The sequence below is a fragment of the Peromyscus californicus genome, unplaced genomic scaffold (assembly GCF_007827085.1).
Source record: "Peromyscus californicus insignis strain IS unplaced genomic scaffold, ASM782708v3 Scaffold_10__1_contigs__length_136768540, whole genome shotgun sequence".
In the NCBI taxonomy this organism is placed as follows: Eukaryota; Metazoa; Chordata; class Mammalia; order Rodentia; family Cricetidae; genus Peromyscus; species Peromyscus californicus.
Window position 1 is genome coordinate 121,139,905 of NW_026294391.1, and position 144,179 is coordinate 121,284,083.

At 37.8% G+C, this 144,179-nt stretch overlaps 1 protein-coding gene across 1 annotated transcript; it reads left to right on the top strand.

Annotated features, from left to right (window-relative positions):
• Window positions 1–58,456: 58,456 nt before the first annotated feature.
• Ldoc1 (LDOC1 regulator of NFKB signaling) lies at window positions 58,457–59,863 on the top strand. Its single transcript, XM_052740162.1, has one exon. The coding sequence runs from the start codon at window positions 58,588–58,590 to the stop codon at window positions 59,008–59,010; it is 423 nt and encodes a 140-aa protein (XP_052596122.1). The 5' UTR covers window positions 58,457–58,587; the 3' UTR covers window positions 59,011–59,863.
• Window positions 59,864–144,179: the final 84,316 nt, after the last annotated feature.

The following is a 144,179-nucleotide window of genomic DNA, read 5'->3' on the forward strand; positions in this document are numbered from 1 at the left end:
ATAATGAAAGTGTAGTACACATACACAATGGAGTTTTCCACAGCTGTAAAGAAAAATGATTTGTAGAAATGTGGATGGATATGGCAAGTATTGCATTAAACAAGGTGACCCAGATATGTAGATATTAGCCTTTAATGTATGCATATATGTATATAAATTAGTTTGAGTGTTGGTATAGGGTATGAAACTAGGAAGGATACCTTGAAAGGGGGAAGTGGTTTGAAGAAGAGTGGGAAGGGCAAATAAAATGACATAAAAGCTGGAAGGAGACTTGGCTCAAGTACCAGAGGAGAAGGAGGTAGTGAAGATGGGGAGAGAGGACACTCAACAAAAATAAACTTTGCTTGAAACTCCATAGTGGAGTCTAATAATTAAAGAAACCAAGAATTACATAAATTAGATATTGTTTAGTCTGTAAATTGTGGAAGATTGGAGCCATCTATGAGTTTTATAGGCATAAAGAATTTCTTTTAAAAAAGGAACAGGGGTAATGTATTTTCTTTATTTTACAGTATAAGAAACCATATTTACATCAAAACAGGAGGGAGGGGAAACTAATCAGGATATATTATATGAGAAAAGAATCTATTTTCAGTAAAAGGGGGAAAAACAGGAGAGGGATTGTTTAGTCATGGGAAGAACATTTTGTTTCTTGTGATATTTACTCAGGATGGGAACTGAGAGATATGTAGCTCATGCAATTCTTATGGAATGCTACAGAAAAGAAAAAATAAGGAGCTTTGGTTGATCATGCACTGTATTTGAATGAAGGACCAGGAGACCAGTCAAGCTTTTTATAACTATTTGATACTGCTCTCCTTCCACTGAAGAATCAGAAAAAGCCTCTTCTGGAATTTGAGGCCTTATAGGCTATTTTTCCAGATCTTTTGTAGCTTATATGTATCTGTAGTCAAATGATTATTTATTTAATAAATACCACTTACTTGTATAATTTACTTATTTGTATAATCCATAAAAATTAGGAATATTTTCCAAATCTGTTTTTATGTCATTGATTGGGCTTAACTAATTTGAAGTTTGAACTTATCAAGACATTTTATAGGTTTCTACATTAGTAGTGGCAATTATGATTAATAGCAAAGAGAGATTACAGACTAGAAATACTGGTTTCAAAATAAATTGTAGTTCTTCAAAGAAACTCAAAGAGTCCACAAAGCCCCCCCCCCTCTCCCCACAGTTATAAAAAAAGAAGTCTGAATGTAATGAAATTTACATTACCCTCTACTGGAGAGCAGAAATATAATTTTAGAGAAGACTTGGGATTTTAGTTTTACTGTGATTCAGCCAAACCAGCCAACTAAACAATCAAATGCAAAATAAAATAAGACCAAATTATTTGAGGAAGAAATTAAGTCCTTCAAAAGAGTTTATTAACCTATGGAAACAGCTCACTTGGACTCTGAGACACCATTTTGGTAGTGTTTAAGGGTGGTTTTCCCCCTTTTACTGAAAATAGATTTTATTCTCATATTATATATCCTGATTACTCTCAGTCACCACCCCCTGCCTCCAGATCTACTCCCTTTCTGTCTCTGATTAAAAAAGAACAGGCTTCCAAGAGATAACAACAAAATACAACAAAATAAAATATAAGATAAAACAAAACAGCAATAAAAAAAATCACATCGAAGTTAGACATGGCAAACCAACAGAAGGAGAGGAGTCCCAAGATCAGGCACAAGAATCAGAGACCCACTTGTTCTCACACTCAGGAGTCACTGTAAAAATACTAGTCTGAAAGGTATAATATGTACTCATAGGACCTGGTGCAGACCTGTGCAGGACCAGCACTTGCTGCTTCAGTCTCTGTGAGTTAATATGAGCTTTGTTTATTTGACTTTGATGGACTTGTTTTCCTGGTGTCCTCCATTCCCTCTGGTTCTTACACTCTTTCTCCCTCTTTTATCCATAGGTTCCTTGAGTTCTTAGGGGAGGGACTTGATGGAGACATGTCGTTTAGAGCTGTGTGTTCCATAGTCTTTCTCTCTGTACATAATGTCTGGCTGTGGGTCTCTGTATTTGTTCCCTTCTGCTGCAGGAAGAAGCTTCTCTGATGATGGCTGAATAAGGTACTGATCTACAAGTATAACAGAATATCATTAAGAGTCATTTTATCAATACTTTTTGTTTTTAAAGACCGGAAGTGTTTGGTTTTATGTTAGGTTTCTGGGCTACCTAGTTTCTGGTTCTTGGCCACCCAAACAGTGTCAGGTATAGGTTCCATCTGTGGAAAAGGCCTTAAGTCAAATTAGACATTGATTGATTACTTCCACAAGCTTTGTGCCACCATTGCCCTAGCATATTTTGCAGGCAGGACAGAATAATAGATCAAAGGTAGGTTGGTGTTTATGCTTTTCTTTTGGTAGCCTTCAGAGTACCCTTCTGTACTAAAGACAGTAGAACTAGGGGTGAAGGTTCTATCCAAGCCCCAGTTCAACCTCTCCATGTTCAATAAGCTGTGTGGATGTTGTCTTCAGCAGTGTTGCTTTACCTTCAGTTTGTGGAGAGCAACCTATTGTCTTGGCAACAGCCTGGGTTTTTTGGGGATTTCCATAGGACCCCTTTGGCCCACAACTCAATTGAATGTAACCCAGTCCTGGCAGTGGAAGCTTTGTTTGGTCATGAGAGATGGTTAGTTGGGGCTCCATCTCAATTGAGGGAGCTTATTTATGGTAAGGTCCCCAGTACATATCAAAGAAGATAGAAAGTGGTAGTCCTTAGCAAAACAGTCTCAGAGCAGGTTACTAGAAGGCCTTTGGAAAGGTAACATTTATCATGGTTTTGTTATAGAATGAAGTCTTAGTGTGGTTTCTCTACACAGAATTATGAGAAAGTAAAATACACAATGTTTTTATTGGACCCCAAACAAAGCCTAATTTGTAGTATTAGGGTATATATAACAAGGATTTATCTGTTTTTCAGATGCAAATTACTTCATTCATTCATCAACTAATAAATACCTACCTTTGCAGTGCAGCATGCTAACTAAGAGCTAGGGATGATGAAGTTAACATTCTTCTCCTAGAATGTCTCACATCCTAGAGGGTGGGGCAGGACTTGCTATTTATAGTAACTAATTAGGTGTTGTGGAATGGAAACTATGGGGGTAGTGCAGTGGAGTGCAAGGGAGTAGGCACTTCTCCAGGACTAGGCAGAGCAAAACAAAAAGAAATAGAAATCTAAATTGTTGCTCCTTGCTCTGCTCCGTGATACAATCTGCCTGTGTTAGAATGACTAAGACATATTGAAGGCATTTTAATTTTCTTGCATGTTCAATTCTTTCTATTTAATCTAAAATTATCATTTGCAATGCACCATTGCTGCAAAAATGCAAATTCCTTCGAATTTTTTTTCAGTAGGTAATTTCCTATGTGAATAAGATGGTGTCAAATGGAAAACATTTGTTCATTCAAAAGAATTACATGTTACTGCCTGGAGGAGAATTCAAGAAAGAATTTGCCAGACAGATTTTGGGGAAGTACTCCATGGAGACCCATTGAGCTGTCCTTGCCAAGGCGAAGGACAGGTAATTTGCTGTGACTAATTGAAAAACATAAAGAACATTAATATGAAAAATGAAAGCGTAATCCATGGTATAACAAGCAGTGAAATCATTCGCATAATTGATTACTCTTCAAGGTATCATGTTCCTTCCTTCATTGTAAGAATCTCTTTTTCATCTCCAGTCTGTTTTATAAGCCTGATAAAGAAAGTGGCATCCCTGGAAAGGTCACAGACACAGCTACTTCTGTTCTAGTGGTCCAGGGAATTATGTTGGGATACTTACAATTTAGAAAAAGAATCAGTGAATTTTCATTCAAATATCTAGAGACTTTGGTGATGGTATTATACTTTCCTTCTGAACATCTTGAGACATAATATTAAAGAAAAATTATATTAATGGCATTTGATTTTCCAATTAGATATAAGCCACCAGGGAGCTTGAAGTTCAGTTTTAGCTCCACTGAATACTAGCTCTATAAACTTGGACAAGTCATTAAACTGTATGTGATGCTCAATTTCTTCATCTTTAAAGTGGGATAATAGCATCCCTCTACTTTGCAAGGTTGTAAAAACCAACTGAAAGCACTATTGAAAGATCATGAAGATTAAAGATAAGTGAATTATTAGGATAATTCTGAATAACATCTTTGTTATTAAGTTGTGACATAATATCTTATGAAATGAGTAATTTTGCATATATTTCTATTTTTGAAGGTCAAGGTAGAGCACACTTACAATGTGGAAGGCTTTGGTCTTCTGAAGATAGGCAGTTCCATGGAAAGTCTGAGTCTCCTCTGGGAACCTCTGGATTGTTTATACCCCTGAACCCTATGACTTTAGGCAACAAGACGTAGAAATGCACAAAGGGAAGAACTGGGAAAACACAGGATCCACTGTGTGATGATAGAACAAAACTAGCGGTCTGGTTACTGCGTTGTAACTTAGCTTTTTTTTTTTTTTTTTTTTTTTTTTTTTTGCTGAATGCTGTTTATTGAAGGAGGGAGGAGGTTTTAAATACAGGCTTATAGCACAATGGGAGAACTCCGGAGGGCAGAAGTTCGCTACCAATGTTTTACAATCTCGCATCTAAGCTGTTAATGCCCAATATGCAGGATACACAGACAAGGAACTTCCCTTAAGCATTCAGGAGGGTGGAACCTGGCAGGAAATTAGCATAGGGAGGATGTCAAGGTCAAGGTCAGCAGGCAAGGCAATATAGAAAGCATTCAACATTATGTAAAACCCTGTAACAATGCAGGATTTTTTTCTTTTGTTCTTTCTCTGTTGTAGAATATTATTTTAAGGTGTGTTACTTTTGTTTATATTGCATTTGTTTAACTCTGTGAAGCTGTGATACTGTGTCTGTCTAAAACACCTGATGGTCTAATAAAGAACTGAATGGCCAATTAAAAAAAACTAGCAGTCTTTTTGTCAATATGTTGTAGGGTGTAACAGCATCTTAGTAGCTGTCTAGTGCTTTGAAGTTAGCCTTTACAACAATGGAGGAACAAGCTGCTTGAAAATCCATAAGACTGCATTGTGACCTGGTAAGATTTCCAGGAATATGTGCCATCAGAAAAACCTAATTTTAAATCCTGGTTCTGTTGTTCTACAGCTCTGTGATCTAGAGTTACTACAACTTTCCAAGTCCAGCTTTTTTACCAGTTAGATGAGGGATGATAGTACATATCTCATTCTGATCTTTTCATCTTTTTTGAAGATGGAAAGAGTTATGTGTAGCATCAGAGCCATTTGGTTACTGAAAACATTAACTATTTTAATTGGATGCCTGTAAGAGCTGAGAGAAAGGCAATAGGATGTTGTTTTAGATGAGAGCCAGCAGAGACCACTGTGGAGATGGAGTGATCAACACTGGCTTTCAGCACCCAGAGTCAAGGTACACAGTCATAGAGCACATGCTCACAGGAATGTAAAGCTTTGGTAATGCTCCTTTTCTTGCTAGCTTGACTTGAGAAAGAGTATCCCAGGAAGTGTCCAGAATCATTGGCCATTAACTGGCTGTGTGAACTTAGGCAGTCACATCCCTCTCCAGAAGCCTGTTTCCTCTAAAGTGAAAACCAGGGATTGAACTAGTTGGTCTCTGAGGGTCCTTCAGCTTTGACATTTTTGACATTCTTGAGTCCTGTCATTCTAACTCTGCCTTAACGTTGAAATGCTACTGACATAGATTCCAAGTGTGTGTGTGTGTGTGTGTGTGTGTGTGTGTGTGTGTGTGTGTGTGTGTGTGTTGATTTGCAGTCTCTGGAACTCCTTTGCCTTGTTTATTGCCTGTTCAGAGCTGCCTTGCTGGTTTGAGCTTGAAACGCTATGCCTCCTGCATAATTTCCCTGCTTAAAATGTTGCTGTTCCCTCTGGATTGTGTCATGTTTGAAAGGTGAAGCAGAGACTATTCAGTGCAGGAACCGAGCCCCAGATTCATCCCTTTCTGTCACTATAGCTATGAATCTCTCCGCTTTCCTGTCCTCTGCCCTTCTTCCATTTTGTTTCATTGCTGCATTTGGGTTTTATGATTACATCTGCAATAGCAGGCACAGATGTTTCTCTCACTCAATTGTATGGTTAACAGTGAAATGGATTTTGGGAGCAGATGCTCGCATGTGGGTGCTATCCTTTTCTCTCCTGACACATTTTCTACGCAAACAGCAGATTGTGTGTCTGATGTGTTTTGAGCCTAGCAAGAGAAGAATTCAAGCTGAATAACACTGGGCTGATTTTCAAGCTTCTGAAAAAAAATGCAGGCACTGAACTTGACAAATCCTTTATAGCAGCCCTGCAGCTCTGTTGCAGACCTGAACCACCAGCTTTTGCCACGTCTATTTAAGTGAGCTGAGAGGAAGCATTTATCCTTTGAAGGGCCATTGTAGGAAAAGAAAATATCATGAGATCGAATTTAACAAGAGCTGGACTCAACTGCTCTGTCACTTTGCATTCTGCGACCTGAGACATATACTCTAGCCTTGGATTCTATATCTGTAAGATTACATGAGAATATAAAGCTGTTGAAGATTATTGGGATAATTGCAAAATAGCCAAGGTCCCTGCTTAAGTCTAATCTATGCCGTACAATTGGCATATATAGCTAATTGGACCTACCAGGCCAGAAATCCACATGCACAAGATACTGAGAAACTTCCAGGGAAGGAAGTGGACTTGTACAAAGATAAGGATCATGGGCTTAGCCCAGGGCTTTTTCACCTTAGAACTGTTGAAAATTTGGGCCAGGTAACTGTTCTATGCATTGTAGGATGCTTAGCAGCATCCCTGGCCTCAGGCCACTAGATGGCAGTAGTGCACCCCTGAAGTAAGGACAACTGCAAATGCCTCCAGGTACTATCAAAGTGCTTTGGGGGAGAAAGGGTTAGGAATAACCTTTGACTGAATATTGCAAAGAGAGGTGCTAATCTTTGTCTTCAAATTTTGTTAGTTACCAGAAGTTCTGCAGTGAGTGATTCTTCCTTACTTTGTTAATCTGTAAAATGGGAGCATTAGGTATTCTTCAGGGACAATTGTTGAAAGGAATAAAATGGAAGAGAGTTCAAACTTTGGCCCATACCAACACACTCTCTACCACCCGCAGGCCTTTGCCTATACTTCCAACCTTGTCTCGGATACACTCTTTTCCTCACCTTATATCTCTGTTTAACTTTAACTTAGTCTTTGGATCTCAGTTCAAGAGTCATTTCCTAAGGAACTTGGTTCAGACCCCACAGACTGAAAATCCAAGACATATTTCACTGAGAAGGTACTTGTGTGGATCATTTTATTTTGTCCCCATACCCGCATACTAATTTACCCATCTGTCTTGAGACTAAAATGTAGCCAGTTCACAGAAAATTGTTGTCAAAGGATCATAACCTCTTGGGTTCCTCAAAATACATTTGGTTAGGAATTAAAACCACAAAGGGGAAATTTTTAATATCCCTTTAAGTTTGAATTGGCTTTCATATTCAAAGATTTTTGAAATTGTATACAAATATATCCAATACACCTCAAGGATTTAAAAAGGTATGTTCAGTTCTTGTTAGGCAGCCATGTTGATGAAACTTCAAGGATGTAGCCTATTTGACATTTCTAGGAGACACAATCTCACAGCATACTTCTTGTTCCTTGGCCTCTTCAAATCTCTCTGTCCTCTCTTATGCAATGTTCCCTGACTCTTAGGGGCAGGAATTGTGTTGTAGATTCATCAGTTGAGACTGGAATGTTCTCTGTATTTTGATCAGTTGTGATTTTCTGTGATGGTCTCTCCACCAATGGGCATGCTAACATGGGGAAAACTTGTGGGTTTCAACCCTAGACAAACAACTACAGGCAATTAGAGAATGCTGAGAGTGGGAGAAATGGTCTTCTCCATGGAAGAGCCCCCTAGTTGGGTATTCAATACCAAGTAGTCATCTCTGAGATATGAGATCATATACATACAGGTAACTTTTTATAGAGTAAGAAGGGAACTGTTCCCTGAGACAGAGCCTGCCAGCACCCAACTGGACTAAGAGGGGAGTCTCTATCCTCATACCTGAACACCCCAGCCCCTAGGCTTTGGGCCCAGGGACACAACCCTGAGCCCCTACACCCCCATCCATTGCAGTTCCAGTTTCAGGCCAGTTGGCAGGCAGACCTCCTGCACACAGGTCAGACTACTCCCATCCCCCATCAGACCCTGTAACCCAAGCCCCACCTTCCCCAAATCCCACCCACCCTCTGAGACTGCAACTGTTCCCTGAGATAGAGCCTGCCAGCACCCAACTGGACTAAGAGGCCAGTTGACAGGCAGACATCCTGCAAACAGGTCAGACTACCACCATCTACCACACGGTAAGACTGCAGCTACTCCCTGAGACAGAGCCCACTAGCGCCAGTTGGACTAAGAGCTGATCCCTGAGACAAAGAGTCTATAAGCATCGACTAGACCAAGAGCTCCCACTGGATCAAGAGTATCAATCAGACAAAGAGAGGCTCCCTCAGACACAGACACCGCTTGCACCAAGTGGAGAAAGAGATGGGTAGACGCCAGTGCAAAAATACAGTCAACAACATATAGAGTGAGAAGGATATATATATATATATATATATATATATATATATATACACACACACACACACACACACACACACATATACATATTTGTGTGTGTGTGTACATTTATATATATACATATATATACCATTAATTTAAGATCAAGCAAAGAAGGCTTACTTGGGCTTACTTGGGAGGAGATGGAGAGACAAAAGAGACAGGAGAAATGATGTAATTATAATTTCAAAAAATGAAAAGTATTATATAAAAGAGTATGCTCACTGTTTTACAGGCCCTTTCACCACCAGCCATTGCAAATGTCTAACTCAAAGTCTTACATTGAATATTTCTTCAACTACTTAGCCTACCCAATTCCAATGGATTCCAATGCTATTTCTATGGATAGCGTGTTTCCCAGAAACTCTTGCCAAGATCATTGTACTAGAGGCCTGCGCCTAATGCTGCAGCACTTAAGGAGAAATTGGGGGAGATCATTCCCTCTCCTCTCACTATGAAAATAAAAGTCCCAGAGTTATCCATACTTTACAGGTTTTGTAGTGAACCATCCATTCATTAAATAGGATTTATTTCTAGATCTCTAGTTGCTTTGGACCCAGAATTAAATGTTTCCATATCCTTTCTCTTGGCATCATTTTCTGCCATTTTCCTCTAATTATGTTTTATGTACTATATTTTTACTTTTAAAATAATTAATACATTTTGTTTCTATTCAAGTGTTTTGAAAACCTTTCGGATTTTTCTACTAAAATACTTTATGCCCTTGTCCTATTCATTTTTATCATAATATGTACAACTACTTAATTTAGAACATTTGTTTGGCTATCTTTTGCTAATGAGTAGATTATAAACTCAAGATATCCCTTCTATTTTTTTGTAAATATCCTTCATGCTTGGATAGTACATGTCAACTGTGATAATGCCTTTTGTGTTGTGAGTGTGCATCTGTGTGAATCTGTGAGAACATCCATGTGAAACTGTGAGTGAAAGTGCATGAAATTGAGTATATAAGAATGAATGGAAAACACTCTCTCTCTCTCTCTCTCTCTCTCTCTCTCTCTCTTTCTCTCTCTCTCTCTCTCTGTGTGTGTGTGTGTGTGTATGTGTGTGTGTGTGTGTGTGTGTGTGTGTGTGTGTGTGTGTGTGTGTGTATGAATGTGACATGAGAGGTTTCATGTTGGAAAGTGTTGGAAAGCATGTGAAATGATTTGTTGCGAATAAATGTGTTGGAAGACGGGAATGCATGGGAATGAGTATATTGCATTGAGCCTCTAACTGAAATTCCATCACATCTATGGTCTGTGAACTGTTTTGAAATGGCCTAAGGCAGTGTTTCAATACAAGAAAGAGTACAACCAGGAAGCTTTTGTGGCCAATGGAACATGAGAGCACAAACTTAGGAGTTAAGACTTCCATAGAAACCTAACGAGCGGATTGATTTGAACTCCCAGCTTTATTCTCTGTGGGTTGGAGAAAGGAAATGAACTCTGAGAGACCTTTTTTCCTTTTCAGTTTTGTGAGACAATATCTTGCTCTGTAGTCCTGGCTGTTTTGACACTTGCTATGTTGCTCAGACTAGATGCAAACTTGTGTAATCCTCCTATCTTTAAGAGGTTTGGTAATAAAGACCTTCCTCATCATGTCTGGCTTTGAGGCCCTGTCCAACACTTGAAATACTTACCATTTTTGCTCTAACAAACTAGCTCTACAAAGCATCTGTCCTTAATATAATCTTTGATATTTGCTTTATTGGTTGTATTCTTTAGTAGAGATGAGATGAGTAAATGTTGCCACTTGGTGTACATCAGAAACTTCTGAAAAACTACTATCTGATGAAGGTACAGTGAATCTAGCAAGAAAATTCAGAGGTGTTCCTTGGATTTAGTTTTTTTCCATATTAGTCCTGGCCTGGGATATTAAGATGTCTCATATGCTCACATCTTAGAAACTTCAGCTATTTCATTGAAGGCCCATTTGTGCTTCACTAAACCAAACTTCTGACTATAAGAACATTTCTTCCTTAATAGGCATTCAATTAGGCCATTCACACAATAAATAAGTATTGAACAATTAAATAATGAATGAACTTTTATTTAGTTCTCATAAGGTGGTTGGCATTCAAGAAAAATGTTTTTATTCATATCGTGTAGGCTTCAAAATAGCCCTGTTGCCATGGATTAGAAAGATACATCCCAGAAATATGAAGTATTAATAATATGTCCAAATTCAAACTGTGAGGCACACACTTGGAATTTGAGCCTCCTCCCTATGCATTGCCTGCACCATGTTTACAGCAATCACATGAGAACTCCCTTACATTTTCCACAATGTCTGGCAAGTGGATAAACGTTCATGAATTATATATTCTTTTTACTTTACTAAATAATTATAGATTATTTCTGTCTCTCACTCTCAAAAGACAGTCTTGTGTTTACTGGAAAAAAGAGGAAAAATTCAATGAAAATTTGTATTACTTCACCATCAAACCCACCCATGTTTAAACACATAATCTCTAATTGAAAACCCACTTGCTGTGGGATGTTCTGTATGGCAAATGTGTTGCTAATTAGTCAATAAATAAAACACTGATTGGCCATTGGCTAGGCAGGAAGTGTAGGCGGGGCAAAGAGGAGAATAAAGCTAGGGAGTAGAAGGCTGAGTCAGAGAGACGCTGCCAGCCGCCACGATGAGAAACGGAATGTGAAGATACCGGTAAGCCACGAGCCATGTGGCAAGGTATAGATTAATGGAAATGGATTAATTTAAGCTGTAAGAACAGTTAGCAAGAAGCCTGCCACGGCCATACAGTTTGTAACCAATATAAGTCTCTGTGTTTACTTGGTCGGGTCTGAGTGGCTGTGGGACTGGCGGGTGACAGAGATTTGTCCTGACTGTGGGCCAGGCAGGAAAACTCTAGCAACACCCACTTGGGTTCTGTATCTCATTTACTTTTTCCCTTATCAAAGATGTGCGTGCATTTCCATTTATTACTGTCTTATTCAATTTCCTTCATCAATATTTTATAGTTTTCAAGGTATGGATTGCTTATTTTCTTGGCTAAATTTATTCCTATTTATTTTATATATTGTAGGATTGAAAATGGGTACCTTACTTGTTACCAAGACTAATTTCTTAAGTATTTAGACAGTTCATTCACTGTGTATAGAAACACATTCTGTATTTCATATATTTATTTCATATATTTATATTTCATATATTTATTATGAAGTTTCACTGAATTCATTTATTAGTCCTAATTTTTGTATAGTGCTATCTTTGGCATTTGTTTTTGTTTTTTTGTTTTTTTTTTTTTTGGTTTTTCGAGACAGGGTTTCTCTGTGTAGCTTTGCGCCTTTCCTGGAACTCACTTGGTAGTCCAGGCTGGCCTCGAACTCACAGAGATCCACCTGGCTCTGCCTCCCGAGTGCTGGGATTAAAGGCGTGCGCCACCACCGCCCGGCTGGCATTTGTTTTATGTAGGATCACGCCATCTATAAATAGGTACCCAAAGGCTATTATCAGGAAGGTGAAAGTAAGTGTTGCAGAAGATATTACAGAAGAAGTGACTCTTGAAAATTATTGATGAGAATGTAAATTAGTCTAGCCATAATGGAAAATATTGTGGGAATTTCTCAAACATTAATTAAAATAGAACTATTATATGATCCATAAACCCCATTTCTGAGTCATATCTAAAGAAAATGAAATCAACATCTTGATGACTTAGCTGCAAGTCAAGTTGATGAACCATTCATATTAGCTAACATGGAATCTACCTATGAGTCTATTGATAAATGGAAATCGATGATAGAGAAAATTTATATGTGTACTATATTAATTACCCTTACTTGTTGCCAAGACTAAATACCAATGTGAAACAATTGAAGACTGGAATGGCTTATTTTACTTTATCTTTTCAGAGGTTTCAGTCCATCACAGTGGGATGCACAGAGCAGAACAGTTCACATTGTGGCATCCTGGAAGCAGGAAGGGATGAGAGCAAAATATAACCACTGAAGATATGCCCCACTGACCTATTTTCTCCAGGTAGGATCAATATCCTTTTTTTTTTTTTACCAACTCTCAATAATATTATCATATTACATATCCATCAAAAATTGATTCATTCATTAACTAAATCAAAACTGATGAGATCCAATTACTTCTGAAAAGTCTATCAGTTGACAAAGATAAGTCTAATATAGGAATCTGTGCAGGACATTTTATACTGAAACAAGAACATTTTGCCTCTGACTTCCAAAGGCTCATCAATGTCTCATAAAGTAAATAGTCAAATTCTCAACCATTCCAACATTGTTAAAGTATTTAATCTAAAGTTTTTTCTAAGACTGAAGACAACCTCCTAGCTGTGAGACTCTGTGAAACGAAAAAGATATGTTTGATCCTACTAATGTACAAAGGTGCACACTACAAATACCCGTGCAACACAGGGATGTCAAGGAAGGAGCAGCTCAAAGTGAAACCTGTGCATCATAGAAACAAGATTAAATCCTGTTGCTTCATCTGTGACATCTAGTGCACAGGTTGTTGGAATAAGAACTCAAATGGGCTTAGATAGCTCTGTGCCTATGCCTTTGACTCATGCTTCCATCATAACCTCTCTTTTGAACTGACTCAACTTGCCTGTAGCTTTTCTTGGCAGATGTTCAGTTTTCTTGGCAGCACAAATACTCTATAAAGGTGACTGAATCTTAGGCTTCATCTTCACAACTTTATGCTTTGCCTTCTCCAAGGCTATCTGAAGTTATCCTGTCCTGCCATTCAATGCCAGTCCCTCCATTTTGTTCTTTAGAATTTAGGTGTTACACATGTATTCTCTATCACTGCAAAACTGACATCATATGAACATCTTTAGGGTGTAACGCCAGTCCAAGCAGTAACAAGACCCACTTGGACCATGACTGCAGCAGCCTCTAAGTAGCCTGAAAAGCTGAGCATGGTAAAATAAAATAAATCCCAGAAAAACATTTTCCTAGGTTACCCTTTGGAGCAAGTTGGCCCTAGCAAACTTTTTTCTCAAGGGATGTCTTTCAAATCATTATTACCAGTAATTGATATATTTTGAATCCATCAAGGGTTTTCTACATTGCCTGAGGGCTAAAGGCCTCCAGTTCCAGTCATCTCCATAAAACATATCATCTGGCATCAATACACCCAACACATGAGCCTGCAGAGGATATTTGTGTTCAAATAATAATACATAAAATGGTATATTATTTGGCTTTAAAAGAGAGGACAATATATGAAGTGAAATATTTCAGGCATAGAAAGAATAACATCGTATGATCTCACTTGTAAGTAGATCCTAAAAAATAATTAACTCAAAGGAGAGAGAATAGTGGTGGTCGCCAGGAGGTAGAATGTAAAGGGAGATAGGGAGATATTCACCAGAAGGTAGGACATTTCGGAGGTCTGACAGCCACCCAAAAGGGAACTATGTTAGGAAGTAGATATATTAGCTTGCTTGTTGAATTATTAAATATCTAGTTTCCTTTATGATACCGGTCATTAATCTTAGGGCCTATGGCATACTTGGCAAAGGCTCTACCAGTGAGCCGCCTAGCTATGTGCAATTTTCCCATTTTCAATTGATTTTGAAGCAAAGTTTTGTCAGTTACTTCTACTAGTTTTGAATTTGTCATCCCCTTGCCTCATGCTCTTGAGTATCTGGGATTATAGCATCATTCTCAGAAATACATATGCAACTTTTGCCAATTACATCTCAGTAAAACTAGCCAAATATAAATAGGTATGTGAAAATTTAGATTTGTAAATGAAAGATCACCTCTATTATAACCCTGTAATAACTTTCTGTATATATAGGATAAAAGTCACCATCATTTTGCTCACAGAACATCTCAAATTCTCTCATTCTGGCAGAAGCTTTTTCCTAGTCTAGAAATGTCTTGATCTATATTTTTACAATGGGTTGCTTCTTTCCTTCTTCTCCTTCTTCCTTTTCCTCCTCATCTTCCTCCTCCTCCACTTCATCTTCTTCTTTTTCTTGCTTCTTTGTAAGTAAAATAACATTTACTTTAGGGCATTTAAAACATAAACTGGATTCAAAATACTAAAAAGTTCTGTAATGTTATAAGGAATGTAAAACTGACCACAGTCCTGTTAATCAACATTATTGACATTTTGATGATTATCTTTCCCAACTGTCCGCAGTTAATATAATGGTCTATAATTATACATAATAGGTATGTATGAGTTACTGATGGAATAAATACTCCTAAGTTACTGATAAAATAGAGCAGATGTTGTAGAAAAACAAAATATACACCTCATGGTTATTTAGTGATTTACAACAAGAATGCTGCTAATACCAAGACTGTCTCCTTGCATGCAGCTAGGTATGAAAGAAACTCCAATCGGTTCTGTTTTAGTCTTTATAAAATAGAAAATCCTGCTGTGCCTTCTGACTTGTAAGGGTACAGTGGAAAGAAACCATTCAGGAGCCACAAAGTGGGTCTCACAAGACTCTCATCCACCAGTGCCTTGATCATAAACTTTCTAGCATTCAGAAGTGTGATAGATTTGATTTCCCCCTTTTTTATTGAAAATAGATTTTCATACAATATATTCTGATCACAGTTTCCTTCACCCAACTCTTTCCAGATCCTCCCCACCTCCCCACCCACCAAAATCCCTCTCTTCTGTCTCATTAGAAAAAAGCTGGTAACTAAAAACAAATAAACAAATAAGCAAACAGAACAGAATTGGACCAAATAAACAAAATGAACCAAAGAAAAAGCACAAGAACCACATATAGATGCAGAAACACACACATTTTCATACACAGAAATTTCATAAAAACACAAAACTAGAAACCATAATATATAAGCAAAAGACCTGTAAGGGGAAAATGCCCAAAGCATTATGAGACAAATAACTTCCAAGAACACCAGAGTTCATTTTGAGTTGGCTATGGTGCCTGACCTTAAGTCTGTTTTGTATACTCACTGAGACTCTATTGGAGAAAATTAATTTTCCTTTGGGAGCAGTTGTCAACTGGAGATAGCTAGGGTTGTGGCTTCTGTCCATGTCCCCTCTCAGTGCTGGGACTCTATCTAACCTAGACCTATGAAGGCCTTGTGCATGCTGCCATGGTCTCTGTGAGTTCATATGAGTGTTAGTCCTATTGTGTCTATAGGGCCTTTTTCCTTAGCATCCTCCATTCCCTCTGGCTCTTACACTCTTTCTTCCTCCTCTTTTTTCCTTAATTAATTAATTTATTCATTTTATATCCTGACTTCCATTTCTGCAGAGTTCCCTGAGCCTTGAGGGGAGGGAGTTTATGGAGACATTCCATTTATGACTGAGTGTTCTGAGGTCTTTAACTTTCTGAAAATTATCCAGTTGTGGGTCTCAGTATTTATTTACATCTACTGCAGGAGGAAGCTTCATTGATGATGGCTGAGAAAAAGACGGATCCATGAGTATAGCAGAATGTTGTTAGGAGTCATTGTATTGCTGCATTCCTTTAGCAGAATGGTAATATTTTCCCCTAAGCCCACAGCCTATCTAGTCTTAGGTTCTTGACCACCTGAGTAGTGTTGAGCAAGGGCTCTATCTCATGGAGAGGGTCTTAAATCCTATGAGATAGTGGTTGGTTACTCCCACAACATTTGTGACACTATAGCACCATCATATCTTTCAAGTAGGTTACTTTGCTGATCACAGCATTTGTGGCTAGGTTGGTATTTACCTTTCTCCTTTAGTAGCATTCAGTGTACCTTCTAGTGCCATGAACACTAGTCAGTAGGGGTAAAGGCTCTAGTTATGCACCAGCTTGACTCCTCTGTGTTCATTGAGTTATGTAGGTGTTTTCTTCAGCTATAGGGCCTTCCCATCAGTTTGTGGAGAGCAAGCAATAGCCTTGGCAATAGCCTGAGTAATTTGGGGAATCCCATGGGGCCCCTTGGGCCAACAATTCTATTAGATATAACCCATTCCTGGGACTGAAGTCTTTATTTGGTGATCAAAAAGGTCCAGTTAGATCACCTTCACACACACACACACACACACACACACACACACACACACACACACACACACACACACATCTCACAGGTTTAAGTTAGACACACACACATTTTTTCTGTGTGTGTGTGTGTGTGTGTGTGTGTGTGTGTGTATGTGTGTGTGTGTGTGTGTCTAACTCAAACCTGTGCAGGCCCTGTGTATGCTGTCTCAGTCTCTGTGAGTTTATACATTCCTAAATTATATATCTTCATTCATATATATTCATATATAAACTTCTACTTCATTATGTTTCCATACAACCCTCAAATGGCCCTTAGGTTTAGCTCTCTCTCCCTGTATTCCCTCCTTTCTCATCCTCTTCTGTTCCCCTTTTCATTTAATCCTTTCATTCCAGTACTCCCATCCTCCCATTCAACCATAACTATATGTTTTATTTCCCTTTCCTCAAACCCTTCCCCTCAGGGTTCAGAGAACTATGAAGAAGAGGAGACAGAAAGATTATAAGAGCTAGAGGGGATGGATGACACCAAGGAAACAGTATCTTCCAGACACAACACGACTGATGGACATATGAACTCAAAGAAACTGTGGCAGCGTGCACAGGTTCAAGCCAGACAGGGTCGCAGAACTGAGAGGGGGAAGTGAACGTGGGCTCCTTCTCTTAACCAAGAAACTATCTCCAATTGACATACACTTGCAAACAAACCATTAGTTCTCCCCAGCGGAATCTCACTTGATGTATTATCCATACTTAAGGGGCTTGCTTCCTGTCATGAAGGTGGTGCTCTATTTGTTACCTCTTCCAGTTGGTCTTACTTGACCACTATCTTTTTGCTCTTCTCTCTATTATGTTTACACAACTCACCTCATCTCATTCATGCTACTTATTAATAACCGAAGTCATCTTGTTTCCTTCTACTATAACATATCTTCTTTGAGGCAAAAAGATTTTATATTCTCTGTTTACTCATGTTTCTCTAATGATTAGATCAATGTCTGGTCACAGTAGAAGGTACTATGTAAACACATGAATTATATGGACAAAAATCTAAAAAACTGGAACTGTAGATTTTTGCTGGAATATGCTGTAAAAATCTTTAGGGTACTCTAGGAAATTGTTCATATAATATAAATTTTCTCATTTACATTACTCATTGTTGTGTGCTCTTAGATTTGATGACTAAATAAATAGTGACTGACAAAGTCTTCACTGAAACTATTTGAAAAAAAAACAAAGAACTTAAAATGTATCAAAGGTACTTAGGTGAATGGTTTACATCTCATATTTTTATTTCCCTCCCCCCAACATAGAATATTTTTTCATTAAATCAGTATCTACTGATGTTTAATTCATACCAGTGGCATTGTAATAGAACTGATATATCTGATCCAAACTAACTTATTGAAGACATTACTAGTTATAACTTCTTTAGTAGTTGAGTTCATCTTATGCTTTGCTAGTTAGACAGTGAGAAAATTGATGGAAGATCAAAATCACACTATTACGTGGAGTGTCATAGAGTTTTTTTACTCCACATCTAAAGATTTATACATAGGGAGAGAAATAAAAGGATGAAATTAGATAAAAGATTTAATAATGGTATAGACTGAACAGTTTTTTGTCTACTCTGAATGTCCACGATCTACTGCTGGGATTTAAAGAAACTGTGTCTATGAAGTTCACAAAACTCTTACCTGCAAAGCTTGGTTAAATATGTAATTTTCTTTTTTGCAACTGTGATGGTATCATTTTGAAGCCTGATATGGGGGTAGAAGTTTAAAGGTTAGTTATTGTGACAGAGAAAAGCAATTGATTTGAATTGTTTATGGATGACAAAGTGCCTCTGCAATATGTAGGCTCCTGAGAATTCGAATGAGAATCTATGCTCACACAGCCATTTCGACCAGTGAGGTGAATTCCTTCAAGTGGTGGAAGCACATCAACAGGCCTACATATTTACCATGTCCATACTTAGTGTCAAATTGGCTTCCAAAACGACCAGCGAAAAATGAATATTATTTTTAATCGATACTATACATTGCCAATTTTAAATATCCTGTCAAATGTATTTACATCCTTTGTTAATTTTAAATTGGACATGTGATAAATTTTTTGTGATAAATTACTAATGATCGATTTGAAGAAATTTTGTGTATGAGGTGTAACCATTTTGCATTACATTTAAAAAATGTTTTCTCTCAGTTTTTCATTTGAATTCCTTTATAGAATATCTACTTTATCATAAAATTAATATTTATATATTGTTGAAGTTACATAATTTTCATTTTATACTTCATAGACATTGTTCTTGTCTTGCAAAGAAATGTTGGCCCACATTGACTTTACAGACATTTTAGATTTCTTCCTAAAATATCTACTTCACGTTGTTTAATTTTTTAATTATTTCAAAGTATTTGTAGGTAAATATTTAAATTTACTTGCTTTTAAGTGGATATTCAAGTGAATAACCAAGTATACAATAATTCTTCAGTCCTTTACCTCCTTGATTGCTACCACAATAATGATTCATCTCTATAGATTCTTGAATATTCTTCTTGACTCCCTTTTTGTCCTACCTACACATTTTTTTGTTCTTCTACCAATACCAACCATGCCTATTCAAACACAATGGCTTTAAAATATATTTTGGTATCTGCTATATCAAGTCTCTTTAGAGTAATCTTCACAATTTTCTTGGTATTTCTTGTATTTTTTCTGTTATATATCTCAATTTCATATTTCCATAACTGCAAAGATAAAATTAGGATTTTGATTGAAGATGTATTATATTAACAAACTTTACTGGCAAGCATTATCACCTATCACTAAGTAAATAAATCTTAATTCTCTAACTTTAGACATTGTTATCCAGTGGGAAAAGCATCTTTTTTTAATATTTGTATTTTACATCCTTGCCACAGTGTCCCCTACTTCCTCTCTTCCCAGTCCCCTCCCATGCCCCTCTGTTCCCATCTCCCAATCCACTTCTCCTCCATTTGTATTCAGGAAGGGACAGGTCTCCCATGTATATCAACAAAACATAGCATATCAAGTTGCAGTAAGACTAAGCACCTCCGCATGGATTAAGGCTTGGCATGGCAATCCAGTATGAGGAGTAGGATCCCAAAAGTCATTAAAAGAGTTGGAGACTGCTCCTGTTCTCAGTGTTAGGAGTCCCATAAGAATACCAAACTAGACAACTGTCACATATATGCAAAGGTCAGTCGCATGCAGGCTACCTGGTTGTTGGTTCAGTCTCTGTGAGCCCCTGTGAGCCCAGGTTAGTTGATTTTTAATGTTCTTGTGGTGTCCTTGACCCCTCTGGCTCCTACAATCTTTTCTCTCTCTGTTCTACAGGATTCCTCAAGCTCCAAAGCTCTGCCTAATGTTTAGCTGTGGGTCTGCATCTGTTTTTCCATCAGTTGCTGGATGAAGCGTCTCTGGTGACAATTGAGTTAGGCACCAATCTATAAGTATAGCAGAATATCATTAGCATCATTACATTGACATTTTTTCCCTTCAATTGTGTTTGGTTCTATCCTTAGTCCCTGCGTCATCCAGCTATGGGTCCTGTTGTTCCAGGCAGTGTCAGGGATTACCTTACTCTCCTGGCATGGGTTTTAGGCTAGACAAGTCATTGATTGGCCACTCACACAATCTCTAGCCCACCTTTACCCCAGCACATCCCATAGGCAGAACAGATTGTAGGTTGAAGGTTATTTGGCTGGGTTGGTTTCCCTCTCCCTCCACTTGAAGTCTTATCTGGTCACAGGAGATTGCAAAGATTCTTAGCTGGGGTTTTTCTTCTAGATTCTTGGGAGATTCCTTTGAGCCAGGTTTTCACCTTACCCTGAAATGCACCCCCCCAGTACTCTCTTTCAGTATTCTCCCCCTCTGTCACCCCCAACCTGATCTCTCATTTCCCATTCCCACCCACTCACAGTCTATTCACAAAATCACTTCTATTTCCCCTTCCCAGAGAGATCCAGGTGTCCCCTCTTGAATCTCCTTGCTACCTAGTCTTTCTGGATCTGTTGATTGTAGTGTAGTTATCATTTATTTTACAGCTAATATTCACTTATGAGTTAGTACATAGTGTGTATGTCTTTCTGGATGTGGGTTACCTCACTCAGAATGATTTTTTCTAGTTCCATCCACTTGCCTTCAAATTTCATGATGTCATTGCTTTTAACAGCTGAGTAATACTCCATTGTGTAAATGTACCACATTTTATTTATCCATTCCTCAGTTGAGGGGCATCTAGGTTATTTCCAGGTTCTGGCTATTACAAATAAAAAGCTGCTATGAACATAGTTGAGCAAGTGTCCTTGTGGTATGATTGAGAATCCCTTGGCTTTATTCCCAAGAGTGGTATAGCTGGGTCTTGTGGTAGATTGATTTCCAGTTTTCAGAAAAACTGCTATATTGATTTCCAAAATGGCAGTACAAGTTTGCATCTTGATTGCAAATGAAAATATGCAATTTATAGTGTAATCTTATTAATCTTTGCTCTTGTAATTCCTCTAGCTCTCTGTGTCTTTAGAAATGAACAGCCTCAAGACTGTGTGTAGTGTCCCAACATAGGTAGTGGGCTCCAAAAAGCCTGCTCATGCACCAGGGATGGGTCCTGATACTACTGCCAGGGGTCTCCTTAAGCAGATTGAGCTACACAACTGTCTCGCTTATACAGAGGGCCTAGTCCAGTCCTGTGGAGGCTCCACAGGAGTTGGTCTAAATTTCATGAGTTCCCACTAGTTTGGTTTGGTTGTCTCTGTAGGTTTCCCCATCATGATCTTGATGTCCCTTGCTCATAGAAAACCTCCTCTCTCTCTTTGACTGCCCTCTTGGAGCTCAGCCTGGTGCTTGGCTGTGGATCTCTGCATCTGCTTCCATCAGTTACTGGAGAAAGGCTCTATGACGACAGTTAGGGTATTCACCAATCTGATTACTGGGGTAAACCAGTTCAGGAACCCTCTCCACTATTTCTATTAGTCTAAGCTGGGATCATCCTTGTGGATTCCTGGGAACTTCCCTAACATCTGGTTTCTCCCTATCCCTATGATGTCTCTCTCTATCATGGTATCTCTTTCATTGCTCTCCCACTCCATCCCTGTTCCAGCTCGACCATTGCATTCCCTTATGTTCTCATCTCCCATCCCCTACCCTCTATTGTACCTCACACAGCCTTGAGGCAGGGGGAGGGGCTTGGACCTGCCTCTACTGAATGTGCCAGGGTCTGCTGACTGCCCATGGGAGGCTTTACCTTCCTGTAGGAGGGAATGGAGGGTGGGTTCAGGGGGGAGGCTGAAGGGGCAGGAGGAGGGAATAGGGGGATCTATGATTGGTATGCAAAATGAATAAAAAATTTTCTTAATAAAAAAGAAATGAATAGTCATATGGATACATTGTGCCTCAATGTCAAATTTTCTGGGGGGCACTTCTTTACTGCTGGAGGTGGCCACAGAGCCCTCCAAAATGATTTTCCTATACTCAGCTATTCTTTTATCTCATGTCATATTGCCAGTATTAATTTTGAAAATAGAATCCAAACAATGAATACTATTTATGCTTATGAATATATCACATCTTAGGGCTTGAGTAATGGCCTTCCTAATGCTCTTGCAGAGGACTCAGTTTCAGCACCTAGCACCCACTTTTGTTTGCTCACAGCTCTGTAACTCCAGCTTCAGGGGTGTTAATGTCCTCTTCTGGCCTCCATGGGCACTGTACTCACATAAAAAACCCACACTGATACATACATATATACAGCTAATAAAAAATTAATGAAGAGGGAGCTTTAAGTAGAGAGAGAGTTGGTGTGTAAGGCACAAGAGGGGGTGGGAGAATAATAACACTAAAGGTATTAAAGCAAAGCCATAGGGAAATCTATTTTTATAAGTTTTAAAATGATTTAATTGGAATTACCCTATACAAGGGATAATGCTTCCCCCAGAAGCCATAGGCCACCAAACAAAAAAACAACAGTGTCAGATGATGGATAACTTCCCTCAAGTTTTTGGTTATAGGTGTTCCAGAGATACCTAAACAATACACTCTGCTGCCACTGCTCTTGGTTGCCCACCAGAACTTGATGGTTAGAACTTATTGCTGAAGAGTACCTGTCCTTAGGTCAAAGGATATGGAGAAATCAAGTTAGTACTGACCAAGAAGCTTCCTTCCTGATGGCTGGCTTTCGTTGGACCAGAAGGTGCTATGTAAGATGCTGGGGTAGAAAGTCATCAGCATGTTTACTCAGCTATGACCCCTGTGAACTGTAATAATGATCATATTGCAAAATACGCCTATGTGTACTGTTGTGGTACAAATGTTATGGGGGTAACAAACCATCTTCTGATTTGATTTAAGGTCTGTTCCACACGAGGAGATGCATACAGGATACTGCAAATCTAACCAATAACTCATACTTGGGGAACTCACAAGTCATAGGGGTGAACCTGCAACTATTTGCTAAGTGGATGTGGTACTACACAAGTATATGGGCAGACCTAGTGGCACAGGCCTCTTGTCCCAACTGTTTTGCATGGTGAAGTAAGAGAATCCAGTTCAAACCTGTGTCAACATAGTAAGAATTCAAGACTCTCCCAGGGAGCTTTATGAGATCTTGTCTCAAAATAATAGACAAATACTGGCTGGGGATAGCATCCATAAAGTAGCCATGGTTTCAATTACCAACCAGTGCCACAAAAAGAAACACAAACACGAGAGAGAGAGAGAGAAAGAGAGAGAGAGAGAGAGAGAGAGAGAGAGAGAGAGAGAGAGAGAGAGAGAGACAGACAGACAGACAGACAGACAGACAGACAGACAGAGACAGAGAGAGACAGACAGAGACAGAGACAGAGAGAGAAAGACTGTGTGATTTTACATGCTAGTAGGGTATTTGTGTTATCAACGGATGGTAAAATTTTCTCTTGTCTTTATATTTTTAGGTAGTTCTAAAATTTCTGTGATGTGCACATATAAATTCCATGACCAAAAGAGCATAAATGGTACTAAGTTGAAGACAGAATTTAAGGGGAAGTGCTTTCAGACACTGGGAGGAAGGGAGAGCCCTTAGTTGCTGTCTAAGGTCTGGCTACTCACTTACAAAATGTTAACTGTAGAGGATTTTTAGCATAATGGCAGCTGTCTAGCATCCTGTCTTTACATTTCTACGACTCTATTTGCTATCTTTGCAGATCTGTGGAATACTGGCAGTGCAGCTGTGTTCAGTGCAAACTGACCCTGCCAATGTCACCCACAGGATACATTTGCAAAAAACTATACTTGCAAAATGGCTACCTTGTTAGGTATGGGTAGATACATAGGGAAAGGAGAATGTTTGTGTGAAATGCTTCTTATAAGACTATTATTTAGCATCTTTTCCTTCTCCTATACATCATTGTTCAAGTACCCAACCATCAGTCACCTCTTTAGCTGATGTCATTGCAGTTAAACCTTATAAACCTTTTTAGGCTTTCTGGTGCTTTACTTAACTGTTTCATACAGGTTATAAAGGCAGTTACAACTTTGTTCTCCAGAGTAATTAAAGAACTTTGAATTTCATATTTTATAGTCTTTGCCCATTCTTTCTACAGAGGTTGTATTTAGAGAAGAAACTCATGCAAATTTGCTATTATCTGTGCCTTGGCCAGTCTCAGCCACAAGAGCATCTTAAGTCCCCAGATGGCATTTCCTTAGGCTTTGTTACCTGGGACTGCTGATTTCTTTCCATCCTGGTGGGAATAGAATGGGAGAAATGAAGGTTAAGGAAACCAAGTTGGGTATAGTTTGTCAAAGGTCCATTAAGTAAAATCTAAGTTTAAAACTACCCACTATCCTTCAAATACATTGTACAAGTATGTATCTCTAAAGCTATTTGATTTTATGTTAATGAACCCAAATTGCTTTATGTTGTTAAAAGATTTTCATGGAAATGTTAACTCCTTATGTAAATGAATTGCTATATGTGACTGTGTGGCCTTGGTTTGAACAAATCAGAAACATCTATCATTTTGACATGTTTGAGAACTTAACACAATATTATCTTCCTTTCTTTTTACTGCCTAACAGAGATGTAGTTATTGAAAACAAACTGTTGCTTTGTCAAAGCCCATAGTCTGTTACTTAGTGTTATTTATACAGAGTCTAATAGAATATTATGTTACTAATCAAAGGTGATAGATACAAAGCATTGTTTTGTCTTCTGGCATTATGGATTATGCTAATGGCCATCTGCCTGTAATTGATATCTCATTCTTCAGTTACAAAAAATAAACATAATCAAGTATAAAAGAAAGACAACTGTTTGTTGTGATAGATGCTTATGCAGTTTTCTTTTATCCTCCATTATGTTTTTATAATTTCTTACTTAATTATATGGAACTCTAATACTTTTATGACACTTAGAATGGCACTGCATTTCAAATGAGGATTTGGAATTTTTGTTTTGTTTTGTTTTTTGAAACAAGGTTTCTCTGTGTAGTTTTGGTGCCTGTCCTGGATCTCACTTGGTAGATCAGGCTGGCCTCGAACTCACAGAGATCCGCCTGGCTCTGCCTCCCCCTAGTGCTGGCATTAAAGGCATGCACCACCACCACCCGGCATAGATTCCTCTTTTTATTTAAGGATCTTATTAATGTCCTCTATTCCCTTTTTACTTTAAGTAAACCCAAAAATTCTCTGAGTGATATTCTTAGTGTATATGCACAATGAACACATTTCTCATCTCTCCCATTTCTAAATAAACCAACTCAGAAGCTTCTTCTACCATGTATATTAAGGGAAAAGAATTCCTGTTTTCAAATTGAAACTCCAGGCCTATTCTTGGCACATTACCTGGAGTCACAGAAAACAAAACTTCTCTTTCTTTTACTAAAATATATCTTTGAATTTATGTGCCTCTTAGAGTAGAAGTGTTCAGTATTAGCAACCTTCTCTCCTCCATCTGATGCTGCCTATTTGACATTTTCTATTCCCCTTTCTTGATTTTTTTTCTTTTGTAATACATTTGAGCATTTTAAACTCCTGTATTTTAATTTATATGATTTGCTGCCTGCCTTGGTCATAACTCTCCTTTTTTTTTTCTTTTCTAGTCGTGATTGTAATGCCTACAACAATACCTCAGAGATAGCACTACCTAATTAATATTTACTAAAAGCATTATTTAAATAATTGATGCTTCTTGTCACTAGGACAATGAGGAGTCATTTGAATACAAATAAAAGGACTTCAACATTGAGAACTTTTCTTTATACTCTGTTACAGCCAGATAAATTTTCACTGGACGCTCCTCCAAAATATCTCCACAAATACACATGATTGCTTCATCAGAACTCTTATTGAACCATGTTATAATTACCTGTTTGTTAGTCTTCAGTAGTTGATTGCAAATTCTGATGTGCTGAGGATGGCTTTATAATTGTCTCCTCATCTCTTGCCTCCGCTGCATACAGAGCCTTCCAACAGAGGATATTTAGTACCCACTACTAAATATGTGGATAAATCTGTGAGCAGAGGTTCTTGCCGTTCCTGGATTATGCCTTACCCAGTACACTGTTAATATTGGCATTATCATTTTCCTTGAAGAGTTAGAGTAACTTCCTGTCTGCTTTTGCTTCTAGTTCTGTTGTCTCCCTGGAGATATATTTGCTGACTCCAAAGAAGCAGGCTGAACAAAGCTGACAAAACCACAGTAAGCATTGGCAGCCTTCTCCCAGAAAGACTGGAACTAAAAGATCTAAGACTCCTGTCCCCAAAGAGCTATAAATTCTGAAAGTAAACAGTTGTCAACTATGAAAGTTTTAACTTTAGTGTCAGCACATGTAATCGCTCCCTTCACTCTGAGCTCCTATCTGGTCCTTTGGAAAAAGTGGCAAGAGATATAACTATCTTTCCTTATGTAGTATGACCTTTTTTAGGGGAGCATGATTCCTGTTCTGAAACAACAGTCTTTTCTAATCACTATTCAAAGATAACTTCTGTCATATTTCTGACAGTCCTTCCTATGTCTCCAGAAATATATTGTGTTAGAGTTGGGTCAGACATGAATAAAATATTGATTGTAGTATCAGACAAAGAAGCCTAAAATCAGTTTTGCTGTTCAACCAGTGTTAAAAAAATACCAGTCTTTATTTGAAGGTATCATTTCAGGTATACTTACGAAGTTTCCCACCATATCTTTGAGTAGCTGGTACTGGGAAATACAATGTATTAGAGATCTGAATTAAAGTTGTACATAATGGTCTCCATGTTACAAAGAAAAGTTTCCTTGATGAGGGGTGAGAACTAAATTTATGTGTGGGTGTGAGAATAAATGCTTAAATTGTTATTAGAGATTATGCTAATTCATTACAGTGGTGTTTTAAACTTCTCCAAGATTCATGACTTCACTAACTCTGAGTAGTTGCCTAGGTTTCCAGTAGTAGGCATGTGTCCCATGTTGTTGACTGGGTCTTAAGCCCTATTAGAGAGCTTTTTTGTTACAGCCAGACTATTTTGAATCACTACTGTATGCTTAGGGTTATCATGCCATGTTGGTTGTTGTTGAAGTTCATAGGCATCATAGCTCCATAAAATTATTAGTTGCCTCCATTTTTCAGAAGCATGCACAGTGCCTTCTGGTACCATGAAATGTGGTGATGTTCTGTTTGTGCTCTAACAAATAAAGCTTGCCTGAAGATCAGAATGTGGAGCTAAGCCACTAGTTAGCCATAAAAGACAGATAGTGGTGGCACACACCTTTAATCCCAGCACTCGGGAGGTATAGGCAGATAGATCTCTGTGAGTTCAAGGCTACCCTGGGATACAAAAGATAGATCCAGTCTAAAAGAGAAACAGAGCCAGCCGTGATGGCACACACGGCACACACCTTTGATCTCAGCACTTGGGATCTCATGCCTTTAATCCCAGCACTAAGGAGGTGGAGACAGGAAGTGATATGGCTGGGTGGAGAGAGGAATATAAGGCGGGAGGATACAGGAGCTCAGCTCCTTTTCAGGTTCAGGATTTGGTAGAGATAAGAAGTTTCTCTAGTGGCTGTCTCCTTTACTGATCTTTCAGCATTTACATCCCACATTTTTATTATTAAGACCAATTAGAATTCATGCTGCAATGAAAGCTAGTCCTTAGGGAGGAGGCCTTGTTGTCAGTTCTAACTCAGGGGCCTCTGGGTTTTGCTTCTGAAGTGCATGGTATCTTCATCAATGGGGACTCACTTTCCACTTCTGGAGGGGCCACCAAGAGCAATAGCAGTAGACTGTATGTTTTGGGACTCCACTGGACAGCCTTGACCAATAACTCAAAAGAGGGATTCTCATGTCTGGTATTGGGGTTTTGTTAGGTCGTATTTGTTTCTTCAAAGGAGCACTGTCAGCCGAAATGTTAAAAGTTTATTAAAACTATATATGTAGCTGGGTGGTGGTGGTGGATGCATTTAATCCCAGCACTTGGAAGTCAGAGGCAAGTGGATCTTGGTTAGTTTGAGGCCAGCCTGGTCTATAGAGCAAGTTTCAAGACAGCTAGGACTATTATACAAAGAAACTCTGTCTCGAAAAACCAAAAACCAAAAAACTATATATGTATATTTATATACAAAATTACATGTATTATAGTTTTTTGTTAAATCATTAATAATATGATTCTTTATGACTTTTTCAGATATAATTATTGTAATTTACCTTCCTTCTTTATTTTGTATTTACATTCATCTCCACTCACTCAGGAGCCCTCACCCTTCCCATTTCATTGATCAGATCACTTATACCCTGCTGTACAACTACAAAACACTCACACACCTAATTCTCAGGAAACATCGTAGAGCCAGAGGATTAGGGAGTTTGCTGTGTGATTGTGTCTCTTAGTAATTTGAGAAACTATACCCATAAAGTGTCACCAACATGACTGCCTAAACATGAGCTGAACAAGGACAACAGCAATGACATGCTAACACGGACAGGGAAAAGCCCACAGACTTCAACACTACACAAAGAACTACAGGCAACTAAAGAATGCTGAGTGTGAGAAAAATAGTCTAAAAATAGTCTTCTCCAGGGTAGATCACACCAATTGATTATTCAGTATTAAATGGTCAGCCCTGAAAACATACATACAGGTAACATTATACAGACTGGACAGCTTATATCTTATTCTATTTTATTAAAGTATTTTAAGTTTCTTTATTTTTTCAATAATTTCATACATATATTTACATTATTTCCCCTCATCTCTCCCTCTCCTCCCATGTTTACTTCCCAAACTCATGGGTTCTTTAAACACACACACACATGCACACGCACACGCACACGCACACGCATGCACACACACACACACACAAGAATATATGTATATATGCTGCAGTGATTTATTAATAGCTTTCTCCTAGTTAGGGTTATTATTACTGTAATAAAGCAACATGATCAAAAGTAAGTTGGGGAGAAAAGGATTTATTTGGCTTACACTTCTACATCACTGTTCATCATAGAAGGAAGTCAGAACAGGAACTCAAAACATGGCAGTAGCCTTGGAGGCTGGAGCTAATGCATAGGCTATGGATGAGTGCTGCTTACTGGCTTGCTTCTCATGGCTTTCTTAGCCTACTTTCTTATGGAACCCAGGACCACCTGCCCAAGAGTTGCCCCATTCTTAATAGGCTGGACCCTCCTCCATCAATCATTAGTTAAGAAAATACCCTACAGGCTTTCCTATAGCTTGATCTTATGGTGGCATTTTCTCAATTGAGGCTCCCTCCTCTTTGGTGACTCTAGCTTGTGTCAAGTTGATATAAAACTAGACAGCACATTGCTCCTGGGTCATTTTACTATAATTTTAAAAGATTCTCTTCCTTGGTACTTTGGAATACTCTTCATTATTGCTTCTGCCCTAGCAATTTTATTGCAGACATAGGTGATTCATCAGCATTCCAGCATCCTTTCCCAAGTGATCATTCTCACAGTCTTTTCTTTCTCATGGCCATAACCACACCTTCAATCATTCCTCTCTGTTCATTGTTTCCTGTTATCCAGATAGTTCCTTCTATTACATCAACTCAAATAATTCTTTCTATTCAATCATGTGTAGGCATCTAAACCACCTATTTTTACAACCCTTGTTACTACCTTCAACCTGCAGGTCTTTTCATCTTTCATCAGTTCAGATTCCAGGGTCAAACATTCAAATCTCTTCTTTGAATACATCCTCAATGACTTTGCTTTTCTATTTGTTCATGAGACTCTTGTAAAAACAATAAAACTAATCAAATGCAACTGTCTTTCAATTGTATTACCAGCATCTATGTAGATAGACATAACTGTTGAAATCTTACATCCATGGTTACTAGTATTAACTTAAATCTGTAAATAGTAAACACAAATGTAACGAATATATACTCCTACTCTCTAATTTCATATTTCACAGCACATCAAAGTTGTAATTTTAGAAGGTCATACTACCAGCTGATCAGCTGCTATCAATGTATATTTCACACTCTACTTAGTTGTTACAAATAATACATTTATTTTATTTATTAAATATTATATATAAGTGTGTTTAGTTTGTCCAATTGTATATGTTTTTTGTTTCATTTTTTAATTTCAAAAGAAGACAAAAAAGATTTTTAAAAAATCTAATAGCATTTTATAGTAGCAAATTCCAAGTGGCCATTTCCTGGCTTTATGTTTCTGTCTGTGGTTCTATTGGAAAGTATGAATTGATTCAGCATTCAAAAGAATTGGAGACATCAGATGAGGAATATTTGGTTATTTTAAGCAACTCAAATATGCTTAAATTTAGATGTAAATTTTTCTCAATTTCTACATAGCATGTAGGAAACATACTATCATCTATAAATTGATGTGTATATTTATATACCACTTTGAACTCAAGGAAGTTTATGTTACATATAATTAAATTATGAAATGCAAATATAGGTTTTTCTAAAACTATGAGAATTTGTCACTTGTACTGCATTACACTATTTGAACATGGTAAGTAAAATCTATGGTTCATTTATGGACCTAAATATTTCTTTGACAAGTTTATTTGAAATTCTAATAACTACCACCTCATTGAAAAGATAGAGTGTGCCCCATGAGGACCCTTGAATAACAGACTTGATCTCCATAATCCTCATGACTAGCTGAGTGTTCAAGCTCTTCTTTCCAGGAAGATCAGTAATGTCATCCTGGTGGAGTTTTCTTAAGTACCTGTTTGTGTGTATCTGTATTTGAAAGCAGTAAGGTCACCATTCTCATCAGTAACAAGATGAATTGTTTATGAATCTTAAAAATCATGAGGAGGGAGCTTGACATTATGTCTCACACTTGTAACCCCAGCATTTGTGAACCTAAGGCAAATGGATTGCTGTGGCTTGAGGACAGGCTGAGCTACAAAATGATTTCAAAGCCAGCCTGCTCCTCATAAGGAGACCCATTTCAAAGAACCCAAACCAACTAAACAAAATAAGCATGAAGTCATCACTTGTGACATAAATATGGATGAAAATGTCACATGCATCTACATTTTTAACATTTTAAAGATTAGAATTCTTAGGAGATTTAATAGATATTTCTTATAAGTAGTGTCCTTGCTACTTATCAATCTATTTTCTCTATTTATTGTGTTTTTAGCACTATGTATTTATTTATATCTTGTCTAAAGAATGCATAAAAATACTCTTGAAATGTTTGTCACACCACAATGGCAGAATATTTGAAAGAAAATATGCTGTAGCTACTCAGGTATATTTTTTTTCTGAGATACCCATTGTGGATTCCACCTGTCTTCAGTAGCTGTTTGAAGATTTTAAAACAGGGCAAGACACTACTGTACCTCGGTATTATCATATAACCAGGGGAATTGGCTGAGACAGGCAAGCGTGAGTATGTACTGAAAGGTATTCACTAGAGAATAGAGCAGAGTGAGTTTCAGAAAAAGGACTGATTTTGACAGCTAGCCTCTTGCCTACAAAAATGGTTCATTGAGGGTTACGTGAAGAAAACAATAAGTTTTCATACAAACAGGAAATATTTAAGTGTAGAGTAACTTGATGGGAAGGAGGATTTGGGCACTCTTACATCATTGGTAAAATGGTCTATACATGTAATTGGTTTAGTGGCCTAATATGTCAGAAAAGTTATACAATAGATGAGATGAGGTCTCCTGAATGGCCATCTTTTCTCCTGTTAAATATAAAATAAAATCGAGGTAAATCAAATTTGAGAATTTATTAAACTAGAAAGAGGTAACTGAGCAGTGTTGAAGAATGTCTCTTTATTCAATGTTGGGAACTATATTTCTAAAAAGAAAAGATATGATGTATTCGTTAAGTTTCCATTACTGCAATGAAACATCATGACAAAAAAACAAGTTGGAAAGCAAAGGGTTTATTTCATGCACACTTTTGTATAATTGTTCATTGTCAAGGAAGTCAGGACAGGAACTCAAACAGGGGCAGGAACCTGTAGGCAGGAGCTGACACAGAGGCCATGGAGCAGTGCTGCTCACTGGCTTGCTCAACATGGGCCTTCCCCCATCAATAGCTAATTTAAAAAATGCCTTACAAATAGATCTTATGGAGGCATTTTCTTAATGAAGTTCCCTCCTCTTAGTTGACTTTAGCTCATGTCAAGTTGACATAAAACTAGCCAGCACATATGACATTGGTTTGTTTGGATAAAGCAGCACTTTTAAGCCTAGGTTTGGCTGCTATGACTGCCTGAGACTCAGTTGCTTAGCTACAAGAGAATCCTCTTACCTTAAGTTACAACTTGCTTGCCATTAACCTAGGGTACCAAGGTAAGAAATATATTACCTCTAAAGGAATGCCTGACCATTACATGAGTTTAAGGTTCTCCAAAGCACTATTAGAAACTCAAAGATGTTAAAAACATTATTTCCAGAAATATAATGTAGGTTTTTACATACTGGCATTAAATATAATTTTAATTTATTATTTCAACTGAACTTATTTTAAATTATATACAACACAACAGTTATCTATACCATTTGCTAGGCTGTAATGTTTCAATACATGCATACCCTGTGTCATGTTTAAAACAGGGTGGGAATATCTGTCTCCTCAAACATTTATCTCTTTTTACAGAGAAAAATGTAAAATTCTTTTTTCTTGCTTTCTGAAATAACCTTACTGTATAATCACCCCACTGTGCAAGAATAATCTGGAAATTCTTGCTTCTATCTAATTATAACTTAACACACATGGGTCAAGCTTTCCACATCCTTCCCTCCTTCCTAGTGTCCTCACTTTCTGGAAATAATTAATCTACTTTAAAATTCTATGGTGTAGTATTTTATATTCCACATATGACTGATGTTATGTATACCCTGTATTTCTATGCCAACTTAATTTCACTGAATCTCCCATTCTATCCATTCTGTCACACATGACAGGATTGTATTTTTCTAAGCATAGATATTCTTTGTTTAATTCACTAGATAAGCTTTTAAAAATTGTGCTGCACAACAAATTTAGTAAATAAAGCCATTGTAATTTCTGTCTAGTGTAAAAGTGATAAAGATAAAAATAATCCTAGGATTTCATTTATCAGTAGCTAAGTAGTATTCCATCAAATAAATGAATGACATTTTCTTTATCCAGGCATCAGTTGAACAATTATGAGTATTCCTTTTTGTGACTACTGTCAATAGCTGTGCAGTCACCATGGGAGCACACATATATTTTTAGCTAGCCAATCTTATTTTCTATATATCTCCAATATTGGTATTACTGGACTCTAAATTAGTTCTATTTTTAGTGTTTTAAAAACTTTCATACAGTTTTTTCACCATGTTGATACTAATAGTGTTCAGGTGTTCCATTTTATTTTACACCTCCACCAGCCCTTGTTTAGTCTTTTTGATAATAACTATTATTGGGAGTAGGGTGATATATATGTTGTTTTTGTATTACTGTGACAAAGCACCATAATCAAGGCAACTTAGAATGAGGGACTTGTTTGAGTTTACAGTTTCAGAGGAATAAGACTCCAGCACCATATGGCAGGGAAGCAATGGCAGCAGGCAGGCATGGCAACTGAAACAGATAAAAGCTCACATCTCAAACTTCGTGCAGCAAGAAGAGAAAGCAAATTGGAAATGGCTCCAGTCTTTAAACTCTCAAAGCCTGCCTCCAATGACATACTTCCTGTTGGTTAGCAGCAGCACTCGTGGCTGGCTGCTACCCGGAGAGTGCTGGATGTATTGGTGACAGAAGAATCATGAGCCATGGTTACCTTTCTAGAGCTTTATTGGGAGAGAAAGGGGGAGAGAGAGAGAGAGAGAGAGAGAGAGAGAGAGAGAGAGAGAGAGAGAGAGAGAGAGAGAAAGACCATGCAGAGAGGGGAGAGTATGAGAGTATGGAAGAAGAGAGTTCAGAAAGAGAGCACAGAGAGGCCACGACCACTTTTTACGCTGGGATGCTGTCGCAGGCTAGTGACATAATTAAGGACATAATCCTTACACTTCCTCTAATAACAAACCTAACAAATCACCCTCAAATAGCATCACTGACTGGGGACCAAGTACTCAAACATCTTAGCATATGGGAGATAGTCTCATTCAAGGCACTACACATGATAAATATCATCATTGACTTGATTTAAATTCTCCCGGTGATGGTGATGCTGAACACTTTTTCTTATAATTGCTATTCATTTATGTCTCTTCTGTTGTCTTTACACCCATATCAGTGTCATTCAAGGATCAGAAGCTCTTGGTTCATGTTGTCTAATTTACTAATTTTATCATTTATTTTTATTATGTTTTTATTGTTTTAAAAATTGATGACTACTTCAAATCAGTAAAGATTTTCTCCTTTGTTATTAGTACACAAAATAATGGGTTTCACTACGGCATTTTATATGTCTATGTCATTACACTTCGTGCCTTCCTCCATATCCTTTATCTCCATCTTGTTGGTCTCCTTTCTGTCCCCAAATAATCCTTCATTCTGCTTTCATGTCACATAAATTATAGTAGCCTCTAATTTAAAATACAGTAATAGTGTTCTATTTTTTCTTTCATGATCTGCTCTCTCTCTCTCTCACAAACATACATACACACACACACACACACACACACACACACACACACACACAGAGAGAGAGAGAGAGAGAGAGAGAGAGAGAGAGAGAGAGAGAGAGAGAGAGAGAGAGTAAATGTTAATTGTCAACTCAACAGAATTTAGAATCTATAGGGGGCTGTCTTGATTATGTTCTTTGAGGTAGGAATGTCCACCAACTGTTGGTGGCACTATTTCCTAGGTAAGGATCATAGACTATAGACTGTATAATTCCTTAAAAAAATCTCTTCTTTATACTTACCTTTAAGAATTTGATTACAGTATGTAGATGTTATTGAATGAACTGTGAATGATAATTTCCTGGATAGTTTTACCTGGATTTGTAGGCTTCTTTAGTTCAGAGAAGCTTTCTGGTACACTCTCTTGGAATAAGCTTTCTGTCCCTTTAGCATCCTCAAGTCCTCTTGGATTCCAATAATGTTAATATTTTAATGCTGCTCCTAAATTCTCATAAGCTTTAGTGAAGTATCTAAAAATGGTAATACATCCTTACATGCCTCTCTGTGGACTTGAGTTGGGCCTATACAACTTGTTCACAGTCATTAGCTTATGGTCAGCCACTGTGGGATTCTGTTAAACAGAATCAACTTGGAGGGACTTTCCCCAGTGTCCTGTTACCTTACTTATGGATAAAAGGACTAAAATAGTGCCTCACACTTATAGCTCCCAGCAGACTGAGACGTTTCCAACCTGGGATAGAATGACAACCCACACTGTTCTGGACCTCCTATGCTGAGCCTGATTGTGGCTAACAAGGCTAGCTGGGATAAATTTTTGTCATATGAGATATTATCTTCCTGTGTCCCCAACATCTTTTTGAAGATTCAGCCTATAAACAATCCTCAAGATATTTGATGACTGTCAAGATCTTCCCATTTTTAGGTTTTATCAGCCCAACAGTGTTTGCCAAGGCAAAAATCTATGGCTACTTGTATGTCTTAATCCAACTTTTGCTTCATGTTATGCTGCTGAAGATTTGGGGTTTATTGATGAAAGCAGTCTTACAACTACCAAGAATGATGCTAAACTGTCCTGCACCTGAGTCTCAGCACTAGGGGTTTAGTGGTACTCTTGGTGGAAAACTGTCCCATGCTTACTGTGTGGCTGACACTGATACAAACTCAAACTCAGCTATCATCTACAGGGTGTGAACAGGAGGACTCCTACATAGAGGGGACTTTGGTTTCTGCCTGGTTGTAGGTCTCACCATGATGGGCCCAATATTGATTCCCAGGACAAATTATTATCTTAGCTTTTCTACCTTTTTCCCTATGTGAGGGAGGCTTGTCTCATCTTCTGCTACTCAACATTGGGATAGATAAAGACAATTATTTAGTGGCATGGCTAAGGTAGTTCCAGCAGCCAGTTTCATGGTTGCTGACTGGCATTATTTCACTTGGTAGGGTAGACAAACATTTTCATGTCCAATGCCTGAATTGAATTCCCTGTCCCTTCAAGCAATTTTCCACATACACTGTTTGGAGCTGAGAAGGGATAAGACAGAAAACATTTTCTTTCTTACATTCTTCTAAAAATCTTTCGACATTCCTTTACTATGAACAAGGACTATAATTTCTCAGCTGACTCCTTAACTGATGTGAAGGTGGTTTTCTGCATGAATATTTGTCTCAGTTGTACTGATGGTGACATGATTACATGCAGAAATTTAGCCTCAGTCTTTTTCCGGACAAAATTATTTTTTTAAAAAAATATTACATTTTGTGTGTGTGTGTGTATGTGTCTGTGTGTTGTTTTGTGTTAGTTGTTTAGTTGAGTAGAAGGCTAGGGGTATAATTCAGTGGTATATCATTTGCCTAGAATATATATGCAAGACTGAGTTTGATGGCTAGTATTGTCAGAGAGAGAGAGAGAGAGAGAGAGAGAGAGAGAGAGAGAGAGAGAGAGAGAGAGAGAGAGAGAGAGAGAGAGAATGAAAGAATTTAATTCTGGAAATATAAACACAAGCAACAGCTCATTCTAGAGAAGATGTGGAGCAAGGGGAACACTCCTCCATTGTTGGTGAGAGTGCAAACTTGTAAAACCACTTTGGAAGTCAGTGTGGTGGTTTCTCAGAAAACTGAGATTCAATCTACCACAAAACCCAGCTATACCACTCTTGAGCATATACCACTTGCTCAATTATGTTCATAGCAGCGTTATTTGTAATAGCCAGAACTGGAAACAACCTAGATGTCCCTCAACCTAGGAATGGATAAAGAAAATGTGGTACATTTACACAATGGAGTATTACTCAGCTGTTAAAAAAAAAGACACCAGGAAATTTGAAAGCAAATGGATGGAACTAGAAAAAAAAATCATTCTGATTGAGGTAACCCAGACCTGGAAAGACAAACATGATATGTACTAACTCATATGTGGATATTAGCTATAAAATAAAGGGTAACTATGCTACAATGCACAGACCCAGAGAGACAAGGAGAGTTCATGGGGAGACGCTAGGATCTCCCTGAGAAAGGGAAATAGGAGAGATTTTGTGAGTGGACTGTGGGCGGGTGGGATGGGAACATGAGTGATCAGGTTAGGGGAGGCAGAGGGGGGAAAGGACTGAAAGAGACTACTGAAAAGGGTGGGCATTTGGGAGTCAGGTAGAAACCTGGCCCAAGGGAATCTCTCAGGAATCTACAATGATGACTCCAGCTAAGTAAGACTCCTAGCAATAGTGGATACATAGCCTGAACTGGAGATTTCCTGTGATGAGATTGGTGCCTACCCCAATTGCGATCAGAGAGGCTTCATTCAGCAACTGATGGAAACAGATGCAGAAACCCACAGCCAAACATCAGGAGGAGCTTGGAGAATCCTGCAGAAAGGGGGAGAAAGGATTGTATGGAGACAGAGAGGACAAGGACACCACAGGAAAACTCACAGAATCAACTAACCTAGGCTCTTAGGGCTTACAGAGACTGAACCAACAACCAGGGAGCCTGTATGGGACTGACCTAGGCCCTTTGCATATATGCTACAGTTTTGTATCTTGGTCTTCTTGTGGGACTCCTAAAAGTGGGAACAGGGGCTGTCTCTGACTCTTTTGTTGGCTTTTGGGACCCTACTCCTCATACTGGGTTGCCTTGCTCAGCCTTAATTCATGGGGAAGTGCTTAGTCTTACTGCAACTTGACATGTCACGTGTTCTTGATCCTCATAGGAGACCTGTCCCTTCCTAAACGGAAACATAGGAAGAGTGGATTGGGGGGGTGGGAACATAGTGGGTAGAGGGGAGGGCCTGGGAGGAGAGGAGAGAGAGGAAACTGCAGCTGGGATGTAATATAAATAAATAAATAGATATATAAATAAATAAAATATATTTTAATATATGGAAATGTAAATGAAAAAAGGAGATAAAAGAATCAGATAAATAATATTATGAAGGAAATATAATTATGAATGCATTTAGAACCCAAAATTTAATGAAAAAAGGTCTAAAGACATTCTTTGGACAACTGTATGCTACTATACATTTAAAGATGTATAAAATGGACAACTTTCAATAAAAATAATACTTCTTAAAACATCACACAAAAGAAATCCTGGAAAAATGAGTACACCAATAATCATACAACATAATTTAATGCATAAATAAAATGTATCTGTGAAAAGTACACTATCCACACACAAGAATGTTTGTATACATCCAGGTGATTTAATAGTTATATGCTGTCAAACCTTTAAGGAAGACATAACATCTTCATTATACAAAGTATTCTTGGTACTCAGTGTTGCTAGAGTTTTCCTGCCTGACCCACAGTCAGGATAAATCGCTCTCACCTGCCAGCCCCACAGCCGCTCATACCCGACCAAGTAAACACAGAGACTTATATTGGTTACAAACTGTATGGCCATGGCAGGCTTCTTGCTAACTGTTCTTACAGCTTAAATTAATCCATTTCTATTAATCTATACCTTGCCAAGTGGCTCGTGGCTTACCAGCATCTTCACATGCTGTTTGTCATCAGGGCAGCTGGCAGTGTCTCTCTGACTCAGCCTTCCACTTCCCAGCTTTATTCTCCTCCTTGTCCCGCCTACACTTCCTGCCTAGCCAATGGCCAATCAGTGTTTTATTTATTGACTAATTAGCAACACATTTGCCATACAGAACATCCCACAGCAACTCAGCTTCTGTGTAACTGGGAAACAGAAAAGAAATCCTCAATGTGCAGTAGCTGTGGTTCCAAACCTGTTTAGTTTGCTACTGCCTCCCAGGAGCCAATGAGCCCACAGGTGTGGGAATTAGCCAGTTAAAAGAATTCATATTGTGTAAAAAGCCAGTTTTGTTCCCTAAATCGTGGTTAGTATTTTATCGATGCTGGAAGGTTTCCTAAAAATCTTGCATATTTTTCTTATTCTGAACTGCAAATTGTACAGTTTTTTTCAAACCTTTTTCTTCTTTGTGAGTGCTTATAAATAGGAGAGTGTTGTGCTTAGGATGAGCTGATAATAAGGTGTAATACGTGATGATTGAATGGCATTTTTTTCTTAGAGCAGTGTTCATATTGAAATCAAGATGTTTAGGAGAGAAAGGTGGCAGAAAACATACCAATCTGGAATGAGGAGATAGCAGATTTCACAACATAGAAAATGAATAAGTATTTCTTTTGAGTTTTTTCCTTATAAACTTAAAATGGCTCAAAAATAAAGCCTATTAATTTATAAAAAGTGAAAGACAAATATCTTCTTTCCTGTTTGGGCATTTTGTCTTGTAGCTTTCCCAAAAGATTATGTTTCAGGCTTTAGAACTTTCCTGGCATTTACTTTTCTGTCTATACTCAGTATTAGAGTAGTAGCTACAAAGGAACCTCTATTTAGTGATCCCCTTATAGACAGTCAATCATGTTAATGGTTTACAAAATATCATATTAATGGAAATGTTTGAGTAAATGTATCAGCAACAATTATAAGGACAGTAAACAGTGGTAAAATCTATGAACAAAGGTTATGATTCATTTTTTGAAAAGTTAATTCAGTTCTCACTCAGTTGGGTAATTCCAAGTTTAATTCTGGTAGGTAACAGTCATATGATTCAAAACAGGATTATCTGGGATGGAAGAGATGGCTCAGCACCTGAGAGCTGGCTGCCCTTTCAGAGGACTTGGCTTTGATTCCATTCACATGGTGACTTATAACCATCTGTAACTACAGTTTCAAGAGATCTGACACACTCTTCTGATGCCCTCAGACATCCATTGCATGCACATGCTACACAGACATATGTACAGGCAACAGACACACATACACATAAACATGAAAACAAAATGTGAACATTTTTAGAGTAGCTACAAACTGTACTGAACATAGAGTTGTAATTTCTGATGAATGTCTTCCATCAGATTGGAAAGAAAACAAAAAACTGCTCATTGAAAACCTGTGTGAGGCTCCCAAAATACCCAAACCATTTTTAAGTTGAATGATATCCCAGGAAATTAACATAACAAGTACAGAGAAAGCATTCTATCTGAGTCACACTCAGATAGCAATGATCATAAACATTTATTGAATGACTGTTACAAGCGAATTCCCATTATTAGCATTACCTTATTCAACATATTTTAATAAAATGGCTTTTCAGGTTTCACAACTATTATTGCTATTTTGAGCAACATTATTGCTATTTTTTTTAGAAAAAAGTTGTAGTACAGTGGTCTGATGTCTTAAATGTACTCGTTATTTTTCATAATGTTGCCAACATTTCTCTGCAGTTGCCTCCTTTTGTAATTTCTTCAATTTAAAGCAGAGATACCTGTGAAACAATGTCTGCAATCATACCAAAGGAAAAAAAATACCTAGGTTCTTTGTGTTCTTTTTGGACAAGGAGTGAAGAATTGTGATTTTCCTAGATTTTTTTACAATTATCTTTGTGTTATATATATTTCATTATATTTTGCAATTTGCTCATATATAACCCCATTAATTTCTTTTTTTATATTAATTAAACTGCTTGGCCATTAGCTCAGGCCTACCACTGACTAGCTCTTATACTTAAACTCAGCCCATTTCTATATGTCGCCAATTGTTCTGTGGCTTTACCTGTTGCCTTTACATGCTGCTCCCTGGATGGCAGGCTGGCGTCTCCTGACTCAGTCTTTTTGTTCCCAGAATTCTCTTCTCTGCTTGTCCTGCCTATACTTCTTGCCTGGTTACTGGCCAATCAACAATTTATTTATTTATTTACTTTTCATTTTTCTTTATTAAGAAATTTTCTACTCACTCCACATATCATCCACAGACCCCCTCTCCTCCCTCCTCCCACCCCCCAGCCCTCTTTCCCAAGCCACCCTGCATCCCCACATCCCCCAAATCGAGGTCTCCCATGGGGAGTCAGCAGAGCCCAGCACACTGAGCCTAGGCAGATCCAAGCCCCTTCCCACTGCACCAAGGCTGTGCAAGGTGTCACACCACAGGCACCAGATTCCAGAAGCCTGCCCATAGACCAGAGACAGATCCTGATCGCCCTGCTTGGGTGCCCCCCCCCCAACAGACTGAGCCAAACCACTGTCTTCTGTATCCAGAGGGCCTAGTCCAGTCCCATGGGGGCTCCACAGCCACCAGTCCACAGTTCATGGGCTTCCACTAGTGTGGCCAGTCATCTCTACACATGCTCCCATCATGAACTCGACATCCCTTGCCTGCATTATCTCTCCTCTCTCTCATCAATTGGATTCCCAGAGCTCAGCCTGGTGCCTGGCTGTGGATCTCTGTATCTGCCTCCATCTGTCACTGGACAAAGGCTCTATGATGACAGCTAGGTTATTTGCTAGGCTGGTCACCAGAGTAGACCAGTCCAGGCACCCTCTGGACCACTGCCAGCAGACCAAGGTGGGGTCAACCTTGTGGATTCCTGAGAGCCTCCCCAGCACCCTGACTCCTTCTATTCCCATGATGTCCTCATCTATCATGGTATCTTCCTCCCTGCCCTCCCACTCTGTCCCTGTTCCAGCTTGACCCTCCCATTTCCCTATGTTCTCATCCCCTACTCCTCGCCCTCTGCCATCCCCGACACCCAGTCCACTCATGTAGATCTCATCCACTTCTCCTTCACTGTGCCATCCATGTGTCCCTCCTAGAGTCTTTTCCTGTTAGCTAGCCTCTCTGGAGTTGTGGGTTGGAGTCTGGCCATCCCTTCCCTCCCATTTAGTATCCACTTATGAGTGAGTACATACTATGTTTGTCCTTCTGAGTCTGTAACCCCATTAATTTTCTTTGCCTTCTGTTGGTCCATTCTTTCCTCCAGTAGTTCTGTTTTTACACATATATGGAAATATATTCATAATGAAATCAACAATTCTTACTCTACACACACAGAGAATGAGACAGAGAGAGAGAGAGAGAGAGAGAGAGAGAGAGAGAGAGAGAGAGAGAGAGAGAGAGAGAAAAGAAGAAGAAGAAGAAGAAGAAGAAGAAGAAGAAGAAGAAGAAGAAGAAACATGACTTTTTTGTTCTTTTTTCTATATTATCTATTATAGTCTTGTCCTTCTCTTTAGATACTTGTTTCTGTGCCATTTTCCCTCTTTTACTCTCTGCCCCCCTACACATATGTACACACACACACACACACACACACACACACACACACACACACACACTTTAGATTCTGAGTTTGAGAGGAAATTTTCTGGATAATTTCACTTAATATGCTGATCTGCAATTCCACTGTTTTTCTGTAATATAATTTCATTCTTTATGACTGAATAAAACTCCTTATGTATATGCACCAGTTTTCTTTTTTTTCCTTTTTTGTTTTTTGGAGATAGGGTTTCTCTGTGTAGTTTTACCAGTTTTCTTTATGCATTTATTTTAATTGGTCTTCGCATAGATCCACATTTTATTTATGGTGAATCATGTTTTAATAAACATAGATTTGCATTTATTTCTATGGCATACTGACATACTTCTTCAGGCATATACCCAAGGGTTGTAAAGCTGAATCATGTGGTAGTTCCTGTTTTAGTTTTTGGGTGAATATCTATATTGATGGCTGTACCAGCTTACACTCCCTCCAGTACATAAAGGTGTCTTTCCCTAAAATGTTGCTCAACACTTGTGTTTTGTTTCATTGATGTTAAACATTCTCATTTAAGTGGAATGAAATCTTCATGTAGCTTTGATTTACATTTTTCTAATGACTAAAAATGTTGAAGACTTGTGTGTTTATTGGCATTTTTTTGGTTTTCTTTTGAGAATTCTCTTGGATATCACTGCCCATTTACTGATTGGATGATCCCTAGTTTGGGTGTTTATTTTGGGATGTTCTTTCTATATTTTAGATATTGGGTCCCATATATATATATAAAATCTGGAAGGATTTTTCTCACATTCTCTAGGCCATCTTTCAGTTCTTCAGATTGTTTACATCACTGTCCAGAAACTTTTACATTTTCATTTATTGTCATTTGTCAGTCCAGGTGTTGGCTTTGGAGCTACTGAAATCCTTTCCTAAAAAAGGGTGTGGGAAGTATTTTAACTGTGTTTCTCTCTAGACTTTTCAAAATTTAAAGTTTTTAATTCAAGTATCCATGTTGAATTGATTTTTGTATGAGATGTGAGTTGATGATCTAGGTTCATTTTTTTTTCTGTGTATGGATATGCAGTTTCTCCAGGATGTAACAGAAGAGGATTTCTTCAATGTAGGCTTTTTGGCATCATTGTTAAAAACCAGGCGGCTGAGCCAAATTTGTCAGAGATTAGACTGAGTCTCTGTATTGCTTTCAGTGGTGTGAATTTTAAAAGTATTAATTCTTCTAATTTATGAACACAAGATATCTTCCTGTTTATGTGTGTGATCTTCAGTTTCATTCTTTATGTTGTATGTTTATTGGTGTACAGATCTGTCACCACTTTGGTTTAGTTTGTAAGTCTTTTATTATTTTTGAAATTTCTCCAGCCCTTAAAACCAGATTTTTAACAGAAAATTAACACCAGTGCTCTTCAAAATATATAGAATAAAATGGAAAAACAAACTCTGAAAGACTGATTTATGAAGCCATTGATATGAGACTCCAAAACTATAGAGACAGAAAAAGCAATAATAAAGAATTTATATGCCAATTTCTCCAATTATCATAGGTACAAAAATACTCAATAAAATACATGCAAACACGATTCAACAACACATTAGAAAGAGTATCGATAGAGCTCGGCAGTGGTGGTGCACACCTTTAATCCCAGCACCAGGAGGCAGAGGCAGGAAGATCTCTGTGAAGTTGAAGCCAGCATGGTCTACAAAGTGAATTCCAGGACAGCCAGGGCTGTAACATGGAGAAACCCCATCTCAAAAAAAGAAAGAAAGAAAGAAAGCATACATGGGTCTGGAGAGTTCTGGAGAGTTGGCTCAGCAGTTACTCTTTGCTCTTGCAGAAGACTCAAGTTTGATGCTCAGCACCCACCTATAACTCCAGCTTCAGGGTATCTGATACTTTCTTGTCCTACACTGGCATTTGCATGCACATGTCCACATACACATATGAATGTATGCATGTGTGCATGTCTTCATACACACAAACACACACACACACACACACACACACACACACACACACACACAAATAAAAGGTAAATCTAAATAAATCATGTTTAATTTGTGAAGAGTTGGTCCTAGCCTGGGATTTTCTTTGTTGGGGATGATTCCTTTTTCAATATTGCTGTTCATTATAAATCTGTTTGTTTTATTATGCTATTAATTAAATTTGGTAGGTCATGTTTTTCTCAGAATTTATATATTCTAGATTTTTCATCATTTTGGAATGGAGGTTTCACAGTATTTCCTATTCATCCAGTTGATTGCATTCATATCTCTCTGTTAGTAGTTTTATCATCTGCTCTAAGTCTACAGTCTTCACGCTTCAGATCTTTTTTTTCCAGATCTTCAGATTTCCTTTAAGATTCCTTAGTAGGTGTGGAAGTATATGCACCCGTGGGAGAAACGAGACACTGAATTTTCAAATCATTTGAGTAAGTGAGAACATTTCTTCATCAAAACTCTACTGAAAGCCATTGTTAATTAAAACACTTTTATCTCTGTTTTTATGCTCCAGCAAAGTTATAAAGGATCTGTCTTCATTGCACTGCTCTAAAGAGATAACAGTTCTCACAAAGAAGCAACACACAGTTTTTTCCTGAACCTCTCCATCAAAAGTGGGCTTTGGTTGAATGTTATGTTTCAGAGACTCAGGTAACTGAGTTCATTTGTTATGCCAACACAGTTAAAACTTTAATGCTCCTTTTTAAAAATTATTTTCTCTTATTTTGAGATTATAATTATATCATTTCTACCTCCTTCTTTCTCTCTTAAAACATTCACATATCCCACTCCTTCCTCTCTTAATTTTCATGTTAAAGAACCCTTTCAATTTTCTCAGTAATCCAAGGGATTTGGTATTGGACTATGGCAGGTTATCAACTGCCTGCTGTAGATTTTTTTCTGAGCAGCTGAGAAGAAGAAGGTGTAATGAAAAAGCACAATTTTCATACTTTTACTATTTTATTGCTATTGTGGCTTAGGGAGCCAATGCATGATCCCTTTGAATACTTGGTGTTTGAGGATACTGTGGACTCCGGGTAGATGAGTAAGAATAGGAGTTGAGAATTACAGCTTGCTGTGGCTGTGCATTCCTCTTTGCTTCCCAATTCATCAAGATGTAATACCTTAAACTCCAGATCCCAGGGACTGGGCCTCTTCACTTGCCACACCTTTCCCACCACAAGGGGACTTGTGAGCCAAAAGAAACTTCTTCAATTGCTTCTGTCAGGAACCCTGTCATAGCATTGAGAAAAGTAACTAATAGACTTGCAGTGAGTGTGACAATGTGCAAATCTAGTTTAATTTGTTATGTGAACAATTAGAGCTAAATTGTCAACACTGAAACTTTGTTTTGCTTTGTACATTCAATGAGGCTAACAGTTTATTGGCCTTTGTTTGGGGAAGTATAGGAAGACTGTGCCTTATAAAACACAGAAACTGGGTGCTGTGGGCTTTATTTTGACTGTTTCCTCCTCTAAGCTGTGATTTTCTCTCATCTCTGAGGCCAAGCAAAGTGGCAAATCTTAAATGAAAGGAGAAAGTATATCTCATATGAGATTAACTTAAACCCTGGACCGTTATCTCCATTGTCTGCCATGGCTGAGGCTTGTGTTGATCATTTCTGAGAGTCACTACCAGAGAAAGTAAATCTATCCAAAGTAGCAGAAAAATCACCAGGGTTTCCATACTGTGAGTTGCTATAAGTGTGGATGTCTGTAAAGGTGAACCCTGAGGTTATAATCTGGTGTCTTAATGAAAGGCAATTAATATAAAATTATTACTTCAAATGAAAAATTGTGGATAAGTTTTATTTTTGAGACATTTGCATCCATAAATAATGGCCAATCCTTTAACTTTCTCCTTCCTCTACCATACAGCTTATTTTCATTACTTTTCTATTGCTATGATAAGATAATGTGACTAAGGCAAGTTATAGAAGAAATGGCTTTTGGGGGGTTACAGTTTGAGAGGGTGAGTCCTTGGCCTAATGGCAGGAAGAATGGCAGCAAGCAGGTAGGCATGCTGCTGGAACAGAAGCTGAGCGATTAAAACTTGATCCACAAGAATAAGGCAGAGAACTAACTGGAAATGGTGAGGGCTTTTGAAATCTCAAAGACCACCCCCCAGTGGCACACCTTCTCCAACAAGGCCACACCTTCTAATCTTTCTCACATATAGTTCCACCACCTGTAGACCAAGCATTCAAATCTATGAGCCTATGGGGACCATTGTCATTCAAACTACCACATTTCTCTTACTGGCCCTAGTAGACCTGTTGCCATATCACAATGCAATATTCATTTAGTCCAAGTTCAAAAGTCGCCATTACCTTTCACAGTCTCAACACTGTTTAGAACTCCAAAATCTAAAGTCTCTTCTGAGACTTGAAACAATTTCTTAACTGTGACCTCTGTAAAATCAAAAGGTAAATTACATACTTCTAACATATTTTAATTGGTTATTTTGTTTTGTCAAGTGTATATACTTATTTTTAAATATACGGATATATAGTATTTATTCAATATGGATTAAACTAAGTTCTGAAAGACAAACTCAATATCATGATGAATGTTAGCCATGTTACTATTTAGTCCTTGTCTTTCTTAATTATCTTATTTCTACATTACCCGTGTTATAGAATTTATAGTTTTTTAAATATGTATGATAATCCATTCATTAATTTTAGTCTAGCCTTCCATTTAAAATTTTCTTTTTCTGTCAGACTTCCACTTATCTTCTACTGCTGTCATAACAAATTATCACAAATTTATTTGGCTTAATCGGCACATATTTATCAACCTATGGTTCTCTAGGGACAAAATCAGACAAATTTCAAGGTTATATCCACTTGTAGAGATTGACTGTGCTTGGCTTTTTGTCTCATCCCTCTCTCTGCCTTTCTGAGAATTTGACTCTGACTACATCACTCTGATGCACACTTCTTTACTTTTCCATTTTGAATAAGCACTCATAGTTATACTGCAAACAATACAAAACATTCTCCCTATTTTGTAGTAACCTTTATTTTATTTGTTAAGTTCCATTTAATATAAAATTAAACCTTAAGAAATTTTAGGGACTGAGTATCTCTATGTCAACATTTTCCTGTCTGCCATAACTCCCAAGTCATTTTAAAGTTTCCACTGGGAATCTTAGAAGAAAAACCTTGGAACAGTTTTCTAGCATCTTCTTCACTAATTAAAGTCTAGCAATGAGAGACATTGACCTAAGACTGAGAAAGGGGTTCCGATCAGTCTATTATACTATGAAGGAAGTTTCAGATTCCTAGGGGCTTCCTGGTAAGCAATTGAGCAACCTCCACTTCATTATGGCAGAAGGTCAGATAAAAATCACAACAGCTTTTGAGCACATAGGTCACTGAAAGACAAAAACACCACCTGCAATCCAGAACTGAAAAACAATTCTAACACAGATTAAAATCACACAACGTTTCTGCTACTAGATACTTACCACAATGGCTACTAGTAACATCAAGTGTGTGACAACACTTTCCCCCCATACTAGGCAAGCAATTCTGCAGTGTGTACTAGCTAAGTGTCCTCTTATTTATTCCTAACACTATATCGTTGGAGATAACAACATGGTACAACACAGATTGTTGGCTGAGTTAATATGACTGCTCTCTTCTCATTTCAGATTTTAAGCCTCCCAATTGTTTTAACTGTGCTTCTGTTTTAAATTGAGGTTCTTACAACACTTCACTTGTCCCAATTAATTATGTAAAATGGTTCATAGAACTCAAAATGTATGTGGTGACTTATTTTACTAGATATTATAAGGAATACAGATGAAATACATAGGATAAAATATGTGCCTCTCCATGTGTCCAGCTGTTCAGTTCTTTGACTAGGTTCTTTTGAGAGTTTTATGGAGAATTCATTGTATAAGCATGATTCTTGAATCATACACAACAATGTAGTGATGAATTGTCCTAAGGATTGTGATCAAAACCCAATAGAACGAGTGGGGAAAAGCAGCAAGGTCTGATAAGATTCTTTCTATCTGTCCTGTGCAGTCTCCCTTCTGAATATGGAACAGAACTTCTTGGGCAATAAGGGTATTATTATGTTCCACAAAAACTAGGTAAGTCCTTTATGGCCAGTTCAAAAACATAAAAGAAATCTTTCTGCATTCCAGAAGAAAAATTGTGGGTTTGATAACCTGCCTTGGCGAAGAATTTGCAAGGCAAGAACAGTAGATAAGATTCAAAATAATTTCTATTAGTGTATCATCATCTCATACTGTATCTTATGATGTCGAGCAATCATCCTTTTGGAGGGTGGGTACATTTTCCTGTTTCTTTCTAAGTATGTATCAGTTTCCAAGATTTTATTCTTTGCACTTTCAATGTTGTGGAGTTTCTCCAAAAGCTCCTTTTATGAAAAGATTTTTTCCAATATTACTTCTTCTGAGACATCTTCATCCTTCCTATTCCAACCACTTTCCGATTTCATGTTTCATTTTCCCCCAGTGTTTCATTATTTAGCCAATTCCCTTCAGTTTTATGAAATAATGCATGGTTTTGCAACTGGGGGGAAAGAAAGGAACATAGTAATCATTGTTGTGTGTGTACTGAAATCAGATGTACAATAACTAATAATCAATAGAGTTTTCTATAATATTAAATTATGTGATGGATCATTTTTCATAGTACATATCTGCTATTATAGTTAGGTGTGGATTAGAGAGTTATTGCCAAAATCGGAGCTTTATACAACTGATACAACTGTTTCATCTGACATAGAGTTGATAACTAAACTATAATTGGGGAAATTGATATTAATTAGCAATAGATATTTGTTTGCTAGATATTCTGTAATTAAGCACCATATATTGGGTGACTTACTTAACAGAAATTAATTTTCTCGCTGTTTTTCCAGGTAGAATTAAAGATCAAGATGTTATCATGGTTATTCCTCCTGAGGAATGTAGGAAAGATGTGCCCTAGGCCTTTCTTGGGTTTGTAAATGGTTTCTGTTTTCTTTTGTCTTCATACAGCCTTCCTTGTGTGCTGCACCTGTCTCTCAATCTCTTAAAAGGATGACAGGCACAGTTGCTTTAACTCCCGCCATAGTGATTTTATTTTAATTAAATAATGAATATAATGACACTGTTTCCAAATTAGGTCACATTTTACATATGGGATAGGACTTGAATATATAAATGCCATGGGTAGGGGACAGATTTCAGTTTCACATGATAACTGAAATTTGTGTCTTTATAATTTGGACAAAGAGAATACCGCGTGTTTACTAAAGTTGGCTCTAAGTGAAATACAGCTAAATGTGAACTTCAGCTGTAATTTCAAAAAATGTCTAATTACAGTATCATAAAGAATACTTTCAAGGTCCTAAAAGTCCCTTATGATCCAACTATTCTTCCCTCAATCACTATAGCCTCTAGCAATTTTTTTTTTACCACATTTATTGTCTTGTCTTTTGAATGTCATGCAGTTGGGGCTCTAACTTTCTTATATTATCTTCTTTATTTATCAATGTGCATATCTTTTTACTTGGCAATGTATGTTCATGGTTGTCATGTTCATTATGGTTTGGTGGTTCAAAATTATACTACTTACTTTAGGTATTAGTATTTTGTGTGTGTGTGTGTGTGTGTGTGTGTGTGTGTGTGTGTGTGTGTGTACATATGTGATACACAATAGTCAGTGGGTTGTCTGTTCATTTTCTTAATGCTGTTTTCTTTGAGTAGCAAAATAATTTTATGATTCAAATTGCTTTCTTTTATAGGTAGACACTTCATAGTTTTACTTTCTATGTTAGGTCTTTAATTGATCTGAAATTAATATTTGTATACTTAATGGGATAAGGTATGAGGTTCATTCTTTCTTATGACTCTACAGTAGCTCCAGAGTGCAAATCAGTAATATCAATAGCGATTGTCATTGCTAAGCATAGCATCTTTATTTCTGTAAACTATTCTCCACCAAAGGTAATGAGGGCTCCTTTAATGGCTATTTCTAGAGATGGGGCAGAAAAATACAAGATGAGCTTGACATATCATATTATTTACTATCCCAGAAACAAAATTTTCAAAGAGTGAAATAGACTTTAGTTTAAAATGTTCCAATTTGGTACATCAGGGAAATCTGTGCATTGACATGAATAATGATAGTAATAGATCATAATCCATTGAAATATAATGGGAATTTCTATGTTCATACTACTAGAAATAAATGGGTAGAAAAGGATGGGAAAACCCATTCCTTAATAGAATGTAAATTCATGTTAAATACTTAATAAGGAATACAAAACCATTATTTTAACTCAGGAGTATAGACACCTGTCAAAAAACATTGCAATCATGAAGCCTAATTTGGCTTCAGCCTTGCTATGTAGCTGAAGAGGACCTCTTGCCTCTTCCTCCTGAGATTTGGTGTTATATCTGTGTGCCACCATGTCTAGCCATAATAGACTTTCAGAGTTACTAGACTGCAGTTTCTTGACAAAGAAAGACTGAAGAATTGTTTCAGACCATAAAGAGTGTAGAGATGTCTTCAATAAATATAATAAGCAACTTGTGAGCTTGTGATCTGAATAGAGGTACCCCACATTAGTGAACAATGATGCTCCTAGAAAACATGGGTTATTATATGGAAATCTAAGTTCCAGGCCCAAGGTTGAGTCCTGGAACTAAAACTTCATTTTTGGTACAGTTGGAGGCAATTCTAAAAGGGTCAGTTGACTAAACAGTAGCATTCATCAGTGTCAATCACAGTGACGTTACATATTTTGAGTTTTGGAGGATGGTGTGTTTTTTGGGTGTTGGGTTTTGTTTTGTTTGTTTTTAGCAAATGCACATCAGAATAATAAATAGAAATGGATTTTTTATGTTTGCAATACTTGAATGGTTCAGAAAAAGGTAATTCAATTATACAGACTTGAATATGCACAAATAATGATGCATAGAGGAACAAAAACAAATATGAGAAAATGATGACAGCTGGTTCACCCTGGTTTAGTTCATATAGGAATTTATAAAATTCTTGTGAATTTATAAAACTCCTGTCTCTTGTGAGCTTAAAATTATTTCAAAACAAGTTTAAGAGGACTTGATCTTAAAAATTAATGCATGGAAATGATTTTACACTTTAAAACTTACTGTCAAGTTAATTGTCTTATCTGAGTCATACTTACAAAGGAGGTCTTTTTAATAAATACAGAAAAATTAAGAAGTTGGGATTCAGAGACGCTCAGAGCTTACTCATGATAGAAAATGATGAAGAACTGGATCAGTGCCACATCTAGAACTGGTGTTTGACACCAAGACTGGTGTGTTCTTTTTCAATTTTGTATCACTATAAGAAATAGTTCAGCTTGCTTCCTATATGTTGTTGATCTCTTCTGGACCCTCTGGCTTCATTCATCATCTATTTCATTAGTGACAATTATCGTTGTCTTCACAATGAACTATGTGATTACATTCCCACTTTTCACAAACAGTAGTGCTCTGGCCAGAACCAGTAGAAGATTAGAAAGAGTCTTATGATTATTCTCACACAGCCTCATCTCATTCTGGCAAAGTATTCCTTCAATGAACTCATTTTCTATATTTCAAGAAATAGTCACCGATATATAGGAGAAATCTTGTTAGCAGAAGGGTCATAGAATCTGAAAATTGAAAAGCCTGGGACTCAGCTAAGGTCAGGCTCAACAATGTACAAATACTGAGAGATGGTCCTGGGACTTCTGGCTTTCTCCCAGGATCACCATAAGGGTCCACACTGTGATGAAAGAAAGTTGTTGCTAGTTGGTCTTTGTGCCCAGGTAGGTGTAGTGGTGCAACTGACAGGTTTTCCAACTGACAGGTTGGAAAAGGAGGATCAGGAATTCAAGATTATCCTTGTTTACATAATGAGATCCAGACCAGCCTGGGCTACATGAGACATTGTCTACAAACAACAACAACAAAAATAAAAACAAAAAACATATTTCATATTTACCCCCTAAACATTTTATGATTTGTCGGACTTGTTACAGAAGTGTAATCCTAGTACTCAGAAATGTAAACAAGAGTATCACAAATTCTAAGTTGCCTTGGGCTATGTAACAAGACCCTATCTTAATCAAGAAGTCAATAAATTAGGTGATAAACCTCAATACTTATCCTGTGTATGACAGATAATTTTGAGAACAAAAGCCAAGTGAAACTTTAGTATATTCTTCCAACTACCTATTCAGGAGTAAACATTTGTATGTTAAGTTTTGTAGGTAAATTTATAGGTACTAGGTTAAATAAGAGAGGTGAAATAATCGCACAATAAAATTTAAAAGCTGGTAGTAATATAGTGACTGCAAGTCCAGTAAATCACAATACTCTAGTGAACAATAATATGTTAGTGCACATGGCACTTTGCAATTTTCCAGATAATGTCTTGCTCTTCCTGTATCATTGTGATGGAGGTCCTGTTACTGGATACACTTATTCATAACGCAACTGAAGGATAACATAATAAAATAATTTGCTAAGTCCATATAGCTAATAAAGAATAGTATCAGAACTTGAATTCATATTTTTTAAAAATATTTTCCCTTACAATGCTTTCCTGAGATGTATTATTTCAGGATTTTATGTAGGCAGATATGTTTCCAGGAGGAAAGCACACACTTTATTAAGAAGGGAGAAACAAGTATGAGGAAGTCATAGGCTACTTTTTTATGTCTATCTGTGAGAAAGGAAAGGCAAGACAAACATTTTAGGAGTAGTTAGTGTGGTGGTTTGAATAAAAATGGCCACCATAGGCTCATAGGGAGTGGTATTATTTGACAGGATTAGAGTAGGTGTGGCCATGTTGGAGGAAGTGTGACACTTTGCGTGGGCTTTGAGGTTTCAAATGCTCAAGCCAGGCCAAGTGTCACTCTTTCTTCCTGCTGCCTGTCAATCTAGATGTAGAACTCTCAGCTACCACTTTAGCACCACATTTGCCTGTGTGTTGCCATGCTTCCTGCCATGAAGATAAGGGACTAAACCTCTGAAATTATAAGCAAGCCCCAATTAAATGATTTCTTTTATAAGAGTTGCCATGGTCATGTTGTCTCTTCACAGCAAAAGGCAAGCTGTGGTGGTTTGAATAGGTATAGCCTCCATAGACTCATATGTTTGACTGCTTGGCCCATAGGGAGTGGCACTATTAGGAGGTGTGGCCTTGTTGGAGTAGGTGTGGCCTTGTTGGAGGAAGTGTGTCACTGTGGGAGTAGGCTTTGAGGTTTCATATGCTCAAGCTATGCTCAGTGTAGCACAGTCTCCTTTTGCTACCTGTAGATCAAGATGTAGAACTTTCAGCTCTTTCTCCAGCACCATGTCTGCATGCCTGTGTGCTGCCATGCTTCCTGCCATGATGACAATGGACTAAATCTTTGAACTATAAGCCAGCCCCAGTTGAATGCTTTCATTTATAAGAATTCGTCATGGTGCTTCATCACATCAATTGAAACCATAACTAAGACAGTTATTTAAATAGTTTTCATGAACTTTGCGGATAGGGACTCTACCTAGTTGTCTGCTACCATAGGGGAAATACAGCCATGGTTTGTGAGTAAAAACAGGGAAATGGTTTTGGAATATGGATTCTGGATTATCAGAGAGAGCTAAGAACTTCGGCTGTAAGCCTGACTGTATAACTAACAGATGTCAAATAGATAAATATAGAATATATGAAAAAAATTCAGATTAAAATAAAAGATCCTGTTAGTTCTTTTGAAATGAGATTTATATTTTTAAATGTAGTGTACCTTTAATTTGTGCATGTTTCAGGTCCCTACTTCCATGTAGCAAATTATTCCACATCTTTATGGCTATAGCAACTGCCATTTTGTTTTCTTGTGATTCTGTAGATTAGTAATTCATTGAGGGTTCATCTGGGTGGAGTTTTTTGTTTCTCTGTTTTGCTTTCAGCAGGAGTTCTTCACTCAGTCACTCTCACATTATGGCTCTGCTGAACTCTGAAGTCCAAGAAGGGAGTGCCAGTTTCCTATGTTATTTACTCCCTTGCTCCTCTGCATAACCTCTTTCTCCATGTGAATTCCTTAGGCTCCTTATGCAGCACATCAAGTGGAAAAGGTAGAATCTAGGTCCATGAGAACGTTTCATAAATTTTAAGCTCTTTCCTTACATTTTACTTGTCAGATAAAAATCACAGGGCAGAAAGAATTGTTCCTATCTCTTTGCTGACTAGTTAAAATTTTGTAGTTATCTTTAGTTCACCACACCATTCTGTCCCATGGAAAACTGAGCTTGCATTAAAACAAATGGTTACTAATACTTAGAACAACTACAAATGCTAGCAGACCACTCTCTTAATATCTGTTTCAACAGTTTTAGCATTTTGCCTCACATTTCCTAAAATATATTAAAATGCTAGGAGCCAAGTAAGTCTAGAATCTTTTGTGTTGTGAATGTGACTAATTATATTAATATAATTGGGCAATAGAAAAAGAAGAGCAAGAATCTTAGTGCAATATGCTAGAGACAACAAATTCTAATATAGAATAGTAATGTAAAAACATAATATATAGTATACAAATAAATCCTTATAACACATTAATTCCTAGAAATCTAAGAATTTTATAGATTTATTTGGTACCATAATTTTCCAGTATCCTTTGAAAGAATGAAGAGAGTTTGTATCCCTGGTTCTAAAGGAGGGGATAGTTCTAAGAATTCTAAAAGATGGAGAGGATGTGGTCTGGAAAAAGAGGGAAGAGGGGGAATGAATGAAGCATGGAGAGAGAAGAGAGAGAGAGAGAGAGAGAGAGAGAGAGAGAGAGAGAGAGAGAGAGAGAGAGAGAGATTGATTTTGAATTTTCAGGAACCCTGTTAAGCTATATTTGGGGGAGCAATGAAAAGTTTAGAATGTTTCCTGTTAACATACCATTATTATTTACTAAAATTTCATTCAACTGTGAGATTATCAATTTAGTACTTTTAATTAAAAAACAAAACAAAAGTAAAAAAATACCAAACTGTTTCTGGGTGCTTTAATAAGTTGGGGAGAATGAAAGACACTTCTTTATTCCTGTCTTTTGACCAGAGGTCCTTAAACCTTCCAGATTTAGTTCCTAGATAAAGCAGTCCTTGGGTATGCTTGGCTAAGAAGGTGACATAGGCTTGGCTCTGATGAGTGGCCAGGATGTTTGTTTGTCTTACAGATAGCCCTTCTTTTTAATGGACTTCTGCAAGTTGTCCTCTGACCTTCACACACACTGTCCCTACCCTGTATTCACGGATGCCTGTGCAGAAAAGTACAGCTACTTTTTGTTCCTAGAGGCATATCTTAATGCCATGTGTGCTATTATTAGTGACCAAGAGACCAAGACATGTCTTTTTTTTCATGTTTTTTTTTCAAGAAAATTTACAGTGTGGCTGCTAGGTATACAGCGAGGCAGAACTTGGAGCATGGAAAGTGCATATAACAGGAAGCTATACATCCAATGTCTCTAGGCCTGTGTTCTTGACACATGATGTAGTCCATATGACCATGATGAAGTTAATGAGCTTGAGAAGAGTCATAGTGACTGCCCCTGACACCTTCACACAGATCTAAAGGAACATTCACAGATCACTTGATGGGAAGAAAGAGATTGAGGAAGTCTACCTTGAACCCTTGAACAGGGTAAATGGTGACAGAAAGTCTAATGAGCCTTGGTATGCGAGCCCCATATGTCACTTGAATACTGCTTAAATGGCCATTAGCTTCTATATATGCTGTCCATTGATACTGATTTTGAATTTTCCTCTCCACTGCTTCCTCTGTGAGCCATCCCCAACTGCCTGTCTCTACTGCCTGCAAACTTGGAAACTCTGCTTAACAAAGTCACTGCTCAGCTCTGGGTAGTTTTGACAGGCCGTTTCCTGCCCTCTAAGATCAAAGGGCTCCCCAGAGGGAATACTGGTGTTTGTCTCATCTGCTTTACTTCAGACTGTGCTTGCAGGAACAGGACAAAGGTAATCTGGGCCTTCAAAATGTTTGTTAAGAGACAGATAGCCAGCCAGCTGGGAGAGAGCTTCCTGGTCAGTCTGAGGTTGTTTTCTCTATGCCCTGCATCCAGCTACTTGCTCTTACCATCTCGTTATGGTGGGCAACCAAAAGCAGTGGTAGTAGCCTGTATTTTTTAGGGTGCCCCTGGGGCTCCATGACCAATAACTATTGAGGAAGTATTCCGTGCCTGGCACTGAGATTTTCGTTTAATAACTCTTGTTTTCAGGGAGTAGCACTGTCTATCCATAATTCCATTTCTATGTATTGTTTTTTTTTATTTAACTTACAAACTAGTCGATTTCTTTCAGGCTTCTTCGGGTATCCTTAGTCTTGCCTATCCTACCTATACCCTCTCCTCTCCCCAATCTTTCTGTCCACACTTAACCTTTAATCTCTAGTATCTTGAGGAGCTTCTTGTCTAGTGGGAGACAAGGGTGCCTATTCCTTCAACCCTCTGTTTTTACACCATTTCTTTTTCAACAGTGTGAGCCTTCCTTTTTCTTTATTTGAGCTCTACACTTGAGCTATGGCTCTGGTTTTCTCTTCTTTGCCAGCCTCCCACTTCCATGGATTACAGTTCAATTTTATTTTAAAGGACTAACTAAATAAGACTACTTTCAAGGATTTGTTTTGCCATTTTTATTTCATCAGCTCTCATTTTTTTCAAAGGAGATTGTTTTAGGGTCAGAGCTAGAACATACTGGACAATTGGAGGGTATTTCTGGACACACCATACAGCCACCTCTTTTAATTTTTATCTCAACACCTGTGCCTCAAGATCCTTTCCTTTGTCAGACATCTGTGGAGCCCCTCTCCTGGGCTAGGCATGTTTGCAGGCACTAGGGACAGAGCAGCTGGCAAAGCCACGCCCCTTTGCTTCACTGACTTATATTTGAAAGTGAAGGCAGGTGATGATATTTAATAAGATGGCGATAAGCCAAGTAAGCGTCGGGGCTATAAACTGCTGACAGGGAATTCACAAATAGATGGGATAGTTTGGGAAGCCCCTTCTAAAAGTGGTATAAAAATGAGGTAGGCAGGTGAAGGTGGAAAGAAGATAGGTAGAAGGGACAAAGGCTCTGAGGTGAGACTAGAACTACTTGATATGTGTGGAAATCAGCAGGCAAGGCAGTGATTACAACAGAAGAGGAGGCCATGTGAAGAGGCCATGGAGAAGTGGTGCTTTGTATATTACGACCAAGAGTTTGCTTCCTAGTCAGAGCAGCAGAGAAGGAGAAACTGCAGGAGAACGTTGAACCTGGGAGTGAAAGGATCTAACTCACATTCTAAAAGTGTCCTGAGGCTATTTAGAGAATAGGCTACCAAAAAAGGGAAGAATGGCAGCTAAGGGTTTAAATGGAGCAGCCTGTGAGAAAAGGCTGGGATCGGGTAGCGGAAATGACCAGAAGTGATTGAGTTTGGACATGTATTTTAAAAAGCAGACCCACTAGCTATCAGCTCAAGGTTCCTGGACCAAACTTAGTTATCAACAACTAATGATGTTCAAAATAGGAAGGCAGAATTATTTTACAGCGCTCATGGCAGTTTATTAATCAGGAACAAAGGCACTGATAACAGGAATATGGAAAGAATCAAGGACAGGATGCTTGCAAGTGGATACCCCGTGTAGATTTTGCAGCTCTTTCTAATGAAATTGTTTTTTCTCAACTGAAGAGAAGTCCTTTTGAACATTATTTATTTATTTAATGAAAGAGAGCACCCCTTGCCAGTCTTGAAGACTCTAAACACAAATGACCTCCTGTAGTGTGGCCCTCAGTGTCAAAGTTATTTCTCTGCGTGAAATTTAAACAAACAAGGAAATGTGTTAAGAACGCATTACTCTAAAAAAAAAATGCTGATGGCCACAGGCCCACAAAGAAACACTGTGCTGGTTGAACTGGCTGGCTGGAGAGAAGTTTCAGCTGGCGCAGGCCAGCCCTGAGGGCTGAGCTTCTGGACTCACACAGCCTTTCCCTGTGGCTCTGTTTCTTCATTTGGCTGAGGGAACTGGCGGGGGCCCGCGGCGATGCTCCCTTGGTCACACCCTCCTCCTTCTCCTCCTCCGCCACGTCCACCCTGGCCGCGAGTACCACCCTGGCCACACCCCCACGCCATTCAGCATCCCCCCGCCGCCCACTCCCGCCCCGCCACGCCTTCCTCACCGCACTGCGCTGGCGCGCTGGCTGCCAGAGTGACCTTGTGGGTGGAGCTTCCGCCACCAGCTAGACCCCTCCGCGCATTGCTCAGGGTCAGCATTCTTCTGAGGACACGCACTTCCCGCTAGGCCTCTGTGAGCAGCTCCGCGGAGCCCAGCCGAGCCGAGCCCAGAGCCGAGTCCTTCCAAGCGATTCACCATGTTCGATGAGCAGTTGTTGCTTCTGCGCGCGCTTCTGGTGCGACAACGCGCCCTGATCATGGAGAACAACCAGCTCATGCAACAGCTGGGGTGGCTGGTGTGTGAGCGGGCCACGCTGCTGCGCCAGGTACGTCTGCCTAACTATCCGGTGCCGTTTCCCTCAAAGTTTGATGGCGAGAACTCCCGGCTCCCCGAATTTTTGGTGCAAACGATGTCTTACATGATTGTGAATGACGATTTCTTCTGCAACGACGCCATGAAAGTGGCGTTCATGATCAGCCTCCTCACCGGGGAAGCCGAGGAGTGGGTGGTGCCGTACCTCGAGATGGATAACCCCGTCATCAGTGATTATCGGGCCTTTGTTGAAGAGATGAAGCAGTGTTTTGGCTGGTATGACAACGAAGATGATGATGACTTTTAAGAGGCTGATTACTAGGCCCTGAGCCCCCTTAGGCCTAGAGGGGGAGGGCCCTGCATGGCACCTCCTCCCTACCCCCACCTGCTATACTCCTAGTGCCTCCGCTCTCCCTTTTGCGTTGCCATCTTTTCCCCTGCCAGTCACTTGGCTCCTTTGTCCCTTTTAGTGCTTGTCTTTGTTCCAGTTACCTGCTGTAAGTGCTTGAGTTGGGCCTGGGCCTTCCTCTGAAGCTCACAGTGTTCAATTTTAACCAGTCCAGGTACTCTTCTCCCCCTAATCTGAACTGTGTTTTGAGCTCCAGCCATTGTCCAGGACTGTGTTAGAACTGGTCAGACCACCTGCATTCCTGCTGCTGGCTTCCACTGGATCGCCATCCTACATCTGCCCAGAAATGTATGCCTGTCACCTCACTACCACCACCACCCATCTCATCTCATCTACAGCCATCCACAGGATAAGGACCAAGAAGAAGATGATGGAGTTGCCTACACCTATTCAGACTTTGATTTGGACAGCTCACCAACCCTTGAAGGGGCAGTCTTAACAGCCTGGTTAGTTCTGTACCTACACCCAGGTTCCTCCTCTACCCTGCCAGATTGCTGCAGGAGCCTGATGTGCCTGCTTGACAGTTGAAATGTTGACATTTCTTTTTCTCCTATGCATCAGTTTTGCACAGCTGTCATTTTCCTTACCGAATTGCAGCAGTCTCAGATGTGGACATGTGGACAAGTAGTACTAAAATAAAAACAAACGAACAGGCATTTAGCCCAGATCCTCTCTAGTACCTGGAAAAAGCAATGGCATTCTTTTCAATAAATATCAAGCACTGCAAAATAGAAAGAAAATTGTCTTTTCATGGTTAAGTGCTGTCATTGGTTTTTGCCACTCTCATCTCCCTTACTTCATTGAGATCAGGAAACTTGGTTCAGTTCCAGTATTCTCACTTTGATTTCTAGATTCCAGAAGACAGGTACCACAGGGTTTTAAAAGCTTTGGTGAAGGAATATTGTCTGGAGCCTCCAAGGTGGCATATAAAGGGGTGGCTGAGTAGGGGGCATATCATCTCATATTAGGTCACTTTGAAGAATGAAAGGGGCATTATTAGTAATTAGACTGACCATGCAGGCATGTTCCTGGGCATAGTAAAGTTTCCTAACACAGCAGGCAAGTTCTCTCTATTGTCCTTGTTACCTGTGGGTGGCTGTTGAGTAAACTGTAAGGTGCTTAAGCTAATGTTAAATCTTACAACTTGGTCAGTGGGCCTGTAGTCAGCATAGCCTACACTCAACATTTCGCACTCCTTGTCCAGAGATCCTTACAGTTTCCATTTATACATTTGCCTCAGATTCCTGCCTATAAAAATTAGCAAGATGCTTAAATGCATCCTGAATTAGACCCTGGGCTGGAGTTAGGGTTGACATCTCTCTGGGCACAGAGGTTTTGGAGGCAATGAAGGAGTGGGCAGGGTGGGTACTGAGAATAAAGTGCACAGCTTTGTAAGTCCATTATACCAGGTTACTTCACTGAAATGAACTTGGTACAGGGGCTATACATGGCAACCAGGAAATATCTGGGGTTTTTATCTAAGGTTTCCTGTATCTACCTGAATGCCCTCTTTTTACTGTTCTGAAAGTCAGTCCAGTCTTAGAACTTTTAATTATTTTAAATAATGCATTACTGTTTAACATGGTTTGGAGGATGAAATGGGATGCTGGGCATCATATGAGTAACCTTACAGGTGTGGATTAAATCAGATCCTGCCCACAAAGCATTTAAAACTGCCTGCTCGGTTTTCAGTACTTTACAAGTATGGGTGGTTACTTCCAGGCCATGGAAACAATGGCTCAGCCAGCAGCTTGCTTGCTATGAAATTGGATTTAGTAAGAAAATGTCAAGGTGACCAGGAACTAAGCAGAGAGTGGATATAAAACAGACAAGAACTCATTCTCTCTTTGGGGTTTTTACAAGAAACCAGCATGAAAAGCATTTTACCTGGTAAATAGACAAAGTTCAGAGCAGGAGTCATTTCTGGGACACTTGTTTGCTGGAGGGTGGGGACAGGTGGGAGTAGGGAGGACTCGACAAAGAGGCCAAAGTCTGGGTGGAAATGGGGCTGTTCCAGTGCTGCTGTGTCCAATGCTGCTGAATGAAGAGGATTGCGGGTGATTTGGAATTCAGTTATCACTTCCTCCCTTCTCATTGGAAAACATACAATTATCATTGGAAGAGTAACACATACACTTTGAGACATTTATTCCTCACTAGAAATGGGGGGATGTGGGATATTGGTAGACAAGAATTAAATAAAAGACCCAGTGAGACTAAAATCAAGGTATTCATTACAAATTTATAAGCCAGGTATGCGGAGAAGAGCTATGATACATTGGTGCGTGCAATGCCCTTGAACTCACAATGGAGCCATATTGCTGTTGTGAGGGTACTTGGGCATGGACCAGAAATATAAGGATGACTGAGTACAATTCAGGGTAAGGAGAGAACCTGTTCTCGACTAGATCTGGGATGAACCCTTTTCTGCTAAAAGTTGAGTATATTTAACATCTATCCATTCCAATCACATAGTCCATGGGAAGGGAAAAGTCCCTGCTTAGTGATGCTGCCATGCCAAGGCAACATTTAAGGTATATACAAGGTAGTTAGGCCTAGCAGCTCTGGGCTCTGAAACGTGCATTTCCTGAGCACATGTACATGTATAGATATAAGGATTTCACAACTGCACGTGTGCAGACATGTAGATTGTAATGTGGAAGAACAGGTTATGCTGTGAGCTGCAGGGAACAAAGTGTGACATTTTGTTTCTGAGATTTCATAGAAAGTGCAGATTCCAGCAAGGTGTCTGCTAGTTAGGGAGAGAATTCCTAAAGATGGTTAAATACTGAAAAGACAAGGGAAGAAAAGGATAAGCATTTCTAAACATAAGAACTCCACTTAGATGAAATCCATTAAATATTAAAAATAACAGACAGAAGCTCCTGAATTCTTACTTGACATACTAGTATTGAAATGGTTACTGAAATTATACTCCTAATAAAATAAAATAAGCATACTAAAATGTGTAATCACTGAATCATCAAGCATACTAATATGCCCTTAGACTCCGTTAATTGAATAGGCATGCAATGCCATCTGCTTAGTCCGTGTTGTCGTGTTCTGCAGGATGGAATGCAAAGGTTGAGATTCATTATGCATATTGTATATTTGATTATTTTTCAGTTCCAAAATCAATGAAAAGCCCAGCAGTTTAGAGGTAGACAGGCTAGATGGAGAAGTCCTGAAACTAATGTTGCATTTACATTAGAAAAAGGAGTTTAAAATGTTTTCTCGGCTCTTAAATCAACTAAGGAAACACTAATGAAGCATTGTCCATTCAAGGTTCTTAGTACCTTTTCCTTATTGGTGGTATTTCATTACATGAAGACTATTATTACTTAGAAATAGAATTTTGCTACAATGGTGTTAAAATATCTAATGGCAGCTTGCATTATTGAGGAGGTCAAGTATTTTCCCAACAGTCTTAATCCTCTTAGTCTCAAAGATTACCTGTTTGGTGTCCTTCAAAGTGGTATTAACCCCTATAGTCCTGGGTGACAGTCTGATCATTCATGTTGCATTTTCCTACTTGCCTGAATCATCTATTAGGATTTTTGTCTTCATATGTTCCATTGTCTAGAACCATAAAGATAAAACATAAATGAACAAACACCCCCCAAAAGGAAGGACACACACACACACACACACACACACACACACACACACACACACACAGAGAGAGAGAGAGAGAGAGAGAGAGAGAGAGAGAGAGAGAGAGAGAGAGAGAGAGAGAGAGAGAGAGAGAGAGAGAGGAAACAAAACCTACAGTCTGGGTAATAGTGAGCTTGAAGGAATTATGACTACTGTAGCAAGATTTGTTAATGGAGCACAAGTGCTCCTGGAAATGGCTTAGTGTGCCCAGTATGAGAGGATGCGAAAGGTGTAATAAAGTAGCCGGCTGTAGCGTTAGTTGAATGCTTCATTTTTGTCCACACAGAGGCTGGTGACTGAGCTATGATCAGTCACAAATCCTTTTTTCTTATGACTTCTTCCACAGTATACACATATTATCCTTCCCTTAAGGACTAATGATTTCATCAATGAAATTACAAGAATATGATAGTTTATTTTAGTCATACCCATAAATAGTTTAATTTAATGGAGCAAATAATGCAGAATTATCTGGGCAGCTGAAGACATAAAACTGGTTCACTTTAAAAGCTTTATTTTTAAAACAAATAATGGTGAAAGAAAACAGAGGGAATCATACTTAAGTGGGAACTGAACTAAATGTCAGTAATTGATTTATTTGTTCTCTAAATACTGATAATTGTACCAATATGTAGCACTTTTAAAAACCACAAATTTGAACACATATGATAAAAATTAAAAACAAAATTAGGATGGTGGTAATTTGGAGAGAACCTGAGTTATGGAAGGTACAGAGAGAGGTCCTTGTGCTCACAGATAAGCACATTCCAGCAGCCACTCACATGACAAACTGTGTGTGTTTGCATACTTATCTTTAATTCTAGTGATGGGAATTAGGGGCAGAGTCAGGTGGATCTCTGTGGTTTGCTGGCCACCAGCTCAGCTCCAAAGTTCAGTTCCAGACCTTGTCTCAAAGGAATAAAACAGAGGGATAGAACCAATATTCTCCTCTGACCTCCATGTGTGTAGAGGCAGGCAGACACACACACACACACACACACACACACACACACACACACACACACACACACACCACACAGAGTTTTCATACAATAGTAGAATAGTGTAATGAATCTCCACAGCCTTACTTTCTGGATTCAAAAGCAATCTTTACTTTTGCTTCATTTATCCATTTTCCAATCTTAGGATTTTCATGAAATATTTGGAAGCATCCAGATACCAAATAAATTCGTTGACTAATTTAACATGTTTTATAACAAATAAATTCTTAAAAATATAATTTTAAATATCATACCTGTTAAAATTGGGAACACCCTGGTATTCATTTGTCAACCTATGTTTTAATATTGCCAGTGTGTCAAACATTTTTTGTTGTTGTTGTTTGAGTTAGGATCCTAAAAATATGAGTACATTTATTCTCACAACCTGGTGATTAATAATTGTTCTTCTCACCCTTTTTTTCCCCAAGTCAATTGTTCTGTGAATTTCCTGTATTCAGTATTTGCTGTATATCTTAAATATCTTCGTTCAATTTTTCCTGTGTTTTATAAGAGTCTTTATGAGTGAACTGTGAGATATATATATATATATATATATATATATATATATATATATATATATGCATTTGTCACTAGCTTTTTAGACTTCTCCATGGTGTCTCAAGCTGTTGTGAAAATGTTTAGTATACTTCCATTTTTTTTCTGTTCTCTCATTACTGTACTGCTCAATTTAGTTGCTTAGATTATTTTTTCTAGTGTTGCTACCCTCCAGTTATGAGTATTCTGTTAGTACTAGGCATGAATGTTTCATTTTCATCCTTAGCCATCAAAGCTGAAGTACTCAACATGCATACAAATACTCTTTCCTTGGCATCTTCTCAAGACCTATCACTTCCGTTGGCATTTAAGTGACTGCATTTTTAATGACTATAATCTTCACATTGTTTCAATCTTGATATATCTGATAAATGTATTAACTAATTAATACTATGTACATTTCTTCAAGTTTCCTCTTTTGATACCTTGCTCTTATTTTGTTATTTTAATTATTTCTTAGTTATAAAACTAAATTATTCTTAGTTATAAAAAAAACTTAGTTATAAAAACTCCTGAGATTTGCATTCACTGATATTCAGAATGTGAATGACAAGATTACACAAATTTGGTGGGTTAAACTACCTTTATTTTTTAAATTTATTTTTGAACTTTTTCATATGCTGGAACACATGCAATCTAGTATTTTGTTTTTAGAAATCTCCGCAGAGATTTTGTAAAGGTTGAATTAGTATACATTTCTAGCAGCAGTGTATAAGGTCCCTGTTGTCCACATCTACCACCACTTATTACCTGTTTTCTTAGTGACTAATATTCTGAATTTAGTAAGGTAGTATTTCAATGTAGTTTTCATTTGCATTTTTGGTAGCTAGCGAAGTTGGACTTTTTTTTCATGTTTATAGGTCTTTTGTACTTTGTCTTTTGTTGATTGGTAATTTTATTAGCCTACTGATAAATTGACAAAAATGTTTCTCAAATTCTATAACCTGTCTCTTCATCTGATATGCAATTTTCTTTAATATATTGACACTTGAAAATTTTTTCACTTCTCATCTGTTCATGGTTAGCCTTATTTCCTGAGTGACTGAAGCCCTATTCAGAAAGTCCTTCTATATGTCTATACTTTAAGATATTATCCTTATTTTTTTCCTCTGACAGTTTCAGAGTTCCATCTCTTAAGTTAAAATCTCTGATCAACTTGGATTTATTATTTTTGCATGGTGAGAAATAAAAATCTAGTTTCTCAGCTCTATTTGTTGAAGAGGTTGCAAGACAAGAAACTAGATTATTACCTTTCATTTTGCACAAAATCAACTCCAAAATGGATCAACATCCTCAAAATAAGACCAGATATTTTGATACTGCCAAAAGAAAAAAAATAACAAGTGCACTTCAAAACATAGACATAGGCAGAGATTTTCTGAATAAGGCTTCAATAGCACAAGGAATAAGACCAAAAATTAATGAATGGGATCTCATGAGTCTAAAAATTTCTGTATGCCAAAGTAAACCATCAATCACATGAAGAGGAAGTCCAAAGAATGGTATTAAATATTTGCCAGCTATATCTCTGAAAAATTAATATCTAGACTACACTAAAAAATGAAAACAAACAACCAATCAAAAATGGTCCATTGATCTGAACAGAGAATTCTCAATAGAAGCAATACAAATGGCTAATTTTCTAAAGTGTTCAACATCAGTAGACACTGTGGAAAGATAAATTAAAAATACATTGAGATTCCATCTCACCCTACCCAAAATGGCTTTCATCAAACAAACAAATGATGACAGATGCTGGCAAGAATGTGTGGACAGAGGAACCTGTATTCAGTGCTGGTGGGTGTGTAGACTAGTGCAGCCACTATGGAAATCAGTGTGATATTCCTCAAAAAGCTAGAAACTGAACTACAGTTTGACCCAGCTGTACCAATCTTGGGAATATTTCCAAAGTACTCTAACTCTTACTTTGGAGAAACTTGCTCAACCCTGTTCATTGCTGTTCTGTTTACAAAAGTCAAGAAATAGAATCATCCTAAATTTCTATCATCAACTGATGACTGGATAAGGGAAATACAGTACATATACACCACAGAAATTCATTTAGCTATGAAGAAACATGAAATTATGAAATTTTCAGGTAAATGTGTGAAATTAGAAAAAATTATACTGGGCAAGGTAACGGGCTCAGGAAGATAAGTGTTCTGTGTTCTCTCTCGTACATAGTTCTTAGCTTCAACTCTTTACATTGTATGTTTAACTTTAAGTACCTGTAGAAGAAAACTAAAAAGTGGCCATTGTGATGGGGAGTTCCTTAAAAGAGGGGGATTGTAGCTGGAAGGCTCCTTTGGTCTTGCCGACCCGTGGTCCCTCAGCCACTTATGAAATAATCATTTAGAGGCTTAATAATTACCAATTGCATGTCCTATTGCAAGCCTCTTGCTAGCTAGCTCTTATATCTTAAATTAACCCATTGCTATTAATCTATGTTTTGCCATGTGTTCCATGGCTTTACCGGTTCTTTCACATCTTGCTTCTTCTGGCAGCAGTTGGTGTCTCTCTCTTCTGCCTTTCCTTTCCTGTCTTTGTCTTGGATTTCCTACCTGCCCATAAGCTGCCTTGCCATAGGCCAAAACAGCTGTATTTATTAACTAATCATAGCAACACATATTCACAGCATACAGAAAGACATCCCACAGCAGGGGATAGACTAACATATGTGATATGAAGGCAGAAGGGAAAATTTTGGATGGGATAGTAAGGATGGGTGTGAGTGGATGGGGGAAGATGACGAAAGAGAGAGAGAGAGAGAGAGAGAGAGAGAGAGAGAGAGAGAGAGAGAGAGAGAGAGAGAGAGGAGAGAGAATATGAATCAAAATAACCTAAGTATATATGAAAAATCTATATTTTTAAAATTTATTGATTGACATCCTGAGTGAGGTAACCCAGACTCAGAAAGACAAACATGGTATGTACTCACTCATAGCAGGATACTAGACATGAAACAAGGATGACTTGTCTGCTACTCACATCACCAGGGAGGCTACCTGGAAAACAGGACCCCAAGAAAGACACAGGGATCGCCCAATGACAGAGAAATGGAATGAGATCTACATGAACAGCCTGGACATGAGTGGGGGTAATGAAAAGCGAGGGTCGAGGGAAAGAGAGCTTGGGGGAGCGGGAGATCCTAGCTGGATCAACAACAGAGAGAGAGAACAAGGAATAGGAGACCATGGTAAATGAAGACCACATGAGAATAGGAAGAAGCAAAGTGCTAGAGAGGCCCACAGAAATCCACAAAGATACCCACACAACAGACTGCCGGCAATGGTCGAGAGACAGCCCGAACTGACCTACTCTGGTGATGGGATGGCCAAACACCCTAATTGATGTGCTAGAAACCTCATCCAACTACTGAGGGATCTGGATGCAGAGATCCATGACAAGGCCCTGGGTGGATCTCTGGGAGTCCAATTAGCGAGAATGAGGAGGGTTTATATGAGCGAGAATTGTTGAGACCAAGGTTGGATAAAGCACAGGGACAAATAGCCAAATGAATGGAAACACATGAACTATGAACCAATGGCTGAGGGGTCCCCACTGGATCAGGCCCTCCGAAGGGGTGAGACAGTTGATTGGCTTGATCTGTTTGGGAGGCATCCAGGTAGTGGGACCAGATCTTGTGCTCATTGCATGAGTTGGCTGTTTGAAACCTGGGGCCTATGCAGGATTGTTTGGCTCGGCCTGGGAGGAGGGGACTAGACCTACCTGGACTGAGTCTACCAGGTTGACCTCAGTCTGTGGCTGTGGAGAAGGCTTTGCCCTGGAGTAGATGGGAATGGGGGGGGGTTGGGGGGAAGGTGAGGGGGATGGGAGGGGGGAGAACAAGGGAATCCGTGGCTGATATGTAGAACTGAATTGTATTGCAAAATAAATTAAAATTTTAAAAAAAATAAAAAATAAAAAAATTATTGATTGATTTATCTATTTATTTTTGTTTTTTTTGAGACAAGGTTTCACTGTGTAGTTTTGGTGCCTGTCTTGGATCTCACTCTGTAGACCAGGCTGGCCTCGAACTCAACAGAGATTTGCCTGGCTCTGCCTCCTCAGTGCTGGGATTAAAGGCGTGCGCCACCACTGCCCAGCAACTTGCTGCTTTTTAAACCAATTGAAAATATGGGCTAAAGAGAGAGAGCTTTACAAGGAATATATCCTGCATGTCTGGATAATACTGCTCTTGAAGGCTGAGGATTACTGACCAAAAACTCCAGTACCAGGTGTAAAGAACTTCCTCATGAATTGATGGTGAGGGATATATCAGAGATTCCCCCTCCCAGCAATACAAGATCTTGCCACTCTTTTTGGTTGCCTACCAGAACTACTTGATAAGATCCCATTTCCAAAGACTTCACACACTGTGGTTACAAGGTATAGAGGAATTATCCTGGAACTGATCTGGAATCTTCCTCCCTGCTGGAGAGCTTTCATATTTCCGGATTGTGCTATACAAGTTGCTTGAGCAGAAAAGACTTTGGGGTAAACCCTATTATCCATAATATCAGCTTTCAGGATGTACTCACTGGTGCAACAGTGGTGCAATTATTATGAGGAGAAGCAATCATTCTCTGACTGAATTTAAGGTCCATTTCAGAGGCAAGACTATAATCTGGTGAAAACCCATGCCTGAGGAAGCCTTAGGCCATAGAGGGAATTTTAATATTGTTTTTTAGCTGAAATGTCATGGCATCAACTACCTTTTTAAACTTTTGTTTATACCTAGAGATGAATGCTGCTCCCAGCCTAAATTAGTAAAGGCTGTCTTTACAACGAATAGTGGTGAAAGTAGAAGTGCTTGACTGCTCAAGATACTGAGAAGAAATGACAGCTGAGTATTCAGCCCTAACCGTGAAATTGATGCCATCTCCTCTAAAGCTCAAGGAACATTTTGGAAGAGGGGACAAGAAGAAAATAAGAGCCAGAAGACAGCAGAAAGGGCTGTGACATGCTTTCTTCTGGGAATGTCACAGCCAGTGCTCTCATGACATCACAGAAGCTGTGGCTGTCTGCAATGGACCTGCACAGGACTCAACTGTGAAAACTGAGTTCTGAATCAGGGAGTGACCTATGGGGGCCTACTGTTCCCTACTGAACTCCTGGTTACTGATAGGTTCTAGGGGAAGGGCAGTCATGATCTTCAGTTGTGTAACCGAGGAGGAGCCCATACTCTAGCCTATCCCATTCTATGTAACTGTTTTTGTGCTAGTTTCAGTTCTATGGTTCTGTACTAGAAATCAAAGTCAGATGTGATGTTAACTCAGACATTACTGTTTTCCTTAGGAAAGTACATTGTTAAACTCTCCTTTGCTGTGGGATGGTCTGTATGTCAAATGTGTTGCTGATTGGTCAATAAATAAATCACTGATTGGCCCGTGGCCAGGCAGGAAGTGTAGGCTGGACAAGGAGGAGAAAAAACTGGGAAGTGGAAGGCTGAGTCAGAGAGACACTGCCAGCCGCCATGATGACAAGCCGCATTTGAAGTTGCCGGTAAGCCACGAGCCATGTGGCAAGGTATAGATTAATGGAAATGGATTAATTTAAGCTGTAAGAACAGTTAGCAAGAAGCCTGCCACGGCCATACAGTTTGTAAGCAATATAAGTCTCTGTGTTTACTTGGTCGGGTTTGAGCAGCTTGGGACTGGCAGATGAGAGAGATTTGTCCTGACTGTGGGCCAGGCAGGAAAACTTTAGCAACCCTCCTTGCTTTCACTGCTCCTGTTAATCTGATAACACTGCAATTTTGTACAAGTCTGATGGTGTCCTAATATTGCTCCTAAGTTTTTAGCAATTATTTCTTTAATTTTTAAGATTATAATTATATTATTTTCCCTTCCATTTCCTCCCTCCAAATCCTCTCAAAGACTCTTTCATGATTTCTTTCCAATTCATGGCCTCCTTTCTTTTTAGTGATTCTCTCTGTCTCTCCATCTCTCTCTCTCTCTCTCTCTCTCTCTCTCTCTCTCTCTCTCTCTCTCTCTCTCTCACACACACACACACACACACACACACACACACACATACATACACACACACACACATACATACACACACACACAAGCACACACACATGCACACAAATACACATGTATGTTTAACATAAAGTCAGTTTGGTCATGGTGAATAATCTTTTTGCTGTATGTCTGTATTCTGTTTGCAAATATTTTATTGAGGATTTTTGAATCTTCAGGGATATTAGTCTATAATTTATTTTTTTCTTGTGTCTTTTTTTACTTTTAGCATTAAAGTGATACTGGCTTCATAGAAGGAATTTGGGAGTGCTCCATCTGTATCTATTATGTAGCTGGAGAGTTTTCTCTCCGGGTCCCGCCACGCCCGCGCAGTACGACAGCCTTATCTCTGACCCCCAGGCAACTTTATTTATTAGCATACAAATAAAATCACATTTCAGTACAAATAAAATATCACCATACTATTATTTGGGATAGTTTAAAAAGGATTGACTGTAGATGTTCTTTGAAAGTCTGGAAGAATTCTTTTGTGAGTTCATTTGGTCTTTAACTTTTTTTTTTAGCTCTAATGCTTTTTATTACTATTTCATTCTCATAATTTATTATGGGTCTAAGTTGTTGACTTCTAGGTTGAATTTTGGTGGTTTGTCTGAACCTAAAAAAACTTCTTTTATATTTCCCAATTTAATATGAAGTATAAACTTTTTAAATATTTCCTTGTAATATTCTGAATCTCTTTGATATCTGGTATATTTTCTTCATTTCAATTTCAATTCACCTGTCCTTCTCAATCTTGTTCATGTGTTCTTTAAAATGTTTTTAAGATTCCATACTATCCTCACAATTAGGCTTTTCCATTTCATGAGGTTTTTTTTCCCTTTTTTTTCTTTACCAAGTAATGCTAGTTCATGATCACTTCTGTTTACTCCTGACTATTTCTGAGTCTCATGTGTTCTTTTCTCTGTGGTGATATTGTGTCCCTCAATATATTATGCATCCTAATAAACTTATTGGGGATCAGAGAACAGAACAGCCACTAGATAGACATAGAAGTCAGAAAATAGTGGCACACACACCTTTAATCCTAGCATTCTGGAGGCAGAGATCCATCCAGATCTTTGTGAGTTCAAGGCCACACTGGAAATAGCCAGGCATGGTGACACACACCTTTAATCCCAGGAAGTGATGGCAGGAAGCAGAAAGGTATATAAGGTGTGAGGACCAGGAACTAGAGGCTTTTAAGCTTTTAGGCTTTTAGCAGCAGTTCAGCTGAGATTCATTTGGATAAGGACTCAGAGGCTTCCAGTTTGAGGAAACAGGATCGGCTGAGAAGTTGGCCAGGTGAGGTTAGCTGTGGCTTGTTCTGCTTCTCTGATCTTTCAGAATTTACCCCAATACCTGGCTCGCAGTTTCGTTTTTTTTAATAATAAGACCTTTTAAGATTTGTGTTACATTTCTTTCTTAACAGTATGATATGATGACGGTACAATAGGTTACATTTCTTTCTTGGAAACATTTTTTTCCCCTAGGGAGTTTTATTTCCCTTTTCTCTCCTGTCCCTTCACCTGTATGGTCATGTTTCTGGAAGTTTTTCAGTGTGGTACTATTTGCTAGGTTTGCTACTTGTGGTAGTTTGAAGAATAATGATCCCCATAGGCTCATATATTTGAATGCCCAATCACCAGGAAATAGAACTGTTTTAGAAAGATTAGGGCCAGGCAGTGGTGGCGCATGCCTTTAATCCCAGCACTCAGGAGGCAGAGCCAGGCAGATCTCTGTGAGTTTGAGGCCAGCCTGGACTACAGAGTGAGTTCCAGGACAGGTTCCAAAGCTACACAGAGAAACCCTGTCTCGAAAAACCAAAATAAAATAAAATAAAAACGTTTTTGCTGGGCGGTGGTGGTGCACGCTTTTAATTCCAGCACTCGGGAGGCAGAGCCAGGTGGATCTCTGTGAGTTTGAGGCCATCCTGGGCTACCAAGTGAGTTCCAGGAAAGGTGCAAAGCTACTCAGGGAAACCCTGTCTCGAAAAACAAAACAAAACAAAAAAAATAGAAAGATTAGGAGTAGGCATGACCTTGTTGGAGGAAGTTTGTCGCTAGGGGTGGGCTTGCAATTTTCAAAATGCTCACACCAGGCCCAGTGTGTATCTCTCTCCTCTGCTTATGGATTAGAATGTAGGTCTCAGCTATTTCCTCAGTACTACACCTGCCTGCCTCCATGTTCCCCAACATGGTGATAATGGACTAAACCTCCAGAACTGTAAGCAAGCCCCCAATTAAATCTTTTATTTGATAAGAGTCCTTGTGGTCATGGTGTCTCTTCACAGCAATAAAGCAGTGATGAAGACACAACTTCCTCAGTAAGGGGAGTTAGATATCCACCTTCTATGCTTTTCAGGCTAGTTCCCAGCAGCGTTTCCTGTGGTAGAAATAACTCAATACCGTTGGCTAGAACAGTAATTCTTCATGTTTTATAGAGATGAAAGAGGCTTGATAACTAACTTGATCCTGACCTTTTAAAGCATTTAACAGATTATTTCAACAGCACTTTCCTGTCCATGATAGACCTGGGTGAATCTGAATACTACCTGACAGTATTTTCTGGAGTAACAAACTGCTTTCTTTTTTTACATCTTTTGGTCATCAGTTTTGATATCTAAATAACATAAGAATAGTCTATGTTACTGGGAAGTGTGGACTGAGATGGATTGAAAAAGACTCACCTCTGGGGATGCAAGAAGTCAAATAATAAGCAGCAAAATGTCAATATCCCAGATTGCTTTCTCACCAACAGCTGTGTGCATGTGTTTTCAAAAGTGAAGTCAGTTTCCTATCATTTTTTAGAATAAAAATTGTATCCCCGTGTAGCAAGAAGAAAAAATAGAATAGATTTTTGCTCATCTGTGGGGAAGAGAACTTGTATATGTACAAGACTTGATTAATGTAGAACAAAGAAATCTCTGACTTACTGGAATAAAGCATAGAAGGATGAAATAAATATCTGAATATTGAGTGTTAGAAAAAATAGTCAAGGTTGGTCATAATGATGCGTGTCTGGAGGTCTAAATACTGGTGAAAGAGGCTGAAGTCATAGGAATGCAAGTTTGAGTCCAACTTCAACAACATAACAATTCTCTTGTCTTAAAAAAGACAAGAAAAAAGGAGATAGATAAGTGCATAAAGAAAGCATGTCTTGTCGTGAGCTGACAATAGACTATTATTTACAAAATGTTTTGGTTCATTAAGAATGGCTTGATGATCCAAAAGAATTTTGTCCTTGTCCTGATTTTACCATAGGGATACTATGGCTAGCTAAGGCAATCTCAGTTGACTTCTCTGATCCTAGATATCTGTAAATATATCTTAGGAATAATTATATTTCAAGACCATTATGAGAATAATCCACCAAATATCTTAATTGTCAGTAAATGATAGCTCCATTTGTTTTTTTTCCTCCAGTGTATTATTGTTTAGCAAAGTAGAAATATAAAAGTGAAAACAACGGTGGATTTTAGTATCCTGGTAGAAAGACACTAGTAATGGGAGATTTAGAATGTCATAGTTAGTACTTTAAAATAAGCACAGTGATACCATGGAGAAGGTCAGGGGAGAGATTAGGGATTCACATGTGAAGGTATTTCAAATTTAAGCATCACGTTCATAATGTTTCTTATTTGGTTCAAGAACTTGGAAAGGAAATATTTTTATTAACATTTTGTAAGTTAAGATATTAAGACTTAGTGCTTCTTATCATCTTGCCATGTCTGAGTCTGGGCCAGAAATTCCCAGCTCAAATCCAGTGCTGAGTTTACAATTCTGTGTTACCTTTGAAAATAATGCCTTGTGCAAGTTTCTCACTTCCTCTTAGCCTTCATTTCCTTTTCTGTTATCTGAAGTGTTGCTATTTGCAGACCAGTGAAGTTCTTTCTGTCATTTAGCAGCAGTGGAGCCCTGAAAATAAGTGCCTGGAGCTATTCCTGTGATTCTGAATTTCTGCGATTCTAGCCTTAATTATGCTAACAGTAGTATCCTGATAGGAGCCATATAAATTGGAGGAAAAGTCCTGGATTACTTTTTTTCCAAATTGAATTTTTTAATTTAGAAATTATTTACATACCTCAACATTTACCTTTATCCTTTTATTTGCACAAACCAGTGCTTTCTAACACTTTTACTAAGTTATGTGATAATAACCATGGATTTGAGAAACATTTTCACCATTCTTAAAAAACAAAACAAAACAAAATAAAAAAACCTCTGAGCTCAGTGATTAATCTCCGTTGTTCTCTCTCCATTCATCCCCTCTTGGGAATGACTAATCTAATTTTGTAGATTTCTTATAAATAAAATAATAGATTGCATGTCCTTTTCGATTTATTTATTTCACTTATTGAGTATTTTCAAGGTTTTCTTGTGTCATGGCATTTATCACTACTTAATTCTTTTTCATGACTGAGTAATATTCTACATTATGGTTGTACTGTTTTTACATTCATCAGTCTATGTTTATTTGGGTTGGCTCCAATTTTGGTTTTTCTGAAAGCTTCTAGTAAATTAGTGCAACTTTCTTTACATTGTCTGTCAAAGAGGCTGTACTATTTATATTCTTAATAATGAGGTGTGGATTTTTCAATTCCTTCACATTCTTAGCAAAATTATTGTCTATATTTTGTTTTTGTTTTCTTTTGAGTGGGGCTTTATGTGCTAGAGTTGAGCTGAACTCTAGCTCTCTGACTTGCAGTGATCCCCTTGTCTTAGCTTCTCCCAGGGAGCTAGGATTATAGACTAAAGCAACCATGCATGTTTTTGTCTTTGTTTTTCATGTTTGTCCTGGTAGTTATACAGTTATATCTTTATCATTTTGGTTTCCATTTCTTCAGGATTGCTTATTGTGACATTTTGTCATGTGTTTATTGGCCATTTCCTTCTTGTAGATAAGTACCCATCCTAAGATAATTACTATGATTTATTGTTATAAGAACATTTTATATATTGTGAGTAATAGACCCACATTGTACATATAATGTACAAAATATTTCTCCAATTTAATAGATATCTCTTCACACTATTCATGGTGTCTTTTGATGTATAAATAACTTATTTCAATGAAACCAATTTTGTGTATTTTTCTTTCACTTCACATACTGCTTAGTACCATATTTGAGAAATCATTGTCTAAGCCAGGATCATGCAAATTAGACCTAAGTTTAGATTTCATGTTCTATACCTATGTGTTCATGGTTCTCATCTGTATTTTATGGTTTTAAATCTCATGTTAACTTAATCTTATTTAATCTAACTTTTGTATGTGGTTGTAAGAAAGCAATTCAACTCCATTTTTTTTTTGCACGTGGTGATTCAATTGTCCTACTATTATTAATTGAATTATTTTGGCATTGTTACTGAAAATCAGTTGACCATTAATATATAGGTTTATTTCGCTAATTTCAATTTGGGCTAAATTTTGAAATTGAGTGGGCATGAGTCCTCAAGCTTCATTCTCCTTTAAAGCCTAGTAAAGGTATTTAAGGGCTTTTCTGTTTTTATGTGAATCTTCTATTCAGTTCATCAACTTATTCAGAAGAAACAAGCAGGTTTTGATAGGAATTGCATTTTCTGTAGATCAATTTAGGAAACTGTGCCATCTTCACAAGATTATATGTTCAAACTTATGAAACAGGATATTTTTCCTTTTACTTCAGGGCTTCTGTAACCTGTTACAATTATATTTTGTAGATTTCAATTGTATATGTCTGGTGATATTTAATATGTGTCCCCCAATAAAATTTATATGAGGATCAGAGTAAAAAGCTAACTACTATGCTAAACATAGAAGTCAGGCAATGGTGGCACATGCCTTTAATCCTATCATTTGAGAGGCAGGGATCTGTCTGGATCTCTGTGAGTTCAAGGCCACACTAGGAACAGAGTCAGGTATGGTGGCACACGCCTTTAATTAATTAATTAATTAAAATTCTAACAGTAGTTAACCATAAAAGTCTGGAGGTCTGTACAGACAGACAGGAAGTGACAGAGCTGGGCAGGAAGAGGAAGTGATGTAGCTGGACAGAGAGAGCAAATGAGATAGCAGAACAGAAAGGCATATAGGTGTGGGTATACAGGAAGTAGCTCTCTTTGGAAGCTGAGGGTCGGTAAGCTGAGGTTGGCTTGTGGTTTTTCCGATTCCTCTGATCTCTCAAGTTTTAACCCCAATATCTGGCTTCATGTTTTTTATTTTATAAGACTTTTTAAGATTCGTGTTTTATATATATGTTTATGCTTTCAAAATTTTCTTTTGATACTATAGAACTGTAAAAAATGAATTTCAGCTCTCTCATTGTACACAGAAATACTATTGGGCTTTCTTTACAGTTCTTGAATCCTGCAACCTTGTTGAACTTTATTTTGTTCAGTAGTTTGTTTTGTGGAATATATATATATATATATATATATATATATATATATGTGTGTGTGTGTGTGTGTGTGTGTGTGTGTGTATCCTACAAATGAGAAAATTTCACTTCTTTTCCAATATTACCTTCTTTCATTTCTGTTTGTTGCTTAAAATCCCTGGATAGATCTTTTAGTACAATATTGAATTGAAGTTTTATAAGCAGACATCTGCATGTGTGCGTGCATGCATGTGTGTGTGTGTGTGTGTGTGTGTGTGTGTGTGTGTGTGTGTGTTAATCTTAGAGGAAAAACATTCACAACTAAGGATGAGATGACTTGAGGAACTTTTCATAAACATCTTGTATCATATGATGAAACTGTTTCCTTCTCCATGTTTCTTGAGTATTTTTATTATGAAAAAATTTTTGGTTTTGTCAGATGTTATTCATCTATTGAGATAATGATAAAGTTTTTGTTTTTTATTCTAATAACATGAGTTATTGCCTGTTTTTCATACATTAAATTATGTTGTCTCCCTAAAAAATAAACATATGGGGGCATTTACCTTGTTTTCAAAGGTATTTTTTCTTGTCATTATTTAAAAGTGTTGTATCTACTAAGGAAACTAGAGTTTTGTTTGTGGTATGGTGCACAGATTTTCTTTCAGATTGATATGTATATTTCCTCCTTTTTATTGTGTTTATTTTCATACAATGTAAAAAGTTTTTCTCTAAAGAATTTGTTCTCTAAATAGCAGTAAATATGTATAGTGTCCTTTGTGTATGTATGTGTATTTCCTTTTTTTTCCAATTGCACATGTGTGCTGGTACATATGTATCTATGTGTGAATGTGTGTTGCAGGTCAGAAGATAACTTGGGTGTTATTCTCTGGAGTCTATGAGTCTAATTATTTTAAAGAGTCTTTCAGTGTCCTTGAACTTGTCAGAGAGAAAAGGTTGCTGGCTAGCAAGTGCTAGGGATCTGCCTATCTCTGCCTCTCTAGAGCTGGGATTACAAGGGTGCGTAATTACACATGGATATTGTTTAGACATCTGTTTTGGGAATGAAATCATGTCCTCATACTTGCAAAATAAACATCTTACTGCATAGTCTATTTTCCAGTTTCTCCCAAGGTTCTTATATATTTGTTTATGAGTATGAATTTTAGAATCCATATTTCTACATTTAGAAAAGAATAATTTCTTGCGTTAATTGAAATAGGACTGTATTTATTCTGTCAGGCATCACTTACGATGGATGACAAGGTCTGAGAAAAAACATTATTAGGCAGTATAAAAGTAAGAATGTATTTCCATCAACCTAGGCAATAGAAGAATTCTAATATATACAGTATATATAGCACATACCCTTTTGCTCTAGAGGCATGGAAAACAAAACAATGTTAGATTAGATCTAGAATTCAAAATGATGTGGTAAACACAAGATATATGAGGCTACCACTGGTGCAATAGCATACTGATTTACAGTACACATTTTTTATGAGTAAAAGTACACTTTAAAATTAACAATAAAAATGTAAGTGTAGTACATGTGTAAATCAATAAGATAGTCATTTGTTATAATGATTATTGTGCACTGTATGTAATTGGATGTACACTGAACACAATTTATATGCACTGCATTTTTTCATAGTACCAGTAGTGCAGTAGGTCTATTTATGACAACAGCATCACAGACATGTGGATAATGTTCATATGATGTCTCTAACTACTTGGAATTTTTCATCACCGTAAAGATATTATGGGATCATTATTGTGTATTACGTGTTGTGTAATTGAATGAAATGTTATTCACACATGCGAGAATATTACTTTGGGGAAAATGTGTGTCTTTATGAATTTGAATTACCCTATGTAAGAAAAAGAAATACCTTTTCAATTGCTCAAATTAATTTTCAGGTCTTTTAGGAATTTGTAACATTACGTAAGTTTTGATCGATGTATTATTTAGCTACTGATTGTTCCCTCTATGTCTCTCTGTGTTTATGACATTTTTTGCAAGCTAACATTACACCATGATAAAATCTTAATATTTGAATTTCATTAAACTTTTTGTCTGTTTAATTTGGTTTTTGAGATACATATAGCAACTACTTTTGCAACTTCTGCTTGCATTGATTTTTCTTTTATTACATTTAGAAACTGTAGAGAGAAACATACTTTTGTTCCTCTTCTTGTTCAAAATGCTTAGTTATTATCAACACACATATATAATCAAATACACAGGCACACACACTTGTGTTATATCATTTAGTATTATACTGTTAAATTTTGTAGAGCACTTTTTCAACATTATTTTCTTAGATGTATTAAAGCAGAAAATAATCAAACTTTGCAATATTAAGTCAGTCATCTTTACATCACTGGAATAAGTCCTATTTGTCATAGTGTCTTTCTTTTTAATTTTGAATGGAATTTACTTTCTAATGTGATTTTAAAAATTCCGCTGGTATTTATGAGATTGATTTGTAGTTTTGTTTATACAATTTTCAAATTTTTAATATATCAAGATTATATTTTAAACAAAAGTTTTCCTTAAACTACATTCTGGGGGAATTTAATTGGGAGTCAGTTTAGATCATATACAGTTTCAATTTTAAATATCTATGACGTAAATACTCACTGTTTATGAAGTAAAATATAATATATTCTTTGTGAAAGTAGTTTAATACTTGAATAGGTTACTAAATGTTTAGTAATATTTGACAATAGCTAGTTTAATACAATGTTTGACAATTTTTTATATTTCACAGTTTGATCTTCTTTTCAATCTTATGATCCTATTATTATGCATATTTTTGTGAAAAGAAATCCAAGGCTCTGAAGGACTAAGTGGTTAACCCATGCCACCCAGTGAGCAGTGAATAAGGAACAGAGTCAGCTGATATTCTATATTCTGTTGTTTTCCCACAGCTTGCGTGAATTGTTATTGACATGAGGTTCTCATTACTGGTAGCATTGTTCTTAACAGAAGGAAACAATAGACATATGTTCTTTGAAAACATGTCTCTCGAGCTTAAGTTTAGACTCATAAGGTTCAGATAGATTTTTGGGATAAAAATTTCCTATATATTGGGAGAATATTTTTGTCCATATCTGATCTTTAGCTTATTCCTCTGAATGATGGAATATCAAATTGGGCTTAATTTATCAACCATTTTTAAACCGGATACTGAATTTCTAGGAACAAATAAAATGCATATACTCTTGTACCTTAAATATTCCTATTTTCAATAAATTATGAACAAACAGGCATGGGAAAATATGAGTAAAATAGTATACCACAATATATTAACTGTCAGTAAAATACATAGTAAATCAATATGAAATGAAGCATTTCCATTTATTATTGTTCATTAAGTATTTTTCTCAAAAACACATTATGGCCGGGCGGTGGTGGCGCTCGCCTTTAATGTCAGCACTCGGGAGGCAGAGCCAGGCAGACCTCTGTGAGTTCAAGGTCATCCTGGGCTACCAAGTGAATTCCAGGAAAGGCGCAAAGCTACACAGAGAAACCCTGTCTCAAAAAACAAAAAACAAAAACAAACAAACAAACAAAATACCACGTTATGAAGAAATACTATGAGCTCATCTGCCTCTATGTTTTATATAGTTCTAGTACCTGGAAGGATTTCTCAAACACTGCAGTCTTCCTCCAGTTTTCTCCGTTCCTCTAATTACATCTCTCTCTGTGCAGTTTTCATTCTTGAGCTCCGTTATAACTGAATCTCTTTAACTTCTGAATTGCTAGAATTTTTCTCCCATAAGCTTCACATTATATTTCTCTGTCTGGAACAACTTTTTTACCAAGGTACTTGACACTTCATTTAGTTATTTCCAAAGACTTTGGAGAACTGTTTAAATCAGTATGATGTCTAATACATGTGTTAGGAGTTGCAAAATGAGGAGGGAGAGAGTGTTCAGCGAGTTTTATTTTGTTCTTTGACTAATAGCATCAATACTAGAGTCATGTTTCTAAGAGATACAGTTTCATGGCCAGTGCGTCTAGAAGATTAATATCCTGGACAACTTCTTGCCCTTCATAGCGATTAATATTTCAATATCCTTTCCTATCAAGGTATCACTAGGGATTTGAAAAATGTCTACAGAATCAAAATCACATTTCAAAAACCATTGAAATGCCCCATATATTTCAAATTTTGTTTTGGTACATTCTCCTGAGACACCAAGAACATTTGGCAGGAAAGAGTCTCCTCTAGAGAGGTCTCTGGAAAGCAGTCATACGTTTATGTCCTTGGTTTTTGCTAACATGATTTGACTCCCAGTAAAGATGCTAGATCCTTGAGATAAATGATTCTCTTTTGCAAACTGTATTCATTTGAACAGAAGTCCAGTGCCAATGCTGTTAATAGCTTAAGAGCATAGTTCCTATCAAGGATAAAGTGCTTATCCTGTTATATCTGTCTATTGATCTTTGGTATCTAAGGGGAAAATATTAATTTATAGAGGCTGTAGTTCAATGATATTGGAAGTTCACAGCCTCACCTTCATACGCTTGCCTCAGACTTAGGTTTAGAATCTAAAAGTTCCAGGTACTTGCGTTTAGTAAGGGAACATTCATAAAGTGAAGTGTAGCTGAAAATGTAGTTTGCAGAAAAGGGAGTTTGAATATGGTAAGATAAAAAGGTCAACTTTTTGAATTACTTTTAAAAAGGAACTACTTGGTTTTTTTTTTTTTTTTTTTTTTTTTTTTCGAGACAGGGTTTCTCTGTGTAGCTTTGCGCCTTTCCTGGAACTCACTTGGTAGCCCAGGCTGGCCTCGAACTCACAGAGATCTGCCTGGCTCTGCCTCCCAAGTGCTGGGATTAAAGACGTGCACCACCACTGCCCGGCCGGAACTACTTGTTTTAAATAGGATAAGTAATGAAATTTTTTGTCTGAGTTTATCAAATGTTACTGGACTGGACATTGTTAATTTATATAATGGAGTTTTTTATCTGAATCTGTCAAATGTTAATGGACTATACATTGTTATGTAACTCTTGACTGTATATATTGTATATACTTATTGGATAGTTTTTCTTGTATTAGTTATAAGCTTTTTTTAAATTTTAGACAAAAAAGGGGAAATGTGGTGGTGTTATGTTCCCCAAAATATTGTGCACCCTAATAAATTTATCTGGGGTCAGAGAACAGAACAGCCACTAGATACAAATGCCAGAAAATGGTGGCACTCACACCTTTAATCCTGTTACTTGGGAGGCAGAAATCCATCCGGGTCTCTGTGAGTTCAAGGCCACACTGGAAACAGCCAGGCATGGTGACACACGCCTTTAAATCCCAGGAAGTGATGTCAGAAAGCAGAAAGGTATAGAAAGCATGGAAACCAGGAACCAGGGCAGGTTAAGCTTTTAGGCTTTTGAGCAGCAGTTCAGCTGAGATTCATTCTGGATGAGGACTCAGAGGCTTCCAGTCTGAGGAAACAGGATCAGCTGAGGAATTGGCAAGGTGAGGTGGCTGTGGCTTGTTCTGCTTCTCTGAACATTCAGCATTCACCCCAATACCTTGCTCCAGGTTTGATTTTATTAAGGACCTTTAAGATTCCTGTTATAGGAGTTGTATGTTGAGACTAGGGTAGGTTTAAGGTTAAGTACCTAAAGCTGCCAATTCCTTGAACATAACACAGCCATGTGGTTTAATGAGTATCATTTTGGAATGCTTACATTATGCCAAATTCTATGCTAAGTACAACGTACATATTCTATCTAACTCATATTCACAACACTGCAAAATTTTGTTATCCTTATTTAACAGAAAAATGGGCTTCAGTTACATGTAAGTGCTTCATCAAATTTTGTTCCTAATGAGTATGTGAGTCACAGTTCAACCCAAGGCCCATCTGATTGCAAAGACTCCACTCTAACCTGCAGGCACTAGAAGAGTCTCATCCATATTCTAGTGGTTTATCGCTTCAATCTTAGCCTCTGGGGTCACACTGCTTCCTCCTTTCCTGCCCATCAAAACTCTCTCAACCATATTCTTATAAGGACACTCGTTATTTAATTAAGTTTTTTTTGTGGGTAACCCAGGGTGATATCCTCATCTCATGATCCTTTATTTAATGATATCTGCATATACATCATTTGCAAATGAAGTACTCTTCATGGATTCATTGGGTTAGGGAACAGACCTTGGTCATCCTCCACTTTCTTTATTCTAGGAAATGTTAGATTTCCATGGTCATACTGAATTGGACCAAAGTCTTTGTTATCTTCCTTCTGTTTATGGTTTCCTGTTTGTGTGCCTTCCTTAGCTATCAGGGTTGCTTCATTTCTTACACTGATCATTAACTTTTTGCTCTACCTGTAAACTTCTGAAAGCCTTCTACCCTCTGAAAATAAGAATGAGGTCTCAGCAAATTCCTATTCATCCTTAACAACTTCTTTTAATATTCCCTTAACCTTGTTAGTTTAATTGAAATTTAGTTCTATCATAAATCTATGGTTCCCATTGCAGACTTTTAAAATGATATTTTTTTCCTGCCACACTCCATCTACAGTTGTTCCTTGAGGTAGGAAGGTGCTCTACAGCTGACTCACCTTTCTTCTGCTTCTAAGCTTGGAATTTTATGTCATTAGATTAATTATACTTAATGTTATCCCTTGTGATTGTTACATTTACATGAAAACTTGGTTGAACTGTGGAGTACACAGCTGTTTGATTAAACATTATTGTATGCCTTTTTTAGAAGGATGTTCCATGACAAGATTAATTTTTAACTCAGTAGATGTAGTAACACAGATTATTGTCTAAAATGTGGGTGGAATCACTGAATCGAATGCAGGTCTGAATAGAACAGAAAGGTTGACCTATCACTGAGTAAGAAGAGAGTGTTCTTGTGTGACTGCCTTTAGGCTGGAGCATGCATTTCCCCCTGCCTTTGTACTGAAATCAGTGCACTATTCTTTTCCTGTGTGTTAATTGTGCTGCCTTTCTGAAGACAATGCACTGGCCCTTCTGAATCTTCCTGGTTCAGCTTGAACTGCAAACACAATGTCAGCTCTCCCAAGTCTGCAGAGTTTGGATCTTATCTGTTTTCATAATAACATGAGCTAGTTTGGCAATTTCTATAAGAGAGAGAGAGAGAGAGAGAGAGAGAGAGAGAGACAGAGACAGAGACAGACAGAGAGACAGACAGAGAGACAGACACACACAGACACAAACACACATACATATATATAAATATATAAATATATATATATATATATATATATATATACAAAATCTCATTATCCCTGTTTGTTTAGGGGACCTTCTTCTTAACCATTGATAGTATTTTACTTCATGGTGTGTCATCAATCTTGTTAGTATGATTCATTTTGAAATTCTTGGTGATATAAATGTCCATCCAACAACCTGGTTTTTCAGTTCCATGACCTTTTATTTAGTACTTTTTCCCACTTCATCAGCCTTGATATTTGTTCCTGTGAGCATTCCTGATGTTACCATTATTATCAACCATGGGCATCTCTAGTTCAAACATGGAATATGTTCATCAATTCCTTCCTGCTATCCTCGTGTATAGCAACTGTCTTATCCCATGGTGTCCTCCAATGTTTCTCATCTCCCTTGCTCCCACTTCTATCCTCATTTCCCTCCATTGTGGGCTTGCAGCCCATAATCCTTCACTCAATTTACTTCATCTTATTATCATCAATTCTCTTGCGTCTCTAGTGTTAATAATATTAACTTTACAAAATCCTAAGGCTGGTTAACTCAAACATAGCTGCAGAAACTCACTTTAAATTCAATATTGTAGCTTGAGTTTTTCTCTCTGGGTCCTGCCAAGCCCTGGCAGTCCCATAGCCCACTTATAAAATAAACATACAGATGCTTATATTATTTAAACTGCTTGGCCATTAGCTCAGGCCTACCATTGTCTAGCTCTTACTCTTATACTCAGCCCATTTCTGTTAATCTATATGTCGCCACGTGTTCTGTGGCTTTACCTGCTGCCTTTACATGATGCTTCCTGGACAGCAGGCTGGCGTCTCCATCTCCCACTCGCTGCCTTCCTGTTCTCTCAGTTCTCCTCTCTGCTAGTCCTGCCTATACTTCCTGCCTAGCTACTGGCCAATCAGTGTTTTATTTATCAATCAATCATCCACAGCACAATATCACTAACATCAAGTGAGTTTTTAAGGCTGCTTAGAAGTTACACTAAATCTTCCAATTCTATTCACATTATTCCATGTCCTTTCACTTTTCATCAGTGTGGTGGCACATATTTGCAGTTCCAGTACTGAGGAAACAGAGTCAGGGAGATCATTGTGAGTTCAAGTCCAGCCTAGTTGACACAGTGAGTTCCAGCTCAGCCAGGGCTATCTAGAAGAATATTTTCTTTAAAAAAAGAAAAGAAAAGAAGAAAGAATAAAAACAAACTAATAAAAACAAAACTCAAATATCCATTCAGTCACTTTCAATTTGTGTAAGAAACTTGAAGTAATGTGAAGTGATTCCCTCTAGCCCCCAGCCCCCTATCTTCCTAACAGTCAGTTTCCATGTCACACACTGCTCTTTCCCATTACTATGGCTGATTGTTCACACTCCTGCTAATGCATTCTATTCTATCCATCACCATCAACTCAAGATTCCCCTATTGTAATCCCGTTCCTTTCTTATGTCATTAATTTTTCTATTTCCTTTGGATATTTCTTATAACTGTAACCTGCTCTCTCTTCCATCCTAGTGCAATGAATTACCAATATCATTAATGATTTCACACACCCCTTGCTCCTGCTCTGTTTAATTTTCTTCTTGACAGGAAAAATTTCTTGAAAGACTGTTCTACAATTGCTGCCTTAAGTTTTTCCCCATCCTTTACAAAAAAACTTCTAAGTATTAATTAGTTAATTCCAAACTGATTAGGAAGCACTTTACCTCAGTAATTCAGAATATGACTATTTAGAAACAGGGAGAATAATTAAACATGAGACCCTTTAGGTGTGCTCTATCCAACCTGATAAGTGTCCTTACCAAAAGAGATTTGTAAAACAGAGAGGGACAAATAGTCACTACTCATAAGTGTTGTGTTCAACTTACGATTCAAGGGAAATGGCTATAACATGTTTCTAAGAAATAATTGACAGTGATAGAGGGCCATCCCTAAAAATCAAATAAAATTTTAATAAAAGACATTCCTTCTTGGAAATTGTCATTAGTGGTAGTTAGGGTATTTGTTCAGCATGGACTGACCAAAGACTCTGTGGGTCATGCATGTACTGTATACTGTTACAGTCACATGCCTATTGCTCTGCATTTGAATAAAGTTTTGTAAGGCTGATACCCTAAAAATATGTTAGCCCTCTGTGACTATGACACAAAAGCCTGTATTGATGTTTGGGTTTCTACAGGATAGAATTCTAGTGCTTCTCTTTCATGTGCTGTAGCACACTTTGACCCATCTGCCTCCACAACACTTAAAATTAAATTATGATAAAAATAAAAACTAGTTTTGTAATGAATTTGTTAGATGTTGTGATTAGTGATTATTGCTAAAGTATTTATATTTGTTTTCTACAATAGCACTATATAAATCACTCATTTCTATGTGTACTTACACATTCATTTCAATTTCTATATGTAAAATCCTACAAGTTAGGTTATAAGCTCAAGGATATGAGCATTTGAATTTTGCCGCTTGTAATTAGCAGCTGTAACCAAACATGAGTGAAGTACACAGTATAGATACTAAATAAAACACATCCTCTCTGTATGAATCCAACATGCCTTTGGATCATCAAAGAACTTCATTAATTGCTGCCCTTTTTTCTGTAGATGCTCAGTAGGACATTATCTTGGCTGTATGAAAGCTCCCTTGAATTTTAAATAAGTTCTTATTCACTTGTGGTCATTAAGTAAGCTTATTTACAGAGTTACTTACTTCCAGAGTTGCAAGAAAAGCATATGTTTATATACTCCAGAGATTCCTAGAAAAGCTATGATCACTGCCCTCCTGTGATCTTAGGACATGCTATCTATGGGCAGACACAATGCTAGCCCTAAATTCATGCCACGGCACTAGGGTTGTTATAAGTTCACCTTACTGAGTCTTGGATCTTTCAGTTGACAGTGAAGATTAATGCTGTTAAGTAGGCATTGTCATTTTGATGTATTTTCTTCATTTTTATGTAGAAACATGGCCCAGTTTCTTGATTTTTGCACTATGTTCTAGTTATTAACAAGTATAATTCATCAGTTTTATAAATTTTGTTTTGTCTTTAAAATTCATATAAGTACATTAAAGTACGAGTCGTATTTTCCTTTTGCCTGCTTAACCAATTTTTACAAGCTGTTATTCTATGCAAACCCCAGAATTCTTTGTTAAGTTCTAAAATACATATTTATTTATAATAGTGTATATCTACATTGTAGTAGTATAAATCTACATTTGTAATAGTAGAATTGGTTTGTATTTCTCCATTTATTCTTGCCATGTGTGTCGATTTTTTGTGTGTTTTAGAAAACTGGTAATTACCCACTTCTGACATTGCTGGCTATCTTTGGTCGACAATATAATTTATGATCACTTTAAAAAGTGAAAGAATGTAGGGCCAATGTCTAACAAAGCATCTCTATGCGGGCACTCTGGCAATGTTGCAAGTCCTCACATAGTCTACACGGGTAAGGCTTGGATGAAGTTTGGCCTACCTCTTAAGGCAAACATCCAATATCATCCTAGAAAGACAGCAAAGTAGGGGCCTTAAGAGGGGCTTCGTAAGGCATTTCTAATCTGCCTTTATCTAGCAAAAGACTGCTAGAAGGCTATGTCTCATCCTTTTCACCTGTGCTCTTGGGTACAGGGAGGTGTGGGACATTCTGTCTCATCACCTTGTCTTTCAGGAACAGATGAAAATTATAAAACTACTTAACTGAAAGATATCACACTCCTCAGCAACGAAGAAGCCTGCTGCCTGTGCTATCTTTCATTCGGCCCATGCAGTTTTGTGTGGTAGTGAATGTGAAGTGACTTGTGAAGGTCACTCCTTACTGATCTTGCTTTTGTTGTCTCAGCATTAAGCTGCTGGAATCTATCTGTGTTCATTGTCTCCTTACAAGAAAAATTTGTCAGACTCTTGACCATCTCTGGACAATAGTTGAGATTCAGGCAATGAAAGCATAAACAGCACCCAAACTAACCAAGCAACGTCGCCCCCATGAATCAAAGGGCCTGGATGGTAGTTTGTTCATGAAAGTTTCATATAGTCAGCAATGTCAGTTAGACCCTTCCTTAGTGGATGTCTTTGCTAAGTTTGAAGACTCTCCACTATTACACTGCTTTCAGAAAATGCAGTTAATTAGACAAATAGTCCACTGAGACATTAGTCATATTAACATGCTGGCTAGAATATTTTTCAAAGTACAGAAAACAAATAACAACGTAATTCTTATAAACATTCTTGTATATTTGTCTAGCCTTTTTGTTAGATGTAATTCTTATCATTATAATGAAGTATGTATGTGTATGCATAATGATGTATTATATACAATTTTATATATCCTTTTTAAACTTAACACTCATTGAAACTGCTTCATAAGCATTTTAATGACTGCATACATTTCCTTCACTGTTTTTTTTTTTTGTCTTAAATTCTCTCGGTTAAGTAAATTGAAGTTTTTTTCTTTGCTTGCTTTTTTTCATTAGCAACCAATTATTCTGCAACAAATATACTCAGCCCTTAGGATAGATTTGCAGTTGAGAAAGCCATCTTTCAGGCTCTCAATGCTTGCTGTCAAATTGCTTTTTAACAGGTCTGCAGATTGTCATTCCCATCAGCATCTGTACTATCTACTTTCTAACTCTTAGTGTGCAAAACAAGTTCCAGAATCTCATAGTCACTTACATTATTACATTAACTTTCTGGGATATTGAAGATAATTATGTACATAAAGACCTAGCAAATAAATGGATGCATTGAATAAATGGTTTGCTAAAATCAGATAATATACTGAATGGTTATGTTAACTGACTACTCTGACATATTTTTTCTAGTTGATATATATTTCAAAATTTCTGGTTTGTGCATATTAAAGTGTCTAAAATGGCACATGTTTCCTGATGTGGGATCAAGTTTCCACATATCACCTTAAGTTTCCTGCTGAGTTGTGTAAAATGCACATTGCATGAATATGAATTCCATTGTTGATCACAGGAAAGATAGCTCAACTTTTGCATCATCTTGGCCTTAATTTCAGGATGTCCACTAGACCAATGTTTCTTAATTGTCACAAAAAATGGAATCCTTCAAGTAAAGAAGTGTAAAAACTTGATTCATAGCTAAAATGGACAAATGTATCTAAGCATTAGCTTTTCAAATAGATTCAAGGTAGTGATAATTATTGAAGTATATTTGTAAATCGAAAATTGAGCATATATGGTTTACACTGTGGTCAGCCTTGCTATGGTTATAACTCATGCAAAGGGAATGATGTAGACAAAATTGGCTCAAGTTTACATTATATATAATAATGCTACATTTTCTGTTCTCTGGAGAGTCTAACTTACTACTATTGACCTTAGTCTTGATAGCCTGGCTGAAGTGGTATTTATCAAATTCATGCACTGTGAAGTTACTCCTTTCCTCATTCAAATACTATGCCCTTTGGAAGGAAGTCACTGTATATAGCCCATACTTAATGAGTAGAGAATTGTGTATAACCTTTTCAGTATTATAATTAACCACATTCCCAAGCCCACTTATCCTTTAGCATCAGTTTGGGATGTAATTTATAATGTATCTTGGCATGTTAAACTGCCAGACCCTGGGCTGCAGGAATGGGATTTTATTCAAGGTTTCGTTTTTTTCTGTGCTTCCATGAGTAATTTGTCCCCACTCCCCAGATCAGTAATTTGTACTTCCATCAGATAGCCACTGTCCTTGGGAAGTATATACAAACTATCAGCAATGTTTCTCAAACTTCAGTATATAGACTTTCCTGCAACCAGTTGTTAGCATGAAGACTCCTAATCTCAGTCTTCTTTGAAACTTAGTCATCTGTTCTAGACCTTAGGTACTTAAAACAAATTTTAGAACTGTTTAGTAGAAACTTGTAAAAATACTACAGAGGGCTCCTGCTTACCATACACACTATTTTATTGATCTTATTATTAGCATTGGACATTGTCATCACATTTTGTACAACTCAAAAGCTAATGCTGATATGTTATTATTATTATTAGCTAAAGCAATTCCTTTATACAAATTGCTATTTTGTTCATAGTTTCTTTTTCCCCCATTTCCAAACTCCATCCAGGATTCCACATTACATTCAAACAGTGTGTCCCCTTATACCTCTCTTGTCAATGGCAATATCTCATACTATCCTTATTGTTATCACCGTAACAGACCTGAAGAGTGTTGAAAAACCCATTGAATTTTGTAGAAAACCCATATAATAGATATTTTTCTGATATTTTCATGATAATCCCCTAAACTAATGGCATTTTGGAAGGAGGACTAGAGAGGTAAAGAACCCATCCTATTGTAACAACTTAACTTATATTGTTAACATTTTATCTAAATTGCTCAGGTGGCATGTTTCAAGCTTCTCCACTGCAAAATTACACATTTTTTATGCTTTAGTCTTTGGAAGGGAAGCATGTAGCTCTCTATCCTTAAAGAATAGAAATTTGTATTTAATATATATTATGTATACACACACATATACATGAATTACTCAGAATCTTCAGGAGGTAGTTGTATTCTCTATTTGTTTATTTATATATTCAATTCATATATAAATACAGACACATTGTTTCTTATTTTATACTTAGGATGATCACTTAATACTATTTTTATTAAAAGTTTATTATATTGATTGATTGTGTCTGTCTGTCTCTGTGTATGTTTGTGTACTTGTGTGAGTATGTGCATGTTTTTTTTTTAGAGAATGATTTGTAAGAATCAGTTCTCTCCTTTTGCTATGTGGATCTGGGATTTGAACTCAGGTCATCAGGCTTGGCGACTCATACCTATACCATCTTACCATCCCACTTTCCATATTTTAATATATATTTAATTCTACATTGGACAATTAGTAATATATTAAGTTGGCTCTTGCAACTCCTTGTTTATTCTCACCATTATGTTTTTCTTTTTTCCATACATAACTTACTTTAAGGCATTATGCTATGATTGAGCCTCATCTTGTGTTTTTCCAATCTCAGTCCTGAAATTATCCATTTTGCCAGGGAACCCTAGTTCCTTTTACAAGAAACTATTATTAGGAATTAAGATCTGAGCATTAGAAGCAGTACTTTGCTACTAGGGTATCTTTGTTTTCTAACCTTCTCAACTGAAAGGATGATTAGATATATGGGTATATACTTATCTCTATCTATCTATCTATCTATCTATCTATCTATCTATCTATCTATAACTTATCTCTCCATCAATCATGTATGTAGGTGCATATATAAACATGAGAAGACAGATAGAAAGATATAGAGGTATTAAAAGGAGAAAACTGGTAATAAACTATACACAGTATCTGGTGCATGATAGAACTGTTCTTTTGCCTTTTGCAGTCAAAGCAATGCACAAAACAGTATAGGCTGCTTATCCCATTGTTCACTTTTGCCTACATTGTGATGACTCTAGTAGAACTTTCTTTGTATGCAGGAATTATTGGCTCTATGTCATTACAAGGTCTTGTTCTAAGCAACTTCAACATGCTACACCTTATTGGATTTCATTTCTTTTCTTTCTTGTGAATGTGCAAAATCACTTATTAGTCAGAAATGTAATCCTCATTCATTTAGTGTTTTTCACAAATTACTCACTGCACTAAACACTTAACTTTCATTGTCTGGTTTAATCCTTTTATTAAATTCATTGATGAGTACTGTAAGATGAATTGCTAAACGGTTTTATTAATAAAAAACCTGGAGCCAGATATTGAGGTTAAAACCTGAGAGCTCAGAGGAATAGAAAAAGCCACAGCCAACCTCACCTTATCAGTCCTCAGTCTCCAAAGAGACCTACTTCCTGTATACCCATACCTATATGCCTTTCTGTCCCTGGCATCTCATTTCTCTCTCGTCCCAGCTACATCACTTCCTCTTTCTGCCCAGCTCTGTCACTTCCTGTCTGTCTGTATAGGCCTCCAGATCTTTATGGTTAACTAGTGTTGAAATTTAAGACATGTGCCACCATGCCTGGCTCTGTTCCCAGTGTGGACTTGAACTCATTGAGATCTGGATGAATCTCTGCCTCCTGAATGCTAGGATTAAAGGCATGTGCTACCATTGCCTGACTTCTGTGTTTATTATAGTGGCTGGCTTTTTCCTCTGATCCTCAGATAAGCTTTATTGGAGTACACAGATAAAATATCACCACAGAGTACTAGTCTTTTTTTATTGGTTGAGGATTTCATACATGTATGTAATATGTTTTGATCAAGTCCATCCCTCATCCCCTCCCAATTTCTTCCTTATCACCACTATTACTATTACTTCTGATGTTTGTGTTTTGTCTTCTTTTTAATTTTAACCCACAGAGTTATATGCATGGGTGTAGGGCCATCTACTAGACAATTGGTGGCCTCTCAGGGACCTTATCCCTGAAGAATATCGACTCCTCATTTCCTTACAGTTCCCTGCTAGGGGTGGAACTTCATGACCACCTCCTTTCTCTGTGCTGGGATTTTGTTTAGATTTATTTTATGCAGGTCTTGTGAATGTGTTTATAGGCAATGTCAGTTCATATGTGCAACTGTCCTGTGGTCCAGACAATAGTGTTTCTCTATAGTTATCTATGGCCTCTGGATCTTATAGTCTTTCTACCTCTCTTCCATGATGATTCCTGAGCCTTGGGAGGAATAGGTACAACACAGATGTCCCGCTTAGAGCTGAGCTTTCTGCAAACTCATTCCCTGCACACTGATTAGTTGTGGTTCTCTGTGTTAATCCCCAATTTCCTGCAAAAAACAAGCTCCTATGATGAACATCTAGAGATGCATTTATGTACAGGTATAAGGAACTGCCCCTCACAGGTAGCACCGTCCACCTGAAGATCCTAGCCACAGAGAATGTGTGCACATCATGTAGCATCTGCCATCCTTAGTTTCTGCTACAAACCTCCTATAGGTGTTACACTCTACTCTACAGACCCCAGTGCAATCATGAAAAACACACATCTTCCATATGCCTCTTGACTACACCTACCTTCTCAAGATCTGCTATCCCCAACCTTGGTTGTATCAGATTTTACTCAACACAGAGCAATTGGCAAACCACAATGGAAGGCAGCAGAGGAGAGGGCCATAAAGAAGTGTACTGACCCTTGGATAGTGTATGTTCAGACAGACAGTAGCAGACTCTCAAAAGACTGGGGATAGAACCAATAACACTCACTACAAATTCCATAAAAGAACACAGGGACCCTCTTAGATCCTAATTCTCTCTTGAACACCGGACACACCTATGCTGAAAGATGAAAGATCATTTAAACAAAGTAAGAAGACATTACTCACAGGCTACTTCAGAAGTGCAAGTCCAGTGCAAAAACAAAATTAACACAAAAATCCAAAACAACATGTCTATTCTTAATTAGATTTCACAGGTGAGAAAATTGAGATTCTAAGAAGTGTAGGCAATTTTATACTGGTCTCATGGGTCATAGATATAGACGTTTTCGCTGAGCTGGAACTTATGAGTATCTGATTTCAAAGCTAATTATGATCAACACTATGTCCAGTTGATTGGCACAATTCAGGGCAAATGAGTGCAACAAATTGCAGAAAATAGAAAAAATCAAATAAGGGTTAAAAAGACAAGACATTCTTTCCGAGTTATTGTCAGTAACAGTAACTAAGATTTCTTAGAATCTCTGTCCTTGAATGAGGAAGTCTGTCACACTGTATACAGAGAAGGAAGGACTTCTCTCATGATGCTCCTCTACATTAAATCATTTTTCCAGGATTAAACACAAAAATGACCCTACTTTATACTTTCAAAATGTGTTTAACAGAGATTTCAGGTACTGTTTTACTTGTCTTTTAAATATTACAAATTTGAGATTTATATCGTTGGTATAAGTTTTGAAAAATTGTCATTTAACTTCCCTGAACAAGGTGAATTTCAGTGTCATGTGTCACATACCTGAGTATGGATTTTCTTTGTTATCTAAGCTGATCTTTTAAAACATTTAAAAACTTATATTTATTTACTTGTGTGTATGGGGGGGGCAGGCATGCATGTCATATGTGGAGGTTAGAGGACAACTTCCAGGAATCATCTCTCTCCTTTTACTATGTGGGTCCAGGGAATCAAACACAAGTTCTCTGGCTTGGTTGTAAGTGCCTTTATCCATTGAGACATCTCACTATTATTCTAAGTATAATACTTAGAATGTAGTTAGGGATTATGCTGCTTTAGTAAAGCAGTGGTTGTAGGTTCTCCTCTAAGACCTATGACTTCAATAGCACTGGGTGGTTGACAAGATTTCCAATACCAGGCATAATTTCACTCTTTTTAAATGATCTTTATGTCCAATTTGAGAGCTATTGCTTACCACCAAAGTATGCATGCCACTATCACACTCTTAAGGTTATCATGCCATGGTGGTCATTGATGTGTTTCATAGGTATCATGACTGGATAGGATTATTGATGGTTTCCCTCCTTTGGAAGCTTGTGTGATGCCTTTTTGTACCACGAAATCTAGTTCTTGGGTAGCAGGCTGAGGCTGCTGTGTCTGGGTCCTATGTCTGAAGTGCACAGTGTCTTCAGCAACAGGGCCTTACCTTACACATGTGTGATGCAAATAAGGGCAGTAGCAAATGTGTTTTGGAAATCTCTTGGACAACCCTGACTGACAATTCAAAAGAAGGCTTCTCATGCTTGTTGTTGGAGTTTTTATTAGATAGTCTTTGAGTTTTGAGGGAACATTGCCATCCCAGATGAAAATTTTTATTTATATTTTAGTTTTTGCCTAAGAAGAACATATTCTACAGGTACTTACAACTTTTAAGTACCTATTTAAAGATACATTAAACAAATTTTCAAATATAAAGATTAAAGTACATTGTTTTTAATTTTGAAATAAATTTTTATTTTTACATGAAAATACTTATGCAAAATGGGTACAGTGCTGTATAATATAAAATTCCAAATTGGAGTCTTGAGAGTTGTAGATATCTTATTTGGGTCATGTAGAAGTTTGCAATTATCAATGCCAAGAGATCCATTTCCAGAAAGATGTTTCTAGAGTGTGACTGATCCTGATATTTCTCTTTATCACCAAATCTCTTCATAATGACTCATTCTTAGCTTTTCATTGTATGCCATATACCACATATGTGTTTGTTTTGGTATCATGAGCATCTTTAGGAAGCAAAAGACATTTAAAAAGTTGTCTGTAAAACAACTTTTTCTCTTGAACTGAAACCTGGCACTTGTCCTTTTCTCCTGAGTAATGAGGATTATTGATTTGGCTAGTTTATGACACGGTCTCCAATGGTAGGAAACTTTATCTTATCTACCCTTCAGACTTGATTTTCCCTCCAGATTTCCAAAGCTGTCAATGCTGTACAGGTGCTTTTATGATGCATCTATTAGGAAGCATGGAGCAAGTCAGATAAGATTTTTGTAAAGTTGAGTGGAAGGAAATAGTGATCAGAAGATACTGTATGAAAAACTATTATTTTTCAATTACAAAAAGATTTTGCAGTGGAATATATTGGGAAAAAATCTTTAGCCTGTCTGGTTTCTTGGTGCATAAGTGAAGGACTGGTAGTGCAGTGAAAGGAATATCTGAATTGTTATAAATTGTTTAACAAAAGCATATTTGTGCAGCAATTGCATTTAATGTTAAATAGTATTTATAATGCAATCAGTTCTTTGTAGGCTTAATGAGAAGATGCATGTAAATATGTAGAAAACTAAAAGCTGTCATTTATGATGGATCATAATTATCATTAAGCTATTTGTTTCCTATTCACATTACTTCCAAAGAAATTACTATGCCTCCTTTTCATGCTCACTGTCTTGCCCCAAATAAGGAAAAAACAGAGTATACTACTGAACTATATTTGTGTTTCTTTAAAAAACACTTTCTTTTCATTCAAGCCGTACTCAGTTTAAGTGCTGTGTTGTCAGATTCCCATTAGTGTAAAACAATCTTGAATAAATCGACCCATAAAGAGAAAAGATTTCTCTTGACACTCAAGTTTGAAAGTTATAATCCATGCTTAGTAGACATGCTGTTCTGGGGCCTGTAGTACCTAATGCATAGCACATAATTGAGAGAGGTACTTATACTATTGTGGCCAGGAAGCAGAGAGAGGGGGGGGGGACATTAAGGGTTTCAGTTTGTATATCCCTTTTTTTTTTTTTTTCGAGACAGGGTTTCTCTGTGTAGCTTTGCGCCTTTCCTGGATCTCGCGCTGTAGACCAGGCTGGCCTCGAACTCAGAGATCCGCCTGGCTCTGCCTCCCGAGTGCTGGGATTAAAGGCGTGCGCCACCACCACCCGGCTGTATATCCCTTTTAAAGGCAAGCCTGCAATAACCTATATTTCTTTCATAGGTTTTACTTCAAAAGTTATTTTGCCTCGCAATAGCATGGTGACCTAGAGACCAAGCTTTCACTTATATGCTTTTAGAAGTTTCCTAATGTTTGTTCCTACAAGTCACATGTTCCTATTAATGCTTACACTACACTAAATAGGTCCTGGAGCCAGGCCAGCTGCCAAACATTCATTTCAGTTTCATGTGCTCACACTGTAATGTCAGGAGGAATATTCAAAGAACACATTACATTTTTATACTGTCTTGGTAGGACTCTGTAACCTCTCTTCTAACCTTCTACGCTAATGTGTGCACTTACATTGTAGTTATATCTCATTTTGTGATTCTAAAAATTCCTATGTGAGGGAGCCCCCCATGTTTTTCCTCCTAGAAGGCAATCACAGCCAATCCTAGGTTCTCTTATTCTTAAGAACCCTTGGAAATAGCTTATATTTTGTCTGCTTGCCCTCAAGCTTCTCGCTTCCATACGTCATTCTTCTCTTTTCTAAGCTTAATTCCCATACTTCCTGTCAAATATTTTCTTATAAAAGTATTTTATGGCTTTAATTTGTAGTGATGGATCTATTTTATGTAGTAATGGTGACCACATCTAGTAATGGTGACCAGGACAAAACCAAAACTTGTCCTATAGGAATGGAACTGGTTCCTTGGATTCAAATGCAATTTATCACTTTAAGATACTTTTACATTTGTTTACTTTTGTTCATTCTGTCACCTCAGTAGTTTACTTGTCTAGTGTGTCTCAGGAGAGTGAATTTTGATAAACCCAATAATAAAAATAAAAGCTACCATAGACTGAGTACTTAATAGCTTCTTGTTGCTTTTATATGCTTTCTGTCATTTCATCATTATAAGAAATCTTGAAGTCACATAGCTATTATTTAACAACAGTGTGCTATATCAAACTGTAAACAAATGTCTTATAAATAAGAATTTGAATGGACATTCAAGAGGTGAAACAAATTTCCCAGTGTCCTACAGATATATGAGATTGCCCCTGTATCCCAAGGCTGTTTGAAAGTGTCACTGCCTATGACTTTTAAGGAATACCTTAACGAATGAAACTGTTGCAAGCACTTTAATCTCTCATTAATTACTTTATTCATATGTTTTATAAATACTAATTGCAATTTGGGTTTCTATTGCTGTGATGAAACACTATGACCAAAAAGCAAGATGGGGAGGAAAGGGTTTATTTTGTTTACACTTCTGTATTGCTGTTTATCATTGAAGGCAGTCAGGACAGGAACTCACACAGAGCAGGAACCTGGAGGCAGGAGCAGATGTAGAAGACATGGAGGGGTGCTGCTTACTGGCTTACTCCTCATGCCTTGCTCAGCCTGCTTTCTTATAGAACCCAGGACCACCAGCTCAGAGATGTCACCACCCACAGTGGGCTGGGTCCTCTCCTATTGATCAGTAATTGAAAAACTGCCTTACACCTGGATCTCATGGAAGCACTTCATCTTCTGAGGCTCCTTCCTCTCTGATGACTCTACTCTAGCATGTGTCAAGGTGACACATGAAACCAGTAAGTGCACTAATTGAACATTTATTTTGTGTCAGGCAGGTTCTAAGCACTGGGCATAGGCACTAGTGAGCAATATTTCAGGATTTTATTCTGCTTAGAATATGTCCTCTCAAATTTTGAGGCACATATACAGAATCCCCATATGTTCTGTATTATTTATTCCTCTCAGTGTTCTGTATATATGAACACTCAAATGCTTATTTAATGATATGATAATATCATAGGACAAAATATTTGAGTGGGAGCTAAGGTCTGGCTCTTCTGTTTTCTGCCCTGTAGAAGTACAAAATGCACTCACCTACATTAGCCTCAATTTCCTCATCCTGAACAGAAATGATAATCTTTGCTCCGCCAACTCATTGACTCTTGCTATGAAGATCAGTGAGCTGAGGGATTGTGAGTGATTTGTTAAAGTTCTGGATACTGCAAATGCTTTATTTGTTTTATTGCCAGTTTGACTGAATGGATATCAACTTGACAGAGAAGGAAGTAACAAAAAATTGAAAATGAGTCTGAGAAACTAGAGCTAAGGTTATAACTTTGAACTTCTTATCACTGTGGTTGCTGCCCTTTTAGTTGTCAATTTGGGGTCATATTTTCACTATATTCTCCCAATAATGACTAGTACTAAAAAAGTTTAAGATACTAGAATGTGATTGGCGATGTTTAAAATTATAACTACTATAAAGAGACACTAGTTGAGGGCTTTATCTCTTGTCCTTGGGCTCCTTCAAACTACAGTGAGCTAGAAATAATGCTAGAAGTAAATGACTTGGAGAATATAGCTAAGGGCATCAGAACTTTAGCTAATGTTTGTTGAACACATGGAGAGAGGGAAATAAAGACGCCTCATTTCATGGTCTTCCTTCTTGTAGAGGATTTAAGCCATTTTATTTATCTCCTATGCTAGCAATTGTTCATGGAATAGTCCCCCACCTCATGTAATGGAAGGATGCAGGGATACTGGAAGAGGTCCTTCAAAGAATCTGGCCTGACTAACCCCAGGAGCATTAAAGAGGAAAGGGTATCATTTTAAGAATATTTTTATCAGTGCTGTGTTGCTAGAGTTTTTCTGCCTGGCCCACAGTCAGGGCAAATCTCTCTCACCCGCCAGTCCCAAGCCGCTCAAACCCGATCAAGTAAACACAGAGACTTATATTGGTTACAAACTGTATGGCCGTGGCAGGCTTCTTGCTAACTGTTCTTACAGCTTAAATTAATCCATTTCTATTAATCTATACCTTGCCACGTGGCTTGTGGCTTACCGGTACTTTACATCTTCCTTGTCCTGATGGCAGCTGGCAGTGTCTCCTCTCAGCCTTCCACTTCCCAGCTCTATTCTCCTCCTTGTCCCGCCTATACTTCCTGCCTAGCCAATGGCCAATCAGTGATTTATTTATTGACCAATCAGCAACACATTTGACATACAGACCATCCCACAGTAGTGCTGTTATTTGAGAAAGTTGCAGTCTGGCAATTTCTCTTAACGTTGTTGTTAATAGCCACCAAATTTTCATAGTGTATTTTACTGTAATTCCAGAGCTTGGAAGTCAGAACATTTGTAGTGAACATTTTATAACTATTTTCATTTTAATGCAGTGGCTACCATGGGACATTGACAAAATAGAGACAAAATAGTAACATAAGACACAAACAATGCAGGAGAGGCAGGGAAAGAGAATCAACAAGAATGGAAATTTACAATGCAGATCGTGGAATTTTCAGACTGCCAGTTGAAATCCTTGCTGTAATATTTTTTTGTTGTACATAGTATTATGTAGTATCTGCAGTTCTAGTCCCTCAAATCAAATTGTCTTGTTTGTACCTCTCATTGATGATTGATGGTTAAAGCAGTGGATTTTTGTTTCCTTGTTTGCACCCTGCTAGATGTCTTCAACTATTCTTTTGTTGTAGAAAACTTTTGCAAAGGGAGTTTACTTTTCTGGAGTTCAAGAAAGGTTACAGGGTACCATGATTAAAAATCCCAAAAGAACAACATGTTTCTTCCATGGAAGACAGTAAATACATTCATGAATAGCAATGTTTAAGGAATGAATTCAAATAGTATTAAAGATGTTACTTGTATATAGTTGTGTCAGAGATCTTGTTTTCTTAAACAATATGTTGTTCTCGAGCATCAGTGAATATTGGGTCTTTGTCCTATCCAATGGAATGAATCATGAATACACACCTCCACTTGTACTCAGTGGGAAGCTGAGACATCTGCTGTAGTCATGCACCTCATGTGCTTAGTTCAAACCTAGATCCAGGCTACCTTCACCACAAGTCCATATGTCTTGCTCCTATGCAGTAGCTCTGTAGTATTGAATAGCTCTAGAGTTTTAACAACATGGTTAGTAACAAACTCTAAGCCTTACTTTCCTTCTTTATAAAATATAGTATCTCTGTCAAGATCTTTGGTGTACAATACAAGCCAAAGTTTTCCCTCATTTGCTCTGTTTAACTATTTACCTTTAATCAAATGTATAAAATACGGAAAGTTCATTGCAAACTCCAGGCATTACAAATATCAAACTACAAGTGTCCTTTGCTGAAATAATCTCTTATTGTTCACTATTCTTAGGAAATTTTTTATTCACTGGTCCTTGGGGAGGAAGAACCAACTTGCATATATTTATGATCTATTATTTCCCATGTGGGTTGTCACATTCTGCAGCCCTAAGTATTTAGTCTTTTAGTTAAGCTGGTTAATCACAACATTGCATTGTAGAGTGCTAATACTGTGATAATGGCAGTATATCTCAATCAGACAATTTCTAGGTTGTGTGTTATAGGAACTACCAAAATGTGCTTAGAAAGAACTGGTTGTTAGCTATCATTTAGTGCTACTGAACCATCTAATTTATTAAATCCTGAATTCAAAATCCTGGCAAAACAAGCATTCAACTAATGTCTGAACTCTGTTCCTAAGGTAGCCCACTCCATCTGTGGTAGTTCTGTTGATTTTAACAGTTTCTATTTTTATAAAAGCAGATCTTATTTTCTTTAGTTTAGCCACTGTCTTGAGCTTCAGAGAACAAATCTGCCTCGTCTTCTACATGACAGCCTTTCTGATATGTAGTGACAGTTTCTGCAATACTCCAAGTTATCTTTTCTACCTGTTAAATATTCTGGTCTCCGTAAGTGATCTTTATTTGATGTAATTTCAAGGTTGTACTTTAACCTTCATAGTCACCTTCTACTGAACATGTCTAGTTTATGCATGCCTTTAAAAGAGTGTCATTGAATTTAATGCTTTAGTGTGAACTAAAAGATAATTTTAGTAATTAAAATAAATAATTCTTCTTATAATAGAAGCTAGCCTCTATTGAGTATCGGGTACTATGTCAACCACCATATAGGAAGTTAATTATTTTAATCCACTACATTACTTAGAGCCAGGTATTTTCACCTACATTTACTCAGTGAGGAACCTGAGATATGAAAATTCAGTAATTTGCCTGACACTGTAATGAGTGAAGTGGAAGTAAATTTCTTATATTATAGGTACACTACTTCAATGTGTGCATTTTTATGATTATGCAAAAATTTTAACTGCTAATTGGCTTATTTTTTGATCATATTTTTATTAAGAAATTTTTTATTCATTTTACATACCAACCAGAGATGCCCCTCTCTTCCCTCCTCCTGCCCACCAGCCTCCACCCCTAACCCACCCCCCATTCTCTTCTCTGACAAGGTAAGGCCTCTCATGGGGAGTCAGCAGAGCATGGCACATTCAGTTGAGGCAGGTCCAAGCCCCTCCCACTGCATCAAGGCTGTATGAGGTGTCTTACCATAGGTAGTGGGCTCCAAAAAGCCATCTCATACACCAGGGATGGATCCTGATCCTACTGTCAGGGCACCCCTTAAGCAGATCAAGCTATATAACTGTCTTGCTTATACCATAATAGAGGGAGACATCATGAGGATAGGGAGAAACTGGGTGCTAGGGAAGTTCCCAGGAATCCACAAGGATGACCCCAGCTTAGACTGTTAATTGCTTTATTAAGTAAATGAGCAAGTATTTTTGATTTTTTAAAATTTTCTGAGATTATAATTATATCATTTTTCCCTTCCTTTCCTCTCTTGTGAACACCACCCCCATCATTCTTTCAATTTCATGGCCACTTTTAAAAACATTGTTGATTTTATATATATATATATATATATATATATATATATATATATATATATATATATATATATAATATGTTGAGGTTCTGGCACTATGAATCTGCATATAGCCTCACTTGGTCTATTGTAATTGATAGCATATACTTCTACTTATTTAAGACTTATCTCGTTTATCTTCTTTGATATGGTTATCTGTTCTTGAATATTAAATAGTTCTTGAAACTATTAACTTCACGTTCATCATGCATCTAAAGCATCAGATACTACATGCTTTCAGCTTTGCTGTACATGAATGAGCACTTTGCTTCTTTTACTATCCTTTTATGTTTACATGCTGAGAACAGATTCTTAGGATGGAAGAGAGTGTGTGCTGTGCTACAATTCTGTGGCGGTCATCTACTACATTTAAATACTGATAGGAAACATAAAAATAGTCAATATCTACCAGCCTCAAACCCTAAGACCTACAACAGTGACCTGCCTACAAGATATACTGGTACAATAGTGCTACAAATGTCATGGGAGTAGCCAACCATATTTTTATTGGATTTAAGGCCTACTCCATGAGATAGAACTCATATCTGACACTGTTTAAGTGGCCAAGACTAAATGGCCATTGGGTTAAACCTACTACTATTGTTCCACTAAAGGAACATAGCAATAAAATGACTCCTAATGACATTCTGCTGTGCTCATACATTAAAGCCTCAGTCAGTCCTCATCAGATAAGCTTCTTGCAGTAGATGGGATCTAACATGGAGACCCATAACTGGACAATGTGCAGAGAATGAGACACTTTGGGACACTCAGTCCTAAATTGGATATCTTAATCAAATCCCAGTCTTGAAGGCTCAGGGATCTTCGTGGAAGAGGAGGTGGAAAGACTGTAAGAGACAGGTGATGGTTCACTCCAAGGAAACAGTGTCTTCCAGCTCCAATAGGATAGATGCACATATGAATTCATAGAGACGATGTCAGTCTATACAAGGTCCACACATGTTCAAGACGGGTCTGGTCCCAGCACTGAGAGGGCAAAACAGATATGGGCTCCTACACCTAACCAAGAAGATACCTGCAATTTATATGTACTACAAAGGAAAAATCTATTTTCTCCAATGGAGTTTCACTGGGCATATTAACCACTCCTTAGGTCAGACTCCATACCCAGGAGTAGATGGCCCACACAAAATTAATTCACATTTTTGTATACCTTTTGTCTAATTTTTGCTTTGTTTTGGCATTTTTTGTCTTATTAATCTTTTGTTTGATTACTTTGGTTTCCGTTTTTGTATTTTTGTGGGGTCTTTTTTTGTATTTTTTGTGTCTTTTTTGCTGTTTGTTTTTGTTTGCTTTAAAGAGAGCAAAAAAGAACATAAAATTGGATGGGTAGGGAGATGGAAAGGATCTGTGAAGAAGGAGAAAACGTGATTAAAATATATTGTATGAATTTTTTCAATAAAAACATTTGCCAACTTCATATGCTTCATGTAACAGTCAGTATTGTGTATGTTATTTTCATTTTTTTCTTCAGGAATATACTTGATGAAGATACTGTTCAGAAACTTGTCAACATTTTTATACATTTAAAAAATGTGACTGGGATCAGAATTCATTCCTGGTGCATGAGCAGGCATTTTGGAGCTCACTACCTATGATGGGACAACTCACACGCAGGGGCAGGGGCTTGGGCCTGCCTCTACTAAATGTACTTCCCCATGGGAGGCCATACCTTCTTGTAAGAGGAAATGAGGGGTGGGTTGGGAGGGGGAGGCTGGAGGGACAGGAGGAGGGAAGAGAAGGATCTTTGATTGGTATGTAAAATGAATAAAAATTTTTCTTAATAAAAATAAATTAAAAAATGTGACTGGGCAGTTGTGGCACATACCTTTAAATCCAGCACTTGGGAGGCAGAGGCAGGCAGATCTCTGTACGTTAGAGGCCAGCCTGGTCTACAGAGTGAGTTCCAGGACAGCCACAGCTACACACTGAAACACTGTCTCCAAAAACTAAAAAAAAAAAAAAAAGTGTGTTATGAGTCCAGGTATGGTGTTTCATGCCTTTAATCATAGTCCTGAGGAAGCAAAGGCAAGCTATCTCTGTGAGTTCCAGACAAGGCTGATCTATATAGTTTGAGTTCCAGGATAGCAGGGACACATAGTAAGACCACAGATCAAACAAATAGCCAAAAACCAAACAAAAATAATGTATGTTTTGTCAATCAGCTATAAAGTAAAATGGCACATGTTTTATTCGCAGGATAAAATGGTTCAGATGACTTAAAAACTCCAGAATCCTTCTTTGGTAAACTTTAGCCGTACTTTTCTACTATTAACTCAAAAGGAGATTGAGTGGTGTAGTAGAGACATCAATGGATAAAAGTTGATGGGGTGTGGGCAAGAGACCTTGTTTCTACTGGTAGTTTTCTCATTAATGCTGTGATTGCTAGAAGTCATTTCCCTTGTCTGGGCTATAAAATAAGTAAAAGGAGAAAACTGAAGTGAAATGAAGTAAGACCTTTCACAATTCAAATATTACTTTGGATTAAATGTAATTGTTATATTAGAACTCACACTGGCAAAATATTGAAGTAAGTTTCTGTGGCTGCTTTTTAAATTTCTATCTATGCATCATGAAAAGAAAATCTTTCTGAGTAAAAGAAACATTGCCTATTAAAATTTAGAGGGCAAAATATTCTTAGCACTAGGTCATATAAAAATAGCTATTTTAAGAATATTTTGCCCTCTAAATTTTAATAGGCAATGTTTCTTTTACTCAGAAAGATTTTCTTTTCATGGTGGCACACGCCTTTAATCCCAGCACTCGGGAGACAGAGGCAGGCAGATCTCTGTGAGTTCGAGGCCAGCCTGGGCTACAGAGTGAGTTCCAGGAAAGGTGCAAAGCTACACAGAGAAACCCTGTCTCAAAAAACCAAAACAAAAAAAAAATAGCAATCACAGTTGGATAATTTTTTTATTTTTTTATGTAGCCTCAGTCCTTTTATGGTTAACTGTAGACAAGTCAGAGAAATGCTTTGTGGTTTTGATATGGCAAAGAGACTCAGAGGCTCTAGCCACAATTGAGCCCCAGGAATACTTATTTTTATGTGAATTGGTGTTTGTACCACAAGTATGCCTCATTTCCAAGGAGGTTAGATGCAGGAGTAGGGTCTCCTGGAGAGTTACAGACAGTTGTGGGTTGCCATGTTAGTGATGGGGATCAAACCCAGGTCCTCTGGAAGAACACTCAGTGATCTGAAACATCGAATCATCTCTCCAGTGCCCCCCCAACCTGTTTCTTAATATGTTGGTGACTTCTTCTATTTCCTTGGGGGTTATAAGTCTATTTAAATTGTTTATCTGATCTTGATTTAACTTTGGTAAGTAATAGCTATCAAGAAACTTGTCCATTTATTTTAGATTTTCCAATTTTGTGGAGTACAGGTTTTTGAAGTACGATCTAATGATTTTTTGGATTTCCTAGGTGTCTGTTTTTATGTCCCCCTTTTTGCTATGGGATGTTCTGTATGTTAAATGTGTTGATCTGATTGGTTAATAAATAAAACACTGATTGGCCAGTAGCCAGGCAGAAAGTATAGGTAGGACAAGCAGGGAAGAGAACTGTGGGAAGTGGAAGGCTGAGAGAGGGAGATACTGCCAGCCGCCATGATGAGAAGCAGATGTTAAGATACCGGTAAGCCACGAGCTACGTGGCAACTTACAGATTAATAGAAATGGGTTGATTTAAGATATAAGAACAGTTAGCAAGAAGCCTGACATGGCCATACAGTTTATAAGAAATATAAGTCTCTGTGTGTTTACTTGGTTGGGTCTGAGCGACTGCAGGACTGGCAGGTGAGAGAGATTTGTCCTGACCGTAGGCCAGGCAGGACTGGAGAAAACTCCAGCTACACCTTTTCATTTCTGATTTTGTTAATTTCGTTATTCTCTCTCTTTCTTTTAGTTAGTTTGGATAAGAGTATATCTGTCTTGTTGATTTTCTCAAAGAATCAACTCTTTGTTTCATTGATTCTTTGTATTGTTCTCTTTATTTCTATTTTATTGATTTCAGCCTTCAGTTTGATTATTTCTTTCCATCTACTCCTCTTGGATGTGTTTGCTTCTTTTTGTTCTAGAGCTTTCAGGTGTGCTGTTAAGTTGGTAGTATGAGATCTCTCTAACTTCATTATGAAGGCATTTAGTGCTTTGAACTTTCCTTTTAGCACCACTTTCATCGTGTCCCATAAGTTTGAGTAGGTTGTGAATTCATTTTCATTGAATTCTTGGAAGTCTTTAATTTCTTTATTTTCTTTTTGACCAAGTGGTATAGATAAATTTTTCTGCAGCACTAGCTCCCAAAAAATGACACAGAGACTTATTATTAAGGATGAAAGCTCAGCCTTAGCTTAGGCCTGTTCCTAACTGGCTCTTATAACTTAAATTAACCTATATTTTTATTAATCTATGTTAGATCATGTGGTTTTTACCTCTATCCCATTTTATGTGTCCAACTCATTCCATATCTGGCTAGCTTCTCTGTGTCTCTTCTTCTTGCCAGAGCTCTCTGTCCCTAGAAATCCTACCTAACCTCTTCCTGCCTAGCTAATGGCCATTCAGCTCTTTATTAAAACTAATCACAATGACACATCTTCACACAGTGTAAAAAAAAATTCTACAGCATTTCCCACTTTTTAGCTAAATAAAAAGGAAAAGTTTTAACTCTAACACAATAAAACTATAAACAATAAAAACAATGATCTGGTAAGAATTGCATTCACAATGTCCAGTCCATTTGTATTTGGCAAAGTCAGAAAAAGCATTGTATTATCTATCCTATCTTAGTGAGTCCAAAGTTTTGTACAGAATTTACCTTCTATCATAACTAAGAAAAACTATAATTATCTAATCTTCAACTCCATCCAAGACCCCAGAAGGTTGTACTTTTACTTGACTAAACAGGAAGTGCAGTGCAAGCCACTTCCAAAACTAATAATCGACAGAGACATCTGGCTGCCTGGACAGTCACCCAAGGTTTCTTTGCAACACTGGAGCATCTATCTTCAGCCTAAAGGTCTAGAATATCTGAAAAACTTTTCTGTGAAGCAGGAATTTTGAAGGACTATCCCACACTGTCTTGGCAAAGTTCAGCAGTCTTATTTCTTTGTGTCCTGCTCGTCCAGTTTGTACAATATATTGTCAGCAGTTGAGAAAAGGGCAGTCTTTTGCCCAAATGGCTAGCTTTATCATAATGAAAGCAAACTCAGTAAGGTGGTTCTTAAACACCCATCTTCCTTTTATGAAGTAAATTGATACTGCCAGGAGCAGACGTGTCTCACTGTCATTAAAAGCCTTATGTTATTAAAACATTTTAAATGTCATATTTTGTAGGTTGTTGAAGTGTTTGAAGACCACCTACATATATAAAATATATTTCTTTTTGACCTTGAAAACATGCCTAACATGACTATAAGTTTGACTGTTATAGGTGACTAACTATTAACCTGAATTTCTATATTATCCTAAGTATTTTGTAATAATAACTTTCAAAGACTAAAAATTTACATTACATTGTTAAATGAGCTGCATATGTACAGTACCTTAAACAAGAGTAGAAACATATGTATAGTATGTTCTAACAAAAGTAACCTTAAATTTGTATCATTATACAAAATACAGTGTAAAATATTTTAGACTAGTAGTTGTTAAAAAGTAGACTCAACAATCTACCCTTTTATCCCATCATTTCTATACTATATTTCCCCTTTTTCTCTTCAGAAAGATATTCTTGTATCTAACCTTTGTTTAGCTTTCTCCCTGACTGTGACCAGTAGCAATTTGTAACCAACCTCCCTAAATGATGACAAATATCCATAACCCACCAAATAATTAAAAACCACCCACCCAACCTTTTGGGAATGTGGACATCATGTTCTCTAGACCGCTTCCTGTTGTTTGAAGGTGACGACATCTCTAAGGGACCCTGAGAAAATTAAGATAATGGTCAAATCTTGGGGGAGCTAGCTGCTGTCTGTCCAGTCTTGGTGTGATGGGATAATGCAAGGTTTATCTGAAGTCCTAGCTGGAATAGTCTGTGATGCTGCACCATCTCAAGAAGTAGCCTTGAAGCTTTTCTGGATTCAGAACTCTGAGGAAACTGTAGCAGAGGCACTCTGAGAGGCTGGATCACCTGGGCCACCCATTTCCATTGGTGTATGGTCCCCTTGCTCTGAAAACATACAAACTTTCAAAGGTAGTATACATATCTGCATTAATACAAATATAGACTGTGTATTGTACATAAGCCAGCCAAAGATAATTTTTGTTTTATGTTTTAGCAGGTAAAATATACATCCCCTGTATTATCCTATCTTACTGAGTCCAAAATTTTGTACCTAATTTATCATCTATCATAACTAAGAAAAACTATAAAACTATAAAAACTATAAACTAAGATGTTTTTAGGTTTATTTCTTTATGTCTGTAGCCAGAATTTTCAGGGGTTTCCCCTAATAAAATCTGATCTCTATCACCCTGGAATGAAACCACAGCCTTTCTTTTTCTGGGGGAAACAAAAGCATAACCTTTTCCCAAAAGCAATATATTTTTGAATTCCATTTTAAAGTTAAGATATTTTTAAAATATATAGGTTGGATTAATTTAGCAGTTTCTATAATCCAATGTTTCTCAGCTGCTATTGTTTGCTCATCAGCAATTAAAAATTTTAAAGCCAACAAAATACCACATAGGATCCAGACTTACTGTATATTTTCCATCTTTACGTGGCTTATCCTTTTTATATTATTTTATTCTTCCTCTAAAGACTTCATCGTATTATTTATAAACTATTTTTCTATGACTGTCTATACCCATTTTCTTTTCTTTTTTTAAGCGTACATACATTTTTTAAATACACTGTAACCTGTTTAGAGGTTTTTTTCCATCTGGATCTGTCTTTACTGAGCACCTGCAGTATTCTCCGATTGCATGAGACAAATCTTAAACTGCTATGGCAGCCACCAGGCACTGGCACATAGTGCTGGTGGCTGCCTCCAGCCTGCCAGCAGGGCCAAGTAGTCATGTCTTTGTATGCTGCTGAGTCTACTTGAGAGACCACGGCCACCAGGAAGCTGCCTTTGACTCCATGGTCTGAACTTTTTGTAAAGCTTTCTCAGGCCTTATGTGGATATATATGGCTGGACATTGGGTGCTATATGTAGAGGGATTTTTCTATACTGCCAGCTCCCAAAAAATGACACAGAGATTTATTATTAATTATGAAAGCTTGGCCTTAGCTTAGCTTATTCTTAACTGGCTCTTGTAACTTAAATTAACCCATTTTTTTTTATTAATCTACGTTCTACCACATGGCTTTTACTTCCAACTAATTTTTTGTCTCGTTGTCTTCTCTGCCCCTTTTCTTCTTCCCAGAGCTCTTTGTCCCCAGAAGTCCCACCTAACCTCCTTCTGCTTAGCTAAAGGCCATTCAGCTCTTTAATAAACCAATCACATGTATTTTCTAGGCCTTTGAGCAGGGATTCTTCTCCTTCTTCTATTCTTATTATTCTTAGGTTTGGTCTTTTCATGGTGTCCCAGACTTCCTAGATATTTTGTTTCAGGAGTTTTTTAGATGTGACATTTTCTTTGACCAATGAATCTATTTCTTCTATTGTCTCTTCAGTGTCTGAGATTCTCTCTTCCATCTCTCATATTCTGTTGGTGATGCTTGCATCTGTAGTTCCTGTTCACTTACCCAGATTTTTTATTTCCTGAATTCCCTCAGTTTGTGTTTTCTTTATTGATTCTATTTTGATTTTCATGTCATGAATAGTTTTCTTCACCTGTTTGATTGTTGTTTTTATTGTCCTTCTTGGCATTCTTTGCAAGATTTGTTGATTTCCTCTAATTTTTTTGTTTGTCTTTTCCTTGATTTTTTAAAGGGAGTTTTTTATTTCCTCTTTAAGGATCTCTATTGTCTTCATAAAGTTGTTTTTAAGGTTGTTTTCTTGTGCTTTGGCTTTAGAATATTCAGGTTTTGCTGTCATAGGATAGATGGTGTTGCCATATTGCCCTGGCTGTTGTTGATGGTATTCTTACACTGGCATTTAGGCATCTGGGTTTTGCATGATTAGTTCTAGGTCTTAATTTTTGAGTTTGGCTTTGTTGGATGGGTGTTTTGTTCTTTGGTTTCTGTTTACTCTTTGGTTTTGTAGTCTCTGTGACCTTGGTTTCTGGCGACTAGTGTGACTTCTGATCTAGTAGGAAGTCTCTGTCCAAGTTGGGAGCTGGCCCTCTGGTGGTCAGCTTGGCTTTTGGTGCAGCAGGGGTCTCTGTTCTTATGATTGGTGTGGCCTGCACCTATTCTCCTGACTGGTGTGGTATGCACCTGAGCATCTGAAGTTTGCTGAAGTTGAGAGAAAGGGCTATTCTTCTGACTGATGTGGCCTGCACCTGAGCAGCGGGACAAGTGATGAGCTGGGAAAGTTTGGGTTATGGGAAGGGTCTTCAGGAATAGATTACTCATTAAGCTTTTACTTATCAAAGGATTATTCATGTTTTAATTTTTCTTTTTTTAAAAACAATTTTTATTGACATTTTTGGGAGTTTCACAATATGTACCCCAATTCCACCCCTTTCCAAATCTCTCCATATCCTCCCTTCACCCTTGCAGTGTCACCCCCAAAAAATAAATTTAAAAAAATATTATTTAAATAAACCACCCACTTCACTCCTCCATTTTTGCCACCTCTCCATCATGTCTTCATTCGTTTTAGTGGCATTGGGAGCTGTGGTGTGTCATGCAATATAACCTTTTGTTTAATTGCAAATGCTCATTGTAATGAGTTGTTCTGTTTCAAGTCCTCTGGCTTCTGCTATACCATCAGTACTGGACCCTCTGAAACTTCTCTTGTATGTCTTGTTGTCCCAGTCATGGACATCCTGCAGCTCGCTTCCATAGGACCAGACTCTTCATGAGCTCCAGCAGATCATAATAGGGTAGATGTTGCAGTGGGCCAATGCAGTGCCCAGGAGTGTGGGCCTGAGTGGTAGCTGAGTTGGTCAGTATGGGCCTTGCTGGGATCAGCCCCCTTAGGAGAGGGGCAGAGTCAGCTCCCCTGTACTCACACCATCAGGGTCAGCTCTCCTGCCCCCATGATGAAGGGTGGGGCCAGCTCTCCCAAGGCTAGAGTCATCTGGACAGCTCTACCATGTTGGGCAGGGCCAGTTCTCCCACTGCAACAGCCAGCAAGATGCAGGGCCAGATCTCTCAGGGTCAGCAAAGGGTGGGGCCAGCGCAGCAAGGCCCTCAGATTTCAACACAAATGGTTTGCATGCCCCCTGGTGGTAACACAGGCTATGGACATCAATACAGACTCCAGCTACAGGTGGACTATGAACCCAAACATAACCCTAAGTAGCAGTTCCTTCCCAGATAACACTGTTGTCCTGGGTGGCAGCACAGGCCACTCAGATCAGTATGAATCCCATGACAGCATGGCCCTATGACACCAACATGGCCTCAGGTGGCAGTCCATCCTCTGGGCATCTGCAAGGCCTTCAGAAGTAACAGGAACCACAGACATCAACACAGACCCTGGCTATGGTAGGGCCACAGACCCTGACATGGCCCTCAGCAGCTTAGGCCTGGACAATACCTTGGTCCTGTGTAGCAGCACAGGCCACCCAGATCTGCATGGCTCCAGTGGTGGCACAGCCCTTGGACACCAACATGGCTACATGTTTCAATTTTTAATTAAATCAGCTGAAGTGGTTCTAACCTGCTATTACACCTAAGAATTTAAAAATATTAATTATTGTATATTTCAATGAAAGGCTATGTATTTATTTTTAAAATTTATATTTACTTCTTAACTCTATTTTGTGACTGCATTATTCACCTTTCTGCCAGAAAAAGCAGCAGTGCTGTCTGCCTGTATATCTATCTTTATCTCTCTCTCTCTCTCTCTATCTATCTATCTATCTATCTATCTATCTATCTATCTATCTATCTGTCATCTACTGTCATCCATTTATCTGTTGACCTACTTACCATCTATCTTATATTTAGTTGTCATCACAATCATTTACATGTACCCTCTAACTGTCATTTTGCCTGTGGATCTATATCGATAGTTATTTACAAGAAATTCAATTACTTGACTTAGAACTCTAGATAAATTTGAAATGCACAGAGCAAGGCATTAAGGAGATCAGATTGGGACTTTCAGGTATGTTGTGTGATGTTTTGATTGCATTCTGACAATAAAGTTTGCTTTGAATCAGAGAGTAGAACTAACCATTAGCTGACCAAAATTAACCATAGAGGTTTTGGAGGACTGAGGAAGAAATAAAGGGTGGGGGCTTAGAGAGGATATCGGCCCTTTTGGATTGAGGAACAGAAGAGAGAGGAAGTGAATGGCAGCATCTCCTCTTCTCATCATTCAGGTTTTTACCCCGATATCTGACTCCTGATTTTGTATTGATGAAGAATAATTAGATAAACACATCACAGGTATAAATTGAGGGCACAATTTCTTTTTCAGGGAACTATCAGTTGTATTCTTTAAACTTGCCAATTGATTGAGATGCTTTTAATTTACTTGAAAAGAGTTGTTTCTTTTGAGGCTTATTTTTAAACTTTATTAGAATCAGACCAATATCTAGGGCTAAATTTGTCTACTATTATCAAAATATCCTCTGAGGCTCTTGCTTGATTTTATGTGAAGTACACAATGGCATTCTAAAATTGTAAAATACAGCTTAATATCTGGTAGGAATTGCTGAAGTAGCAAGATTGCTATTCACTGTTGATGTCTGTCATTGTGGGAACATTTCCCATCTCTTTACTGTGTTTTGAGTCCATCTGACTGAAGAAAATTGTTCCCTTTGTTGTTTCAATTTATGTTTACTTCTGAATACTGCAATTAGATAACATTTTTATCCATTTGTAGTTATTAATTTGTAAATTTCCTTTTCCTTTCCACTGTCTTTTTTTATATTGAATTGCTTGATTTGTGTTTTTGATTTATGGAGGAGTTTTATGTATTCATTTGACTAGAGTAACATGTTTTACAATATCATATATACATATATATTAACTTTGTATAATGAGTGATTTGTGTATAGAAGGAATGCTTGAGGAAGACTTTGTCATTGTTTTGTTTTGAATTGAGACAGAGTTTCATTATGCAGCCCTCAGTGGCCAAGAACATTCTAGATAGGCAAAGATGGCCTGGAAGTCTCAGAGAGTCACTTGCCTTTGCCTGTGAAGTGCTGCTATGAAAGGTGTATGCCACCCTGCTCAGCATACAACATGCTCACTGAAAAAAGAATATCCAATAGCCTTTATCCTTTTTCTTAATTCAACCACTAGCTATACCAAAAAGCTCAATTGTGGTGATATTTTGTCTGTGTACTCCAATAAAGCTTATCTGAGGATCAGAGGAAAAAGCCAGCCACTATAGTAAAGATAGAATTCAGGCAGTGATAGCACATGCCTTTAATCCTAGCATTCAGGAGGCAGAGATCCATCTGGAACAGTGTTCAAGGCCACACTGGGAACAGAGCCAGGCATGGTGGCACATGCCTTTAATTCCAACACTAGTTAACCATAAAGGTCTGGAGGTCTGTACAGACAGACAGGAAGTGACAGAGCTGGGCAGAAAGAGGAAGTGATTTAGCTGTGTAGAGAGGAAATGAGATGGCAGGGACAGAAAGGCGTATAGGCGTGGGTATACAGGAAGTTGGTCTTTCTGGAGCCTGAGGAGTCGGTAAGGTGAGGTTGGCTGTGGCTTGTCCTATTCCTCTGAGCTCTCGTTTTTTACCCCCAATATCTGGCTCCAATTTTTTTATTAATAAGATCATTTAGGAATTCATCTTACAGTCAACTCATTTTAGAAAAGAAAAAAACTTCACACTCTGATTTTTCAAAAGATATATCTAGATGTTGCTACAAGATATTATAATACCACTTTAATACTCATAGTTAGACGTACTCATTCTCATATTGATAACCGGTATAATAAAATATTAACTTTAAACTGGACTACTTTGTGACCATGTTGGATCAAAACAAAAATTAGAGAAGTCTCTGAAATTATGTCTTAGTACAAGTACAACATGTGACACTATACAAGTCACAAAATGGCCGAACCCCCCCACCCCCACCCCCCCACACACACATCCTGGCTTATATGTGACTGATCCTTCTTTGCCAATGACTTTGGTGCCCTCAAAATGGGTAAGATGCATTTGTTATCCAGTCTTCTTATCACCTCCAGTTACTGACAGCATTTCATACCGACCAAAATTCTGCCTTCAAAAAACTTCCTCCAAGTTACTTAACATAAACTAAAATACTTTGACAAATCCTTTCTATTGTCTTCTTATTCAGATGTTCCACAGTTCCCATGTTTTTTTTTTTCCTATGATGAGGAGTAAATCCAGCTTGCTGAATTATAGATGTTTCTGGTGATCACTAGCTATAAGTATTTGTGAAAGCAATCTAAAAATACTGTGGCTTATAGTCTTTTTTATTTTATTTTTTAGCCATTAATTTATTTTTACTAATAACTATTTATTACATAAAATATGCTATTTTCAAAAATGAAAAAACTGTAGATAGGACTAAATGGAATTATTTGGCATATATGATATTTCATACTATTATTATGCTAACAACACATGAAATCTACTCTCAGCAATTTCAAATACATAACTCAATTTACAATTTTCATGCTGTAAAATAATATCTCTTGAATTTGTGATTTGAGTGTATATAAAATTTTATTTTTTGATGAATCCTTTTTATTAGAACAGGTCATTTTCATTCCATTAAAACCTTTCCTGCTTGACTATGTGTAGGCTATAAAATAATTGTGGGAAGTAAGCATTAGGGATTCTCTGTGCTATAAGTGACAGACTATTAAGTTTGATGTGATAGGATCCAAATTTGCAATGTTCTAGAAGTTTGATTTGAGGGAAATTCATTAATCCAAGTTTCAGCTTCTAATGTAAAGATGTGAACTCTTACTTTACAGGGTATTCTCAGCATCAAGTGACAAAATATGAACAGAGCTTTCGGGAAAACTATGCCACACTATTTAGGTATGAATCACTTTAAAAGACAATATCAAAGCTCAAAAGGAATGGAGTAAATATGCCTTTTCATCACTCCATTTTATTGAAGGAGAACAGAAAACACAGAGGAGAGTAGCTTACTTTAGATTAAGTAACTGCTGGCCTACCCGCCCCCTCCTGTTTCTGTGTTTCTTTCTAATATGAATTATTCTAGTAAATAAGTTGTGGTAGGTCACACTATCTTTCAATTTTTCATCATTAAGGGTACCTGGGTATGAAAGTGTAGTTACACTGTAATAGTACACTGAAAAATTGTCAAACTTTTCGCATATAAATTATTATCAAGTTACTCCTGGTTTCTCTCTCTCTCTCTTTCTTTCATTTTCTGTTTGTTTATTTATCATGCTGACCCTCTTTTGTTCTCAGCAAAATTCAGTCTTATTTCATGGTGGTTTCACTCGGCTGTAATTGGTTGCTATGCAATTTTGTTTGCTCTGCCCTGCAGTAAGAGATTTAAAAAGGAAGAAAATAAAATAATCTTGGAACCTGAGGAAACTATTCTCTTCACTGATTACAAATTGCTATCTGTTTTTTGGTCAGCTCTTTGTTCTGGTTACTTATTCTTTCTAACATGCCTGCCTGCACAAATCACAAAATAGAGGGATAAAAAGATCTTTTGGAATCAATGTTTGTTGTGTTGCAAGCTCAGTAACCATACGGAACACAAAAGCTCAGGGCCTTAACAGCATTTTGTTATTTTGCTTTATCCCTTAGTATTTTGAGTATGTCTTTTTATTATTGCTGGAGTGAAATTTTCATTGCAAAGGGAGATGGTGTGTGTGTAATTCACTAAGGGCATCAACATTGTTTAAGGAAGCAATAGCAATATTTTATGATACAGGCCAAGGATATGTAATCTAGGAGACTTTATAAATAAGCATTGATTCCTTCTGCATCTTCTTAATATCACTCATGAATGGATCACACAAACATATGTATTTCTCTTTCTCTATCATATGGGAATTAATAGCTTACACGAAGGCTTTTGGATTATGGGAATTGACTTCACCACAGAATGATGAAACAAATAGTTAAGTATGATTTTTATGAATTTATGCTCTTCATTCTTGATTTTTTAAAACATTTTTAGGCATATTTAGTGTCCTACTATGTTCTGGGAATGGTAATGCAGAATTAGTAAATCATAAGTTTTAAAATGATAGAAAAGGACCAGATAGTAAATGAAATTAACTAATTTTAATCTTTTACATTATATTAATCACATTATGGTTGAGTAAGAACAATGTCTTTATTTGGCACATACTGAACTATTTATGGTTGGAATGATGTCTTAAATGTATAATAAAACTAGGCTGGAGAAAAAAAACTAGGCTGGAGAGATGGCTCAGTGGTTAAGAGCACTGGCTACTCTTCCAGGAGACCCAAGATCAATCCTATCACCTATATGGTGGCACACAACCCTCTGTAACTCCAGTTCCATGGGATGCAATGCCCTCTTCTGAGTCCCATAGTCACCAACCAAGCAAGTGCTACGTAGACATACATGAAGGTAAAACACTCATACACATAAACCAATAAAAATAAAAATTTAAAGAAATAAAATTTTAAAAATCTAGTTGTGGAAAGACAAGTGAATAGATAAAGTATAAATGATAAGACATTGATAAATGTTGAAGTTTGGTAATGGTTACATGGGAGTTTGTGTTAATGTCAATGTACCGGAAATGTAGAATGTTGTGAGAGGGAAAAAATTCAAAACTAGTGGGCATAGAGGTCAGTTTTACTGACAATGGAATCTAAAGAAATCAAATTATGCCCCTCATACTAGAGTTACAGATAACTCACTTAATCCTCCCCAAAGCTTTTTAAATCAAGTACCATTATTCTATTTTACAGCTCAGGTAATTGTGTTTCAGGTAAGGTAAGGAAGTGCCTCCTTCAGGGCACTAGCTATGTGTCAGAGTCTGTAGTTTACTAAGTTTAACTTGGGAATTTCTGCTTATAACCCTATGCTACTCTGAGTCAAGAATAGCCATCTCCAGGTGCCTGACTTTGCTTTCCCTCAACCTTTCCCACTTTTTTTACACTGTGACCATAAACAAATGTATTAAAAACATATACAATGTATGAACATAGAAATGTGTATATGATTATACACATGTATTTTTCTTGCTTCTCAGTGTGTCTCCCAGAATCATGATTGATAAATGACTGAAATCAGAGAGCAGAGAGAAATATTATGTTTTATGATAAGCCAGAAAAACATGCTTCCTTCAGGCATGCTAAGCATAAGGCATGATGAACAGGGTGCTAATTAGCTCTAGCTCTATAGGCCTGCTGTCCTTCGTTGGAGGCCAAGAATGAAAGAGGTTAGACTGTGCATAACAATATGGTCCACTGGCCTGATTACAAGGCTCCATGAGGGTTTGTGCAGCTTGAGCATATGGACATTTTGCAACATTTACAGGAGGAAATATTTGCTGCTTCCAATGACTTCCTGTTGAAAGCCTTTCAGTTTCTTCCCACAAGTATTAATGGTTACTGTACACACACACACACACACACACACATACACACACACACACACACACACACACACACACACACACACACACACATACACACACACACACACACTTAAGGAAACTATTTCATTTAAATTGTTACAGCATCTCTAGAAGAAAATATGACAAATATAATTAAAAAATAGTGTGGGGGGAAAAAGCATTGATCTTGTGGTCAAAAATCTGAAGGTTGAGGACTCTTTTCCTCTGTGCATTAATTACACCTTATTCATATGGAGGAAAATTTTACTTTAAACTAATGCAAATTAGGTCTCCATACTCCATGGAATTTCAGCTGTTTTTGTAGAGAAAGTTCACTTTCATACCCTCTGAGACCTCATTTCTTTCTTCTCTTCATAAAACTTATCCATCTACCTACCTTATCTCCTTTTTCCCAGTCATGTACCTCATTGAGAAACAGGGAGGGAACGGAGATTACTCTAACTTTTGTCTGTGAAATCTTCAAGCCTCTATTTTGCAATTGATAATGTGGCACACTTTTCATCAAAGGGCAGTCAGTCCCTATCTCTTTCATCTATCCCAGTATCTTGCCCTGTCAGTTTACCGTCTTTCCCTTACATCAGTTTCCCTCCTTTGAATCATTTCTGCCAGCACCCAGATACAGTGCAGTATTTCAGTTTTAAACATATTGGAAAATGGTTCCTGCACACTTTCTTTGTCACCATCTATGATATAGTTATCTGATTTCCTCACTACAAAACTGATTGTAGGATTTGTGACGATTCAGTTTTTGCTTCCCAGCTTTCTTGCTGCCCCTTCCTCCGTCCAGTCCGAGCCAGTTACCCTCCTTCCAGCCCCTCTCATGTGCCCCTACTCTCAGGTCGATAGTTTCTTTTTCTTTTATTATTTGCTATATGTATATGTGTGTATAAGTATGTACAAATATATAGAGAAATACAGCCTGCTGAGTCTGTTTCTGTTGTATGTATGTATTTAGTTTTAGGGCTGACCACTCTGCATTGGACAGACAATATGAGGCTCAGCCCGAAGAGAGGCTAATTATCCTCCTCTTAGCTCTTCAAAATTTCCCCCCTTCCACGTTAACATCTCCATAGCTCTGGTCTTGTTTATGCAGTCATTTCTAGGAGAGACTTTTACAACAGACTTCCTGGTATTTTGATGTTTATAGTCTTCCCACTTGCCTCTTCTGAGGTGTTCCCTAAGCCATAGATGCAAGACTGTGATGTACATATATTAATTGTGACTGGTATCATCACAGTCTGTTGATCTATGCATTGTTCACAGTTGTGGTTTTCTGTGATGCTCTCCATTTGCTGTAAGAGAAGTTTCTTTAATGATAGGTGGTAGCTACACTTATCTGTGGGTAAAAATATGAGATTTAGAAAGTAATAATGAATTATACTGCTCTACTAAATTGGTCATAGTAGATCCTTTCCTAAGGTCCATGACCTTTCTAGACCTGGGAAGCTGGCTAGGTTTTTATTACAGGCATGATTACCACCCTGTTGAATCTCTGCTTAGATAGCCTGTTGGTCACCACTCACAAGTGAGTGCAACTTATTGGACATATCTTGCCATGCTAGTAATTATTATGGTTCATTGATGTTGCATCTGGGTAGGGCTAATTAATTGTTTCCTTCCCTTGGCAGCTTGCATGGTATTTTCTGGAACCATGGAAGCTAGACCATAGGAAAGAGGCTTTCAGGGCAGAACTAGCTCAAGTCATCTGAGTTATGTATACGAAGTGGGTGGTGTCTTCAGTAATAGGGGCTTAACCCCTATCTTTGAGGGAAAACCCAGGGTATCTTGGTTGGCTATCTCCTTTTCCCTCCTGTGAACTTCCCAAGCAGAAACTCTGACTTGTAGCTATAACTAAACTGTGCCACTCCTGTGCACATTCTGTTGAGCCTGACACCAATGTCTTGAAAAATAGATGCCAAAATTTTTCCACCCCAAACTTCTTCTTAGGTTTTGTTTTGTTTTGTTTTCCCTCCATTCTCATCCCCTTCACATAGCATTATCAACAGCTGCTCAGAAATGGTTTGTGAAGAAGTGCAGTGGTGAAGTAGATTGGAAAGGCTGTTTTTGTTCAGACTTTATAGGCCTTGAACCCTCGGGTTTACAGACTCTATCTTGTAGGCCTCAAGTGCCAATTTTTTTTTTTTTTTTGGTTTTTCGAGACAGGGTTTCTCTGTGTAGCTTTGCGCCTTTCCTGGAACTCACTTGGTAGCCCAGGCTGGCCTCGAACTCACAGAGATCCGCCTGGCTCTGCCTCCCGAGTGCTGGGATTAAAGGCGTGCGCCACCACCGCCCGGCTTCTCAAGTGCCAAATTTTTTAAAGCTGTTCAGTTTAGTGGAAACAGACTAGAATATGGAATATAGTGGAGGCCTGGTGCATCAGTTAAGTGCTTGAATGTTGTAAAATCATAGCACTATAAACAGAACCTGAATTAGAAATCTTGTGGGAGTTTAAATATAAAAAAGTAATAGACAATGAGAGACTTGACAGGAGCTGGTGAAAGAGTGACTATGAGGGATGACAAACAGAATTGTACTTCCTTATGTTTCTGAATCCAAATGACTTACAAGATAAAATGTTAATATTAATAATGAACACATTTCTCTCCAGGGACAGACTGACTGCAAAATTGGAGCTAAATTTACTTTTGTAACTACACTTAAATTGACATTATTATATATTTGTCTGATTGCATTTATGAAATAAGCACTGAAAAAATAAGTATTCTTGTATTCAGACTTCCTGTTTCTTCTGTTTTGATCTTTGTATTGTACTAAAAGATCTCGTTTTGCCTTTTCTTTGATTTTGACCAAAGGTGTTGCAAGAGCAATGAAACTCTGACCTAGTTCTGTGGGCATAAAGAGAAAGGTCTAGAGCGAAAACTGTCTTGGAACAATAGATATAGTTTAAGATGTGTTAGGTTTAAGGTGCTGTGAAGCTATCCCAGCAGAAACGGCAGTTGCACAGGTGTGGTTGAAGGTCACAGGAGACTCTGAATGGTGAACACAGGTTGGGTACTCTTTCAATAAGCTGCAGTTGGTTGGAGAAATATACCAAGGAGCAGAGAATTGAACTGGGAATGACTTTTCACAGACAGCATAGGAAATAAAGCCAATCAAAGAGACAGCAGAGGTACAGGCAAAATGTTAGGGGGAAACGGGAGAGTGAATGACCAAGAGAGACATTTTCATAGCTAAGATGCAGTTGTACTATATTGAATAATGAGAAAACGTGTCAAAAGAAAGGAAGACTGGATTTTTATAGTGATAATGCTCTATCTTAACTTCATTGGAGTGGTAAACACAGAATTATTATTTGAAAAGATGTGTTGATGTTGAGCATAGTAGAGAATCAAAAAAGGGAGAGACAAATATTTCTAGGTATGGCATTATCAAGGAAAATTACTTTTAAAGTAGCTTACTGTTTCACTTTGTGTAAAAATGACATGTGCTTATTATAGTTTAAAAATACCCTCAAATTATAAAAGACAAAGTTAAAAACCCCACAATAATTGCAACAGTAAAGAAATAGAAAAATATTTATCATTCTTATTTGGATAAATATTTTCAGACTTTTTAATGAAGATACTAGGGAAATTGGGTTCCTGTCTTGGGGTTCTTAGTCTCTCTAACAAAATAATTTAATAATGGACCCAAAAGGAAAATGAAGGACAATTAGAGTTCAAAAGAAAATCACCAGGGCAGGCAAGCTATAAAACTCCAGGAGCTGTCTGACAGAGGAGAATAGAGGTGAGAAGGAACAAAGGTCATGCCATTTTAGTTGGTGTGGAGGTCAGACACCACATGGTGGGAAGGAAGGCTTTAGAGAAAGAAGAAGGAAGCCCAACTTTTGGAAAGAAATCTCAAGGTGTTAAGGAAAGCATGCATAGAGAAGAGACAGAAGAAAGAAAGAGAAAAGTTATGCTTTTATTAAAGATTCATAATGTGGGGAAACTTATGACCCTACTTGGCTGTTGCATGTAAGCTACTGCACTAGGGGTAGGAATTCTGGGAAGGAACAAGTACAGTAAATCATTAGATAACTGATTCTTCTGCCTGTCTATATTTAGTATGGCTCAAGGTGAGCCCACCTTCCTAGATGTATTCTCTTGGACAGATGAATGATCTGATCCAATCTCAATGTCAGATTCCCTGCCCAGGCCAGAGATTCTGGTCTCTCAACCAGGTGTGTGTAGTGGGTAGCCATTCCAGCTTTGATCTGGAAGATTACATACTCCTACCTCTGTTATAAATATTGATATATATTTAAGATTATTGTTATATTGCATATCGCACTATATACTCCTACCTCTGTTATAACATCTTGTGTATTGTCACAATTTTGAAGTCATCGTTCTTTACCATACACTTGCTTATAGACTGTTTACCTTGTTTATGTGAAGCCTTAGTCCTTAGGTTATTTCGGTAGATAAGACTTATAGATTTATAGTCACCTATGCTTGTCATCTCTATAGTTACGTTAGTTAGGTTATCCAGATTTACAGATACATAGGTCAGATGGACAGGTAATCTTCAAACACTTCATAGACCTAGAAAATATGGCATTTAAATAACTTAGAATTCTGTTGATGTGACACATAATTGCTCCTGGCTACACCAATTTGATCCCGAGAGAATGTTGGGCTTCTAAGACATTTCCATTTAAAAGTTTGTCTTCTTGACACAAAATGGCCTACTGGGCAAAGAACTGCCCTTGCCTCGACGGCTGACAGTACTAATACAATGCTATCCTTTCTGGACAAGCGGGACACAAGGAAAGCGACCACTGTACTCTGCCAAGACAGGGTAAGATGGTCTTTCAGAATTCCTGCTTCTGAAAATGGTCTGTCAGATACTTTAGGCCTGTAGCCAATTTGAATGCACCAACAATGCTGAGAAACATTAGGTGACTGTCCAGGCTGCCAGCTGTCTTGGTCTACTCTCGCAAGATTCCCGAAAGTTGCTTGCATCCATCTACCATTCCTCAGGTACCATTATATTCCTTCTCAGGTCTTTGATGGGATTGAAGACTAGCAGTTATAGTTACAACTTAGTAGATACAACATATTAAGTATTAGATTCAGGTTCTTTAGGATAGGACACCTTTTGGAATGATCTTTGTAACATGCCATTTACCTATGCTCTATACTTCTCTGGATTATAGTATGTGTTTCTTGCTTGATATTGTTTGCATTGGTTGTAGTTCCATCTTATCTAGGTCATTATCCCTCATTATTCCTGGACTATATTTGATAACCATTCCTTTGTATATAGTCTTGTATTAGGTTAGAACCTTCTTATTTAGACAAAAAGGGGGAGATGTAGTGGGTAGCCATTCCAGCTTTGATCCGGAAGTTCCAACCCCCATTGAGACTTCGGCAACTGTCACGCCTACAAGGCGGGGCGAAAGGAGGCGCCTGGGGACCTGAGATCTGGATAGTGTCATATCATATCATATCATAGGTAGTGTCTATCTTCGAATTTGAGATGTGTTTCTTGTATGCAGCAGAAAGATGGGTCCTGCTTTCGTATCCATTCTGTAAGCCTATGTCTTTTTATAGGTGAATTAAGTCCATTGATATTGAGGGAAATTAATGACCAGTGATTGTTCATTCCTGTTATTTTTTGGTGGTGATGTGTGGGTACTTCTATACGTTGGGGTTTACTGCTGTGGCTTTATCTGTTGCCTGTGTTTTCGAGGGTGTATCTGACTTCCTTAGGTTGGAATTTTCCTTCTAGTGCTTTCTGTAGGGCTGGGTTTGTGGATAAGTATTGTTTAAATCTGGCTTTGTCATGGAATGTCTTGTTTACTCCATCTATGGTGATTGAAAGTTTTGCTGGGTATATTAGTCTAGGTTGACATCCATGGTCTCTTAGTGTCTGCATTACATCTGTCCAGGTTCTTCTGGCTTTCAAAGTCTCCATTGAGAAATCGGGTGTATTCTGATGGTTTTGCCTTTATAAGTCACTTGGCCTTTTTTTTTTTTTTTTGCTGCTGCTCTTAATATTTTTTCTTTATTCTGTACGCTTATTTGTTTAATTATTATGTGGTGAGGGGACTTTTTTGGGGGATCTAGTCTATTTGGTGTTCTATAGGCTTCTTGTATCTTCATAGGCATTTCCTTCTTTAAGTTGGGAAATTTTTCTTCTATGATCTTGTTGAATATATTTTCTGTGCCTTTGAGTTGGTATTCTTCTCCTTCCTCTATCCCTATTATTCATAGGTTTGGTCTTTTCATGGTGTCCCAAATTTCTTGGACATTTTGGGTCATGACTTTGTTGGCTTTAGTGTTTTCTTGACTGATGAATCTATTTCTTCTACTGTATCTTCAATGCCAGAGATCCTCTCTTCCATTTCTTGCATTCTGTTGATTATACTTGCATCTGAAGTTCCCGTTCATTTACTCAGATTTTCTATTTCCAGCATTCCCTCTGTTTGTGTCTTCTTCATTTTTCTATTTCCCTTTTCATGTCTTGGACTGTTTCTTTCATCTGTTTCATTGCTTTTTCATGATTTTCTTTCAGGGTTTTATTGTTTTCTTCTGCTTTATTTGTCCTTTCCTCTAGTTTTTTATAGCGTTCTTCCCATTTTTTTGTCTTTTCCTCAATTTCATTTGTGATTTCTTCTATATAAGCCTCTACCCTCTTCATGATGTTGTTCATAAGGTTGCTTTCTTCTGCTTCTTCCATTTTGTGATGTTCAGGTCTAGCTGTTGGAGGAAGGCTAGGTTCTGGTGATGCTGTATTCCTCTTCATTTTGTTGTATGTACTTCTGCCTTGACATCTGCCCATCTCCTTGTGGATTTGTTCTTGGTCTTATCAGCGGTCTTGGTCCAGATAGAGCTGACAGATTCAGGAAGCCTCTCTCTCTTGTCCAGATGGGAGCCCCGGGGGCGGGATGGGAGCTCTTGTGCAGATAGGAGGTCTGGGGCAGAAAGGGATCTGGGGGCTGGTCTCTAAGTCTCAGGAAGTGCTGGGGTCTTGGGCAGATGGGCATAGGGGCGGGGCGTGGAGATTGCAGGGTCTGCCAGGGGTCTTGGAGAAGGGGAACCTTCCCGGTGGGGGTAGAGGTGATCCTGCCCAATGGCCAGAACCTGGGGCCAAGTTGGGCAGGTCTTCCCTGGAATGGCTGGTGCCCAGGGAGGGGATCCAGGGGCAGACCTCTCTGGGTATGACCCCAGGCACTTACCTCTGGTCCAGATGGGAGGTCTGGAGCCTTCATAATGATTTTTAATGGTAATATAATGTCCTTTAATTGTTTTTGCAAAGTTTTACTAGTGACTACTTAGGTTGTATCCAAGATTTTGCCTGTGTAAGGAACATGGTGGAAAATTTTCTTCATACATGAATATTTCTTATAAAATTTTCATTAATTAATTAATTAATTTTTAAATTTTTATTTTGCAATACAATTCAGTTCTACATATCAGCCACAGATTCCCTTGTTCTTCCCCCCTCCCGCCCCACCCCCCTTCCCCCCAGCCTACCCCCCATTCCCACCTCCTCCAGGGCAAAGCCTTCCCCACAGACTGAGATCAACCTGGTAGACTCAGTCCAGGTAGGTCCAGTCCCCTCCTCCCTGGCCAAGCCAAACGATCCTGCATAGGCCCCAGGTTTCAAACAGCCAACTCATGCACTGAGCACAGGACCCGGTCCCATTGCCTGGATGCCTCCCAAACAGATCAAGCCAATCAACTGTCTCACCCATTCAGAGGGCCTGATCCAGTTGGTGACCCCTCAGCCATTGGTTCATAATTCATGTGTTTCCATTCGTTTGTTTCATTAATTTATTTTTAAACCAACAATGAATGAAATATTTTTATTTATTTTTTGTTAGTTCTTATATCAGGGTTCAAAACACTATAGTGCACAAGTCAAATATCAGCTGCCAACTTTTTTCCCCAAATAGTTCTACAGGAACAATACTCCTTCACTTTTGTGATGTCTTTCAGTGCTTTCACTTGGTAACATCTGAAATGAATTACCTATTGAGTGAGCCTATATGGCCCATGTGTACCAGTAATACCTGGTCCTGTGTAGGAAAGGTTTGTTGATTTTTTTTTTTTTTTTGCAGTGGTGGGTTTCCAGACAGGATTTCTTTGTATAACGGCCCTCCTGGCTGTCCTAGAACTCTTATATACTAGGCTGGCTTTGAACTCACAGAGATCTGTCTGCCTCTGCCTCCCAAGTTCTGGGACTGAAGGCATGGGCCACCATACCTGGCCAGTGTGTTGATTCTTGATACAATAAAATTTACTTATATTTAAACTTAATATAAGGAGTATTTTAACAGTAAATCATTATGGTAAAGTTCACTGGGATTAAGAATAGCTATTGAAGCTATGGAAACCCATCTCTTGGTGAATATAAAATGAAGACCACCATAATGGTAAGTAACATCATTCTGTAGGATGTTGTACTGTACTACATAAAGTGGAAAAGTGAGCTGTGTACCAGCATTTATCACTCTCCACTTCCTAACTGGGGGTGAAATGCATGGTGATTTGAATGAGATGTCCCTCATATGCTCAGACATTTGAATACTTAATCCCCCATGGTGTTCCTGTTAGAGATAGTTTATGAGTTGTGGCCTTGCCACAAGAAGTATGTTACTTTGGGAAGGCTTTGATGTTTCAGAAGCCATGTACCATTTCCAGTGTGTTCTCTGTCTCTTTCTTCTGGTTCTCAAGATGTGAACTGTCAGCTGTCCCTGTCACCATGCATGGTGCTTGCTGCCATGCTTCATTGTCTTGATGGTGATGGGCTCTTATCCCTCTGGAACTGTTAGCCCCAGATAAACTCTCCTTCTATAAGTTGCTTTGGTTATGGTATTTTATCATAGCAATGTAGTGGGTAGCCATTCCAGCTTTGATCTGGAAGTTCCAACCCCCATTGAGGATTCAGTAACAGTCATGCCTACAAGGTAGGTCTGAGAGAGGACCCTGAAGACCCGAGATCCAGATGCGCCAGCTCTCTTGGGTCCTGGACCCTGGACGCTGGAGCTAGACCGAGCAGAGTTCTCCAGAGAAAATCCCCGGACTGCGCCACACCTTTCCCAGAACCTGTAGCCTATCCCTTCACTTGTTAGTTACCCCACAAAATAAACCTCCCTTTTAACTACGTGAAGAGGTCTTAATAGTTACACCAATACAACAATAGACAAGTAACTAATATATAGTGTGACTTATGCTCCTGCCTCAATAGCTTCATCCCCATGATAGACTGTACCCCCAAGTTGTTAGTCTAAAACCCTATTAGTTACTTGTACTGTTACTGTGACAAAATCTCTGACAAATGCAGTCTCAGGAAGTTAGTCATGGTGGCCTCAGCTTGAGGTAGCTGTTTACTTTGCATCCCTAGTAAAGAATCAGAGAGGGATGAGTGATGCTTCCCAGCCCTCTCTCTCCTTTTCATTCAATCCAGGACCTCACAAGATAGAATGGTATGATACAGAGTTTTTCCTTAAGTAGAAGTGTAGCTGGAGTTTTCTCTCTGGGTCCCGCCAATCCCCAGATGTCCCTTAGCCCATTTATAAAATAAACATACAGAAACTTATATTATTTAAACTGCTTGGCCATTAGCTCAGGCCTATCATTGTCTAGCTCTTACTCTTATATTTAGCCCATTTCTATTAATCTATACTTTGCCACGTGGCTCATGGCTTACCAGTACCTCACATCTTCCTTGTCCTGGTGGCGGCTCCAGGCAGTCTCTCCCTCTGCTTTCCTGTTCCCTTAATTCTCCTCTCTGTTAGTCCCACCTATACTTCCTGTCTGGCTACTGGCCAATCAGTGTTTATTTATACAGAGTGAGATCCACAGCAAAGAGGCTTCCATGTCAGGATGCAGGGTGGCCTCAAGGGACAGGATCAGAATATTAACATTTGTCTGTTTTAATTATTATAAAATGAGGTGAGTTATGGGAGCAAGTGGGGGAACAAGGGTGCTGAATTCTTGAGGCTACTTCAAACTCAGCCACTTTCTCTCTCCCTCCTGTTTTTCCTTCCACGAGGTGTACACCTCTTGACCCCTTTCTCCACCTTCCCCCCTCTCTCCCCTTCTTTCTTTCTGTCTCTTCATCTCTCTATTATAATTAACTCTCCACATGGATGCAAAAAAAAAAAAAAGAATAGCATGGTACACATTTATGGTGGGTCTTCCTCCTTTGAATAACACAGTCTAGAAAAATCCCTCACATGTCCAGAGATTTGTTTCTATAGTGAGTCTAAATTCTATCCAATTGGCAGTCAAAAGCAGGTTTTCAAAGCTTGCCTCCATTAAGTTGCTTCTTGCCAGTTATTTTTTACAGCAAGAAGTCGCCGATAGAAGTATCTATCACAAAACGTATTTTCTTCCTTACATCTGTTGATTCACCCACAACCAAGTTCTGTTTTTTTCCAATGAGAGTTTTTTTCCAATGAGAGACTTTTAAAATTGCTATTATTATTATTACTATTATTTATTATTATTATTTGCATCCCGACTGCAGTTTCCCCTCTCTCCTCTCCTCCCAGTCCCTCCTCCCACCTCCCCTCTGCCCACTCCCCACACCCTCTCCTCCATTTATATTCAGAATAGGGCAGGCCTCCCATGGATTTCAGCCAAACATAGCATATCAAATTGCAGTAAGACCAAGCACCTCCCCTCATATTAACAAAGTCCTATTTTCTAATACTTACATATCTTCTTATAAATCACTTCATTATTAATCTCAGAAAAATGTATACGTGTTGGACTTTTATTTTTAATTTATCATAAATATTACATTTTTATTGAGTTAGCATTTCAGTTAATCACAGCATATGCCTTATTGAAAATAACATATTAATTTGGGCAAAATAATACATAATAAAGAATTAACATTTATTTAACATGCATTTCTTCATGAGTTTTGTGGAACTATTTCTGCCCCTTGTTCACTGTTACAAACATAATTATTAGAAATTGTTGGAATGAGGCAATGTTAATTATCAATTCTATTTTCATTTTTTGCTTTTGTTTTTAAAAATCAAAATGACAAAGAGAAATTTTTTCTAAAAGTATGAATACATGATTTGAAGGAGACTCTTGAAAATTATCTTTTCTGGCAATTTCTGTCTATTCTTTGATTGCTGTGTTTGATAGTCCAAGTTGCATAGTTGATAACTGCTAGTTATTTGGTTTTCTTAAAAACAAAGCATCAGAAACCACCTTGTTTGTAAAAGGATTTTCTAACTAATTATTGGAATTGTTCACTTAGGATGTTGTGGGATTGTAGTGTTACTTTACTCTTGTGGTTGGGACATCTTTCTCCCTCCTCAGTACTTTCACTTGCAATTATAATACTTTGTTTAATACCAAACGTTTCATATGTTTCTTTTATATTGGTTATACACCAATAAAATACTGGGTTTCAAAAGGACATTTTTACATATATATATAAAACTTTGAGCATATTTTTCCCCATATTACACTACACTCCCATTTCTCACCCCTTTTCTTCCTGTTGATTCTTTCCTGGATAATTTATTTCTACTTTCATGCTATACATACATACAAAATCTTTGAATCTACATAAAAATCTAAGTTTGCTAAATACAGAATATTTCTGATCGTCTTTGTGAGTATGTGGTGCTTCTTTCACTCTCTTGTCTTTTTATCTGTATTTAAAATAGAACTCACTTACAGAAAGCACACAAACAGGTTGCATGCTATAGAATATTGCCACTCAATCTTAAATCCTTCTGTATTGTTCTTTCCCATCCCCCACCCCCACCTCCCTCCAACTAACTCAATTGAGACATCTGTCTGTCATTATAGGGAACCATTAAGTGGTCAAAGGAGAAACAAAACCAAAGTCAGATGGACAAAAGAAAAAAAAAAACACTGCAAAGCAAGGTCTGGAAGAAGGTTGAAGGAGATAGAATCAGATCAGTCCCACCATTGCCAGCTATTAGACTTGGCAATAAAAGAGTTTCTCTTTAATCCACTTAGAGAAAAAAGACAGGAAAAACACATTTGACCAGTCATTTAAGCAATGTTTTATCAGAGAGGAAAAACAAGCTGTACTGAGACTTTCCTACTAGATGCACATAGTCTCCCTCTTCCTCTCTCTCTCTCTCTCTCTCTCTCTCTCTCTCTCTCTCTCTCTCTCTCTCTCACTCGCAGGAGATGAGATCATGTGTCTGAGTAAGAGCTGTTTAGAGGAGGGTGGATTTGTGCACAGGAAGAGTGTGAATAAGATTTTCAGAAGTTACCGAAAAGGAAGACCCAAGGAATCAACACATTTTCTTTGTGGGGCTGTGGTATTTTGTTTTGAAAGCTGAGCTTGGAATTCTAGTGTCATATATCACAGTGAGTCTTATTGATTCCATTTTTAAAATTACACCTGCTAGGGAGTCGTTCCAAAACACACATACCAAATTAAAGCACAAAAACCAATAAAAACATAACAAGAGCTGAATGCTGCAATCTCAATTGCTTATTAAAAAACCATTAGCCTTAAAATGTTAGCTTGTCAGAAAACAATTCCTTTCTACTAATGTCAGCTTTGAAGGTCAGCTAATTGGAAATATACAGAATTAGGACAGGCAGGCAATTCAATAAAACAGACCCAGCCATAGAAGAATCATAGCTCTAGGCCCCACTGGTGGAATTAAAAAGGCATTATCAAGCACATGCCCACAGATCAGAGCTCCCATTAAACCAATGATAATTCCCATATTTAAAGTTCACCTGTAATAACTTAAGTCCCCTTTTAAAACATACAGTGTAATACGATATTTTAAGGTCTTTTAAAAGAATATATTCAAAAGATTCTATGTCCCTCTCTCCCTCACCCCCCCACACCACCCGTGTATATGTGCACATTCATATTTATTGCAGCACTTTTTACAACAATTAAGAAGTAAAACCACTCTAGATGTCTATCAGTAGATAAATGATAAAAAGATGTGGTACATATGTACAGATGATAGAATTTCTCAGCTGTAGCAGAATCTTAAATGGTCATATTAATAAGAGCAAACCCAGAGCCAGGTATTGGGGTGAATGCTGGAAGATCAGAGAGATAGAACAGGTCACAGCTTCCTCACCTCGCCAATTCCTCAGCTGATCCTGTTTCCTCAGACTGGAAGCCTCTGAGTCCTCATCCAAATAGATCTCAGCTGAACTGCTTTTTGAAAGCCTGAAAGCTTAACCGGCCAAAAGCTTCTAGTTTCTGGTCTTCATGCCTTATATACCTTTCTGCTTTCTGCTATCACTCCCTGGGATTAAAGGCTCACTTTCTGGGATTAAAGGCATGAGTCACCATGCTTGGTTGTATCCTTGAACACACAGAAATCCAGGTAGATCTCTGCCTCTGGAATGCTAGGTTAAAGGTGTGAGTGCCAACATTTTAGCCTCTGTATCTAATGGCTGTTCTGTTCTCTGACCCCAGATAAGTTTATTAGGGTCCACAATATTTTGGGGAACACAATACCACCACACTCAGCCAGAAAGAAAAATGAAATCTGGATATTTGCACACAAAGGAATCAAATTGCAAATAATTATATTAATCAAAGCAACTCAGTTTCAGAATGACAAACACCTTTTGTTTTCTCTCTTATACAGATCTTAGATTTGTGCATGTGTGTGTGCATGCGCACATGCATTCCTGAAAGCAGAAAGAGGAGGAGGAAGAGATATGAATGGGAGGGGAGGGGGAACCAGAGAGTAAATGGAATACATGAGGCACAAAAATAGAAAGGGAAACTATCTGCTAATTTGTGTTTTTGAGTTTGGACTTATGTTGAATTGAGTATGATTATTGAAGTCTTAATCAATATTCACATTGACAGGAAAGAGCCAAACCTGCTAGTATCTTTTGTCCTGAAAAAAAATGTTTGTTATAAATGCTTTAGGCTCCCTGAAGACTTGGGAGAAGAGGCCTTCGAAACTGATGCTAGTCACAGTTTTGCTTTAGATCCCCATAGCTGGGAGAGCTGCAAATTGACTTGTTTGGGAGTTAACTACAAGATTATTGAATAGATCATGAAAAGGAAACAATTATATTTCAAATATACTCTTTTTTGCTATTAACTGAATCATAGAACTTGAATTAGGTGACATCCAGCCTGGTACTTTCTGACCATTCCTATTCAGACAGGAGACTGAAGATCTTTTCACCAAGCCATGACATAACCAGAAACAAAATGGCAGTATAGACAGTATTCCTATGAAGCTTGATTTTTTTATTGTTTATAATTGTTATAGTCTTCATACAGTTTGGTCCTAAAATACTTTAGTCTTTGAGTGTATATAGTGGTATGCTTAAAATGACCTTGGCTGGATCAACTACAGTTGTCAGAAATCTCATTGAAGTTGAAGCAGGTCTGAAAAGATAGGAGTTTAGGAAGAAAGCAGCATTGAGCTCATTGACAAAGGTTTGAGTTTCCTGAACACTTCTCTGTTCTTATCGCACTATACTTCTCTTCCCTATAAACTCCACAGTAGCCTTCTCCTCTGATTAGAAAATGGCTTTGAGTTATTTATGTAAACCAACTACAAGGTACAGATGAATTGGAGGTACCATAAACTACCATTTCTTTCATGTACAATTCTATCTTCCTCTGTACCAGCTTGGTATGCACATGTGATCTAAATTGTTCCATCTCTACTACAAAGTAGAACATTTTATGTTTTATGCTTGCTCTTTAATTCTTTGTTCCAGTAAACACACTGAGTCATTTTCTCTCATTTCTTTTCAATAACTCTTCAATTCATATAAATTTGGTTTTGTCCTCACTTCATTGATACCTCTTTCATTTAGGACATTAATATGATCTGTGTTTCTAAAACCAATGGCTGTTTAAACATTTTCATTTGTATCCACACATTAGCATCACTTTTCTTCAAGGGTAGAGATATACTAACACTACAAAGCCTTTGGAATTATTTCCTTATTCCTCAATGCCTGCTATTTTCAATAGTCTTTTAAAATATGGCTGTTTGGAGAGATTAGCTTAGCACCGAACACAACTAACTCTATCATCCCAATAATTACTGCTTTCTGTTGCTCTCTTTAAGCATCCCAAAGGTTCCATCACAGTAATTGTAGCTGTTGAATTGTTTTTGCTTTGTACATATGTATTACCTACCTTCTATAACACATGGATCTTTATGTGGTAGAGGTCAATACTCCATTTGTTGCTATACCACCAGAATCCAGCATGGTGTTTGACACTTTATAGTTATTTAATAGACTTATTGAATGGCTTGGCAGATGGATGAGTACTCATAGTCTCACAATCTTTTTCAGTAGTCTTGTTCAAAAACCCATGCCGGTTCTCCATCTCTGAAATGCTTCCAACCTCTGTTTCTTCCTTTCAGTCTCTGCATCCGTTTTTCTTGCCCTAATCGCAATCACATTTTACTTTAACCATTTAATGAAACTAATCACACATCTGGCATCTTCTCTGTTCCACAGTTCAGCTATTTATTAATTTTATAAGCTTTATAATTTATATGCTTTGTGAGTTATAGCATCATAAACTTCTTTCCATTCTGAGCTTATTATCTTGCCTGTGTCCTTCAGTTCTGTTTGTGGGTCTGTTGTATAGCAGTTTCCTGAATTCAAACTTTCCCTCCAGGAATGGAGTTCATGAGACTCAGGAGACAATAGGTCATATGTTTGGGAAAGTAGAAATTTTCAACAAATTTGAAGGCTTCTTGCAAACTTTATAAAAGGAGTAAAGAATTACCAGGGGAAGAGACACTGAGCAGTAAAGATGTAGATTGGACATTTCCTGGACATGTGGAGTTGCTTGGAAGTTGTGCTAGCCTGAAAGAGCTCCAGGCTAATGACTGTCATGTGTTGTCACCATGTTGAGGTTGGCTTTTCAGTTACACAGCTTCTTTTTAAAATAATCCCTCACCTGTACTTCTGTTAGAAACCCTAATAAAAGTGCATTGCTTCTTCACATTGGATTCTTGTACAATTGTTAACTTGGTCTGGCCTGGGTTCTCATTCTTTGGTGTGTGTGTGTGTGTGTGTGTGTGTGTGTGTGTGTGTGTGTGTGTGTGTGTTTTACATTCCCTAGAAGTGTCTGTTATACAACCTCATCCTGATATTGAGCCCCAAGTATATTACTCTTCTCTTCATCATTCCCATTCATTTATATAACATTTTTTGTAGCTTTACAAAGGAATCCAAATGGCCAGATATATGATTTTTTATTTTTAAAACTATTTCATAATCCTTCATAAAAAATTAGCAAGTAGCAACTTATATAGCTTAATTTCCTTAAATTTAGCAGTTTTCAATCCTGGCTTTACTTTAAGGTAGCCTGTGGTATTTTCAAACTTCTACTGCTTGAGTTCCATCTTCCCTCATATATTCTGATTCAGTTTGTCTGCAGGAACTCAAGCACATTATGCTTTTTGAATTCCCTGTGGTGGTTAATCTTTATCGTCAGTGTGACTTGATTTAAATCATCATGGAAACAAACCTCTGGGTCTGTCTGTGAGGGAGTTTCTTGATTGGGTTAATTGAGATGAGGTTAGCTCCGTGCTAAATATAAATGGTACTAGTCCTTGAGCTAGGGGCTGTGGTGAATAAAAATAAGTGAGCTCAGTGTGCATATTTATTACTTCCTGCTTCTTGGCCATGGGTACAATGTGACCAGCTACCTCAAGCTCCCACTGCTGTGCCTATGCCGTCATGATGGGCAGTACTTTGTAACTGGAGCTCAAATAAATCTCCCTTCTTTAAGGGGCTTTTGTCAGACATTTTGTCCAAGCAGCAAGAAAGATAATTAATACAATTCTCGTGGGAATCTTGTTTGCTGCCAGTTCTGAGAATCAATTCTGCACATATAAAATTTCCATTTAAGGTCATTTTAAGTTATTTAGAAGCAGAATAATTAATATAGCTGTTCAGGAGCTTTGATTTTATTCTAGCATTACTTGTTTTTCTCTCTTGAAGCTATAAGCTTAACATGTGAGCACTCCACGCTCAACCCCCACAGTGAATGCCAGCAAATCTCCACACTTACAGAATATCAATTAGTATTCCACTGGGTACTAGCTCTTCCAGATATATTTTTAACAGCTGGAGAGGATTGACATGCCATGTGTAATCTCTATCAATCATGGTCTAATCTCTGAGTAAACAAAATGCATGACTGACATTTAGACACTTCATGCTTTATCCCCTATGATCTTTTTATCTTCTACTTTCATCTTATACCAAGCCCGATTCTCCTTCCAGCTTATGCACCAGTCACACTGAATTATGACATAATCCTACTAAGGCCAATACTACTTAGGCTTTTATGTTCCAGGCACATGCTATTTCATCTTTTTGGGCTTTCTTTCCCTTACCTGCCTAAAAATTGATAATCATTTTCCCATATTAATCGGTTGTATTTATACATACTCTGTACATTCACGTTATATGATTTTTATTGCAAAAAGCATAGCTTTTTATATCTTCAAAAGACTCTGTTATTTGATACAGTTGAAGATCCAATTTCCCCACTTCTGATCAAATGTGACACAATGGAAGCATACTGAGACTTCAGTGTCTCCGACTGTACCATCCAAGTTCACTTTCACACATATCCTGCCTTTCTAGCTTTCCATAATATTTTCATACTCCCTTTAAACATAATTTGACATTTGTTTCCCTTTAGTCTAAGATTCCAGTGATGCAGGGCAATATCTTTTTCATCTTTTATCTCCAAGCTTAGCACAAAATCCATTCAGTTGTAGTTACCTGGGGAAAATTTTTGAATCTCAGACGAATTTGTCTGTAATGTAAAAGTTATAATATACTGAAGCTTGGTAAGCAGCAGTACTTGTTTGTGTCTTCTAACTTTGACTCATATGTTTCAACATTTTACCAGTAATTTCATTTTTGGGTCACAGTGTGAACATTAGTAATTATAAAAAGAAAGTGAGGCATGATGCCTCAGACCTATAATGTGGAATTTGGAGGGGTAATGCAGGTGGACTTCCATGAGCTCTGGGCAAGCTTGAGCTGCATAGTGAGACTTAGGTTACAGAGTGATAAATTGTCTCAAAAAATCAGATTTGCTCCAATAAAATGCCAAAAAATTTATAAGTTGAGCTGTGATAGACTGAATCTGAAGTTGTGTAATGTATATACACATAACCACTATTAGTGAGGCTCTATCTTCTTTCCCAAGATTTTCTTCAATATTTTAAGTATATGTTATGGAAAGACAGTAAATATATTGTCATCAAATTATTTTTAAAGCACATCAGAGCTTAAAGAAGATTCTGTTTAGATGACAAGGCTAGCACTCAGCAAAACAGATAAAATACTTTAATACAACACCGAAATTTCTAAACACTGGGAAGAAAAAATTGTAGTTTCCAGAAGAAGGAGAAAATAAGCTAACTACAAAGATTGAAGAATCATATGGCTTAATGATTTTCAGCATCATCGATAAACCAGATGGCAATTGAGTGATGTTTTGAAAATTATGAAGGAAAGTGATTTTTTATTCTTACGTATCTGTGTGTATTTATCTATGTATGTATGCATTATATTTATGTATGTATAAATTTATAAGTACAACCTAATGAATTCATTTAGTTCTGCTCATATGTGTTTAGGACTGACCTCTTCAGATTGTTGGGTTACCTACTGGGGGCCCATCTCAGGAGAAGACTGATTCTGCCCCTCTCGGCAACCATTAATTACCTGTAGCTCCTCATCTAAAGGTGGTGCTTTCTGAGAATCCCATTATCCACACTGGCATGTCAATTAGTGTTGTCATCTTTAAAATCTGATTTAGGCAGCCATACTGTTGAGATTTCATGAGGGTAGCCTCCCTATCATATATAGAAAACACTAGCATGCAGCAAACATCCTGGTCCCCTGGTTCTTAACATCTTTTGACCCCTTCTTGCACAATGTTCCTTATGCTTTCATTTTTGGGGTTGTGTTATTGATGTATCAACTGGGGCAAAGCACCATTACAACTGGATTTTGTTTGTTTTACGTTTTTTCCAGTTACTGATTGTTGTAATAATGTTATCTGCTGTGAAAAGAAGTTTCTTTTATAAAGGGTGAGGACTTATATCTGTAGATACAAGGATAACTATTTAGAATGCAGTTAGAAATTATACTGGCTTAGGAAAATTGGAAAAGTAGGTTTTCCTCTAAGGCCCACTGCTTCATTAACCATAGATAGTGGGTTAGATGAACAGTGTCTGGTATGAATTCTTTCCTGTTGAGTAAGCCTTAAATCAAATTAGCTGGCTGTTGGTTACTTCCAGGATATAAGTGCCACTATTGCATATTTCCAGGTATTTTGCTGCTATGGTCATTGTTGTGGTCCATAAGTGTTATAGCTGGGTAGAACTATTGATTGCTTTCCTCCCTTGGCAGCTTCTTTTCTCCCTCTGGAACTATGAAAGCTAGTAGTCAGGGAGGAAGCTTTCTGTTATTAGATTTCTCTGTATCGTTTGAATTGTGATTACTTTCTTTTGAAAGACTTTTTCTTCTGTCTTTATTATACCATGTCTTTATTTTTACTTTCTTTCTTTGTATTTGAGTCTTATAAATGAAGCCCTCCCAACCATCACCCTACTATCTTTGTATCTGTGCTCTCTCATTTGATTTCTAATATATCATATTGTACTAAAACCAACATGCATCTTGAATATTTCTTCCTTTTCAGCATCCAAAATAATATCTTTCATCAGATCATTGTTCTAGTTAGTGTTACTATTGCTGTGATGAAACACCATGACCAAAGAACTTGGGGAGAAAGGATTTATTTGGCTTGTGCTTCCAAATCACTGTTCATCATTGAAGGAAGTCACGATAGGAACTCAAGCAGGGAAGGAACCTGGAGGCAGGAGCTGATGCAGAGGCCATGGACGGAGTTACTTACTGGCTTGCTCCCTATGGCTTGCTCAGCCTGCATTCTTATAGTACCCAGGACCACCAGCCCAGGTATAGCACCACCCACCATGGACTGGGCCCTCCTCCGTCAATCACTAATTAAGAAAATGCATTACAGCTGTATCTTATGGAGTCATTTTCTCAATTAAGATTCCCCTTTTTCAGATTACTCTACCTTGTATCACATTGGCACACACTAGCCAGCACATACATATTCACCAATGGTCCCAAGCCTCATTACCTTCCTGTGTTTTCTATCTTGATCAATGACAAATTCTAGGCAATTAAGTTAGCTGTTCAGAGTTGATTTTCAGTCCCTGTTTATCCTTCCTAATCTTAATTATTTAGTCACTTTATTATTTTGGTATTGCTACTAGGACAAATTAATGTAGACTTACCAGTTTTAAACAATGCAAATTTGTCACTTTGAAATGTCCATTATTAGAAATACATATTATGATCACTGGGTCAAAATTAAGACATTGGTATGACAATGTTTCTTTCTGAAGACTGTATGACAGAGCACATTTTCTTCATCTTTCCAGTTTCTAGATGCTGTCCATATTCCTTGACTTGTATTCAAAACATGTGATGGATGGAAGAGCCTTTGTCAAATATATAATTTTAACAATCTTCCATAATCACTTATCTCTCTGACCCCAACTCCTTGGCTCTCGTCCACTGTCTAGGACTCTAATGATTATACTGAGACATATACAAATAATCCAAAAATTGTCTTTCTATTTTAAGTCAGCTCATCTGAAATTTTAATGCAATCTTCTATCTAAATTCACTTGTGATACTTAAGACAGTATCTTTACTGATTCTGAAACTCAGAGTGTAGACAAATTTAGGGGATCATTATTCTGTCTATCATAGTCCCCAGGTCCTGTTCCAGTAACAATGTCTTGAATGTTTCCTACTTTGTTCTTGCTATTGTGGCACTAATACAAACTCTGGAATTTGTCACCCAGATTAATGTAGTGCATTGCAAACTAACTCATTTCCACACCTCTGATATCTTTATCTTTTATTTTTCCTTCTGTTAAGTTTCAAGGATTCACATACTAGAATAAAAGGTTGGGTCATGCTCAACCCTACTTAAAATCTTTTAGCAGAACATATAAAACCATTTATGTCACAACATTTGACATCTTCATTCCCCATCAGTCATATAAAAACACTTGCCTTTTCTTGAATGTACTGTGCTCTGGCATGCTCTTTACTTTATGACTATACTTCTTGAAATCATATCCCCGAATTTCTCCATAACCATAGTCTGCCCATTTTCTTCTCACCTATCTCCAGTAGTCATTCTTGAATGTGCTCCTACCAGTTGATGGATGTCTCATCTGTGTTCCTCTGGTATTTTTATATGTATTTATTGTTATGTGGAACTATAATTATTTACCTTTACTAACCAATGATTTTCTCACAACCCTTCTTTAAACAGTTATTATTATAGCAATTTTGCTGAATATACATTATATATTGGATGCTTCACTGGGTTCTTTAAAATGTATTGATGTTTATCTGTGTGTTTTCTGGCCTGAGTGTGTGTACATACTCATATGGTTTCCCTCAGAGGTCAAAAAGAAGATATCAGATCCCTTAAAGTTGGAGTTATAGATGGTTGTGAGTAGCCTAATGTGCATGTCAGCAACCCATTTCACTTTTAACTGCTTCACCATCTTGCCTGCCCTCACTGAGCCATTTTTAATAGTGTCTCTATTAATTATCTTACAACCTTGAAGGTTAATATTTAAGCATCTATACACATAAACACACATACAATAAATAAATAAATAGATAGATAAATAAAATCAATTTAAAACATTAAAGGAACTAACCAGAAGACAGCTTTCTATTGTTCATTTGAAGTGATGGAACATTTGCATATTTGCAATCACTAAGAAAATTTTCAAAATTGTGAATCTTAAAAACACACTGTAAATAAACCAAGTTGAAATTGTAGGAGAAGATCAAATAATCTACACAGAATTAGAAAACAGGAAAGAAATAATAAAGAGTACAATGAAATATTTGAGCTTGATGACATGAATTATTTAGATATGCCAATTAAAATATTAAGATTGGTAAAAGTAGATTAAAAATTCCAATCCAGCTATTTGTGAGAAACTCACTCCATATTCATTTCATTTCTTTTGTTTATGTCTCCATCAATGGGGTTGCTAGTAGTTCTAGTTTTCATTTTTGCATGAACCTTTATATTCTTTTGTGCTAATGCATCTACTAATGTACATGCCCATCCTAGTGGTCAGAGGTTCTCATTTTTTTGCATAATCTGTAGCACTTGGTACCTTTTATCTCTTAAATTTTTAAATTAGATAGAATTATATCATTTTCCCCTTCCTCTTCCTCTCTTCAATCCCTTTAAATGCTCTTTCTATTGCTCCATTAGGAAATTGTGGACTCCTTTTCTTTAATTGTTATTGTTACATATATAAGTATATACTTACATGTTAATGCATGACTTTTAATAATAGTTAATAGGTATCTTACTGAACTAATGGTAAGTTATATTATACTATCCTGATAATTAGTGATATTAAACACATTTCTGTGTGTTTGCAAATCATTTGTATATCTTATTATGAGAAACATCTATTTAGGTCAGTTGTTATTTTTAAATGAAATTATTTGAATTTTTTGCTACTGAATCTTTAAAATTATTATTATTCTAGATCTCAATTAATTATTAGATGTATTCTTTTCACACATTTTCTTCCATTATACAGGTTCTCTTTCTTTACTTTGTTGCTTCCTTTGTTTTAAAATTTTTTATAAACTTTATTATTTAAAAACTTGCAAATGAATAAAAAGATTGCACTCCTAAATTAACCAGACCTCAAGTCTATCCAACACAATAAGCTTTTTAAGACATTTGGAATAAGCATTTAGAACAGAAACTGTGGCACTTCACATTAAACATTACACTTTCAGTATTGAATATATTTTATGCACTTATCCAGCTCCAAAAAATCAGGATGTGAATGGAAGAGGAGGTGGAGAGGATGAGGAGGAGAATCTGTAAGCAGAATATATTGTTTGGAAAAAAATCTATTTTCAATAAAAGAAAAATAGAAAAAAATATTTTGGAAAAAATCCACAACAGAATTAGAACTAGAAAACGAATACCTTTCTATCTTTCATAACTTATTATTTACTTCCTGCACTCAGTACTTTGCTTTTAAGTTTGACATAATCCAAATGCTAATTTTTGCTTTTGTTTCCCATACTTTTGTGGTCTTGTTAAAAACAACAGCAACAACAAAGAAACAAACAAAACTCCCTTCTGTTTCCATTGTCTTGAAACATTTAGTATGTGTTTTCTTCTAGTATTTAATTGATTCAGATCTTATATTTAAGTGTCTTTTGTTTAAAAAGTTGTCTTTTCTTCACTTCTTGATGTTATTTCTGTAGCTAAAGAGCTAGTAAAGACTATGTGGCTGGGCTTGATACTTCAGGCATAAAATCACACCTATTTGGGGATTATGGGTTCAAAGACTGCCATAGCTAGAGAGGGAGTGCATAGTTAGCCTGAGTGACAGAGTGAGACTGTCTTAAAATTAAAAAAAAATTAAAAAACTGATGAAGCCTACTGGTGGAGTATGTCTTGGGTTTGACACCTCCCCTCAAACCACAAGGGGAAAAATGTGGTATTTATTGTGATGTATTTTTCTGAAAAATACCTCTTGCCTTCACGGAGCCTGAACTTCTTCCATGTCTTCCCACCAAATTAACAATTTGCCTGGCGTTCATTTAATAATATGTACTTAATCTGCTATTCTACTGTGTTCTCATCTTGTTTAAATTTAATCTGTCTTTAAAAGAATGATGTAACTAACCTTACTATGCCTGGGATTTTCCAAGCAATCAGCTTTTACAACTTAAACTAAATGCACAGCTTTAATTTTAAGTTATATATTCTTCCTTGCCCTGACCCAGAATAATATTTTTTTCTTGTGTGTGTGTGTGTGTGTGTGTGTGTGTGTGTGTGTGTGTGTGTGTGTTACTAATCATTTGCTCAAATCAACCTATTGGTTAAAAGAAACCTTAAACAAAACATGATGGATGAAATATGTGGATATGAGTTAATGACAACTGTGTGAGGTTTTGAGTGCTATTCTGGGTCACTTTGGGTTAGTAGAGTAACTTCTTTCCTTGTAACACTATGTGGTAGGTTGAATAAAAATGTCCTCCCATAGGCTCATATATTTGCATGCTTAGTCCCCAGTTAGTAAACTATTTGTGAAAGATTAGGAGGTGTGACCTTGTTGGAGTAGGGGTGACTCTATTAGAGGAGGTATGTCACTAGAGGTGGGATTTGAGGTTTCAAAAATCCACACCAGGCCTCCCAGTCTCTCTCTCTCTCTCTCTCTCTCTCTCTCTCTCTCTCTCTCTCTCTCTCTCTCTCTCTCTCTATCTATCTATCTCTCTATCTCTATCTCTATCTCTATCTCTATCTCTATCTCTATCTCTATCTCTCCTGCCTGCAGATCAGCATGCAGCTCTCAGCTACTCCTCTAAGATCTTGCTTGCCTGCCTGCTATCATATTCCCCACCATGATGACTAACCTTCTGAAGCTGTAAACAAGCCCCCAAAGTAAATATTTTCTTTTGAGAGGCCGGCCCCCAGCTCCCATCTTGCTCCGGACGTCCCTTTTGGAACAATCGTGAGTACCCTTCCTTGCCCCAGACCCCATCCCTGGGCACCAGCCACTCCAGGGAAGACCTGCCCAACTCGGCCCCAGGTTCTGGCCACCGGGCAGGTTCCCTGCTAGCCCCACCGGGAAGGATCCCCTTCTCCAAGACCCCTGGCAGACCCTGCAGTCTCCACGCCCTGCCCCCACGCCCATCCGCCTGAGCCCCAAGCCTCTTCCTGAGACTTAGAGGCCGGCCCCCAGCTCCCATCTTGCTCCGTACTTCCCTTTTACAACACTGGTGAGTGCCCGTCCTTGCCCCAGGCCCCATCCCTGGGCACCAGCCACTCCAGGAAAGACCTGCCCAACTCGGCCCCAGGTTCTGGCCACCGGGCAGGTTCCCTGCTAGCCCCACCGGGAAGGATCCCCTTCTCCAAGACCCCTGGCAGACCCTGCAGTCTCCACGCCCTGCCCCCACGCCCATCCGCCTGAGCCCCAAGCCTCTTCCTGAGACTTAGAGGCTGGCCCCCAGCTCCCATCTTGCTCCGGACGTCCCTTTTGGAACAGTCGTGAGTACCCTTCCTTGCCCCAGACCCCATCCCTGGGCACCAGCCACTCCAGGGAAGACCTGCCCAACTCGGCCCCAGGTTCTGGCCACCGGGCAGGTTCCCTGCTAGCCCCACCGGGAAGGATCCCCTTCTCCAAGACCCCTGGCAGACCCTGCAGTCTCCACGCCCTGCCCCCACGCCCATCCGCCTGAGCCCCAAGCCTCTTCCTGAGACTCAGAGGCCGGCCCCCAGCTCCCATCTTGCTCCGGACGTCCCTTTTGGAATACTGGTGAGTACCCTTCCTTGCCCCAGACCCCATCCCTGGGCACCAGCCACTCCAGGGAAGACCTGCCCAACTCGGCCCCAGGTTCTGGCCACCGGGCAGGTTCCCTGCTAGCCGCACCGGGAAGGATCCCCTTCTCCAAGACCCCTGGCAGACCCTGCAGTCTCCACGCCCTGCCCCCATGCCCATCCGCCTGAGCCCCAAGCCTCTTCCTGAGACTTAGAGGCCGGCCCCCAGCTCCCATCTTGCTCCGGACGTCCCTTTTGGAACAATCGTGAGTACCCTTCCTTGCCCCAGACCCCATCCCTGGGCACCAGCCACTCCAGGGAAGACCTGCCCAACTCGGCCCCAGGTTCTGGCCACCGGGCAGGTTCCCTGCTAGCCCCACCGGGAAGGATCCCCTTCTCCAAGACCCCTGGCAGACCCTGCAGTCTCCACGCCCTGCCACCACGCCCATCCGCCTGAGCCCCAAGCCTCTTCCTGAGACTTAGAGGCCGGCCCCCAGCTCCCATCTTGCTCCAGACTTCCCTTTTGGAACACTGACTTCCCTTTTGGAACACTGGTCTGTCTGAACCAAGTGTGCGGATAAGGCCAAGAACGAACCACAAGGAGATGGGCAGACGTCAAGGCAGAAACATATACAACAAAATGAATAGCAATACAGCATCACCAGGCCCTAGCCCTCCTCCAACACCTAGACCTGAACATCAGAAATTGGAAGAAGCAGAAGAAAACAGCCTTATGAATGACATCATGAAGAAGCTAGAGGCTTGCGTAGAGGAAAAGACAAAAAAATGTGAAGAACGCTGTAAACAACTAGAGGAAAGGGCAAACAAATTAGAAGAAATCAATAAAGTCCTGGAAGAAAACAATAAAATACTGAGAGAAAATCAAGAAAAATCAATGAAACAAATGAAGGAAACAGTCCAAGACCTGAAAAGGGAAATAGAAAAAATGAAGAAGACACAAACAGAGGGAATGCTGGAAATAGAAAATCTGAGAAAACGATTGGGAACTTCAGATGCAAGTATAATCAACAGAATGCAAGAGATGGAAGAGAGGATCTCTAGCGTTGAAGATACAGTAGAAGAAATACATTCATCAGTCAAAGAAAACACTAAAACCAACAAAGTCATGAACCAAAATGTCCAAGAAATTTGGGACACCATGAAAAGACCAAACCTAAG

Bases quoted from the DNA above. Each gene is read 5' to 3' on its own strand.
- Ldoc1 (XM_052740162.1), top strand. From the start codon at position 58,588: ATGTTCGATGAGCAGTTGTTGCTTCTGCGCGCGCTTCTGGTGCGACAA.